We start from the raw sequence: 144,179 nt of genomic DNA on the forward strand, positions 1-144,179 counted from the left end.
GGATTTTTTCTAGACATAATGAAGGAAACAGAAGCAGGAATTTGAAGAAATCATGTGGCATAAGGAAAAGGGAACACACAGCCCAGCTGACCATGCTGGGCATGAGCTCCATTCTTCTTGGGTAATTCTCCTTCAGAAAATCCACTAATCTCGCTGAGCCTTGGTTTCTTCATCCTTAACTTTGGAATAATAATATCTTCCTTTCAGGGATGTGGGGAGGTCTAGCAATAATAATGTAGGTGGCCCTTCTTAGTAGGCACTCAGTAGTATAAATTATTGGTGACTGTTTGAATTAAGACAGACAATTGAGAAAAATGAAATGCTAAAATTTGATATCTAATGACCTCTGACCTTCAATATTCTTATTTGAAAAATAGGGATAATATGCTGAGTTGAAGAGCATCTCCCCAATATTTATGACCTAGAAAGTCAGAATGTGACTTTTATTTAGAGATAGAGTCTTTACAGATGTGATTAGTGAATCATTTTTATCATTTTCATAGTAATTTCAGCAAGAAGTGATCATCTCACTTAGTTTCTTAAATCAAGGGGGAACCCAAAAAAAGGGGACACAAGAGATCACAGAAGCCTGGAAACAGATGGGCTTGCATGGCCCTGAGTTCCTGCCCTAGGAGTCTTGACAGGTGTATTGGAATTGAACCTTCTTTTCCTTCATTCAACTTAAGGCCTGGTACAGAAAGCCACTCCTCCTTCTGCCCCACCATCAGAGGCAGAGAAACTGGTGTCTCCATTGTGTGGATGGATTTAAGTCTGGGGCCCCTTGTTCTTCTCCCACAAGGCACCATCCACTGCCCCTGTAGCCAGAAAGGTGTACTGGGAGGTGAGACCTCTCTGGTAGACAGGTTTGAATGAAACATTCTAGACTATGGTTGGACCTTAAAACAAATGACTGGTGTCTTTATAAGAGAAAGGGATTTGGACTCAGATTCCCTTTGTGGTAAGAGATACAGAGGCACACATGGTAGAATCCATATGAAGATAAAGGCATAGCTGAGAGTGGTGTGCACAAACCAAGGATTATCATGAGCCATCAGGAGGAAGAATTCTTTCCTAGGCCTTCAAAGCAAGCATGGTGCTGCTGACACCTTGATTCATACTGTCAGCCTCCAGAACTGTGAGAGGATAAACTGCTGTTTTTAAACAACCTGGTTTGTGGTCTTTTGTAATGCTAGCCCTAGGAAATCAATGCAGAACATAAAAGCTATACTACTTATAGGTTATTGCAACAACACATTAATTTATATTGTAAATATAATTAAATTTAGTAATGATAAAGTTTTAGTTCACTGTTAATTAGGATTATTTAGATATTGGGTGAACAGCCTAGTCTGATAATATACTTTAATAGGAGCCAAAGCCGCTGGCACTTGCAGGGTCTTTCAAGGGAGAACATGTGAGATAAAGGGAAATGACAAGTGTTGAGTATAAAAGGGGGCAAGGAGAGATAAGGCAATAACTCAAAATCAAAACCCTCCAAGGATACCTTCACCCACCAGCCAGGGAAAAAGGGCTGACTGCTTTTCAATCTCAAGTACACAAGCACAACCCTTTATTTATTTTTTAAAATATATTTTATTGATTTTTTTCAGAGAGGAAGGGAAAGGGAGAGGAATAGAGAGTTAGAAACATTGATGGGAGAGAAACATTGATTCAGCTGCCTCCTGCACACTCTCCACTAGGGATGTGCCCGCAACCAAGGTACATGCTCTTGACCTGAATCAAACATGGGACTTTTCAGTCCGCAGGTCAACACTCTATCCACTGGGCCAAACCGGTTAGGGCAAAAGCAAAACCCTTTGTAACACACACAGACACATACACAAATAGCTTAGAGCTTTGTTGGCTCTCATCCTTGGGGACCCACCCTGGAGTGGTGCTTTGAATCTGTTTCCCAATAAACAGCCACTGAACTGAGATTCATATGCATATATATTAAACCCACTAGAATGCTCATAGAAGTATCCTTCCACCATTGTTTAGACTAGGGGTGTCGAACTCAATCAGAGAAGGGGCCAAAATCTAAAATCCAGCCTAAATCGCGGGCCGAATGGTTTACTGAACAGTCATAAACTGACAATGTTAACCAGAAATGTGAATTTAAAATGAGTGGAACAATCTTTTCCTTAACAGTGCTGTTAACCAACTCACATGCTATCAAGCAAAACAGTAATATTGGTATCAAGCAAAACAGTAATATTGGAATGTACCTAAAATGCTCATTGTTTTGTTTTCTGGCTAGATGTCTGACACCGTTTTCCCCGGATCAATGAGTCAATGTTCAGTTTTATTTCTTGGGCTGTAGCAACCCGCAAAACAGCATGGAGGTTGTCATCGGTAATGCGTGATCTGTGCTTGTTTTTGTTCAGATTCATTATTGAAAACATCTGTTCACAAAGATAGGTGCTCCCGAACATGGATAGAATACGGGCAGCATGAAGTCGGAGCTCTGGCATTGAGTCAGGGGGCAGTAGAGGGTAGAAGTCCTCAATTTCAACATCCTGAAACCTTGATTTCAGGCCACTATCAGACTGAAGCTCGATTATCTCCATCTGAAGGTGATGGGGCACATTGTTGACATCAACTGTAAAAGGATTGGCAAAGATGTCAAAGCTTGAGTGCTGTGTTCTAAAGTCAGAGAAGCGCCGCTCAAATTCACTTAGTAAACGGCTAACTTTGGTAGCCAGCCGACTGCAAGGAAAAGTACCAGAAATAGTGGTTGAGATACTCAAACAAACGGGAAAGTGGGCAAGATTGTCCTGTTCCAGTTGGGACTTCCATAGTTGAAGTTTACGCTGGAATGCTGTGATCATGTCAGACATCTTCGTGATGACTTGTTTGCGTCCCTGCAGCTTCAGATTCAGTTGGGCGAGATGCTCACATATGTCACACATCATAGCAAAATCACATAGCCAGGCGGGATCCGACAGTTCAGGCAAGGGCTTTCCTTTACTTTCCATGAAAAGAGCAATTTGTTCTCTGAGCTCAAAAAATCTTTTGAGGACTGCGCTCTTGCTCAGCCATCTTACTTCTGTGTGGTATGGCACGTCTCCATGCTCTGCACCCACCTCCTGTAAAAACTGCTGGAACTGGCGATGATTCAGGCCACGTGCCCGTATAAAGTTAATAGTTTTAATGACTGTGGTCATTATGTCATTCATGTCCAGAACTTTTCCACACATAGCCTCTTGGTGGATAATGCAATGATAAATAATCAAGGGTGTGTGGCAGTGACTTTTTTGCATCTTTCCTTCATTAGTCCAACCAAGCCTTTCTTTTCTCCGCACATTGAAGGTGCGCCATCGGTAGTTAGCCCCACCAACTTTTCCCAGGGTAATTTAAAATTATTTATAGATTTCTCCACAGCCTCAAATATATCTCTACCAGTCGTCGTCCCATGCATGGCAGCTACATCCAAAAGTTCCTCAGTGACAGAGAGGTCGGTCTTCGTAGCACGTATAAAGATGGACAGCTGCGCTGTATCAGTGTTGTCTGTGCTTTCATCGATAGCAAGTGAAAAAGCGAGATAACTGCATGCCTGTTCGGCCAGCTGTGATGATAGATTTCCTGAGAGTTCTTGAACTCTATCTGCAATGGTGTTTCTTGACAAACTGACATTTTGAAAACTCTGTATCTGGTCTGGGCATACTTGCTCACACACTTTTAGCATGCATTGCTTCAAAAAGGCACCCTCTGAAAAACACCTTGAAGTACGGGCAATTTCTTCAGCCACTATAAAGCTTGCTTTCACTGCAGCATCATTTTTCGCTGTAGCCTTTGTAAACATTTGCTGCTGTGATTGTAGTTTGCCTTTTAGTTCTTTAACAATTTTATGCTTTTCTTCCAAAGTATATTTGCCATACTTAACATTATGTTTGGTGTCAAAATGACGACGTATATTGTACTCTTTCATCACCGACACTGTCTCATAACACAATATACACACTGGTTTGCCCTCTCTAAGCACAAACATGCATTCATTTTCCCATTTGTCATTAAATTGTCTGCCTTCACCGTCAACTTTTCTTTTCCTGGACATTTTGGGATCAATATTGGCAGTAAAAGATGTAGTTTATTGGAAATCTGCGTTAGAAGGAAAAAGTTGAAAACTGCACAGGGATAGCTTGATTTGGCAGATGGAGTGGAGGAAAAAAAAGTCAGTCAATAAATGCCTGGCTGGGTACAGATAGCAGATTCTGTTGCGATTTTTATGCCTGCACTTTATGCCAGGAACTGGCAGCTTCTGCTGTGTAGTTTTTATGCCCGCACACTCACTCTCTCCTCTGCTCTGCCACCCACACAACCACATCGGATGCCGGACTATAGGTCACGCCTCCTGAATCTCACGTGACTTGTTATCTATGCGCATGCGTAATAGATAGCAAGTACGCGGCCGGCGAGGCGGCCGGCGAGATCACAAGCCTCCTATGTCACCGTGCGTCATTGTGATGGAACGCAGCGGAGTGCAGTGATGACAGCGCGGTGCAGGCCACATTGCAAGGCCTGGCGGGCCGGATTTGGCCCGCGGGCCTTGTGTTTGACATGTGTGGTTTAGACAATCACTCAAGTAATCTCTGGATTTCATGTGGAGTCTAAGATGGCTCCCTAGTGGGCCCAAGAGAAGTTAATCTGTGAGTTGGAAGGGTAATTTGCAACAGGCCTCTTCTTTCTCTTGATGTGAGAAAGCCACATTGCTTTGCAGGAGACTGACAAATTGGGTACAGATAGATCCCTTGGCCTCTTGCTTTTAGTGTGGCAACATGTGAGGGCACTAAGAGGTCGTGATGGCAGAAAGTCTAGCAGAGGAAAAACATGCAGTGCCAATACAATCTATTTTATAGTACAAATAGTTTCATTTAATCCTATGACTTTAAAAATTGGCAAAGTTGAGTTAATGCAGGCACATAAAATGACAATGTGAGTACATTTTAGCATGTAATTTAAAAAATTTTAAGTGGAATAAAACATGGCTAAATTGAGAATTTTCAGAATTGTGTGCCAGATTTCTGGCAAGGTAAAATCATACAGTACTTGTTTTCCTAAATCTCCATCATTTTAACTTAATAATTCAAGTTATAATGAAATTAAGTGTTGAGTGAAAACAAATCCCTAAATGTAACCAAATCTACCTGCTCAGACCAGACTTAAGCCTCAGCGGAAGGTTTGCAAGCTCTTGTAGAGGAAGTGTTTTTTTTTTCTCTTCTTCCTGTCAGCATCTCAAAGGAGCTCAGTCCAGCAGAGCAGCTGCTAATGAATAAACTGGAAATCAGGGCTTGGTTCTGCATTCCCAAGAGTGCCGCAGGGTAAAAGGATGGAAATCTCAAATCCTAATGCAGATGGACTGGATGATGACCACCATGTCCCTATTCTCATAGGCATGTACTGGCCAGGGCCAAACTCATAGTAGGCATTTTATAATTACTTGTTTAATGAATCCTATGGTATGGTGGAGTGGAGTGTTGTTTAACTTATTGGTTGCAACTCTATCATTGGATTAAAAAAATCAATGTAATTGTCACAATATACTTCAAACAATAGAAGAAAATAGGGTAGAAAATAAAGGGGTATATCATACATGTTAAAAGTTCATATGTGTGTTTCTATTGGACCAGAAGTAAAATGTATTTCTGAGGGTATCAGGAAATATTAAAAGCTATTGGAGTTAGATAGATCTAGGTTTGAGTTCTGTCAGCATGAGACATCTGATCATGTTACTTAAATCTGCCTGAACATCAAATGTGTGCCATTTATAGTGTACTATGTATTATGCATTGTGCTGTGCATGGAGGACTCAGTGGTGAATAAGATATGGTCTTTGCCTTTAATGCAGCACACAGTGTGCCTTTAATAAGTGTGAGTCTCTCTTCAACACTTCAGTAGCTCTGAGACTGGTTAGTAAGATGTTTGAGTAAGAAGGAATCTTGGGGAAGTTCAATCCTAGATCTCTTTATGAGCCAATGGAATTCAAAATTCTTTCTTTGCTCTGTTGCCTTTCCTCAAGAATGATGACAGCCCAATACTGACTTCTCTCCCCAGCCAAAAATGAGTTTAAATTCCTGTAGTGCCAGGCAGGCAATCAAGACTGGAAACAAAGAGTGACATGTCACAGCTGTGTCTCCTCTTTCTACTCCTCCAAAGGCATCCAGGATTTTATTGACCCGAGTGGCCAGGATCACTGTCTAGCTCTATTTTGGGGCACTATAACCACAGAGTAGCTCTCTAGGGAGGTCTGGAGAGCCAAGATACATACCCAGTCTTCTCTTGGCAGCACACATGGTAAAATGTGAATGAGGCAAAGTCTGTCCTCAAAGTCTGAAGCTCACCTGTTCTGTAGCTGTTCTTTTTCTCACAATATCCCCATTTTCACTCTGCCAAGCATACCACCTCCCATACTAATACTTGCATTCAAATCATGAACTATCTTTCATTGGAAATTGAACATAAATAAATAGGCCATCCCTGTCATAAGCATTTACATGCTAAATTTGTCTCTCAATGTCACATGGAAGGCTTTACCCTTCACCCCTGGTGAAATATATATATATATATATATATATATTTTACATTAGCAAGATACATGGGATGGTAGTAAAAGCAGAGACTCTTCCCGTGGTTCCTAAAGAATCACACCATAGGAGTGGCTGAGGAAGTCTCCATTATGATAAAACAAGGGTTAGAGTAGACCAGGTCTTAATGAGAGCAGATATCATCTGTAAGGAAGGAATGAGCAGGCACCTGAAGGAAAATAAATTATGATGTAAAGGTTTGTCTTCAGTGCTCCCCCTGCTCCATTTCTCTTTCAAACATCAGTCTCTCTGACTTGGAACCTCAAACCCCATATGCTGTCCTTGGGGTAACTGTCCAGTGTTTCACCTGCATGCAACCATTATTCTCCAGGCCATTCCACATGTGCTTTTCCTCTTTATCAAAACTTATTTGTTCTGTGTCCCATTCTACCAATGTGCTTTCCATGCTAGGTCCCATGAACTATAACTTGATCACCATTGTTGTTAATAGGATTCTGGGATATAAGATGGGGAGAGTATCTTAAGTGAGATAGGGAGTCTCACGTTGGGAATACCAACTTTTAGGAGAGCAGGAAGATATTTGGTGAGGAAGCTTATAGGCAAGAAGCTGGAAGTATCCTCGAGTCCGTCTGTAAGTATTTTCTGTATGTTCTCACGGTGCTGAGGCAGGCCTTGTGGGGGAGACAACTCAACATGATGATTATGGCCTCGAGGAATTTGCAGTTAAGCAGGGTGGGATGGGGAATCCAGGATGCCAAGCACATGCATTCACCACTGAAATAGTGGTATTTTATTATGGTAGGTATTATCATGGGATTTGAAGGCACCAAGGCTCAGAAAAGTCAACTATTTTCCCCAACTTCTATATAAATTGTGAGTGTGGAGTCAGGGTTTGGATTCACATCTGGTTGGCTTCTGAAGCTTATGCTCTTCCCAGCATTCCATACTCATGGAAACAAAAGCCAAGAGGACAGATAAAGGAGAGAGTGATGGAATGCCATGTAGGACTGACGTGGCCTGCAATGGGGACCTTAAATAATGTAATCAGCCCAGGGCCTGAGAGAGAAGAGGAAACCTTTTAGGAGAACTAGGAAGTGATGTTCCAGTAAGTTCTAAAGCCACGAAGAACAACATATTTATTCCATAATAGCAGGAAGAAGGAGATATTTTTAGGTAGAGTTTAAGGAGAAGCTTAGGAGTAGGAAGAAAAGTGTGCTGGCGGCCAATGCCAGAGACTTAATTCAAGAAATGAAAATTATTCCTTGTGGGGCGCCTTCTTTTTAGCCTCATCCTAATTCAACAGAGGGCGGGAGACCCACCGCAGGAGAGGGTTCCCTCTCAGGGACAGGATCTGAGCAAACCCAGCTTCCTCACAGTCCTGCTCAGAGCCACAGCCTCAGGAGGATGTTCAGGGTCCCCAGAGCAAGGGGCCCTTTCTCAGAAATCCTAATGGCGCAGGTTGCGAACTTCTGGGAGGAAGGTGAGGGAGCCAGGTGGTTCTGTTTTCTTTTTGAAATCCTGGCCAGTTTCAATTTACATAACACAGCTTAATCTACAGGGACAGGAGCCAGGAGGCAGGTCCTGTCCCTTATTTTTCTCTCCAAGACACGGAAACCTTTATTTTCTCCCTATACTGCAAACCAGTGCTGTTAAATAATATTGGATAATTGCACCTGTCGTCCTCTCCATATTGTGCTGAGGAAAAATAATTGCTGGTTTTCTGCTCTGCAGTTTAGCTGTGACTCCGTCATTTGACTCCGAGCATGTCATTTTCTCCCATTTTATACTGTGTATAGTCGAGCTCTGTGAAAGGACTCACCCATAGCGGCCCCGCGTGTGTGAGTGGGCGCGGGCCTCATTCAGCAACGATTTCTAATTTATACAGCATTGAAAATCCACAGCTATAAATAAACAGTTCTGGCTGGCTTGGCTGCCTACTCAAATGCTTTATTTAAAAAAAAAAAAAAAAGAAGAAGAAGAAGAAGAACTGCCAACTGCATGAGAAAGAAGAGCAATGTCTGGATGTAGATTCTGGTTTCTGACTTTTGGCCCTCTGAGGGGGAGAGCAGGTTAGGGATGGGAGACCTGGCCTCACCTCACTCCTTCCTCCCTCCTCCCCCAGCACACCCTCCTCCCTCCCCTCCCCCCCCACACACTCTCCCTGTGCAGGCACAACGTGTTTGGGGATTATTACAGTATATGAAACTGACTTCCTGTTATGACAAGTATTGCGAGGAGGTGCAGAGGAGCTGGAAATAGCTTGAAAAATGTATGACTCTCCTGGGGAGTGGGTGGGTAGAGCTAATGTTTTGTTTAGGCAAACAAGACAAATCTCCCCAAATTCAAAATTAGCGTCACATGTGAGACCGGCCTCCAGAACATGCACTTGGGGATGGAGCAGTGAGGTCCCTGAAGCGGGGGGGGGGGTGGGGGTGGGGGGTCGCTCCTCCCTCTACCTGCATGCATGGGTGAGAGTTTCCACCAAGTTAGGGTCCCCTGTCCTCTTTTATTTTTTTATCCAGCCTTGCAGATATACTTACATTTTTGCTTTTTTAAATAAAGGCTTTTGCATAACCATTTATTGCTTTGCTCTGGGATAAAAAGGAAGATTGGCTCAGGAATCAACCATCTGTGTGGCCTTGGCCCTGTCTTTTCCCTTCTCTGAACCTACCGCTGAACTGGAATCAGCTTGTACAGGTTTACAAGGACCAACTGGTGGTTTATATCTCTTCCCAACTCTGCATTCAGTGACCTGTTGACAGCTTGGAAAAAGGCCATGGCAAAGTATTTACACCAGGAAAATGGGCAAACACTATAAATAAGAACCTTAAAATTTTTTTCCAGATAGTTGTGTGTTTTTCTTTAAGAATAGTTTATTGATTTCTAGAGTAAGAGGAAGGAAGAGGAAGAGAGACACTGATGTAAGAGCACAACATCAATTGGCTGCCTCCTGCATACCTCCCACTGGTGATGGAGCCCCAAACCCCTAGATTATGCCTTTGACTGGGAATTAAACTGGCAACCTCGTGAGGCACAGGACAACAGCCAACCAACTGAGCCACACTAGCCAGGCCTAGCAAGTTGATTTTAAAACATTTATCAGGATACCAATATCAGAAACTCAGTATATTCACTTGTAAAATGAGAACAATAATGCATTTTCTACTTACGATTTTTGTGAGGATAAAATGAGATCACGGAGGTGAGTGTGGCTATAAATTACATGACATGATACAAATGTTATTGCTGGATATATGCATCCCTGTTCACAATTTACAAAAGCTAAGAGTTGGAAACAGCTTAAGTGCCCATCTGCAGATGAGTGGATTAGAAAACTGTGGTACATCTCCACAATGGAATACTACACTGCTGTAAAAAAGAAGGAATTCTTACCATTTGCAACAGCATGGATGAAACTGGAGCGTATTATGCTAAATGAAATAAGTCAGTCAGTGAAAGATAAATACCACATGATCTCACTCATTTGTGGAATATAAAGAACATTATAAACTGATGAACAAAAGTAGATACAGAGGCAAAGAAGCATCAAACAGACCATCAAACTACAGCGGGAAGGTAGGGGAGGGCTGTGGCAGGGGGAGGTAAGATATCAACTGAAGGACTTATATTAATACATATAGGCATAACCAATTGATGCAAGATACTCGGGGGAGAGAGGGTGAGGGCATGTGCCGGGGGATAGGGGAGACTGGGGGGGGGGGAGGGTTGTCAATGGGGAAAAAAAGGAGACATATGTACTACTATTTGTAATCCTTTACATGATAAAATAAAATTTAAAAAATATATTATTGCTGGTATGTAATCATTTCTATATATATTTTTTACATACTAATAGCTCAACACAACCTGATATGGGCACTGCATACCTTTTAATGAATATTTAATCAATATTCTTCATGGGTGTTTTGTTGCCGTTCTTTTTCAATGCTACAGCAGCACCAAGAAATCATGTGTGCTTGTGTATGTGCTCAATAGGAAATGAATCTGAGGTAGTTCTGGTGTCGGAATAGATACTGTACCACGGCCAGTCATGTAGCAATCAAGGCTTACTTTGGTTCTAGGGACAGTAAAGCCACAAATGAAAATCTGCAGGCTCGCCGAAACCAGTTTGGCTCAGTGGTAGAGTATCGGTCTGCGAACTGAAAGGTCCCAGGTTCGATTCCGGTCAGGGGCATGTACGTTGGTTGCGGGCACATCCCTGGTGGGGGGTGTGCAAGAGGCACCTGGTAGATGTTTCTCTCTCATCGACGTTTCCAGCTCTCCTCCTTCCTCTCTGTAAAAAATCAATAAAATATATTTTTTAAAAATCTTAAAAAAAAAAAAAAAGAAAATCTGCAGGCTCATTCCAGCCAAGAGCTTGCTATGACTGTTAGAAGTATGCAGCCAGAGTCATCTTTGGGGTGTGGAAAATTTGGGTGATCCCTTGCAGGCTTCAGATTTGGGGAATTTCCACTGTGCCAACTGCTTCCGTGCTCTTGCAGAGACCAGGTGCTTGGAGCAGTTAAGAAGCAGCAGGTATAGGAAAAGAGGGGGTGTCCCAGCTCAATCCAGAAGGATTTGAGGCTCCTATTTACATGAGAGTAGAGGAGTAGGGATCAGGCAGGTTTCCTGGTGTCTGTCCTAGTCTTCCCTTATACTGCTGACTTACTGGTATAGTCTGCTCTCTTCCCCAACCCTGCAAGACCACTCTAAGTATTTTTGAGGCATTTTTAGAGTTGGAACAGATATTGCACAATGGTCAGTTATGCAGCAATCAAGATTTAATTTGGCCCCAGATACAGTGTTACCAGGTTTTACCCATTTTCACCAAATTTCTTCTGTATCATGTTTGGTTGTAAAGCTCAAGTACTATTTATTCTGGTGCCCACACCCCAATGCCCCTGGGCCTTTGACACACCACTAGATTTGACTATCTTTACCCACCATGTATTTCTTTACAAAAACAGACCTGGAAAATTCCATTAGGAAAATCGAAGCAGGGTTCATGAATGTGCTTGCTGACAATCAGCTTTGTTAAATCATAAACTAACTTAGCAAAGTACTTTGTACCAAAGCAATCTCAGCAGTCCTCATAATTATATCACTTCCCACTTAGACTGTTCCTCAAGTAAAATGTACAACATTTATTTGACAAGTTAATCAATACTTGAATGGAAGAGGTTTGGACAATGTCATTATGTTCAGTGTTTAGATATGCCCTGAATGCTGCTCACATGGGGGAAAGATTTCCTAATATTTTTATAACTGATTTTCTCATTGCCCCAAATAATTTGCCACTATACCATATCAGGTAGAATTTCCCTGCACACCTGTCTAGATTGAGGGGGGGAAATAGACGAGAAATCCATGAAAATAACTAGCTTATGAAAATGCTTGTTTTTAGGAAAGTTGGGATTATTAAAAACATGACACAGGATTGAAAGTTAAAAGATTTGGGAGACAAAAGCTCCTGACTCAGTTCTGACACTAACTCTGGCCTCATGCAGGTAACTTCTCATCTACATCCTTGGCAACCTCCTCTGTAAAGTGAAGATTTTGGATGATCTTAAATTCTTTCTCTGTCTAAACATTCTCTGACTCTGAGTTTATGAGTTTCTTTGGCTTCTGGGCAGATTTTGACCACAGACCATACTCTACAGAGTTCAGACAAAGGTCACAAATTCTGAGACAGCAGGAGTTAATTTTGTATGGCCTTTTAAAACCCAAGAGTCCTCAGATTGAGCTACCTTCATACCCTATTCTTAATTTAAATATTGTTTTCTGTCCTTTTTACTTTCCTATGTTTCTCTACCACCTCCCTACACCAAAAAGAAAAAAAAAAATCCACATAAAAAAACCAAAAAAAAAAAAAAATAAAACCAAAAAGATGGAAAAAGAACACCCTCTTGTGCTTTCTTTCTTTTTCTTGGAAAACAGCATACAATCACTTCTTCTTCTTTGGCTGCCTCATGTCACCTGTGCAAACAAGAACAGAAAGAGACTTAAGACTTCAGGGTTTCCCTGATGGGTTCTTATGTAGGTTGACATTCACCCTGACTTCAGGCAGTGGAAAGTCAAGGACTTTTAGTAAGGCAAAAGGATGTCCTTCAAGGAGTTCTAAAAACATACCACCACTATCAAAACAGCAAGAAACCACTCTGCTGTCCCCTGTTAGTGTTTAGCTCATAGCCAGCCAGTTGACCAATGATGCCCTTGGACTTCATGTGGTTTTGTATATCTAACATGAGCCAATGATTGCTGTTGCTTTTGGCCACATGTTCCCAGAGCTATACACAATCCATCAACAAACTTGGAGGCTTTACATATGGAGACAAAGAGACCACATCAAATTAGAGAGGAAATGAAAGAGTGAATATTCACCTAATTAGGGGTCATTTTGTGACCTCTCACTAAATCAACTTATCAACCAGGGAAGAAAAGTACTTACATATTGATTAGTTTTTAATAAGCTCATAAAAGGTCTTTATTCAGCTGAAATTATAGCCTTAGACTACTAGAATGACTTCCATTTACCCAAACAAGTTGTTACCTCCATATTTAATGATCATAAATCTTTGCATAAGCTTTGAAACTTTACTAACTCATTATCCTGTCTATTGGTAAATGCTACCAATCCTACTTTGAAAACTTTTCAACTCAGTCTCTGCTTGTTCCTTCTGGAAGTTAGAGCCCTGTTAGATCTGGTTCTGTGGTACCATAGCAGCCTCATGCTCCTAATTTCAGGCTTTAAACCCTGACTCCCCCCAAGCCCTTAAATTATATCCTTAGCAGTAATCTCTAAATCTTTTCCTAACTTATGTCATTGGAACACCCCTTCTCAGAGGCTTTAGTAACTGATAACTTGAAGTACTGCTATGGCCTGGTCATCACACTGATTTTCTAGGACAGCCAGTTCCTAATCACAACAGCTGTCATGGCCATCCATGCATTGGTGTCTCTCCACATTCTTAAGGACAGTCCTCGTCCTGTTCTTGTCATCCTCATCAGTTCAGACTGCCTCCAGTCACTCCAGCAGTCTTACAAATTTATCCAGCTTTACAGGGTTCCTGTTCTTCTCATTTATGCTTCCACTTACTATTTATTTTTTATGTGAATTCCTCCTCCCCAATTTGGTTATCTATATTAGGTCTATAAGTACAAATACCATCTCTTTTCTGAAGTATATACTTTGGGCTGTTAATGAATAAATTTTCAACTAAATAACACATTTATTTCCTCAGGTTCAAGGGCTTGGCCAATATAAACTTTTCAAATTTGTTCCCCTTGTAGTCATTCTGAGGGCTCCTAAAGCTTTCATTACCCATATTGTTTACCAACCCCCAGTGCTTTGAGTCTAACTATAATCATAACCTCACTCCCTCAACCCCAGGTGCCAAGGATTGGAGACTCCATCTTTATTTAAGAAACAACAGAATATGAAGGCTTAGAGAGAAGCAGCAGAAGAAGGATTGGATGTAGTTGTGGGAGTTCCTCTGAGAACAGGTGGCTCATTGCACTGGATCAGAGTCTCCCACATCCAACTCCAAGCAGCTAGATGGAGCACTAAGGAATTCTCACATACCTATCACTGTGCTAGAGAAGGCATGCCCCCCCCCTCCCCCCGCCGAAAATATATCTGCATGGAGTTCCAATAGTCATTTCATTCTCTAGAGACTTACATGATGTGAATATAACAGAAACAATGTTTTCTTTTTGTTTTATAAGTGAGGGTGGGCTCTTAGTCTTGAATTCTCATGGGGCTGAGCAGTTTCTAGACTTCTTCAGAATTCCTCTCTTACCATATTTCCATAGTTCCAGAGATAAGGAAACTGTTGACTTAATAATAGATCATATAATCTTACCCAAACAAAGTTCACAAAATGGATTTCAAACTCTGAATTCCCAACATAATTGGGAAATTATGTTGTTTGTTATCACCCTTTTCTTCATTTATGGGAGTTTTTCTGAATGGAACAGTTCCTAATTTGTGGTTAGGGAGTTAGGTCCACTTTTGTCTTTAGTCCTTTCTTTATCCTCGTTATATAGTACCAAGGAGTAGAGATATTTTAGGCCAAAATTAAATGTTCTTCTGCAAAATCCAAATGTTTTCTGCTGGTATGATAAAAAAAAAATAACACAAAAAAAACCCCAAAAACATTTTTTAATCAATATCACTATGTATATTATATATAATTACACATCTTATTATTTAAGTAGTCAGGACATGAGCTAAGTAAAAACATACTGTTCACAAAGATTTACACTATGTATCTAAAACCACAAAAGCTACTGCTAGACTTCAAATTAAAAATTTGAAGAATATTTGCCTAGTTTCAGCAGGTTGGCTTGGAAAAGGGCAAAATAGCAGATGGTTAGAGGGATATGAGGTGTTAGAGGAATGAGATTTGAGCACCAATGAGTACAGTCACAGTGCAAAAGTAGCAGGAAGTAGATGGAGTTGAGTTTGGCTGGAGAAACCTTGAAGGTAAAGAGGCAGAGGAAGAGGGATAAGGAATAATCTAGAGTAGACTATTTAGGGGAAAAAAGTTAGGACAACAAAGACAAAAAAAGCTTTAGAAATACTTAAAGAGTAATGTCATGATAAGATCCTTTTGTTATGAAATGATCAGGGACAACATGCAAGGCAATCTTTATAAAGTATTTCTTCATGGATAAAACCAAGAAGGTAGACTAGATGGCTTTTAAACAGCTTTTAACAATGAAAATCTCCTTTAAGACAAACAAGCAAACAAAAAACAACAAATTGCTCTAGAGCAAAGAGTATTAAAGGAAGGTTTTAATGTCATTCTGCCCAAGATACTATCACCCTGTCACTTGGCCAGATTGAACTTTTCATCTCCTAAACTTTCCTTAGGAGGGGAAGGATCTCTGGTCTCAGGCCTCAGAACATATCCCGCAAGGATGTAAGGAGAGTGGCCATGGGCTTCCAAACAAAAATGGCAGGTCTCCAATATGTAGTAGGTGTGGCCAGAGCAGCAATCAGCTTATTGTCCAGAACTCTCAATTGGGCTATACTGGCCTCAGGATTTCAGAAACATAGATTCCAACAATTCTAGCTTGAATTGCTTGTTCTCCTATTTCACTCATTAAGTTCTTCAGGAACTGCACCATCTCTGTCAATTTGCATTCAGTTAGATGGTTGTTACTTTTCATCGCCTTGCCTGGGGGAATTGGTAATTTATGAAAAAAATAGAAGGGGGGAATTGGAACATCAACATAGACAAGAAGGTTTCTGATATTTTTCTGGAGGAGAATGAGATTAACTGCAATAGTGACTAACTGTATGTGCCAAGCCCTGTTCTTGGCCCTTAACACTACACAAGTCATTTAGAGTTCTCCAGGCTCCTAGGAGGTGAGTACTAATATTGGCTTCATGATGCTCAAGTGAAAACTGAAACAAAATTACATCAAGTCTTTTTGCAGTGTTACACGTCTGTGAGTGGTAAAAACAAAATAGGAACCCATGCAGTCTGGCACAGAACTTTTCCCCTAACCACTGCTTCCCATCACGTCACCAATGCACTCCTTTGAATTTCTGTTCTCATTCAAGGAATCTCAGACTGCGGAAGGATATTAGACAGTAGGGTTAACCCTGGATTTTAACAGAGTAGATCCAGAACAGGTTTGGAGAGGAACCCAAGATAGAGAATCCACATAATTGACTGTCCAAGCATAGACAATATTATACTATGTGCCCGTTGGCACAGCAGGCATTAGCCAGAACCCAACTGAGATGTGCAGCTGCCCTAGTTAGAGGTAATCTAATGGTATTGACACAAGTCATATAGTTGAGGGAAGCCTTAGAGTAGGGGTGTCGAACTCAATCAGAGAAGGGGCCAAAATCTAAAATCCAGCCTAAATCGCGGGCCGAATGGTTTACTGAACAGTCATAAACTGACAATGTCATAAACTGACAGCGGAGTGCAGTGATGACAGCGCGGTGAGGGCCACATTGCAAGGCCTGGCGGGCTGGATTTGGCCAGCGGGCCTTGTGTTTGACACATGTGCCTTAGAGTGTTTTAAGCCCACTAGGACATGAGAACATGTGTTTGCATAGATAGCTCTGTTTAGTTTTAGACAATTTATTAATAAAAGTGTTCACTGCCATTGAAATTTTAAGTAATCTACTCTCTTAATGTCTACTCAACCTTTTGTAATTAAGATCTGTTCAGAATTTAACACATTATGATCCTATTCTGATGCCATATAGCATGAGTGAGTTTTCACTCATTCGATTTTTAAGGAGTTAGAAATCTAGAGAGAGGAGAGACATAGTAGTCTCTATCCACTTACAATAGTTTATCCCTTATATAAACATTCACATATGCACATGTAAATGAAGGCCCACATGGTGATGCTGGCCTGTTTGCTCAGTGGGACCTAATTGTAATGAAAAAATGGATCTAGTACTTAAACAACAAGGCTTATTAAAAAGAGCTTGGTGTTGAAAATAATGACTCAATATTAAATATTGTGAAATTTTTTTTTTTTTAATTCAATGGATGTTTCAAAGTCTTTGTTTAACAATTTCAAAATCAATCGTTATTGAAGAGAGATCCAAGATGGCTGCTCAGGTAGACACCTAACCGCAGCAGCATACAACAATTTCAATGGAATACAACTAAAATGTAGAGTGGACATCGCCCAGAGCTACAGGTAGTCGACTGACTGAAAATTCCACAACAAGAAGGAAAGAGAAAACCAGAAGGAAAATCAGAGGAGCTGAAAAAAGCCTAAGGTACAGAGACATGCTGCGCGCTCGCACGAGTGCTCGCACACACGCGCGGAGAGGTCGCAGCCAGAGAGGAGGAGAAGGCTGGGTGCCTGCCTGGCGTTCCCTAGCAGGAAGGAAATAAAACCCCCAGCCTGGGCTGAACCCCTGAACCAGCAGAGCTGAGCCCCAGTTATGGGCCAGGCCCTGGGGACCCAGGCTCGGGCAGGGGGAGATGGAGCTGTGAGGTGGAATCCCAGGGGAGCGGCGAAAAGCAGGGCCCCCGGAGTCGCGCACATTACTTGCAGAGGACAGAATGTTGACTCTGATGCTGGATTGCCCTAGCGCAGGGGTCCTCAAACTTTTTAAAGTGGGGGACAGATCACGGTCCCTCAGAGAGCTGGAGGGCCAGACTATATGAACTACTAATTCCTACTGTAACACCTCGGCTGCACTCACTGCCCAAAAAACCTGGCGGGCCGGATCAGACTCCTCTGCGGGCCGCATGTGGCCCATGGGCCGTAGTTTGAAGACCCCTGCCCTAGCGGGAAGAAACAAAGCCTCCGGCGGTGCTGAGCCCACTCCCGACCGCCCCGAACTCCAGTTCTGGGCCAATCCCTGGGGACCCAACCTCAAGCAGAGGGAGACGGGGCTGTGAGGTGGTGTCCTGGGAGAGCAGCGAAAGGCCGAGCCCCCGGAGTCGCAGGAAGGAATGTTGACTCTGATGCGGGGTTGCACTGGAGGGAAGGAAACAGGAGCCCCGGCCGGCTCAGGCAGGGGGAGATGGGGCTGTGTGGCAGAATCCCAAGGGAGCAGCAAAAAGCGGAGCCCACGGAGTCGCGCACAGATGCGCACATTGCCCGCAGAGGACAGAATGTTGACTCTGATGCTGTATTGCCCTGGCGGGAAGAAACAAAATTTCTGGCGATGCTGAGCCCCACTCCCGACTGCCCTGAACTCCAGCTCTAGCCCAATCCCTGGGGACCCAGGCTCAAGCAGAGGGAGACGGGGCTGTGAGGTGGAGTCCTGGGGGAGTGGCGAAAAGTGGAGCCCCCGGAGTCGCGCACATTGTGCGCAGAGGACAGTCTGTTGAGTCTGATGCTAGACTCCCCTAGCGGGAAGGAGAAAAAAAGCTCCAGACTGGAGGAACACGACGAGGAGCAGGAGCCCCTGCCGGACACCGGCCAGCCAGGCTCCAGCAAGGAACTGGGCGACGGGGCCCCTGGGGGGGGGGGCGGTGCCCCTGAGCCTTCGACCGCTGAGCGCGGGCAATGGAGCCGAGGCCGGGGGCTGCTTCCTAGGCGGCGGTGCTGAAGCAGTGCAGGAGCCCGCAGAGAACAAAGGGGTGCCACAGGCCAACCTGCTGAGCTTCCAGGACAAGGAGGAAGAAACCAAAGAAGTTCTCAATGTGAAGAAATCAAGGGAGAGCAAAAGATAGTAAAATTACTTAAGAAAGAACACAAAGAAGATCTTGAAAAATCAAAGACTAAGTCAGAACTCAACTCAGCAGCCAACATTGCAACATAAATGAGTTTTGGTTTTTTTTTTAAAAAAAAAAAAAAAAAAAGGACAGAATGTTGGAACGGCAGCGGCCAGGCCTAGATTGGCCAGGCACAAGGCAGTGGCAGCCGGGCCTGGAGCAGCAACAACCAGGCCCCAGAGCAGCAGCAGCCAGAACCAGAGCAGCAACAGCCAGGCCTGGAGCAGCCAGACCTGGGGCAGTGGCAGCCAGGCCTGAGGCGGAGGCGGCCAAGCCCAGGGTGGCCAGTCCAGGAACACCCAGACCCAGAGTGGCCGGGCCCGGAGAAGCCGGGCCCAGAGCAGCCGGGTCGGGAGCAGCCAGGCCCAGAACAGCAGTAGCCAAGCCCGGAGCATCCAGGCTGGGAGCGGCCAGGCTCAGAGCTGCCAGGCCCGGGGCAGCCGGGCCCAGAGCAGCCGGGTCAGGTGCGGCCAGGCCCAGAGCAGCAGCTGCCAGGCGGGGAGCGGCCAGGCCCAGAGCAGCCAGGTCGGGTGCGGCCAGGCCCGGAGCAGCAGCTGCCAGGCTGGGAGCGGCCAGGCCCGGAGCGGCTGGGCCCAGAGCAGCCGGACCAGAGCAGCCAGGTTGGGTGTGGCCAGGCCCGGAGCAGCAGCAGCCAAGCCCGGAGCAACCAGGTCGGGAGCGGCAGTGGCCAGACCTGGAGCAGCTGGTTGTGGAACGGACCAGAGCAACAGAGGCCAGTCCCGGAGCAGCCAGGCCCGGAACAGCTCGCTCCTCGCCTGCCCCTGCCCCAAGGCTGCCTCTCAGACATGGCTGGAAACTTTTGCGGGAACTTGAGGGTCTGCTGAATCAAGTGATGAAGGCTTAGATCTGGATATGTTGAGTTAGTATAGCGCTGGGGTGTTGATCTGTGAGTGCCTTGTGCGGGGCCTGGATGAGGTTGGTTGACCTATTTCGAAATGTCTTTTGTGTGAAGTGTATCTTTGGGCATGTGGAGGTATTATTGATATGAGAAAATGCTAAGTAACTGATTTACTATCTGGAAAGGGATTTACTATCGGGGAAAGGGAGGGAGGAAGAGACTGAACATAAACTGTGCACCTATGGATGAGGACAATGGGGGAGGGGAAGGGGGCGGAGGGTGGGTGGGAACCTGGTGGAGGGGGGAAGAAATGAGGAACCTTTGTAATAATATGAACAATAAAGATTGATTTAAAAATAAATAAATAAATAAATAAATAAAATAAAATAAAAAAAAATCAATCGTTATTGAACTAAATACTTTTGATTAAAAAAAGTTATTGTTGCCGAAACCGGTTTGGCTCAGTGGTAGAGCGTTGGTCTGCGGACTGAAAGGTCCCAGGTTCGATTCGGATCAAGGGCATGTACATTGGTTGCGGGCACATCCTCGATAGGGGGTATGCAAGAGGCAGCTGGTTGATGTTTCTCTCTCATCGATGTTTCTAGCTCTCTATTTCTCTCTCCCTTCCTCTCTGTAAAGAAATCAATAAAATATATTTTAAAAAAAGTTATTATTTTCTACGCTCAATTTTTTTTTGTCTGTACATTTTTATCTGTCAAATTTTATATGGATTTGTTTCTTTCTTCTTTTCTTTTATTTTTATAAAGATAGATTTGGGGAAGGCATCAGAAATCTTTATCCTGATTTTTAAGGAGCCAAAATAAGTTAGAATTAGATATCAACACATTTGAAATGTTAACACTTTTTTTTTTCTCCTGGAGTTTTCTGTGATTTAGAGTCTGATGTTGGGATTAATTTTTAGTATTCCATTTTTTAAGTGTTTTCAAGGAGGTTATTACCTTTGGGACTTTCTTAATCAGTTAAATTCTTCACAAGTAGAAAGCATGAACAAATTGCTTATCCAGGGTCCCAATATCCTCTCAAAAATATACTCTTTTGTACTGAGCCTTCTGAAACTGTTGTATTGTGTGATTTTTTCATACACAGTTTATGTTTTCACACCAGTTCATAAATTGGGTGGAAGTTGCCACTTCTGTCGCTTCTATTTTGATTTAACAGAATGGCATGTGGGTGTGTGACGTGGGGGACTGTATGTGACTCTTGCCTTCCTTATATACAAAATCAGGGTAGAGTTCCTGTACTTCTCCTCGGGTGGGGAAAAAATCGTGGGTATTGTGCAATTTTGACTTTTTGGTGGTTAATTTTCCAACAAAATAATATTTTGGGCATTGGGGTGGTGGGGAAAGCAGGGAGGAGAATGAAACTTTCCATTTAAAAATCAACTACTTTAAGATTATTTTTTCTTATGAAGAAGCAACATGGTTCTACCGACCTATAATTAGAAAGCTTAGCTTGCTGACATATTCTCATTGCCCAAGATCCTGTCTAAATGAGAATTTCAATCTCAAGTACAGGATGTGATCTTATCTGGTAAATGCTTCACTAAAGGTTGAAAAGCAACCTAATGCGAAAGGGATGGGAACTCATCCCGGAAGGCACTGCTGAGCTTGGAAAAGCTAAAAGGGTCATTTCCTTTAAACCAAACCAAAGCAAAACAAACAACAAAAAACCTTGACATTTAAACATATTGTATCCTTCAAGCCCTTACTTAAGGGAGGATGACCCCGATTCATTTTTTTATGCCAGGCCTGGTGACACCTTGCTCTCTGGGTCCTAAATTCTCTAAAGATCATTTCTAGCCTTAAAGGTTTGTGGGAGGAGAGGAGATAATGTGATGGGATTCTTTGAGAAAGTATGAACTTCCCTAGGCTTTTCCTTTGCTTATCTTGATAAGACCCATCTGAGTCTTTGGCACAAGCATCAAGGTCACTGCTTTCTGCTTTCTGCTTTGAACTAATTTCTCTTGTTTCTAGGAGGAATGGACAAAGGACAAGGAAGAAGAGTCTGCAGGTAAAATAGAAATAAACTGACCCCATTGTGAGTGGTTGAGCTTCTCTCCAAGTAGGTAGATGCTGGCAATACAGATGTAGCTGAGCGAAAAGAAGGCTGCTAGACCCACTGGGCTGAGTTTGGCAAACACAGGATATACCCACGTACCAGTCTCAGAGTAGATCCAAATGACCCTGCAGAAAATGACAAGCCACAATGATTAGGACAGTAGAAAGAAAAGCTATGTTTTATTTATTTATTTATTTATTTATTTATTTATTTATTATTTTCTTTATTGATTAAGGTATTACATATGTGTCCTTAACCCTCCATTGCCCCCCCACCTCCCCACTCATGCCCCCTAGTGTCTGTGTCCTTTGATTATGCTTATATACATGCATACAAGTCCTACAAGGTTGATCTCTCCCCCTCCCCCTCACACTCCCCTTCCTTTCTCTGAGGTCTGATCAATGCTTCTCTGTCTCTGGATCTGTTTTTTGTTCATCAGTTTATGTTGTTCAATATCAATGAATTCTAGAGCCCAGGCAAACAAACAAACAAAAAAACTCATAGGGGATATTATTCAATAGCTTGGGTGTTCCAAAAACCTACAGAAGTGAGTCTTTTCTAGATAGATTTGATTCAATGAGACATCCTATTTCATGGGCTGGGCTTGGCTATTTTACCTAATCTATCAAATTCAATTATGGTGAAAAAATGTGGGAAGACATTGAATATACCATTAGTCAAAGACAATATTTGAGAACATGAGTCATTCCTTTCTCTGAGAGGTATAACCTGCTGAAACATTGAGCCTACTCTCAGCCAGACAGGTGGGCTTTATATTTCTGTACTTGAGTCATGTGTTGCTTTCTATTAGCTCTCCAAGCCTTTTGGGGTAGGAGAGACAAAGATTGAACAATATTGCTATAACACAATATGCCTTGATTTTCATTATCAACCTTGATTTTACTTCCTGGATATAGCCATGGATAGAGTGTTAAGTAGGAATGGATGGAATTACAGAAGGCTCAGATTTTGCTCATGTGAGGATAGAATATAAATCATTTCTGTAAGCCAAGAGAAGGAAAAAAATGCTAGAAGAGGAGTTACAATGTCTTAAGTTAAGCCTAAAAATGAAGTTCTCTGGAAATCAACTGCACTGGAAGATGCCAAAGTCTGAAATAACTTTTAAAATTAAATGTGGGGAGGTTGCCCTCAGTGCAGTAGGCAGTGCGTCAGTCCCATAAAATTAAATATGGGGAAGATGATGTATCAGCTACAGTTTATAACTGGTTTAGAGTACAGAATTTGGAACCAGACTTCCATGATTCAAATCACAGTTCTGACACCTATTAGTCATGCTGCCTTCAACAGTTTATTCAATCTCTGCCCCTGCCCTCATGTATAAAATTGGGGTACAAATATCATGCACCTTAGAAAGCCATAGTAAGGATTAAGGGAGTTAACACATAAAATAGAACATTGCCTGGCATATTGTAGTAATTTAATAACAGTTTAAAAACATCTTCTCTGGGGATCACACAGTGAGAGTCTTCTAAGAAACCTTTCTTTTGAGGCAGTTCATCTCTTTTAACCTAGGATAGGCTAGGTTATGCTTCATAAACAATATTCAAGTTATCAAAAGGTGGAAGAATGAAATTCTGTGCTTAATTAAACTTTCAGAAACCCAAATGTCATCTTGTTTCAAAAGTTGAAGTTTATCAAATGCATGTGGATGAGACAAGGACTAATATCAGGGCCAGGACTAGGATGAGGCATTAAATTTCAGGGGCTATCTCTGTGCATCAAAGGGTACAACAGAGTGAAAATGGAAGGTATGGAATGGGGAAAATGTTGGCAAATCATATATCTGATAAGAAATTAATATCCAAAAGATATAAAAACTCCTATAACTCAACAAACCTAATTAAAAATGGACACAGGATTTGAATAGGCATTTCTCCAAAAAAGATATGTAAATGGATAACAATCACATGAAAAGATTTGCATTTCCCCATAACATTATTAATCATTCAGTAAATGCAAATCAAAACTGCAATGAGATACCATTTCATACCCATTAGAATGGCTACTATCAAAACAGCAGAAAATATTAAGTGTAGAGGATGTGGAGAAGCTAGAACCTTTATGCACTATTGGTGAGTATGTAAAATGGTATAATTACTGTGGAAAACAATATGACAGCTACTCAAAAAAATTAAACATAGAATTACTGTATGATCCAGCAATTCTACTTCTGGATATATACTCAAAAGAGTTGAAAGCAAGGACTCAAATTGATACTTGTACACTTATGCTCCTAGCAGTATTATTCACAATAGCTAGAACATAGAAGAAACTCAGGAGTTCAACTATGGACAGATAAATAAAATGTGGTATATTTACACACAATGGAATATTTGGCCTTGAGAAAGAAGGAGATTCTGATATATCCTACAACATGAATGAAACTTGAGAATATTATGTGAAATAAGCCAGTCATAAATATTGTATAATATGATTCCACTTACAAGTCATCAAATTCATAGAGACACAAAGCAGAATGGTGGTGGCCAGTGCCTGGGTGGGGGAGGGGAAATGTAAAGTTACTGTTTAATGGGGACAGAATTTTCAGTTTGGGAAGCAAAAAGTTCTGGAGATGGATGGAGGTAATGGCTGCACAACAATGAGAATGAACTTGATGCCACAACACTATATACATAAAAATGGTTTTAAAATGAAAAATTTTATGTTATGTGTATTTTACCACACACACACACAAAAATAAAAAATAAATTAAGGAGGCATCAGGCCTGGCAGTGTGGCTTGGTGGCTGAGCATCAACCTATGAACCAGGAGGTCATGGTTTGATTCCTGGAGGAAAGGAGTGCTGGGATGCACATTCACAGGATTCTACTGTTGGAAGGTATGAGGAACACGAAATAGACAGCCCCAAGGAGCTAGGGTTAGGAGTTTGAGCTCAATGAGGACATCTGAATATATTCTAAACACTAGGATTAGTTCACTTTGTTTACTTTATGTACTTAAAATTAGGGCTTGCTAATTTCCATGCACATTTATATAAGATAGTCTATAAATAAGAACATTGCTCTACAGGCCTGGAAAGTTTCTGTTTATTTACTTCATTTTTGTTTCCTTCAGCATAAGGTTCTGGAAGGAAAGCTTCTGAAATAAGATAAGAAAGTCTGTACAAAGAAAGTTATAGGTGTAGTAACTGACAGTGAGAAAAGTAATGAGAATGCAAATAGGATATCAAACAAGAATGCAGTTATTTAATGAAGGGCAGTCAGCAGAGAAGCCTGAGTGAGGAGATGTCACTCAGTTGGTATTGCTTCTTTATGGATTGCCTGAATATATGTTCAAAGGAGAGAGAAATGGAGAAGGAGAGAAGCTGGGAGAGAAAAGGAAGAGAAGGAGGGGAGGGGCATAAAAGAGAAAAGGGGAGGAAGAGAGGCAAGGAAGAAAGGGAGGGAATGAGAGGGAAGGAGAGAGGGAGTGAGAGAGGGAGGGAGGTAAAGAAGGAAAGAGGGAAGAAAGAATGGAAGGAAGGAGGAAAGGAAAGACAGGGAGGGAGAGAAGGAGGGAGGGAGGGAGGGAGGAAGAACTGGCTTAGCAAGTCCAAAACGGAATGCCATTGTTCTGTCTCAGTCAGTGTCAGCTTTTTTGAGCCCCAGATGAGATCCCATCAAATCATATCTAAATGTTTCTCCAGTGCACTCATTTCATGATCTCAGTCTAGGCTCCTTCATCCCACCTGGGTTTCTGTAATTGTCTATTCACTGGGCTTTCTTGCTCCCTTTAATTCACTTTCTGCACCCTAAGCCCCGAGTAATCCAATACTCTTTCTAAAAGAGAGATGTGTTCATGGCACTCCCCTGATTCCAGTGGGTCCCTGTTGCTTTAGGAAAATATCCAAGCTCCTTCACCGAGCCTACCTGACCTCGCTCTGCCTACCCATCCACCCTTAGATCTGCAGTCCATCCATATTGAATCCCTTTCTGTTTCTTTGGTAGTAGTAGTAGTAGTAGTAGTAGTAGTAGTAGTAGTAGTAGCCCTGCTCAGGAATCTGTGCACCAGTAGCTCTCTGTGGGACCTGGGCGCCCCATACCCACTTCCCAGATTAATGATTCTCTCTCATCATTGATATTTCTCTCTCTCTTCTCTTCTTCTCTTCTCTTCTCTTCTCTTCTCTTCTCTTCTCTTCTCTTCTCTTCTCTTCTCTTCTCTTCTCTTCTCTTCTTCTCTTCTCTTCTCTTCTCTTCTCTTCTCTTCTCTTCTCTTCTCTTCTCTTCTCTTCTCTTCTCTTCCCTTCCCTTCCCTTCCCTTCCCTTCCCTTCCCTTCCCTTCCCTTCCCTTCCCTTCCCTTCCCTTCCCTTCCCTTCCCTTCCCTTCCCTTCTCTCTCTCTCTCTCTCTCTCTCTCTCTCTCTCTCTCTCTCTCTCTCTCTCTCTCTCCCCTACCTTCCTCTCTGAAATCAATAAAAATATATATTAAAAAAAAGAAAGTGCTGGCAATAGTAAAAGTTGGGATGGCAACCTCTTTATGGCATTTAAAACTGTTAGCAATCTCTCCCTGGAACATTCCCTTCTGGCTTGAAGCTTTCTCTTCCCTTCAGGGAGCATGAGGTTCTTATACATTCCTGATTTTCTACCATCTGATTATTCTTTGCTACTTTGCTGCTCCCTTACACATCCTGTCCCTTAGATGAGGACATTTCCCTAGCATTCTCTTCCCATGTTTCTCCCCTTCCTTTCTCTCTCTCTCTTTCTCTTCCCTCCTCCATCTCCCTTCTCCCACTCCTCTCACTACTCCAGCAATCTCATCTCACCAGGAAGGTTAAAATCCAAATCTCTTCAGCCAGGTTTGATTAACCAAATGGAAGTTTCTCTGAGTAGGTGGTTCTCAGCCTTGACTGATGATTAAATTGCCTTGGGAGCTTTAAGATTCTGATGCCCATGACATATCTGAACCAATTTAATCAGAATCTTTTGAAATGAGGCTTAGATATGGGATTTTAAACTGAGTTTTTACTTATACCCAAAACTATTTCTTTCCTAACTTCTCTACATCTATTAATGGAAGCACTATCTTTCCAAGCTGCTGGCTGAAAATTCTGAGAATTATCCTTGATATTTTCATTTGCATTTGCCTGCTACTTGCCAATCAATCTATAGAACCTTCTGTTACTTCAAACAATGAATCTTAGGTATATCCCTCATTACTGATTGTACAGCTGTATCCCTCTTCAGGTTGTTCTTATTTCCAATTTCTGTAACAGGCATTTTGGGTGAGCAGGAACTGATTTTGGACAGGAAGGATGAGGAACATAGATAGCCATTTCCTCTCCCAGACCTTCACTCTCACCCCTCTTCAATATCCATGCTGGCTAGCCTGGGCCCCAACATTGATAACAAGAGAAGCTGTGTGGCATTTTTATATTTACTTTCATATATTAATTTACAAGAGAACTAAGGAGTCCTTTGGAAAAATGGGGCTAAGATTCTGATCCCCATGAAAATTTGAGGTTATAAAACTATGCAGTATCTAGATGGCCCCAGGAGGTCATATTTCAGGTAACTGGCTCTGGGAGAGAATTCACACAATGCACTAGTCGGAGTAGAAGAGTATGGTCATGCCAAATATGGCGAGGTGGCTGACCCTGGAACTCAGCTTAGCCCAGCCCTCTGGCAGTTTTTAAGGGATTCTGGGGATATGATGTCAGTATTTATAAGTGTGTATGTGTAAATGGCTGCATTAACTTAGAGGACTATTAAACCTGCCAGGTGCCCTGGCAGCTTAGCTGTGGTCTTCACCTCAGTAAGCACAGTATAGGAGAAAGGAAATCATCTCTCTCATCTCATACAAACTGTTATTGAGAAGTGACTTTGCAAATATCTTCCCCAAGGCTGACTTATGGCTGCATATCTGTGCAACAGTCACACTGTGCATGCAATACCTTGCACACTAGCACAAATACTTATGGCATAAGCAGATTTCTGGTCTACCAAAATCAAGGTGGTGATATCCTCCAGGCTAGCTGTGGCTGTGGCAGTGGTCAGCAACACAGTTCTATTTCTACCATCATAGGGGCAATGGTGGTGTGGCATTGTTAGCAATGGGGGTGGAATGCTAACCCTAAAGCAGAGCCAGGTGATGTTGGGCCCAGAACACTAGGTGTTATGGCTCTATAGTCTGTGTAGGAGAGCAGTTTTCAGGACTATGAACCACAAAGGCATGTGTGAGCACTCATTGGATTATTAGAACTCCATAGAGGTAGGTGCTCTGAGCACTTGGACCTGGAATGACATTGGGACTATTAAAAAACCATGGATAAAGAATAAAACAATGTGATTAAACTAGATGGAAAGAATATTCAAGATAACTTTTATTTGTTTATTGTTTTATTCTATTTTGCTTCCCATGTCTTAACCATTCTTGTCAAGATACCTTTTGAAAGCATAATTCTCTTGCCATGTCACTAATACTTCTCACTCCCACCTCCATGTCATAGAAATAAACAACACTGACAATCAAATCTCACATTGTCTAAACTATGCCTCCTCTTTTAGCCTGCTATCCACAAGCCTCTTAATAGGGCAGTTCCAGTGTGATTTCCTATCAGTTTCTTTCAGTAAGAGCAAATTGCTGACCATTGTTCTGTGACCTGTTCGCCTTTGGCCTTGGGACTATGCTGTGTTGTCTACTTTCTCTCATTTTTTGAAGCTCCAATCCAACCAATCCTTTATTGCCCACACCCAATGCGCACCTTTTCCACACTGGCCAGCAAGACACAACCACATCCTCATCCAGGTTTCTCTGGCTCCTTGTATTTGTTCTGACATTTTATCACTTCCCATTGTGTGTCTTATAATTTGAGTGCACAGCTCATCTCCCCTTATTAACTACAAATCCCCTACAGGCTGGGTTAGCCTTATATAATGTTGCTTTTCCCAGCAAGACCAGCCTTGTGTTAGGAGAAATATTTGTTCAAAAAGAGAATGAATAAGAGCCAGCAGTAGGAACATTTCTATTTCCCTCTTCCTCGCCATGGCCGCAGAGAGAGCTAGGTGAGGTATTCTGAGGTGAGAGAGAAAGGAGGAGTGAGTGAGCTACCACATTTATAGGTGACTAATGCTTTCCAAAGGAAATGAAAGATTTGCAGTTATTACTACTTTGCAAAGCTTTATTTTTCCACTTAGGGGCCAGCCTCCAATTTTGCAATCTGAAAAATAACAAAAAGCAAGTTCCACATGTAAGGCAGTCCCCACGGTCTCGGCAATTATTTTTAGGTCATTGTGATGTGATTTCTGCAGTGAAATGCTTCCCTGGCTCAGAATTATTGTCATTTTTCTGACTCGTGTTTGTTTCTCACGCTCTGTCTGGCCCGGGCCCATATTCCTGACCTCATTTCTGCTATACCGTTTCCCTATTTGACCATCCAAACAGGCACGCCTAACAGCTGACCCACAGCCACTTCCCCAAAACATCTCCATGGATATCCACAGTTTGTGGAGCTTGTTGATGGCCACCTGTGGCTTTGAAGGTTCATGGGCCTCTGAGCATTGCATAAGGGTGGAGACAGTAGGCAGCAAAGAGTCTGAACTCCCTTAACTGAGGAATGAATAGAAATAGGGAAGCTTCAGTCAGTGGTGCAGCACAACATGGCCACATACAGGTGCATTTGATTTAGAAATAAAGGGGCCTGATGGACCAAATGCTGACTTACTGCTTTGTTAATAAGGAGATCCAAAACCCAAATCACTGGGTGCACCCAGTCACATTTCTGCTGGTGCTTCCTCCCACTTGCTCCATTACATCACTTTTCCATCACAAGCACAGTGCTGGACACTACATCATGAAAGCTTTTAGACAGTAGGGACCATGTTAAGCTTTTTTGCATACCCATGTTAAGCTTTTTTGCAGCACTTAGTGGAATATGTTTTGCACATGCAGTGAGCTGAACAAATACATGGCCATGTGAATAGAGTGGAAAGAAAACTGGATTTTAAAATAGACCTGCATTTAAGTTCCAGCTTTGAATTCCCTTGCCCCTATGACCTTGGGCATGTCATTGAACCCACTGAGAGTTCAGGTCTCCAATGCTAGGTGGTCTCTAAGTCTCCTTATCCTGCCCACCTTCTCTAATTATATTTGAAATTGATTGATATTGTCATCAACTGGCTACTACTAAGTCTCACAAATACTACCAACTGGTCTCCCCGTGTTTTTCTCTTTAATTTTCACACTCCAGCCAAAATCAACTTTTTAACCATCTTTCTTACATAAGCCACATCATTTCATTCCTCTGGTTAAAACGTTTTCCACAGAAAATCCCTCTGGTTTAAGTCCAAACTCATTGATGTGAATTCATGATCTAGTTTTACCCTGTCCTGCAATTCAGCCACACCCTCAGCTCCCTTCAGCCCTTCACAGATGCTGATCCCTCTGCCTAAAGGTCTTTCCTATGCCTCTTTTGACTTATTCCTACTCATTCTTTGGGCCTCAGCTTACACATTCTTTTCTTAAGAAGACAGTCCTCAGCATCCCACAATGCCCTGTGCTTGCCCCTATCACAGTCTCATCATCCTGTCTTCCCACTGTGTGTGTACTTTCTTCTCTCCCAGAAATCCCTGAGAGGCAGCATGGTATCTTGTACATTCCTGTGTCCTTGGTAACTCAGCACAGTGAACAACTGAATAGACCTGTGAGGTACTCACACTTGACCCCCATCTTGTTGCACCTCTTCTCCCCAACCACCCAGTTCCCTGCATTGTCAGAACACATGCCAGGCACCAACAAGCCAAGCCCTCTTGACTACTGTTTCTCATCTTTTATGACCACTGAAATTTCCCCCCAAATGGTAGCTAAGCCATGGTGCTCTTGTGTGTTCTTGGTTTCTGAGGAGGAAAATAACAAGAGTCAGATCTGAGTATTAGTGATCAACTTCCAATTTCTTAGGTAGAAAAAATTAATAGATCAAAAGTACTATCTTATATATGAACTGCAGAAGTTATACTTGGCAAGAAAGAGTAAATAAGATTAAAGTCCACCAAGCCAAAGCAAACAAACCAAAGAAAGCAGAGTATAGAAATGCATGTATATAATCAACCAGCTACTGCCCTCCTTCTTCCCAACACATACAACAGACATATCATTATGGATATATACTTTTACCTCATCCTGGGTTCCAAGTATTCTGTCTTTAGGGGTTTATTCCTTTCAAGGCAGATTTGGCAACTACATGGAATATATCCTGTTACTCTACATTCTCATGCTATTGGTTGATATCAATGAGCTCTAATACAATTTTCTTTTTTAGGGCCTGAGAAGAACCTGTCCCAGCACAGGGCTCCCAACATCAGCTACCAGTAGGTCCCCAACTTAAGCAATATTCTCTAAAATGACCTTTGTTAAAATGCAAAGGCCCCAGGCTGGAGGACAGTGTAAATCACTGGAATCTTGGGGTAAATTGACTAAATACTTTCTTTAAAACAGGAGAAGCAAGAAAGAGTTTGAGCACTCGGGGAAAGAGGGTATGAAGGTGGGAGGAGCAGGCTTCACAAAAGGGAAAGAAAGACAAGGAAGGAACCATCATCTGAGTTCTGGCACGAAGGTAACTTGCTCTAAGACAAAGGCTCGTGAAGCCCATGGAGCAGGCACTGAGAGCCCAAGCCCCTGTGGAATGTGTTTTCTTTCTGGCTTTTGTTTCTGGCAGAGCACGGTGTTCCATTAAACTTTTCCCTAGGTATTGGGGGATTACCCAGCTTGTCAGATATGAATAGTATATGTGAGTCTAGACTAGAGAGGGAACATCATAATTAGCTTCTGATATGCAGGCACTATGCTTGGCATGCCTCTTTCAGTAAAGCAAAAGCATGGAGTGGATGAGAAGGCTCTAAAATGGAAAGGGGTTTCCACTCACTGGGTGGAAGACCAAGCACTTTCCCTTGATTACAGATCACTGGGCAGTGTTTCTGAGAATTAGTGTTGCCAGGTGGTTGAATGATAAAATCTAGGGCAGCTGCTTAAATGAGCTTACATGACTCCAGCGAGGCTGTTCTGCAAGCCCCTGGGCAATTGCCCAAATGCCCTCTAGGAGCTCTAGTGCCAGATGTTGATGCAAATAAACCCATAATGATGCAGGCAACAGGAATGGAACACACCTAGCATGCTAAACTGTCACATGCCTCTTTAGAAGGAATATATTTAGATGCCTTGGATCATTCAGCTGTTCAAACACTTAATTGCAAGTGGAACCAAAGATCAACATTTTATTGGGAAAAGTAACATATGTAGTAGCTTTGCAATGATTAATTCTTCGTGAAGGGAGAGAAGAACTCATGACTTGCTGCGTGTGTATATGTGTGTTGTACCAGCTGTGTATTCTTTTGCTGGAATGTGTCCGCAAGTATCAAAAACAATCAAAATTCTTTTTACTTGAAAACTTAAAGATGGCTAAATCCCCATTAACTCAATATAAAGGCAGTCTTACAGAACAGTATGCTTCTGGAATATTCCTCAGAGGTTTGAATGACAAGCTTAAGTTGGTTTTCTCTCTGCAATTCTTACCTGCTAATGTAAGCAAGACTCGCAGCAGCCAACAAGCTGAGTCCTTTCTTCTTCATTGGATAGCTGTGTGGCCTGAGGATGACTTCAACCAGGGAAAAGGGGAGTATGAACGTGTGCTGCAGGATAAAAGATGGCAGTCATGTCAGTGCCGTGGCTTCCTAGTCTCTTAATTCTCTCTTCCCCCTTCAGATTACTTTTTCCATAACTACCAGAGGAAACTTTCCAAAACTGGGCTGAGATCATGCTCCAAGGACTTCCAGTGGCTCTCTCTTGCTTATCATACGGATCCAAACTCCTTTGTCTGGCTACCAACATTCTTTTTAATGTTCTGTTGCCCAATCTTGTCCTGCTTATTGCCTGCTGCTTCCCTCTCCTAATACACATGCATACATGTACACACACACTCACACACATGTGTGCACACACACTCACTCTTCCACTGAAACAAGGATGTTTCCTTCATTCTTCTTTGTACCCAGCATGCTTGCTCCAACCTTCACACTTCCACTCATTCCTCAACTGTGTTAAATGTGTCTTTTCTCCCTGTATTCACATTCTTCTGTGTTCTCACAGCCAATGCAATTTTCCATGATGCTGTCTCTGAATTTTCCTTTTGCTAATTGCTCTCACCCAATCTAACTATGCTTATATCCTATGCCATGCAGTCTAGCACTTGTGATGTGTATTTGTAAGATCTTGAGGGCCAGAAAACACATCTTAGCCCATCTCTGCATCCCCATCGCACTTGGCACCATGTAAGCTTCCTGTTGATGGGGTAGGTGTTGTGGGGTATGTGAGAGAGTCCCTCCAAAACCCTCTATGCCCTCCCCACTCCTTCCCTGCTTAACCCTCTTCTTCATAACAATCTGTCTTCTCTCACATCTTTCAAACCCTTAACATGTTTTTAAAACAATCAAGGAAATAAGCCTTTAGTAATAGTGATGTTTTCACGTGGAAATACTACAGAGGCCTACTCGCATCTTAGTTGTGGGAGCTGATCTGGGAATTAAATTTTGCCCTTATGCCATACTCTGTGTTTATTAGGAATGTCTGATAGTGTTAGCATTTTACAGTTTTTGCATTTTTGTCATTCCTCTTTCATCCCTCTTGCATCCATAGCCTTTTCCTGCAAACTCCATCCCATTCCCATTCCAGAGTCCCAAGGCAACTATGTCAGCACCTTGGTTACAGTAGTCCCTGGGGCTTAGGAATGCCACAGTGCCCGCATGACCATGCTCCCAGGCCCAGCTATGCTGTCCATCCCATTATGCTTTTGCTCAGAGGCAGCCCCAGGAGGCAGTAGCTTCCTCTTGCCTTACTTGACCTAAGGTACAGTCGGATCAAAATCTTTAGATGACACAATTTGAGCTTGCGATAGCAACAAAGTCTAACCTATTCCAGTGCTCTCTCCTCCATGAGACAAGCCATTATATAGACTTAAACAGTGTTAAAAACATAATAATAAATTTTACAAAAGACCTTTAGATAATGGGAAACAAGACAAGTGTTGGAATGAGTCTTAAGCACAGGGTGTTACTGAGCAGAGAGGGCCTCCTGGGAACCCCCAGTCAAGGCTGCTGTTGGGTGGCTCAGAGCAGTTAGGCCTCTTTAAGGCCCTGGGTGCCTACATTTTAGTAGCAAAGCCTAGAGAAACAGTCTTTGGTGCAAACCATTGCTTTTATATAATCTGTCCCAAGCTGGTCCTGAACCTCCTGGCTGGTTGGATATGCAAATGGAAAGACTGCCAGGTGCACTGTCGCACCTTGCCTCCTGTTTTGGTCTGATTTTAGGCTACAGCTTCTGTGTCTCTCCCTCCAGTAAAGGAACATGATATTTAGAGGCACGACTTTTGAATCTGGCCCTGGACTAGTTTCTGAACTTCCGCTTCCTTGGTTGTGAAATGGGGTAATAACTAATGCACATGCGTTAGGGGCGCTGCCCTGAGGACTGAGATAAGTGCATGTAAAGGGCTGGCCCCTTGGCCCAGGAGACTTACTGTGATATTGTTCTTCTCTCATTGCCGACCCAATGTGGAGCAGGAGAGGCAAAGTTCTAGGATGCCCACAGCACCCCCCAGTACCCAGATGCACCCTGACCCGTAGGAGGAGGCTGTGGTAGCAGAGCCATCCCCACAGTCACCCCATGACTCTCTCCTCAGCCCTCAGCTGGTGCCTGTGCTCCCAACCTCAGAGCCCTGGATGTGCTGTGAGGGATATGCCGCTTTTTTCCCCCAGAGGCCACCTCAGGAGGTGAGAGATGGGGCTGTCCTTCCAGCAAAGCCACTGCCTCTCCACCTGCCTTCATTCTACTGCATCCAGGAAAGATCCAACTCCTGCTAGCAACCATTAACAGTCCCATTATACCGGCCATTGATCTGATAGATTTTATTAGCACTGTTCACTGGCAGCAGCTTCCGCTCTCTACATTAATGATCATTTGGAAAAGAATTCCTGTGAAACAATGCAGTGTGTCTGCATTAGGAGAAAATGAGTTCCCAGTGATTAATGTTTTCACAACAGATAACTGAGAGATGCATGACTGGTCACCTCTTCGAGGGGCCTGCCCTTTACAAGTGACATTCAATTGAATTTCCAAGTGAATTCTCCCTGATGACTCTGGGAAGTTTACTTCAGTGATGTCATTAGTGATGGGCCATATACTGTGGCTTAATATCTACTAAAAGGTCTTTAAAAGAACCACAGTTTTTGACTGGGCTGGGTGTAGAAATGAGGGGGTAGAAATGAGGGGAGGAGAAAGACCACATTCTGTAGGCTTTCTAAATATTTAGCTACTGTGCAGAGCCAAGCATGACGCACTAAACCTTGTGGTATTTCAAATGTACTGGTATGTCACCTCATGTTGATATAAATTACATAACCTTTGTCAGGCAGCATATTTTTTTAAAGAGGAAGAAATAATTCAGTAAGAGCAAAATCAAATATGCTTTCTACTTCCAAAAGAAGCTAATAATTAGGCTGGGATTGACACAAATTAGAATGCTGCCAAAAATTTGCTGAAAACAGTGACTCATTTTGTATTTCAATTAACAGTTTCTCAGTTTCCCTTATAAACAGTGAAGCTGACAAAAATTAATTATCTCAGAGGGGGTAAAATATTTCTTACCAAAGTAAACAAAACACCATGGGCTGAAATAATAGTGTGTGTAAACAGAGAGGATGGAGGAAGCTATCTTTGCTTGTCAAGTAAGCCATCATTCTGGTAGATTTTTCTTTAAATATCTAATTTTAAAAGCATCGGTTCAAAGGACAGTGTTGTTCTTTTCCCATCCTTTTTTTTTTTTTTTTTTTTTTACTAAAATATGTCTTTTCTCCCGTCCTTGGTGTAATGCCTGCTTCCATTTGGATATATTAGAGACAGAACTATAGGCATGAAATATTGATTTAAGCATTAGTATAATAATTGCCATTTAGAGTCCCTGGTTGCAAAATAGCTTTGTGGATAAGTACTAAAATTTACCAACCCATAGAAAATACTTACAAGGTTACATGAGTAGCAACATGGAAAATAATGAGCACTTACTTTGACTCAATTCATACCAGTAGATAAGTAGCTGCTACAAAAGCTTCCCTGTATATGAAGCTAAACTAACAATAGGATGCATTTGCCTGCTTCTTGTGCAAGAGGCCAGGCTTAATCACTGAGAGAACCCATGGAGCCGACAGTTCCTCATTGTCATACAGGCTCCAAGTACTGAGGCAATAGGCTAGGATGGTCACACCCTTGCCTGTAAGATTCTTGGGGGAACAAGAGCACTTAATTTTCTGCAGTGAGAGAAATTCAGGGAGCCTCCACACTTTAAAATCAGGTGACACTTAAAATATGATTTCTAGCCAAAACCGGTTTGGCTCAGTGGATAGAGCATTGGCCTGCAGACTGAAAGGTCCCAGGTTCAATTCTGGTCAAAGGCATGTACCTTGGTTGCAGGCACATCCCCAGTAGGGGGTGTGCAAGAAGCAGCTGATCAATGATTCTCTCTCATTGATGTTTCTAACTATCCCTCTCTCTTCCTCTTTGTAAAAAATGAATAAAATATATTTTAAAAAATACATACATAAATAAAATATGATCTCTGTCTCTTTCCTCATTTCATTTTCTTATTGAACTAGCTGTTGGGTTTTGTTGACTAAGATAAACAAAACAGCTTCTATCTTCTGGGACTGGTCATTGAGAGACTTTCTCACTCATTGCTGTTTCTAATGAACTTGCATGTTGCCCACTTCATGTTTGCACCTGTCTTCTTCCTTTCCCTGTTCAGGCAACAGTTGGATCTGAGAATTAATTCTTCCATTGCCTCTTCCCAATTTGATGTCCTTTCCCCAAGTCTCTAGAATAATATCTTTGGTTTATGGTGCTCATGGGTAGCAAGTTTTAAATCAAGTTTTATTGAACCAACAAAATCTCATTTCTGGGTATGTTAAGGAGGATATTTTCACTTAGTGTATATTAAATATGTCACTTTTTAATTTATTTTAAAAATGAAAGCCTTCACAATCTCCTCAGGGTCAAATACATGATCAAAACATCAATTAAAACTTAAACGTAAATACAACAGACATGAAAATGAAGGCAAAACTAACCTAATTGGAATGCTATTTTACTAGGCATGTCATTATACTGTGGATCATGTTCCTTAGCCTAAAAACTACCTGCAGTAATAGTTGTTTTGTAAATTCTTGTAACACAATCTCTGGTTTTTATAATACCATCCATTTGCCAGCTAAAAACTTTTACCTCACTCCTTAGCACCTTCTCTTACTGTAGTTTCTGCTTCTAACCACCTATATTCTCCACAGTTCCTGTGTTGTTAAAGGTGCAATTTTGCTTTCAATCTGACATTTGGCAACCCTGAAATGTAAATATAAGCTAAATTGCTTATATCTCTAGGGAAGAACTCCTCTCTCTCTCTCTCTCTCTCTCTCTCTCTCTCTCTCTCTCTTACACTATCTGCAGGGATCTTTTTCTTTTTCTTTTTCTTTTTTTTTTGTCTCAAATGCTAGAGTTCAGAAGATAATTGGATTTGTAAAAATTCCCTTTTCCACTTTTTAGGAATTCAAGTGCATAGCCTGGCACCACTATAATTAAAGAATCAATGTTCAAATGCCTGGGAGGAGGGATTGGGCAGATAAACCAACCACAGAAAGAGCCACAGACTTCTCTTGACCTCTATAGTCGACGTAGGTAGCTGACACAGCTCAGCTTGCTAAATATTCAAAACAGACGTTAAAAACCAATAATTTAATTTACTGCAGAGGAGTATTAATGTTTGCAGTTTACTCCAAAATGCACCAAAACAAAATGAGTTGATAGATGGATGCATACTATATGTGCTAGAGCAAATGCTGTGAACTAGTAAAACACTGTGAACTAGTAATAGTAGAACCTAAGTGGTGGGTAATATAGGTGTTCCTTGTAAAATTCTTTAAACTCTGCTTAATGTTTGACTTTTTTTTTTTATAATAAAATATTGAAAGAAATACAAATAGTCTTTACTGACCTGGAAAGAGAAGTAAGTGCTCCATTGGGCCACGGAAGAAAAGCATGCCTTATTTATGAACTTGTGTGTGGATTGAACAGGTGGTTAAATGATAACTTTCAGAATTTCCGAAGACGGGTTTCTAAGTGATGTTTTACTTCCTATACTGTTGTCCCTGGCCAACATCTCAAAGCAGCATTCTTCTACTGTGAAGCTGGTTGGCTTTGATGGCTTGGTGAGGAAGTGGCCATTTAGATTCTATTCAGGTAAGTATAAGACAAAAGAAAGATCTGGGATCTTAGGACTCTACAATCATGAGTATTAGTATATCTGCTTCTTCCTGCTCTCCTCCTCTCTCTCCCTCCCTCTACAAAGCATCAATATCCTTCTCTTGTCTTAGTTGATTTGGATCAGTGGAGAGAGCATCGGCCTGAGGACTGAAGGGTCCTGGGTTCCATTCTGCTCAAGGGCACATGTCTGGGTTGTGAGCCCAATCCCCAGTAGGGGGTGTGCAAGAGGCAGCCGATCATTCTCTCTCATCATTGATGTTTCTATCTCTCTCTCCCTTTCCCTTTCTCTAATTTAACTCATTGGCAATAATAACAGCCTTAGATACCTTTTATAATCACTAACTCATTCTGTTACTTCTTATATCTGAATGTGGTTTGCTTTCTCCTTCAAATTCTTCTTATAACTCTCTATTCTTTAATCTTCCCAGCACCACCTCCCTAGGTTTCCCCTATTTTGGTACAGACTCAACATTGCAATTTGACCAACCTCCTAAAGCAAATTTCATGTTGCTACTCCCTGTTCTAAAACCTTCTATGGCTCCCTGTTGCCTCTGTCCCCTGCCAATACTCCTTTTCTAGTCCCATCTCTCTCTCAGTTTCCACAGTATCTTGAGACTCCCTCCTTTCAACTCAAACCAATTTTCTCCTTAATCCTTGTGTTTTATTCTATTTCCTTCCCTAGAATTTCTTTTTTTCACCCATTAGTTCTTTAATTCTTCTCTCCCATCCACCCCAGCTTTGAGACGCCTTACAATAAAAAGCACATACACTAACATGAAAAGATACTTAAGAAAATCAAGACCCAGGAGAGCACTGAAACACAAATACACCAACCAGAGACCTTCTGGTCCACTATTATTGAGATTCAAATTTAGCAATACCTTTCCCAACAGCCCAAGCAAAAGAGAAAGATGGAATGTACACAGTTATTTTTTTGTAAGAGAAATTCATTTTGCTTGCCCCTAATTAAGTCTCAAATAAATTTCTATCACTGTATTTTTATTTAATTTAGGGACATCAAGTCATGGTAGGCAGTGCTCTCAACTGTGTCCCCATAGCAAGCACAGAGGTCTTGGTTCCACAATCTATAAAATCTCAAGACAAAATAAAACACAATCTATTGAATGGGAGATAATATGTATAATTATGTTGCCTTCTAATGATCAGAGCAGTAGATGGACTTGAGAAAGACTATTTTCTTCACAAGTGTTTTTATTTGTGTTTGTCCCATTTGTGAGTCAGACAATAGCCATTATTTTATTGTATGTAGAGCTGGGAGTGTAGATATTACACACTGTTGATGATGCTGTTGAATGCTTAGAGGAACACAGAGAGTCTGTGGTAATGTTCACAACCTTTTACTGCAGATAAAGATTCTCATGAAAGAAACCATCCTGCCTCTTGGAGCTGAGTGCCCAGAACTTTCAGTGACCTCTAAGGCCCATGTTGTATCCACATTATACACACATTACATCCTGTCTTCCTTCGTATGAGATGCTCACTCTACTGTTCTTCCCACAGCTCCTTTGCTCTGCATTAGACTCTGCAGTGCTTAATTATATTCAGTTTTATTTTTTACCCTGTGGAGTTCATGTAATTTTTCTTCTATTCTGAATTAAATTATACTTTGAGGTAAAAGTTCTCCTTTACTTTTCAGGACATCCTCCCAACTCAGATTTATAAATGCCCTTTGACTGATTTTCTTCATTTTAAACTTTATGTTGCAAAGTAGAATTAAGCATTTAATATGGTTTATAGAGCCCCTAGTGAACTAGTAAACTGTCCTGTATTACTTTCATGCCCACACCCCACCTACAGGCTTCACCCCACCCTTACCTCCTGATTACTCTGCACTCCATTCATGGTACCCTCTCTCACCACTGATACATAGAAACATCCCTCTCCTTTCTCACCCTTCACCACTTTCTTCTCACTTTACAGGGATAAGCATACATATCACTGACTCTGGGACAGAATCTGAAACATCCAGCAGGTGCCCTTTCCTGGCATGGCTGGACCTCTCTGTGCTCATCCCCCTCACAGCATTACATAACTGCATTCACCTAGTATTGGACAAACTTTAAATGGAAACAATTTAAAGAAGCTTGGGGCTATCACCATTTCATCTCCAGTGCCTAGCATGGTGCTTAACCTACCCTGGCCACTTAATATCTATAGCATTAGTGAATGAATCAATGAAACAATAGAATGGGAACAAGAGGAAGAAGAGAGAGAGCTCTTCTGCATAGATGGAGAAGATAATCCAGTGTCCTGGTATGAGGACACAACAGCTGCAGTCCAAATTCAAATGGCATGGGCAGCCATGCATCAGCTGTGTCCATAGTAGCAGGGTCACAGAGTCAGTCCCACTTCAGGCTGGTCATATTTACCCTTTGTCATGGCTATAGATTTCTTCTTCTAACATTCTGGAAAATGGGTGTTATGAATCACAAAAACTTGCCAGAAAATGTGGCTCCTGGGAATACCCCTCGGGTATCCATGTTATGGCAACTAAATTGCAGACTCTGAAGGGGTGTCACCATCCAGGAGTCAACAACTCTGCAGAAGCTGGGAGATATATAGCCAGTAAAGGCTGTTCTTTGTTAATCTTGGGACCCACTGACCTCTGGTCCTCTATTCTGAAATTGGCCAGGTGGAAAACCCCCAGGTTTTACTCGATATCTACTTATATCCCTCCTCTGTATTAATCTGTCATTTGCCTTTCCTCTGTGCTTCAATGCCTGGCTGCACATAGCATACATGGAGACTTGTTTTTAAGACATAGACAGATGGACAGCTCTTTAGAAAGCTGCTCCACGTTGGAGGACGAAGACTGTTCTTTTCAAGAAAGAGAAAGTTTGGGAAGCTTGGAAATCTGTTCTTGCTTTAGAGACATCATCTCTCAGGGCATCATCCCTTCCTCTCAAATATCTTACCACAATGTGAATAAAGGACTCAGAATGTGTAGACAGCTGGTTTCCCTGGGAGATAACAGTATTTTAGGAAAGCATCCTGTAAGCATAAGCTCTGGGGCAAAGTTCCAAACTCCCCACATGATGATCCCACGATGGACCCAGTTTCCACCCTTTCTCCTTTCTGCCTCCAGCTTTTCCTTGCTGACCCACCAGGGAGTTCCTACAGGGACTCACCCACTGCTGTGCTCAAGTGACAGGTGCTCGCTGGTGAGTTTCCCAAATGCAAATAATTGGTTGATTCAGAGTTAGTCTATATGTCAGGCTATATGAGGGACACATGAGCTCACCATGTGAGTCTTAACACTAGAGGAGGAGATGGCTGAAAGAGAGACCTAGATGTAAAGGAAAAAGAGAAGGTTTGCTTGGAAAATGCCCCCCTTCAATATCCATCACATATCTCATGAGAAGCAGTTAAGTTTCAGCTCTCCAGGCAATTAAAAGGAATGTAAGATATGGTCCTAGAACTCAAAAAATATTGAATTTGAACTTATGTGTAGCCTTACAGAACTAGGACTAGTCTAGTTTTAAAGAATTATAATGGAGGCTCTGGAAGTGATAGACAACAGGTGGCTGGGTTGAGCACTTGGGAGTCCACAATGAAAGAACAAGGTCTTGTTTAATGCAAAGACCAACTTCTCTCACTCACAAGGTAAAATCTCTCTGACAGAAAAGACTTAGGGGTTTTTCCTTACCAGCTTTTGTGACATCTAAAACTCTGTTTTATTATCTCATAGAGTGTCACTAAGTTGTGATTTGTTCTTTCAAAATAAAAGTTAATTGTAATTTCCCCTTTATTAAAAATAGATCACTATATATTACAGATTAGTTTTTCAATTATGAACCCTTTTTTTTTTCTGGAATAAATAAAACCAAATGTTATCTGTAGGCTATAAAACTGAAGATGCAAAGTAGGATAGTAGATATGAGTTTGGCATTCAGAAGATAAATTTAGCAGAAGATAGAGATTTGGGAGCAAACAGAGTATAGATATGACTTTCTTTTTCATGGCAGTAGATGAGAGGACCCTAAGAGAGTGTATGGATTAAGAACAAAGAATCTTAGAGTAAACACTGTGGAACAGCAATAGTTAAGTCAGAGTTTCTCAACTTCCACACTACTGATGTTGTAGAATAGATAATTCTTTGTTGTGGGAGCCACCTGTGCATTGTAGGATGTTTAGAGCATCCTTAGCTTCTACTTACTAGATGCCAGAAGCACCCACTCACCCTCAGGTGTGACAATCAAAACTGTCTCCAGATATTGTCAAGTGACCCCTGGAGAGCAAAATCAATTCCAATTGAGAATTTCTCATTTAAGTGATAGGCAAAGGAAGAACATGTTGCAAATATAATTGACAAGGAGTGGTTATAAAATCTGGCAGTAAGGTAAAGAAGGAAAGAGAATATTTTGAGAAAAACATAAGCAAATGTCAAGGAAAGACATCCTATATAGTAAAAGCCCAATGTGCAAATTGTCCAACCAGGAGTTTGACCGCTGGCTATGATGTGTGCTGACCACCAGGGGGCAGCATCGATGACTCAGGATTGGCAGCGGGTGGCAGTGGAGGCACTGCCAGCCCTAGTGGGCCCTGACAAGAGTGGGACCATGGCAGGATGGTGGAGCAGGTGAGCGGGCGGCACCAGGCCAAGGCGTGTGTGAGTGGGAGCCTGATAGCCCCGCCAATTGCCCCACAGGTGGCGATTAGGGGAGGCGGTGGAGAGCAGGGCTGCCGCTGGGCTCCCAGGCATTAAGGGAGCCGCGTGAGGGACTTGGCCCCAATCAATTGCCCCACAGGCAGGATGGTGGAACAGGTGAGGGGGCAGCACCATGCCATGGCGGGGTGCCAGGTGAAGCAGTGAGGCTGCAAGGCTGAGGTGGAAACTGGGGCCCGATTTCCACAGGCTACCCCAAGGGACCCCACCCAAGCACGAGTTCATATGAAGACATAAGTACAAACCCCCCAGCTCCGTTTTAGAGATAAGCATACTGTAGTGAGTATACAGGAGTTTGTTTTTTGTGTCCCACATTGCTTGTTCTTCCTTCTAGGGTGTCATACATATTTCTCATCCAGTTCTCTGCATCTTTGGATTTCAAAGCCCTGTTCCTAGTATTCTTGGACTTGGGTCATAGAGCCCCTTGAAGCTAAGAGGTTAACATGGATATGTCTCCATGGCTACCATTGCCATCTGTTCCACAAAACCTAAGGGTGGGTGGAAATCTGGACAAGTTTGTAAGTGTGAAGTGAGGAACCTACATGCAGGACAAGTCGATGATAAGTTGGCTTGCTCAGAGCCCTCTACACTTCAGGAAATGCAAGCCTGTGGCATTAAGACAATCTTCCCATTGCCAAGAAATTTGTCTCACTTCCTTATTGTGGTCTTCTTAAGAAAAACAAAACAAATTTTTTTGAAAGGTCAAAAAATTCCTTCTCACCACAATAATGTGGCTCTTATGAGTTCCTGGATGTGTTTTCAGAGACACCGAAAACACACATGCTTTATTACCAACCAATTCATGCTAGGTGGGCTCTCTGGAATACCTCTTTGAAATGATGCACTTTTTAGTTTCCAAACTCAGGGAGGAGGGGTGAGGGGGGAGAGAGGGAAAAAAGTAGGGAAAGCACAAAGGTTTTGTTTTGTTTTCAGCTTTCAAATCTGAATTTTCACTGGTAAAATCTGTCCCTATTAAGGGAAATGAAACCCCTCCCTGCCTATATGAGTTTTTTATTCTGTCCTCATAAGAAGACTCTTGATTACTATTTTACTGTTAAAATGTTAGTTTCTATGACAGCCACCAAAGAATACTGATGGAGTTCCACATTCCTGGGTTCACTTTTTACATACATATACTTAATGTACCCCATCACAAGCCTCTTTGCCATCAATAGGAATCCTCGGTTGGATATTATCAAGTATCTCTCTCAGAGCCAATGCTAGCCCAGCAATGAAGAGAATGGGGATAACTGGCCTTTCACACAGTTCACAGAGATAGAAAGAAACTGTTTTTAACTGAATCTCCTTTGGCCACCTTTCTTTCATCGAGTTATCTCTGAGGTGATGTCTTCATTCCTTCTTCATTGCAGCCTTTGCCACCCTTCTTTCTTGATTCGGTGGCTTTTTAGAACTCTCTTTGGTTAAGTGAGTACCCGGTTGCCTAATTAAGATCTAAGAATGGTGGTCACATAGGCAAGTGTGAGCCTGAAAATAGTTCTGCCAAAGAGCTTTCATCCTTGAGCCATAGTACAAATCAAAACAAACATCACCTCTTCTTTAACAAAATACATGCCACTACTAATGCTAACAGAGGGGAGAGAGTCTTGTATCCACAGTTGTTAGTGGGGGTAGACTTCTTGTGATATACCGAGAAAAAGAATTTTCTGAGTCTCTCGCATGGAGGAGTTTTCAAAGTTCTATTTCCCTTTGTCCTTCCATAGAAGAAGTATAGCTGGTTCTTTAGTAGAGCTAAATTCAGAACCAGTATTAAGTTTCTGTTCTATGTCTGCATAGCCCAATCTAGCACCAGGCCAGCTTAATTTGTGTTTCCTCAATCCATCAGTCCATTGCATGTGGGCTCTGCAGGGAAACATGGGCAAATGCAAGGAAACCTAGAGCAAGCCAAGAGCATAAGAGAGCCAAGAGAACTCTTTTGTTTAGGGGATTAAGTGTTCCCAAATTTTTGTGTGCTTACAGTGACCATGTCCATTCTACCCAATGATCTTCGTTCCCAGGTATGACTAACACCCATGTCACCCCAACTTTATCTGGGCGTACATCTATTTTCCCATTGTTGGATCCCTTCTCTCAGAGTTTTTCAGGGAGTAGGCCAGTGGTTCCCTGGGCAGTTTCCTGGTGAAGCTGCCCAAGTGACATGCCTATAATGCCTAGTCTTCTATCTTTGCTCCTTTCTTACCATTAATAACTAGCTATTTGCAATGGTATCACCATGACTCTGCTTCTTTTTCAACATAAATCAGTCACTAATATATCATGTTTTTAATGTAACAACTAAAAGCCCCATAGATATTTCAAGATACCAACACTCTCCCTGAAATTTCCTCTAACTTTCTATACAAAAGAGCACATCAAAATATCAAAGCATATACTGTCAGCCACAGATTTTAGAGGTAGGGCTGCTAAAGGCTTTCTCTTTACCTTCAATGTTCCCTGGCCCCAGCACATCCCACTCTACCCCTAATGAGGAACTCTGGTGTCAGTCAAGGACATAGAAAAACTACCAGAGTTAAGAGATAAAAACTTCATTCATTCTTATACACAGTAGTCTTCAGTAAGTGCCTACCCCATGCCAGTCTGCATTAGGTGCTGGGGATTAAATGGCAAAAAAAATATGGTCCCTGCCCTTGTAGGCCTATAGTTTAATCAGCAATATGTTATATAAACAAGTAAAAAATGACTTATATACCAATCATGGCATATGCTATGAAGGACACAAACAGGAATCTATGTTTCAAAAGAAAAGTGGAGAGACATTAAGTAAGGTAGTCAGGGAAGGCCAGTCTAAAGAGGTCATTTTTAAGCTGGTCATTTTTTAAAAGTGCAGAATATTATGGAAGAGGACTATTTTCCTATTTACAGTTGGCCCTCAAGCAACATGGGTTTAGGGACACAACACCTCCCTTCATATCCCATAGACAAAAGTTCACATATAATTTTTGATTCCCCAATAACTAAGTTGTCCCCTAGTGTCCATGGGGGATTGGTTCCAGGACCCCTATAGATACCAAAATTTGTGGATGCTCAAGTGCCCCATATAAAAAGGTATAGATCTGTGCATACAGTCAGCTTTCTGCATCCATGGATTGGAACAGTATAGGTATTTGTTGAAAAAAATTGTGTAAAGGTGGCCTGGAGCAGTTCAAACCCATGATGTCCCAGGGGCAACTGTATTTTTTTTTCTTCTTCTGTATGAAGAAAGCTGAGAATGAAAGTAGGAAGGTCATTGTGGAGGTATTGTGTTATAGAAGCAAAGGTGGACACCCAGGTATTAGCAGTGGAACTAGAAAGTGAACAGATTTGCTCCATATTTTTTAGGTGAAAAGGACAAGATTAGGTAATACATTGGATATAATAGTGGTGGATGGAGGGAGACAACAAGGTCAATGCCAGCACTGGTTTCTGTCTTGAGCAATTGGGAGGATGGTGGCTCCATTTCCTGAGGAAGAGCATGCCAGGTCAGGTTTGGCAGTGAGTATCACATGTCCATGTCTGGACAAGTTGACTCAGAGATGGGCCAATAACAGCAATATCAGGTAGACAGTTAGAGATGTGCTATCAATAGAGGACAAAAGGCAGTTTCAAGGACAGAAAGATCTACTGTGATGAATGCCTCTGAGAGTTAAGTAACATGGGTGCAAAATAGGAGTCATGGATTGGCTGATGTGTGGAAACAGCTGATGACTTGAATAAGAGGAATGCACAGAGTAAGTATGGATCATACACACGGGTCTGGGGCAATGTCTCAGGCTTAGTTCCATTCAGAGAGACATGCGCTCTTTTTCTTGTGACTTGAATGGCAATATCTGCCCCGAAGGAAACTAGCCAACCCCACAACTACCCCCCACCTCAGCACCCAAATCCTGGTGACATTCAGGGCAAAGCTCAGAAAAACTAAAGTTATAACTTGAGGTTCACCTCTGTTTCAGGTGATAGAAAAAAGGGATGCTCTTTTTTATGTCTTTTCTTTCATCTTCTGATAGAGTAGGCAGTTTAGAAGACAATGCCAGAGAAGAGGTCCCAGAAAAACGACCTAGCAGCAAACTGCCTTCCTGCTTCTAGAAAGGCTCTAAGTGAAAGAGACAATATGGCTCAATCTAACTTACTAGAATTCAAGGGAGCAAGAAATTGGGGCAGGGGGTGGGAAGTAGTACCTATGTTAGCAAAGTCTTCATCTTGGGTCATTAGGCATTTTGGGGGAGAGATGAGCATTTGGTTAAATCTCTCAGTGGGGGAAATCTCAGTTAAGAATTAGGACTTGCACTTCACAGCTCCCCTGGCCAGTAGGCCCAGGCTGTTCTGTAGGTTTGTATGCTGAATACCCATGTTGACATTAATCAGAAAGTAAATCAATCAATCCTAGGGTCATTAAAACCCAATCCTGAAACTTTTAATTATATATAAACACATAAACAGTATGCATCAGAATATAAAGTAATACCAAAATGTGCTTAATTGCTACATTGCTTATCATGGAAGGCAGGCAATTTGATCACCTCAAGAGATCCTTTTATGATCAAGAGCCTTTCTTTAATTGCCAGAAAACTCTAAGAACCTCCTCAACAGGGACAGCTATCAGGATTAGAAAAGAGAACATATCACCCAATTCATCTATAATCGCAATTTAGTATTATTCAATAGTAGCCTGTGGGATAAACCTTAGGGAACAGGGCTCTTGTGTAAATAAAGGGCTGAACAAAACAAATTACTTAATCATTAGTTCTCTTTGTTTATGCCTACTCCTTTGAAATTAGTATTTTAGAAACTTCACATTTTCCTCTCACATGTTTTCTGACCTTACCTTATTGCTACCTGTCCCACGTCTGACTACATCAAGCATGTCAAACTCATGGCCCCCAGGCCACATGTGGCTCACAATTAATAGTTTTATGGCCTAGCCATACAACAGCATGTAAAAAATGTCTTAATAAAAATTTCATAACTTAAATTTTAAAATATCCTGTTATACATAATTATTAATAATGAACATGGCACGTTCGTAATGACTACCGTATTTTTCGGACCATAAGATGCACGTTTTTCCCCCCAGAAGTGGGGGGAAAAAGTTCCTGCGTCTTATGGTCCAAATATAGCCTACACATAAACTTTAAAAAAAAAGTGTTTTTACTTGCCCGGCTCTGTGTGGTCTCTGTGTGCTTGCCCGGCTCTAAAATGGTTCTAAATGCTGCTGTTTACTTTACAGGGTTGATTACATGTGTTTATGACTGTGATGTTGGGTTTTAATGCACATAAAATATTTTAGGACACTATTTGTTTCAGAATCTTTTTTTCTTCATTTCCCTTCTCTAAAAACTGGTGCGTCTTATGGTCCGAAAAATACGGTAATTACCATAATCATGTTCATTGATTTCCTTTATGCAGCTTATGCGCAGGCACACCATTTCTCCCCACTAATACTAACAGCGAATATTTTAGCAGCTGATTGCCACATCATTAGTCTTGGACTGTCTTGTTTGGTGTGAGCAACAGGAAATATTTCGTTTTCAGAGAACAAGAAAAATAGGTTTATTTGTGTTATGCTTATTAATTTGTGCAGTTATTCAGTGTCTGGTGAGTTAATGTTCAAGAAAAAATATTAAATTTTATTAAAATGTTCTATTCTTTTATGTTAACAATTACTTGTTTATTTCAGCCTTTTATATTCAGCATATCTCTATCAAAATAAACCTACATTTTTATGAAAATTGAAGCTTTTGATTTTTGCAGCCCACATACACTTAAACCTTTTTTTTTTTTTTTGGCCTGTATTAGCCTTTGAGTTTGGACATGACAGACTTGGACTACACGATTCGCTGAAATAGCCCAATTAGGGATTATTGCATAACTTGAGAGCTTTGTGCTTTGAAAATAGTATAAGTATTTCTAAGGGGAGGAAACTTAATCCTGTACAAAAGGCCTTCCTATATTTCTGGATTTGCATCCAACCCACACCAGGGCCTGTTCCCATGCTTTTCTCTACATCTTAGATAGCCTCTGACCATGGACTCAAATTCTCATCAGTTTTTCCTCTTCCTACTAATGCAGAAGTCATACATTCCAGTTCTATGTGGTTATTTTAGACATTATAAAATGCTTATTTAACTTAGTAGTGGCTAATATGTCATTGTCTCTAGCCTCTGTCCACCAGCAATCTAAGGAAGCTTTAGAATGCCTCTCCCAATTTTATTTTTATCCAGTATTTTAATTCATTCTTTTTCTAATCACCATATATTGAACAAATTGCTTGCTACTGCTTTTGATATCTCAGCTCTCCCTTCTGAGATCTTTTTGAAGTATGCATTCCCCTTTACAAGGAGGGTTGGTGAGTGATCAAGTCTGTTTTCCAGTGTCAGAAAATGTCGTTATATATTTTCAATGAGTAAATAGATTGGCAGGCTTTTTTGTTCAATACTTGGAAGCTATTATTCTATCATCTCCTGGCTCCTTTGTTGCTATTGAAATATCAGCTATCAGTCTAAAAGTGATTTCTTTTTGGGGAACCATCTTATTAATTTGGTTGCGTCTTAGATCTTCTTTTTGTATTAATGTATGTGATGTCATACAAGTGGCTAGATGTCTGCCCTTTATCCTGTGTGACATTTTTTCAGGCACTTCTTAAATTTGAGGATTAATTTTTCATAAATTCCAGGAAATAATCAGTAATTCTCTCTTTAAATATTGCCTATGCCTCATTATCTTCATTGGACACTGTTCTGTTTTCTTTTAGTATTGGGGAATTTCCATTACTTTCTTGTCAGAAAGTCAAACATTTAAAATATTGTAGATGCCTTGTAATGTTTGTTTATTTCAGGCTGCTGTTCCTCTCTGCAGCCTGAAACAGAAGTCACTCATTATTTTGATTCTTTTGTCAGGGTTTGTGGGCATGATTTGGAAGGAGGCAGGAATTTTATGGTCATATATCAGTCATAATTGCCTCAGGAACACAGAAATCCATCCAGGCATTCCAAGGAGGAAGCTTTTAGAGCGTAGGCAGCTAGTTGTTGGAAAGGGTAAGACAGTAAAAGTCAGAAAAGTTCTGCTGGAAAAGGGGTATTCCAGGGAGCTGGCCCAGAAGCTGGAGCACATCTCAAGTCTCTGGGGGCTGTCACATTGGGATCTCAGCAACTTGTAGTATAAAGTGTGTGGTTCCTAGGTGTTTGTTGAACAGCTGCTGCTAACCCTGTGTCTGTGATCTTCCCACACAGCTATACATCTCCCTAGAGACAAATGGATTCTTCTCTTCTTTTAACAGCTTATGAGAATGCCTCTCACTGGGTAACTCTCACCTGGAATCAGATGCAGAAAGGGCTTCTAGGAGCTGTTTGTGTTTCCAGTCTTATCCCTTGTTACACAGAGCAGAATGGAGAAGGGGTGATAGTGATTTTAAGTTGACAACAATTTGGCATAGATCCTTAAATGTTGCTAATATAACGTCATGCTGTACATATTTTACTTTCTCCTAATCACATGGCTGAAAATTAAGAATTAACCCATCCATCTTGTTTTCTTTTATTTCAGAGAGAAAGAGAAAGAGGTGGAAATATCAATGATGAGAGAGAATCACTGCTCACCTGCCTCCTGAATGCCCCCTACTGGGGGTTGAGCCCACAACCTGAGCATGTGCTTTGACCAGGAATGAAACTGAGACTTACTGGTTCATAGGTTGATGCTCAACCACTGAACCCAACTGCCAGGCTTACACACCCATTTAAGGGACCAATATCCAGAGAGGTCTATTAACTTTTTCAAAACTACATAGGAGATAATGGCAGAAATGGGGTCAGAATCGAGGATTTCCTAGTACTGAAGTACATTATTTTCATGAAATAAGATGTTAACTTGTAGAAAATATCCAAGATTATAATTTCTGCAACTTAGACAAAGAAGTAAGACATTTTGTTCCCATTCAACCCAATCTGACTTTAGAAATCAAGTTCCAGCACCTTTCTTCCTGATAACCTATCTCTTTCAACTTTTTAGTCCCAAGAGAAACTTAGCAAATGTGAAAGGACATTTGTGAAGGTAGAATATGATTCCAAGATGGTTCATTTTCTGTCGACCAGTATCTGGGGATGTCTTGGGCTATCTGCACCATGCTCTAAGAGTTACTACCTCAAAAAAAGCCATCATGATTAAGTGTCATTTCCATTGGACATGCACTCAATATTCCAACTGTCAAATATCACTCAGCAAGTACTTCTTAAGCACCTTTTTTCTTTTTTGCCAGGCTTACAATTCCTATGATCATTATGATATTTCCATGCTACTAACTCTGACATTATTATGTTAGCAAAGTATTTTAAAATATGTCAGTAAAAGTATGCATATTAATTAAAATGTTCCTACATATAAGCCTTAAACTATACTCCTTGAGCTGATTAGAGACAAAAGACTTCTATTAAATACTACTTGATAGGTTAAGTATTTTAATATCTCTGCCAATCATCGCTACAAAAGAATATTTATTGTCAAGCCCAAAATGGATGAAAAAAGGAAATATTAGCATATTGTTGTCTGTTGTGGCCTTATGTTCTTAAGGTAACAGAAAAAACAGCATTTTTAAGCAATGCCCAGACGTCTTGCTCCTGGTGGAAGCCTGTTATCTACCATCAGGTTTTCATTCTGTTTTAAACTCTCATAATTAAAAGACTGATTCTTTGAGTGGATGGATGGAGTGTGAAGCAACATGCCTATAGATTTTTGTGTTAATGGAGATGCTCTTTAGTAGCATATGGAGCACTTTTAGTTGTCAGTCCACTGTGGATATATACTTGGCACTCAGTGTGGAAGCATTGAGCATAAAAACAGGATTCCCACTTTGAACAAACCTTTATTCACACTCCTTCCTCACTTTGCTTTAGCTTTGCTATAGTGTAAAATTTTAGAGAAAATGGATGAATCTGGCAAATATGTGAAGGAGATAGAAATAAGATGAAGCTGGTTAGTAAGGATGGTGATAGATTGGAAAAGTTGGTGAAATTTAGGAGGAAGTTGGCAAAGCAAGTGCCTCTGTGTAAATGAACATGCCCATTGGATTGGGAGAGAAGAATAAAGGCAGGGCTTAGGATTGAAAATACTAGACATAAAGTATCCAAAAACTAGGAATCCATGAGTATAGTTTTGGGGCAAGTGGAATCACCATCAAGACGACCAGATAAAGCCCTGCAAAAATATTCTACTGGCTGGTAACACAAGGATCTGGAGGTGAGAGGGAGTAGGAGGATTTGGACAAACTCAAATTCCCATTTAACCCTTAAACAAGACTGCTCTGTAGGCAGAGAAGATGAAGAGGCCAGGGAAGAGATATGGGGGCTGGTCAAAAGCATGTCAGCAGCTCCTTGTTCAAGGCAAGGACGGGATTTCACAGCTGTCAGTCAGTGTCTGGGTTGTGTAGCCATGGGAGACACAAAGGGGGCTCTTCTGTGCTGCCCTCTAATCAGGAAGAGGATGATGTCCATTTGAATCTCACAGAAAGGCTCTCCCACCCACCCACCCACCCACCTACTGGGCAGCTCTTGGACATTTTCATTTCTATTCTGAGATCACAGGATTTTAGCTTATTTCTATGCACTTAGATTTGATTTTTTTTTTCTCTTGAAATTTCAGAGGGGCTTTGGATTTTCAGTAATGAGTTTCTCCATCCTGGTTTTTCTCCAGCATAATGTCATTCTTGCCTTTGGTAGTATTACACATGGTTGCCATGGAAGTGAGGATTAATTACATCACACAGGAGGGGAGGAGACCCACTAGCAAACCCTCTGGGGCACCGAATGATTTCAACTATTCAATTCCTAGTAACTTCTTAGGAGACAGGATATATTTTTTTGATCATTACAATTTTGGCCTTGATTTTGAAGTTGGAATGTAATTTTTACTGTTATTCTCCTATTTAAAAAGGAGACTATGGACAGAGACTCACTGGATACTGGGATAATAAAAAATATACTAGTAAAAGCAAGCTACTTTTCAGCACACGTTGGAAGTTCTCTGAATTGGAATTTAAAAAAAAAAAGAAGATATACTTTCACCATTTTGATTCCTGCTCTCAAGAGCTGGAGAAAGCAGGCACCGTGCATGCTTGGTTCTAGTTATGTAAAATCTTAAAGGAGTTGGTAATCCTTTGGCAGCTCATTATCAGAATCTCCTCTATTTACCTTAAGACTTCCTGAGGGGCAAAACGCCTTTATTGTCCTTACTCAGCTAATTCTGTTCCTTAATTCCAAGTTAGCTTCTAGTTTAATTGCTGAGCTTTAAGCATTCATTTAGCTTCTCCTTGTTTCCTAGGTGAATGCCTATGGGGAGTCTAGCCCATCTTAGAGTAAGAAGGAAATGGAATGAATAAAGGGACAGCTAGAAAGTGTTTTAACCAAGAGGACAATCCATAAATAACACTGTAGTGATTAACCTGAAAAAATATCCAAGTAAATATCTGTGTGCTGCAAATGATTCCATTTTCATTCTTGCTTAGGAGCTTCAGAACAATGCTCTGAAAAAGGATCTTTCCAGTGCTACAATATTGAAGCATCCATTCATTGCTTAACTAGTGTATCTCCACCCTGGCCAGAGCCACATGATAAGTTTTTTTTTTTACCATTACCACTTTCTGGTCATTGTGGGCCATCATGTTTTCTCTTTCTCATGTGGACCTGGTATAGAGTAGATAATTGCCAGAGTAGATTTTAGAATTTAATGGTACAACAAATTTGAAGGAGGAAGAGGCCATGAATCAAGGAATGTAGGCAGACCGAAGGTGGAAAAGACAAGGAAACAAATTCCACTCTAGAGTCTCCAGAAGGAATGCAGTTCTGTTGCATTCTCCTAAGACACATTTTGAACTTCTGACCTCTAAAACTATAAGTTAATAAATTGTCTCATTTTAAGCCATAAGGTTATGTTCATTTCTTACCACAGCAAAGAAGACTAATGCATACAGCATTAAGGCTCTATCTCTCCCCACCACCAGAGTTCAATATTGCCAAATCCAATGGAAAATTTTAACTTAAGTCATCATACAGTGTCATCTTATTTGACCTCTCAGCAGCCTTTGGCATAAAATACTTTCTTCTTGAAACATTTTTATACTTGACTTTCAGGAGACTACACTACAATGGGTTCCCTCCTAAGTCATTGGCACCTTTTTCTCAATTGCCTTTGTTGCATTTCCACGCTTTTCCTCCCAAACACTGAAAGTCTAAGGCTTAGTCCTGGGATATAGTTTCTAACTACTCTGACTTTCTATGAGATATTATTTTACTTCAAAATCAATCTTTATAATGAAGACAACCAAATCTATGTCACCTGCCCAGAACTCTCCCCTAGGCTTATTTGTCCAACTACATATTCTGCATCTAGATTTTATTGTCTAATAGGCATCTCAGGGATAATTTCATCCATACAATCCTTTTACCTCTCCTAGCATCTCTGTTCACACTGCTTCCCTGTGACTCAAGCTACAAAGCTTATCTCATCAACTCTACTACCGTCCATTCCCCTAACCAAAGCCATCATTTCCTACTGTACTTCAGAAACACCTCCTCACTGGTCTTCACTCCTCCCTTCCCTATCACACCTCCATTGTGTCCATCCTTAGTTTTCATCTTCTACACGACAGTAAATGTGATGCTCTTGAAATGTGAGCAAGATGAATAAGTAAAATGCAAATAGATGATGATGATAGATAGATAGATAGATAGATAGATAGATAGATAGATAGATAGATAGATAGATAGATAATAGATAGACAAACAGGGTGATAGATACAGAGGTAAGTGCTGGGGAAGAAAGAGGGATTTACATAACCCTAAGCACTATTTTATATATAAGAATTGTATTGGGAAGAAACAGGTAAGGCCTGCTCTTTAGTCTTTATATAGTTAAACATTGGAAGTGCTTCCTCAGCAGAAAAGGCCTCGCTGAGAAGATTCTCTCCCCATCATACTCAGAATAAAATCATAACTCCGTTGTAAGTCATGTGAGGCATAATCGCAACCCTGGCTGCAGTTCCATCACTCGCCTCTTTTTCAGCCTGAACCAGCCACACTGTCCGTGTTTGCTGGTGGTTTTTCCTAAAGATGCTGGTGGTTCCTCTCAGGGTCTCCGTCCTTGCTGTTCTGTCTGCCTGGGCCTTTCTGCCAGAACTTCCTGTGGTGCCTCCCTCACATTACCCAAATTTCTGTTTAAATGTCAGTTCATCATAGAGGGGTTTCCTGACCTGTACCCGATTAAACCTGTGTACGTGTGTGCATTGTATTATTTACAGTTAACATGTGTATTGCTGTCTTCTCCACTATGATGTTGTATTCTCCACAGGGACAGATTTTTTTTTTTTTTTTGGGGGGGTGGTTGCTTAATTCTGCATCCTCAGCTCTTAGAAAACAGCTTGGTTCATAGTAAGCACTCTATAAGTAAGGTTATCTATGTGTGTGTATGTATGTATAAAATAAGCAGACTCCCTATGATGAGGGAAAACTTTATTGAAATTGGTGTCAATAAAAGTGTGGCTTACAAAGATATTTATGCAAGGGCTTTACTTTGGGCCAACTCACTGGATAAGAGCTGCATGGTTGCATTAAGTTTGGACCAAGCTTCGTGTGTCTTCCAAAAGATCTCCCTTACCACCCTGTGAGCGACATGGGTTGGGCACTGTGTCAGCAGAACTTACTCTGGCTCATGTCTTATATCATGTGGAAACAGAAGTGGATGGGAGGTGAGTCCCTCATGGGAACCCTGATCAGGTCCCTCTTTCTTTTCAGACATGGGCTTACAGGGGACTAATAGAAGGTGTTGTTTTTAACCGTACAAATGTTCTCCTGAATATTCTTCAGCACACAGCCTCTGCTTTTAGCAATTTCAAAAGCTGAGTGTTTGTGGGGGAAATATAAATATACTTGTATATTATCAGATATATAATGTCTATAATTTAAGCTTTTTGAGGTTAGAAACCATATCTCATATTTCTTTTATCATCCCATAGAAATGAAAACAGCGGGGGATGGGGGAGGGGAAGGAGAAACAAGTGTAATAATCTGAGCAATATTTATTTTAAAAAAATAAGTAAATAAATAAATAGGAGGTGGTGAAGTAACCACACACACACAAAAAAAAATCTAGACCTTGTTTTAAAACCTATTTCCATAAGGATCAGATATATATGCATCAAAACAAAGTAAGAGAATACATGATTTTCCCAAGGCATGTAGAGCTGACCAATGCTGAGTGCTTCAATTATAATCTGGAACCTAGGAAGTAGGGTGTATGCCAGGGCTTCTGATTGAGATGGATATTTTGTAAGAAAAGACCACAGATATTTGAAAATATATAACCTTGCAAATAATAAATATAATTTTACTACCTTAAAAAAACAACAACACAGCACTAAGCATATAATAATGACTTTGAAAAATAAGTATCTTAATTTTGTCTTTTTTATATGAACTCAGCATTAGAAATCATCTGGGGTCCTTCTTTTCTAGTATATGCTTGGTTATGCCAGGAGATCTTTACCTGAGGCCCATAAATGGAATTTTGTAGGTTCATAAACCTTCTAAAATACTACACAACATTTTATGGGTATTTATGTTTTCTTTGGGAAAAGATCCGTAGATTTCCTTAGGTTCACAAAGGGGTCTATTCTCTGAAGGTTGAAAACAACTGAGCTATTCAGACTTGTATGGTTTGTGTGTCTCCTCTGCCCAGAGGAAGGGCTGGGTGAATGAGGAAGGCATGCAGGAGGGCTCTATAATGTGGGTGGACAAAAGGTGGCCATTTGGTGTTGAAATGCCTGCAGTCAACCTTCTTTACTCACCAGGACTCACCTATATCAACATAGCAGCCCAACAATTTCACATGAAGGTGGGAGAGAGAAATTTGAAATTATGTCTGAATTTAATGACAGATAACATGTTGCATGCTGTGAGGGAGGAATAAACTGAAAGGTTAGGGTTTCACTCCCTTGACATTTTGAGTCCTGGAGAGGGCACAGAGGTCTTTCAGTTCCTTCAGTCATGACCCACATAATATTTTTTTTCAAGTGATAAATGACAACGCATTAAGTAACAAAGTAGCTGTATTTAGGATGTTTTACACAGCCATAGGAAGGCCTGACTCTTAAGAGCACATTGTTTGTGAATGAAGTTTTTTAGTTCTAAAACTCTGATCATGGTTTAAGAGTTTCACATGATAATAACACATTTATGCAGTCCTTGATAGTTTACAAAGTATCGTGTTAATGTATGTAGCTAGATATTAACAAGAAAGGAAGCAAAGGAAATCAAACATTATTGTTACTCCAGGAAACTACAGCTTCACACACTCCAGAGGATCACAGTGTTGCCCACAAGGTTTAACAACCCTCCCTTCCCCGCTCTGGTACTGGATTAGGAAAGGGGTGCAGGGGGAGGTAAGCACATACACAATAGAAGTCAAAATGGCATAGGGGGAAGTGCTTGACCATAGAGGCCTGTCAATCTAGCCTGGGGAAAGAAGAGATTGGTTGGGAGGTGGACCTTAGAAGTAATCAAAAGCTTGGGAAGTTGATTGGCTGTTTTGAAAAAGTGCCTGATCCTTCCCAAGCCTGAGATGATATAATTCCAGGGAACAAGGAAGAGCTCTCTCTCACCCACTACCCATGCTCACCCCTTGAGCTAGCGTGTTCTCTCTCCACAGCTTTTTCTTGTGACACTGCCTAGACCCCATTTCCACAGCAACACTTACACCACGTTCTCAACAACTGTGTACTATTTTCAAACGTAGAGGAGGCTCTGAATGGGTTCCCTGATCTATCTCACCTCTCTGTGGGGGAAACTTGAGCAATTTAGATTGATTTCCTGAGAAATATTTGCCCCAGCTCCCTTCGGGTTGGCATCTGATGGTTTCCTCAGTTACTGAGTCCTCTTCCTGCTATTTAAATCTGCCTGCTCTCCTCCTAACTCTAGTAGTCATTTAATAAGACCTGAGGAGCTAATGTTTTTCTGGCAAACCTGGAGGGATACTTTCCCTTCTTTCATGAAGACTGGAGAACTGTTAGCAGTAAAATAATCAGGTTGATGTACTTTAAACAAGGCAGCTGGTTCAAAGGGGAGTTCTTAGGGCACCAGTGAATGGCAGCCTGTCCATGATTGATGCAAATATTTCACTGCTGTTACTACTTGGTTTGAATACAAGACAAAGGTAGAAAAATGTTCCTTAGAGATGATAGTTAGCTTTGAATGGTCCTACTGCAATGACAAGTCTCCAGTGAGCTGGAAAGCTTGCACTAGGAGGATTCCAAAGACTTGATAAATCATGAACGTTTAGAACTTCACTGTGTCAAAGGGGAGAGTGGTATTTATTAATTTGACAAATATTACTCCTAAAATGCAGGGCATCGTCACAAATAGAGAAAATATTTCAAAGCTAAGGACAAAATAAAAAAATGTAACTACCGTGAAATGAAGGAACCTTTCAGGAAAGTTTGACACTGGCTATGTATGCCAGTATTTCTTATATTATGGAGGAGAAAGAATAAGGAGCAGTACAGGAAGCAATTTCCCACATACTGTGTAGGCAACTAGTACCAAATGTCTGGCCTGACTGCCCATCATCATTCTGGCTGCCACCGTGGTGGCTTCTGGGTATTCATTCCTTTGGGTTGTCATGGAAGGACACTGTTAAAATGTAGACAGTGTTAATAAAGTGACTAGGTAACAGCCATTTCCATATTTGTTTATACTAGAATTTTAGAACTTAGCAGAAACCATCTCTTGACACAATAGGCCAGAAGACTTAATGATGAGGACAGAAAATGTCCAGAATTGGAGACACAATCTGGAGAGAGGGATGAGGTGCAGTCATGAGGACACTGGATTTGAAGCAAACACCAAAAGGAAGCATGGAAGTTTGGAGATGACCACATTAGGGATACTCAAAGCTGGTTTTGCAGACACCAACCTTTTCCCCTAGGAATGCTCTGTTGGTAGTTCCTCCATTTAAATTAATGGAATCACATATTCTGTGTCTGATTGAAGACAGGTAGCCACTTCCCCTTTCCCTTTAGCACCATTGCCCCACCTCCTTTGTCCCTAGCCCCCTCTCTCTAAGATATTCAGGTTGCTTCATTGACCAAATGACTAGGAACAAACAGAAATCCCAGGTTGTGAAGACTTAAAAACAATTTTGAAATTCTACTGTACAGTGTCCTCTTTGCTCTTGGATGTGTTGCACATTGTACAGCCATCTAAAAATCCACATAGCGGTTTAGTGAGGTTACAGAAGCTGGGTGTCACCAAAGCAAGTATTTGAAAGAAATCCAACCTTATTTCCACTGGAAAATGGAACCTAAAGAGCTGAGAAGCTTGGAACAGTTGTAGGAAAACACTACATGAGCTCACCAAGCCTGGAAAAGGTGTCATGTATGTGGTTGGCCCCATATAAAAGTCTGCCTTTTTTTTTTTTTTTTAGTTTAATAACATCTAGCTCAGTCCATTGTCCCAAATCACTTCATTTTCATAAATCAAGTTTGGGCTTATTAGCATACAGATGGGGATTCTGGATTTTTTAAGTGAGAATTCTCACTTTGCTGTGTTAAGCAATCTTTTGCTTGCCTGGTGCATTATGAAATCAGATCTAACCTCAGTTCTGCATTCACAGCAGCAAAAGATAAGGGGGAACAGAATTACCCTTGAATTTAAATCTTAATGTCACCACTTACCAGCTCTGTGGCCCCAGGCAAATGACTTAATTTCTCTGACCTTTTTTCCTAATTTGTAAAAATCGGGATTATAGTTGTTACCAAAAGAAGGTTGTGTGAATTAAATGAATTCATATTTGAAGAACATGTGTGGTAAAATACCATGAAAAAGCAGGAATATTCCCTACAGAGGTGTCTCAGATTAACATTAATGGGAATTAAAAAGGTGGTCAGACCTTCCCCAAAGGAGGTGGTCAGACAAAAGAAGGTGGTAGGAGAGGGTCCCTGAGAAACGAGATTTATTTAATATATTGTTTTTGGTTCTAAACTCTAAATTAGTTTAGAACTTGGATATCTTAGTCAGTAATCAGTACCTATTGAACACATGTTTAAAACGAAAACTACATTTTCTGGGGGAATGCGGTACGTGGAAGGGCAAGTCAGCGGACTGAGCTGCTTTTCCGGATTGGAAACCATGTGACTGTTGGACAATGGAAGGGCTGTAGGAAAAGAAAATCTGAGATCTTGGGGTGCGTTAATAATGCTAGTCCCTTGTGATTTTCGCTGGTTTTTAAAAGTCATTTGCTTCACAGACTCTGAAACCTCATTCTGAACTCCTAACTAATGTGAAAGGCATCTGTGTGAAATAGCTAGACATTGAACGCTTTCTTGATGCCTGTACTGCCAGTGACGCAGGCCCATCCTTCATCCAAGACCTGGACAGCCTCGCTCCCACTCTACTTATCCAGGTCACTGTTACTGGTATTTGGACAGTACTAACTTGAATATCTCAGAGTAAGTCAGGTTTACTATTTAGCCCTTTAAAAATAAGTTCATGAGTAAAAAAAAAAAACAAACAGGAACATATTCATAGAAACATGTAAATGATCATTTCACTTGCGAAGAATAGTCCTGTTCAGATGTTAGCTAAGAAGCTTATGCCGAGCTCTGAGATAGTCTTTGGAAGTCAGAGTGGATTTTCTTAAGCTCGCTTACTTCCATTCCTGGACCAAAATTTTCATTACATGTTACTTGTTGAAGTCACTTCTCTTTCAGGATGGCAGCCATCCAGAAGTTGCCTGCCCTATGGTTGCATGTCTTTTCAGTGACTTCATATGTAACTTGGCAGAGTCCTTCCTGGACACCCCTCTACTCTCAGTGACTGCAATCACAGTACCAGTTTTTGTTTGTTTATATCCTCAATGAGCACTTTAAATAAATAGTGACAGGACGGAGAGGGAAGAGAGAAAAGGATGTTAAAGACTGAGGAAAAGATCTGAAATAAACAAGGCACTTTGAAGTTCAATCCAGAAGCTATTGCCTTTCTATGTTCACTAAATTTCCCCCTCACTTACCATTGCATGATTGAGCCACACTGGAAAGATACCATCTAGGGCCTCAGGGTAAACGAGTTCTCGATCGTAGAGAAAGAGTAGCCAGAAAGTCAAAAATACAAACTGGAAAATAAAACATAAAAATAGCATTAGGTTTGTTTTCAACCAGGGCTTTTTAAGAAAACATAACAAAATAAAAATAAATACCAGTTTTAAAGACATTATAAAAATGTAAAATAAAAAAAAAAATCCATATCGTAGAATTGTAATATCAATTCTCTGGGGAGTCTGGAGAGTTAGGGATCAATTATTTGTCACTATGGCAGGCAGAGGATAAAGATAAACAGGATTTGCAGACCATTAAGTCATTTCATTTTAACCAATGACCTCTCTTCTTTAAGCTCACCAAGAGTGCTGAGAGCAGCCACATGGAGTGCCTTGAGTCTTACACTTTCCTTGCCCACCCCCCACATAGACATGGCAAGGGAAAGTAGGAAGGGGAGGTGGGAGTAGTGACAAACTCCCAAACTAGTTAACTGAGAGTTGGATCTCTCCATTGCTCAGAGGTTTAGGTTCATCCCCATTCTCACACAGCCCTTGGCTGTCTTTTCAAAGTGTCTGTGCTCTGTATCAAAGTCAATGAAAAAATGGGGAGGGAGGGGACTGTTAATTTTCCAACTTTCTTATCTTCTTAAATTTCAAAGTTTCAATCTCTAAGCCTTAAAAAATGAATAACTTCCATTGTTATATAAAACTCGGCCTTTAGATTTATGGGGGTGACTGGGGAGGTATCCTGCAGAGTGAAAGTGGAATACCAGTACTTGCTCTGTAATCTGAGAGCTTGGAGTTTGGAGAGTTTCATTTTGCATTTAGTTTGAAGTCTCAATACTTTAGGAAGCAGGATAATGACAAGTGGAAGGAGGTAGTCATGTCTAATTATAGGTCCTGCTGGGCAGCTGGCTGGCTTGATCTGTTTGTTCCCATTCTAACTAACAAATGAAAACATAAGCAGTGCCATAGAAGTGTGGACAGTGTCAGCAAACAAGCTTATTCACTCTGAGTAAGTCTTACTTCTTTCCAATGTCCATTCATATAACAAAATGAATGAGGCACCTATAATATTTTGTGCCCCACACCAGGTATTTCAGACAGATTGTCTCTTGTTTCAATTGCCGTTTTCATGTGCCAACTTTGAAATTTCCATTCTCTCTTTTGTATGGTTTCTACTTGCAGAGGTAACACATGCTTATGGCAGCAAGTGAAACAACATGTATAAAAGGGACAATTAGTTATCTTTCTCCCTAGCACTCTTCATCCCCATAACCCTGCTGGAACCAAGGTTATTCCAGTTTTATTTTGATTAAGAAAGGCCCTTTAAACATCCCTATTAGGACAGCAATAAGGATTTTGCATCAAACATTCACAAAAACACAAAAGCTAATGAGAATTCTGTCAGTATTGTGCTCCCTATGCAGATCTCAGGACATTAAAGCAAATGCATTTGCTCTGGTCTAAAATAATGGACTCAAAACAGCCTTGCCACCCAGGAGACACATACATCCGTATGCACATGTGTATTGCGTTGCATATACATTGTTGGAACTCACCGTGGATACAGGAAAAGCCAGTGTGGTGAAGAGCAGGTCTCTGAAGGCAGTTATGAACTTAATGTCTTTTTTCCCTTTCATTTTCTTCAGCACATCTTCCAGGCAAGCAACCCCGAAGAAAATGGCCTGCAAGAGCTAAATTCATTACAACAAATGAGGGTGTTTTCATTTGCTTTAATTAATACATTATTCACTGACGTAAAGCTCCATCCCTCTGGGAGCAATGTGGATTTGAGAAGGAAGGGTGATGTTGGCTGTTTTGGTTGAAAGCCAATTCAAGGGCTGCTCTTCCAGCTCACTGGGCCCTGACCTTGCTCGCTAAAACCGATTGAGTAAAATTGTTTAGGGGATAATAATGTGTACAGTATTTAGTGTAATGGACTTGAGCAAAAATGGAAACAAACAAACAAAAAAGTCAGCTTAAAAGGAGAATGCAATGAGCTAGATACCTTGGCTGGGGAAAAATAAATAAACAACACAAGGGCAGAGAGAGCCACATACAATGATGGTGGACATGTTCTTCCTAGGAAGAAAAATTAAAAAAAAATGCCTAGTGCTGCAATCTAATTAGAGAAGCCAGAATCAGGGTCAAGAGCACCATAAAGGAGCTCTTTTCTCTCCTGGAGGAAACACACAAAATGCATCTAGCTTATTTGAGGGAGAAGACAGTATTCTTCTTTCATTAAAAGGTTGGTACTTGAACCCTGAACTATGTTGCTCAATGGTTAGAGCATTGTCCTGCACATCGGAGGGTCACAGGTTTGATTCCCTGTCAAACATGTACCTGCATTGCAGTTTTGTTCCCCAGCCCCAATCAGAGCTCATGCAGGAGGCAACCGATTGATGTGTCTCTCTCACATCGATGTTTCTCTTCCTTTCCCTTTCTCTCTCTCTCCTTCCTCCCTCCCTTCCACTCTCTCTAAAATTAATGGGGGGAAAATGTCCTCATGTAAGGATTAACAAAAAAAAAAAAGGGGGTGGGGTTGGTGCCTGAGGCCTTACAGAGAAAATCTGTCTGAGAAAGTGATTTAAGTCTACAGAGATACAGCAAATCATAGACTCTAGTCAGTCACTAACTCCTGTGAATCCTTAAGGTCAGCAAAAAGAGAAGAGGGCCTTTTCAAAGGAAGTAAAATCACATAAAGGCAAACTTTGCCCACTCTTGATTGTTGTACAAATCTGTGACTTCTCATACAGGGTTGGGGTTGATTTTGAATTATGCTTGCATCAGAATTCATGGAATTCCTTGAAAGCTCTGGATTGGTACGAAAGGGTCAGGACTCTGCTCTGAGAGTGTGTGTCAGGCAAGTTCTGGAACCTGGGAACTTGATAGATCAAGTGGGCTATTGGGGAATGACCTCTGGGTCTGAACTCTAGGAAAGCTCTAGCAGGGCTGGCCTCCTGACATCCTTAGGCTGAAGGTGTGAGCGGGAGAGGATGCAAACATGAACTAGATCAGGGATACTCTCAGGTAGGTCCCTATATATGCTAAAGTTCTAGAACTATTGTATCACTTAAAAATCCTAGTGACTACTCAAAGCTATAATAGCTATTTTTTAATGATGTCTTGTTATATATCAGGTACAGATCTAGGCTTTTAATTTCTAATTAACAACCTTATGAGGTAAGTCCTATTATTATTCCCTCTCTTGACCTATTTTACAGATGAGGAAACTGAGGCATAGGGAGATGAACAAACTTCCCTAAAGTCTCATAGCTGGTGTCAGTCAAGGCCAGGATTTGAGACTCAGAGTCTGGTACTTGAGCCAGACTTTTTTTTAAAAAAGTATCAGATTTATAAGAACAGTTCAGATAAAGAACTGCAGGAGGTCAGAAGAAAGCCAATTATCCATAGGTGAGAGAATTAAAAATGACTTCAAAAAATACTGTCTGGCCATCATGGTTCAGTGGTTGAGCGTCAATTTATGAACCAGTAGTTCATAGTTCAATTCCTAGTCAGAGCATATGTCCGGGGTTGCAGGTTCCATCCCCAGTGTGGGGCATGTATGAGGCAGCCAATCATTGATTCTCTCTCATCATTGATGTTTCTCTTTCTCTCTTCCTCTCCCTTCCTCTCTGACATCAATAAAAATATATTTTAAAAAATAGTGATGCCTGATTTCTTCTGATCCAGATATTCTAATTTAATGGGTCTGGGGGTGTAGCCTAGGCTTCAGGATTTAAAAAAAAATCTCCCAAGTGGTTCTACTCAGGGCAGCTAAGACTGAGAACCACTTGCCTAGAGGAGCTTCCACTTGGAAAATCAGACTTGGTCTTCTCAGGAGAGGTAGAGTTGTAGAGATGTAGGAAGTTGAACCCTATAGGTGGGATAAGATTGCTAAAAAGAGGGAGGAGAAGAGAGATGAGAAGAGAGAAGTGGGAAGTGAATGCGAGTAAATGCTCTCATCTAAGATACAGAAGGGGTAAAGAGCCAGCAAAACAGCAAAGAATGATCACATGGTGGAAAACCAGGAATGTTCCAGAAACTCATGGTCCCAGAAGGAGAAAGCTTCAAACAAAAAGGGGGCATTCCAGGGAAGAGTGGGCAACAATTTTATATTCCTTGAAGAGGTTGCCATCCCAATACTTGTCACTTTTGACATTTGGCCCCTAGGGCTATAGAATTTGAAGTGCAGTCTTTTGCACATGGATATGAGGAAAAAGGCACTCCTCCTCTCTACTCCTGCCCTCAGCCCAGCTATTTAGGCCACAGCAGGCAGCTGCTTTAGTTAGGAAAGGCAGGCCTGGGGCCTGGGCTCTGGGTGAGAGAGCCTGCACTGTTCTATCAACACAGCAATTAATCATGTACTGAGCGCTGAGTGCCTGCCAGTTTTCTCTCTTTGGGGAGAGGCTGCCTCCACCCAGCATGTGAAGTCCATGTGACCACTTTCCTTAGCGAGAGCCCCCCCAATCATCATGAGCCAAGCTCCTCCCGACTTTCTTTTTCCTTCCCCAGTTGCAGAATGTGGAAATTGAATTGGGGGAAAGAACACATTACTCAGAACTTCCACGGCTTCTTCTTCATCAATAAAAATTGGCTCCACACCATAAACATGTCAATCACTCCTCCCCCTTCACCCTCAGCTCACATATTTCACAGGCATATGCCACAGTGTAAAGATACCAACTTCCCCAGTAATTTTAATCTGCACTGATGTGCCATCATCTGTATCAGCCAGGAATATTATGGAGCCCTCACACAGGAGCTCAGGAGGGAAGAGCTAGGGTGTAGCCAAGAGAAGTAAATGGGCAAGAACTGGGGCACAGAGGAACCACACAGAAGAGCTGGAGGGCAAGGAGAGGGAGGCACCATGGCCTCACTCAGCGAGGAGGCATCTGGAGGCCTCAAGGACAGGTTTGGATCAGCTCACTGAAGAGCACAATGGTCTGCTCTGTCTCTAAGGAGAGTACAATGGAAGGTTTTACAAAACATGCATGGAAAGAATAGTCAATGGAGAAAATGGTAGCTGTTATGGGGTGAACTGTGTCCCCTGACATAAAATTGATATGTTGAAGTTATAACTCCCAGTGCTCAGAATGGAACTACATTTGGATATAGGGTCTTTAAAGAGGTAATTAAATTATGACTGGTGCCTTCATAAGAGATCAGGACACAGAACTTAGAGGGAAGACCATGTGAAAGCATAGGAAGAAGGTGGCCATCTGCAAGTCATGGAGAAAAGTCTCAGGAGAAACCAGCCCTGCGAGCACCTTGATCTTGTACTTTTAGCCTCTAGAACTGAGAGAAATAAAGTTTAAGGCACCCAGTCTGTGGTGCTCTGTTATGGTAGCCCAAGTAGAATAACACAGCAGCCTTAAAATACGATAGCAACAACTGGTCTTATCTTAATAACATTAATGTCATTTACATTTTTCGACTATTTTGACTTCCTAGGAAAGCAGAATTAATGGTATCCTCTTGATCAAGTACCACTTTAGAGCTGCTCTCTGATTTATCTTTTCTACCAGTCCTTCTCGAATTATGTTTGTTTTTTTTGTGCCTTTTTCTGAAATGCTGCTGGTCCTAGTTGGTTAGATGTCTTCCATTTTGTTGCTTGCTGACAAACTTACCACCTGGGAGAGCTGAATATACATTTTTACAACTAGTACAATTTAAGACAGAAACCATAGCTAAAGGATATTTAATTTTTATATTCATATGTCTTCACAAAATTCACAAAAATCTTGAAATCACGTAAACTTAGTCTCTCTAAGTTATCAAGTTTATGTCTTCGCCTTTAAGCCAGAATTAAACCATTGCAGGAAATGAGAATTTTTGTATGTAAAAAATAATTCCAGAGAGGGATATTCCACAAGTTTCCTGAGCAAGACATTACAGCACTTATTAGATGAGTCAAGTAATCCAATGCCCAGCTCAGCACTCCATGACTGACTTGGACAGACCGGGACTTTCTTAGGTCTCACTTTGGAAATGATGTAATACTTGCAATGAGAGACTATTTCAGAATAAAAGCAAATGGGGACTAATTGTAGTGTAGTGGTTAGGGTGGTGGCACGAGGAACAGGTAGAGGAAGCCTTTGTCAAGTATAGATATATTTGTATTATATACATAAACTATTTCAATAATCATTAATGCATTTAGTTTACTATTAAGTAAGAATTTGAAATAAAGAATAAGGAAAAGAACATAAGGGAAGAATACAAACTGGACTGATGAGGGGAAGGGGGAAAGAGAGAAGAAACCAAGAACACTGAGGGACAGGTTGGGATGAAGAATTATAAGAATGCTTAATAGGGCCGAAACTGGTTTGGGCTCAGTGGATAGAGTGTCGGCCTGCAGACTGAAGGGTCCCAGGTTCGATTCTGGTTAAGGGCATGTACCTTGGTTGGGAGCACATCCCCAATAGGGATGTGCAGGAGGCAGCTGATTGATGTTTCTCTCTTATGGATGTTTCTAATTTTCTATCCCTCTCCCTTCCTCTCTATAAAAAATCAATAAAATATATTTTTTAAAAAAAGAAAAGAAAAGAAAAGAAAGAATGCTTAGTAGGATGGCTATAGGGTAGACTGTCTTACAGACTGGTCCCTAGAAAATGGCTCTTACTAGTTAGAAACATGCTCTTGTCATTTATGCATGCAACCAACATTCACAGAGTGCTTACTGGGTGCTTGAAATTGTGTTAGACATAATCCAGGGCAGGGCAAGCTCTATATTAATATTCTTTTATTAGGAAGAAGAAGAAATAAATAGAGGAGGAAAAGGAAAAGGAGAAGGAGGAGGAATAGGAGAAAGAGGAGGAAGAGGAGGAGGAGGAGGAGAAAGGTTCTGCATGTTTACTCTTTTATATTATGTAGCTCAGGTTCCTTGGGAAACACAACCTGAGACTCCAGGGTCAGCCTGCAGAGTGTTCATTGAGGGTGCTCGTAGACCTTCTGTGAGAGTGAGGGGAGGAAGTAGGGAACAGGACTGAGTAGCAGGAAAAGCTAAGTGGCCCTTCAGAATTGTCCTGGAGCATAGCCCTTGTACCCCAAGTCAACCAGTCATTGGCTATAGCAATCCCAGGGAGGTCCTTAGGCAGCTCCTTCAGCTGAGCCTGGGTCTGGGACAGGTGCTCAACTGTGACCCACCAGCAGCTCACACTTCTCCCAAGAGCGGGGGGATCAGTACCTCCATGCTGGAGAGGTGGGGGATCTGAATAACACCTCTCAGTATCCACTACATATAAGGAAACTAAGGCACAAAGAAGTTAGGTAACTCACTTAAGATCCCACAGCAAATAAATGGCAGAGCCAGCAATCACACCCAGGCAGTCTGATTCCAGAAACTAAGCCTCCATCACTCATCTCTAAACCAATCTCACTCATCTCTACCAAAATGCTGTCGTGGTTGCTCAATTAATTACAACGCTTTCCTTTTGGATGTTAGTGGTGACTATTCCCTTCTATCAGCCCTCATCCTTTGCAGCTAAGAACAGTGGCCTAAAGTATTTTTGTAAAACACACAGTTAAGTATATTTTTGACAGTTGAATTTAAGATTAATACATTAACCTGATGATAGACATTAAAGGTTGGCCCCAAGTATTGAACTGGGTTCTGTAACATAAATGGATCATTGTCTTCTCACTGTTTGTGGGCTGCCTTGGAGTGTGGACCAATGGAGCATCCTCAAGGACCTCTGTTCCCCAAGCCCTGCTTTGATATCCCTGGGCACCTATGTGATGAGATCACTGTAGTCATCAGAGAGCTCAAGGAGAATGAGGTCAGAGCTGCCTGACGCTTGGGCAAATTAATGAAGAGGGGAGGAGGAAACGGTCATGTCTTTGTTGAAGTGAGGTGCAAGAAACGGTGGGGTCTACCCAGAATCTCCCCTGGAAAGCCCAGTTACCTGGAAACACCCCTAACAATGTTTCAGAAGGACTATTATTTTCAAAAAGAGGAAAACCCAGAAAACTGTGTAAACTTTGCAAGCCAAATTATAGCTTAAAAGTGTCCTCCATCCCACAACTCCTCAGCTTGCCTTCCCTGGGGTCAGAGACAGTCAATGGGTTGAAGTGGAGTAGATGGCAAGGAGGGGCACATCAGTGGTGGAAGACAAGACGGAGGCGCTGGAAGCCTGAACTGACATGAGCACCCTGAGGGTGTCCTCAGCACCGCACGGCTTTGTTTCCACGCCCAGCTTTGGGAACTTCCCCATTTAGCACCAGTCATCGCTGCCTGCTGGAGCCTGCAAACTCAACCTCCAGACTGTCCCAGTGCTGAGGGCCTCCACCTGGCAGCTGCAGCAGGAAAAGCAGGGCTCCCTGAGGAGCCGGAGCCTGCAACCTGCAGAGGGCGGTATTGAGCAATGAGGCGTGATCCTTGCCTAGAAACTAACCCACCCAACATGGTGCTCAGTGAGGGGACCCATGTTCCACTAAAGCATCCTTCCCTCTTGCACCTCTACTCAAAGATGAGATGACTAGAAGCTCACCACCACCCTCCCATCTTCTCTCTCCCTCACCCACTGCTTACATCGTTCTGAGTGCTTCCCACATGCCATCTTATTTATCCCGTATGGTCACTTTGTGATTATGAATTATTTTTATTCCTATTTGACAGATTTGGAAATGAAGATACAAAGAAATACCTAGCTCAGGGACACAGAGCTAGTAGGTGGTGAAACTGAAGTACATCCCAGAGAGCTCATGACCTAAAACTCTGCTTGTAACCATTAGGCAACACTGCCTCTCCCTCCCAAGAGAGAATTGGCTACCTCTTCCCAGGAGTCACTGTACTCCCTCATTAAGCAGAGACTCGGTCTCCCCTCTCTTTCTTTACTCTCCTTAGGCACTAAGCATGAACTGGTCACCATGACCAATTCTCAGTGGCACTCCCTCGCACCTCAGCTTACCCCTGTGCCTGCCACCAATCCTGTTTCTTTCCTTTGAGTTCCCTGGAATAGCTCCAGGAGGGAACTAGGAACACTCGGAATGCTGACTTCCACTAATATGGACTTTGCTCTTAAAACCAGGCATACCTGCCCTAGCCAGTTTGGCTCAATGCATAGAGCATTGGCCTGCAGATTGAAGGGTCCCTGGTTTGATTCCAGTCAAGGGCAGGTACCCCAGTTGCAGGCTTCTCCCACAATCAGGCCCTGATATCAGTGCATGCTGGAAGCAACCAATCGATGTGTTTCTCTCACATTGATATTTTTCTCTTTCTTTCCCTCTCTCTAAAAATCATTGGAAAAATATTCTCGGGTGAGGATTGAAAAAAAAGGGGGGTGGTGGGCATAACTGATATTTAGCCAACTAGAAAGTAAAGCTATTTAGAGGAGAGGGGTGTAAATTTCCTGGAAAGCAGACTTCCACAATCTTATAAAAAATTAACTTTAAAATGTTATAGGAAGCCAAAACCGGTTTGGCTCAGTGGATAGAGAGTCAGCCTGTGGACTGAAAGGTCCTGGGTTTGATTCCGATCAAGGGCACATACCTTGGTTGCGGGCACATCCTCAGTGGGGGGTGTGCAAGAGACAGCTGGTCGATGTTTCTCTCTCATCGACGTTTCTAACTCTCTATTCCTCTCAATTCCTCTTTGTGTAAAATTAATAAAATAAAATAAAATCAATAAAATATGGAAAAAAATATTAAAAAAAAATAAAATAAAATGTTATAGGAAGCTATGAGACCTCAATAACTTTATAAGCACAATCATTAACTAATTAATCATTAGTTAACACTAATTAATCTTTAGGAAACACAACCACAAGACCTCAAGAGTTAGAAATTTTAAGGCTCAAGATTTTACCTTAAGTAACATATTTGAAATCCAACCTTCAATTGATTCTCTGAAACACATTCAACCCATCTTCACCAACTGAAAAACTTTGCATTGTCACACTGTCAAGATGACATCTAATAGAGCTCAGAAGGAAAATAGCCACAGGTGAGCCTCTCTGCTCATTTCAAGGGCCAGAAGATGTCAGAAGAGACTAATTGCTCAGGAATGCAGAAAAAGCAAGGGTCAAGTTCAGTCAGCATATCAAGTCACCCAGCTTTTATTATGGAGATACTCTGTGCCGGCCATTGTAGCAAACACTACTTAGAATCATAGACTGTTAATACTGGCAAGGACCTAGGGAACGAAATTTCTGTTATGGAGCCACTTACAATTTGACTGGAATATTAAGACTCACATATGGGTGGAAATTAGAAAACAATACTAAACTTAAATAAGCAGATACTGAGAGATGCTGTAAAAACTCAGGAGAAGTAAAAACAAGTTGGGACTGGAGTCAGTCAGTAGAGATTTTAAAGAGCATATGGGATTTCAGGTGACTTATGAAAGTAACAAAGTGGAGGAGAGTTAGGTAGGCCTTTCACTGAAGGAGAGTGTGAAAGTGGGTAGAAAATGATAGCAAGAAGCCTGGGGACCAACCATGGAGAGACATGGGCATTCCTGGAGAAGAAAGCAGCCTTCCTTGCAGTGGGGGAAAAGGGTGGCTGGAGGCTGGATAGTGAGCTTTTATTATTTCATTTTATTTTATTTATTTGGCAGGAAGAGATAGTGAGCTTTTAAATCAGGAATTTGAAATTGGTTCCATAAGGTCAAAGGGAGCTATTATACTATAGTTTCTTAAGTAGCAGACCACACTTCTTAAGCAGGCTTACAGTATGTTTAAAACCACTCCACCCAAAACAACAACAACAACAAAAAACACAAAACCCAAAAAACAAAAATAGCACTTTAGAAAGATTAATCTGGAATCTGAGTGGTAGATGGATGGTTTGATAACAGGAGGACAATCAGATGATCTGGTCACCCAGGTAATAAGAGCCTATATCATGAGAGAGATAGAAAGACTGAGGAAAATGAAAAACATAGGATTCAGTGGCTAACTAGTTAGGGAAACAAAAAGGGGATTAACACCAGAAAAAAAATCATGTCTGGAAAAATAAGTGTGTTTTTTCCCTCCCCATTTTTAGAAATGTGGGGGCTCTGGGGCATGCAACCAAGGTAGAATTAAGAAGTCAGGGAGCTGGTTTGTGGGAGTAGGTGATAAATCTATTCTTAGCCATGCTTACCGTGAGGTGGGACACTGGAAATTGGATTTGATTCGACCATTAATTCTGGCTACAGACACACCTCTTTTTTTGTTGACCATCTACATATATAAACAGCCAGGATCTTAACATTCAAAATGACCAGTGCTTGACCAAATGCCAGGCTGCACCACAGCTGGTGAGCAGGTTGAACTGCTGACCTCTCAGAGAGAGAGAGAGAGAGAGAGATGCAAGGCTGATCAGCAGTGGCAGTGGCTGCTGGTGAGCCCTAGAGAGGAGCAGGGTGATCAGACCCTGCTTCTCTCTCCAGGCCTCGCCAGCAGCCACGCCTCTCTCTCTCTCCCAGAGGTCATTAGTTCAGCCCACTTGCCAGTAGCCTGAGGCAGCTTCTGATCAGCCCTGCCTCTATAATCAGGCCTGGAGATAGGCCCCGAGATCCTGACTGGCATAGAAACCAAACAATCAGAACCTAATTTGGGTGAACTGCAAAGGCAGAACCTAAAGTGGGGGCTGAGGAGGGGTTTTAAGGGCAACAGCTGTTCCATGTAGGTGTAAGAAAGTGGTTCAATTTTTTAATGACCAGTTTGGCAGTATAGTGCATATGGCTGGCTATCAGTTCAGATATAGGGATTATGTGTTTTTGTCTGTCAAGAGCATCTCCTCCTGCTGAAAAAGGCACCCCCCCCTTGCCCATTTAAGCAATTCTATCCTATATAATCTATATATACTATTAAAAGGGTAATATGCTAATTAGACCAGGTCTACCGGCTATCTTCCAGATGTCCGACTTCCTTCAGGATAAAGCCATGGTGGTGGGGGCCGAGGTAGAGGCAGTTAGGAGTGATTAGGCTGGCAGGGGAGGGCAATTGGGGTCAATATCAGGCCAGCAGAGAAGGGTAGTTAGGGGCAATCAGGCAGGCAGGCAGAGTGGTTAGGAGCAATCAGGCAGGCAGGTAGGTGAGTGTTTAGGAGCCAGTTGTCCCAGATTTGAGAGGGATGTCGGTCCCAGATTGGAGAGGGTGCAGGTAGGGCTGAGGAACTTCCTCCTCCATGCATGAATTTCATGCACTGGGCCTCTAGTTTTTAATATAAAGTCAACAAATACACAAAGTTGAGATTTTTACTGTATTATTTTAGCTCCACAAAAGCATTTCTTTTGTTGTTGTTTTCTAGGATTGAAATAAACTGTTACCTTGATGTTTTCAAGAACATTAAAGCTGTGTTCAAGCCTTGGATTTTTCAGGCCAAAATCAAAGGACAGCAATTGACCAGAGAAGGAGAAGCAGAACCTCCAGGCTTATCTGATTTGAACTTTCTGAATTTCCAATCCTCAGCATTTCAGAGTGTCACTGTTTTTGACCACGCATAACTTCTGCTTAGGAGTATGATTCCAAAGGATTGGCATGTTTTGTCCAGTTTCTGAAATCAGATGTTGACATTGGCACTCTACATTTTAGTTAAAAATATCAAATATTAATTAGCATTCCCAAAGGATGTGCCAATTTTAGCTTTTAACTCTAAAAATATTTTTACATGTTTCCAAAATATTTTTTAAAAGTCTGTTTTTCTCCCATTCATTCACACTTCATTCATCAGAATGAGGTGAGCAGGGCTAGAGGGACAAGAAGGGATCAAGTCATATGATTGGTTTGTAAATAGTTGAAAATCTGTATTTGTTATTTGGTTGAGTTATTTTATCCTTTAAGATAGAGCCTTGAGCCTATAAAAAATTGTAGTGGGATCTGATGTGTTTGCTTTTCTCAGATAAATCTTAGTCTGCGTGTGCTGTAAAATGGCATTTTCCTCTATTGAAACTTCCACTTCCTGTGCAACATATGTCATTCTGCCTTCCTTGCAGACATCCCCAAATAAAGTTCAAAATCCCTCTCGGCATTTGTAGTCAATCTAGCCCTCTATTTGGGGTCAATTGAGAACAGCCCCAAGAGAAGTCTTTTCAAAAAAAGCATTTAACAATTAGCCAGTACAAAATGCAGCTCTGGGTGACTTCTAAATTGATTGTCTCAGAGCAAACTGTTAGGTAAAAGAGAAAGCCGAAACTCAAAAGCAAAGAAGAAGGAAGAGGAATAATGGGATTTTGTACTTAATAAAATTTAAAGGTGATATACTTTCCTGTAGATAAATACTGTAGATTGCTCCCTGAAATGGCCATAGAGACTTACCAGATTAAGGAGTGTCAAGTACTTCCACTGTCCACCATTTAGAAAGATTTTGGACATCTGCTTACTCCTTCCTTTTTGTGAGATGTGATAATTGAGGAAAATATACCAGCCGGAAACAAGGAAGTGGTATACGCATATAGAAGTCCTCGTCATGGCTCACTCTGGCTGAGAAACTGAATGTCTGAAGTGGCTGGCTTTCCACTGTAGTCCTCGTGTTGGGTAAGAGCTGAAATCCAGCAGCAGGCGGGGGAGCTGTAAAACACACCCCTCCGGTTGAGAGTTCCAACAAGATTGGATTTTGCTTCCCTCATAGGTTCCCTCCCGATAAACTTTGTGACAGGATTATTGTGTATTTTCAGATGACCCGATTAGATAACAGGTAGGGTGCAGATTTGCATACAGGCAAGGTCGGATCAATTCAAGAGCTGCACTTTGCCCTATCAGGCTGGGACGGGGCGTGGTTAAATGACTTACTGAGAAGTGTTGCTAAACTGATGAAATCCTGTCAGGATTGCATTCTCTCTTCTTCCTTTTCATTTGAGCAGAACAAGGAAGTTGCAATAATATATTTTGAGAGAATAAGGGGCAGGTTGGTAAACCAGGAGGGAGAGATTATGGGTATGCTTAGGACTTGAAAGGAAAAGGCATTGTAATCTTGTAAAAAGGGAAAAGGCATCTTGCTCCTGAGGTCTCTGAGGCCCCATGAAATCTGAAACAACAGTTGGACCTCCAGAGAGCATTTCCAAGAGTTTTTTGTTTTTGTTTTTTAATTTTGTGCATATTCCCTGAAGAACCAAGGGTTGCCCAAGGCTGTCCCAGACACTTTTATTTGCATGGTTTTTCTATACCCTGGGAGAACAGAGCATAGCAAGTCATCTGTGGCTAAAGAAGCATAAATAGGCCAAAGAGTGTGCCCATGACCCCATCATAACTGAGTGTAGACATGTCGTTGGGGAGAAGGAGAATATGCTCAGGCTGGACAGTTTGAAGAACTGAATTCTGCCTCAAGCTGGATGGAAAGGACCTGAGAGAGAGCTGAAAGTGGGAAACCTTGTGTCATCACCAGCTTATTTCCCTGAGCAACTCATTAAGAGGGTTCTAAGCAAATCCCTAAGGGAAATATTCTCAAGGTAGTTGTGTAAGTATGTAGTTGGTGCTGTACAACAATTCAACCAAGGTTTAGAAGTCTGGGAGAAAGAACTTCAGGCATGCCTTAGCTCTGTGGTTGGCAAACTGCGGCTCATGAGCCACATGTGGCTCTTTGGCCCCCTGAGTGGGGCTCTTTTCATAAAATACCACAGTCTGGGTGAGTCTATTTTGAAGAAGTGGCAGTAGAAAAAGTTTAAGTTTAAAAAATTTGGCTCTCAAAAGAAATTTCAATTGTTGTACTGTTGATATTTGGCTCTGTTGACTAATGAGTTTGCCGACCACTGGTTTGGCTCTGTGGATAGAGTGTCAGTCTGCAGACTGAAGGGTCCAAGGTTTGATTCGGTCAAGGGCACATACTAGGGTTGCAGGCTCAATCCCCAGTAGAGGGTGTGCAGGAGGCAGCCAATCAATGATTCTCTCTCATCATTGGTATTTCTATATCTCTCTTCCTCTCTGAAATCAATAAAAATATTTTTTTTTTTTAAAAAAAAGAAACTTCAGGCTGTACATATAGGACAAAACCAAACAAAGCCACTATCCAAGAGTCAGTCATAGGATCCCAAATATTAGACACTGCATATGGGCATAGAGCAAATCTGAACTAGCAATAAAGGGTCTGCACTGTAAACATTCCCAAAAAAGAGGTGATCTGGGAAATGGGTGACATAAAACTGTACACAATTCCATGGCCTAGGTTAAAATTCCAAATAACAATGATCAATGGAATGGCGAGACCAGATATTTTCCAGATATATTCCTAAAGGAAGGAATAATTTGGTGTCTCACAATGCCAAAGAATGAGCTCTGCGGACCAAAAGACTTAAGCAAGGTGTGGAAAATTTATTACAAACAGATTCAGACTCCCCACAAGGGACGGGGACCCAATACTGGGCTGTCCATTAAAAAGTCTTGTAGTCCAGGGGTATATATCTCCTACAAGACTGTTCTATGTCTATCTGATTGATCCCCTCAATTGTTTTTGCCTAGCAGTGGACCTAAGCTTTCCCTGTTTCTATGTGTTGTTATTATGTTCCTAAGATGAATTTTTTCTGCTTCTACGTATGTGTTTGTAAACAAGGAAGGGCAAAGAAGCAATAAGAGAGCCTAGGCTGGGCTGCCTTACCTTGTTTACTGCAGGCTCTCTCTTGGTTTCTCACGCCTCCCGCTTTAAGTCCAGAAACACTTTACTATTTCTACTTGGTTGGTTCCTGTGGTTAGGTTGCTCAAACTGCTATGTCTGTCCCTGCCTATGTTCCACCTGCCTTTGTTTTCCACTGGACCCATGCCCTAGCTGCCTGCATTTCAAGCTAACCCTTTCAACAATGGCATCTAATAACTTTGCAGTACTTAATGCATGACAGGCATTGTTCCAAGTGCTTTACACACACATCAACTCATTTACCCTCCAAACAAGACTATGAATTAAATAGTATTATTGTTATCGGTGAGACAAGGGACCCTGAGTTCCTGACTTCTTGAGGGAAATATTTCAATCAAAAGACAAAGTATAGAAAAGCAAGCAAGAATTTATTGACCACAGCAAAAATGTACTTAGGACAGTGAAACAAGGAAGGGCGTAGAAGCAATAGGAGAGCCTAGGCTGGACTGCCTTACCTCACTGGGAAGTCAGAGAATAGGGGGCCTTGGAGACAGGTCCAGGGGGTTAGTCCGGGACCAGCTACTGCTGCCCATTGCTCCCCTGGTTGCAAGTCTTATGGGGTCTCTTAGAGGCTGGGGATGCATGCCTGTTGGGAAAGGACAGAAAGAAAGGAATGGGATAGGAGTGCTCCCAGGAGAAAGAGCGATAGAACACCCTGGGACCTTCATTTTCAGGGGTTTAAAGATTGGGTGTTTAGGGCAGATCTTAGGGGTGAAAAATAGAATATCCATCAGCTTTATGCCCATGTACCAAAATGAGATTTATTTTCTTAATTTATCTGTCTTTGGATGTGGTTGGCAAAAGGCACCTAATTGAATTTCGGTTATCTGTCTCCCTGAGTGTTTAGCTATTTACCCTCTGGTTGGGAAGGAGAAGAGCTAACCATTTACTCTTAAGTGCCCTTGGTTTAGGGAAGATAGGATTTACTAGGTGACTACAAAATGCTGTTTAACTATCTGTCTTAGTTTCCTTATTCTGATTGTCCTGGAATTTTCCTAGTTTCTTACTATTCTATAACAATTATGTCCTCATTTTCAGGTGAAGAACTTGAAGCCCAGGCTGCTGAAGTAGAACTGCAATCTGCACTCTTAACAGGGGTGTCTGATCCTAAAGAATACCCGTGGGCTGCCTTTGCATTTATCCATTCTCTGCTTACCCCTTAAATTCTCTTTTTCTCCCATTAGAAAATTCTCTGTAAGGTGTTTTGAAGCTTGGTGCACATATGAATTGTTGTGCTATGTCTCCCAGGGCATTACCACGGCAAATATTACTGTAAATGTATGGATTTTACTCCTTTATGCAAACATCTCAAGTATAAATCTGCAGATGGGTAAGGATTTGAGGCACAAGTAGGAAAAGACCCCAATCTCTGCAGTGTGTCTGTTCAAACCTGGAGACTGACCTTAGGACATCTGGACTTTTTTTCCTGCATTAGCATCAGTACCCACAGATGAAGACTTTCATAAATATTGATAACATTATTTCAATTTATTTGTAAGAAGTTCGACATTTAACATTGAAATTCAATTTTTAGCATTTTAATAAATGATGTAACATGTAATATAAACAGTCATGCACTGCTTACCAATGGGATACATTATGAAAAATGTGCCGTTAGGCAATTTCATTGTTGTGCAAACATCAGAGTGCACTTATGCAAATGTAGATGGTGTAGCCTACTACACAACGAGGCTTTACTGTGTAGCTTATTTCTCTGTAAGGGATGAAAAATAATTTTCCCTTCTGGGTTCTTGGTTATCCTTGAAATAAAACACGGGTTAACAGGAGAAAAAAAAGAAGTCTAATAGCACGTATAACATACAATATTTATATCCTGTAAACATGGAGAGTCCTAGGAAAGCTGAGTAACTTACCAAAATGACTAAAGCAATACCTTAAATGACATCTCCAGCTGAAGACAAAAGATGCTGGAGGCGGAGGGAATCAGTTATGGGGGGTTACCAGGAAAAGCACAGCAAGCAAGGGTAAGGTTGTTATGCAGATTTAACTGGAAGTTGTCTTCTGCTTTGGTAGGAGTTTCTAGAGAAAACGTAATTTCTCTCTTCTCTTACAAAGGGTAACTTCTATTTGATTTTCAGAGTTTCTCCCATGTCTGCTCTTTTTATAAATTAACCAGCCCAGCCCTAGCTGGTTTAGCTCAGTGGACAGAGCGTCGGCCTGCAGACTGAAGAGTCCTGGGTTCAATTCCAGTCAAGGTCACGTGCCCAGGTTGCTGGCTCAATTCCCAGTAGGGGGTGTGTAGGAGGCAGCAAATCAATGATTCTATCTCATCATTGATGTTTCTATCTCTCCCTCTTCCTTCCTCTCTCTCTAAAAGTCAATAAAAATATATATATTTTTAAGATTAATTAATTAATTAACCAGCCCCAAATAATCTTTACATCAAATAGACATATTTTGGGCTGATGAATTTTGTCCCCTTGCATCTCCTAAGATCCAAACCTGTATTGTGTGTTACTATACTGAATACTGTAGGCAACTTGTATATCGCATTATGGCTTGACTTTAACATGGCCATGACATTACTAGGTGATAGGAATTTTTCAGCTCCATTTTAATCCTATGGGACCACCATTGTGTAAGTAGTCTGCTGTTGACTGTATGAACAAAAAGAGGACTATGTAATAAATCAGAGAAGCTCAGCAGTGGCCTAAAGTAACTTCACAGTGTGATCTGATTATAAATTCCCACCAGGGCAGGTCATGGTTGACTATAGCCTCCTTAGTAAGAGTTTTATTTTTGCCTTAAGCAGCCCTTTCCATTGTTTTGTGCATCTAGGTTAACACATCTTTGAAATGACTAATCCTCTTTTTTAGACCCCTGGAGGTTTAACCAAACTCAAGGGAGCACATGAGCTTGTTGCCTGTAAACAACCCCATTTACTGTAAGAGTTAAATATACTATACCCTCCAATGTAAAAGAAGTATGTGAAAAGGAAAAGGGGGTGGGAGTTTGCAACCTAGTTTAGTATCTGGTTAAAACTGTAGTCTTACTTCCCCACTCTGACTGACTTGGGCAGAGCTGCAGGGACCCTCATGGGCCCACCACAGGAGGAGATATATAAATCAGCCTCCCTTGGAGTTCAGTTCAGTCTTTGGATCTGGAATTCCCCTGGAATAACAGATCTTTGAAATAAAGGTTGAATTTTCCTCCATCAGAGTGCTGATTGATGGTTCTCCCGTACATTCTGCAACATTATGTGCCCTGACTGGGAATGGAGCTCTCAACCTGTTGGTGTATGGGACAATGCTCCAACTGAGTCATCATACCAAGGCTGGAAAACATTTCTTTTTTATTTTTAAATTTCACAAATACTTATTGAGCAATGCAGGCTCTGGAGATTCCTTAGGGAATAAGAAATCCAATCCCTGATCTCATGGAACTCATATTTTAACAGGAGGTCTAGAAATTAAATAATAACACAAGTGGGTGTAATTTATAATCATACCAGCTTTTGTGAAGGGCAAACACAAAGGACTTATGAAAGGGATAATATAGTACCAGGCTTGAGGTAGACAGGGGGTCAGGGAAAAGCTGGTCCTGACGAAGCCACATGTGAGCAGGGCTGGTCCTCCCAATACTCCTAACATGTTCTGATTGTCCTTTTTCTTCTTCTTCTTCTTCTTCTTCTTCTTCTTCTTCTTCTTCTTCTTCTTCTTCTTCTTCTTCTTCTTTTTAACTAGCTCCTTACATGTTCTATTTCCCAGGGAGCTGAGCCAGCCACTGCCCATTTCACACAACATTTTATCTTGGTGATTTTGCCAACTATTAGCTTCTACCACTACTTTACAGTTTGTGACCACAAATTATATACCTCTAGTCCCAGCCTTCTCCTCATCCCCATAAAACTTCAAACATATCCAACTACTTTTGGACATCTCCTAAATGTGTCAGTTATACCTAAAGCTCATGACATCTAAAATTAACTCACTGCATTTTCCCAAACTTGGGCTTTCTATTCTCTGTCTTCTGAGAATGCCTTCATCACCCTCTTATCTTTCTTGCCTCCTCTCTCACCCCAATTCTAATTAACCACCAAATTTTTCCAGGTTCACCTCCCAAACCAAGCTCAAATCAGTCCTCTTCTTTTCATCCCTTCTACAGCTGTCCTAGTTCAAATTGTCTTTATTTCTTTCCAGTGCTAAAGCAACTGTCTTCTAATTGGTTTTCCTGATTCCAGTCTTATTCCCCAACTCTGTGCTTCACAAGGCCAGGGAGAATTTTTATCAGGAGTTCTAATCTTACCACATCCCTCCCCAGCTTAAGTCCCTTTACTGAATCTACAACCCCTGCAGCATAACATCCAAATTCCCTAGCTTTTAATAAACTTTCCAATTCCCTATGGCTTTGTTACTCTTTCCAGCCTCATCTTATCTCACACTTGACGTTCCTCCAACACCACCAAATTGGCAGAGGTTTCCACCCACACCTCACTATGTCATGACCCAAAGCCTTTATTCCCACTTTATCCTCCTCCTGATGCCTTCTTTCAACATAACTTTGATTCTCTCATATCCATTCTCCAAAATGCAGCTCAGTAGTTTTCTTCTCTAGAAACTCTTACATGAGCCTCTCTCAACCAGGTCATCCTATATAAAAGGCAAATTGTCCCCTCGACCACTCGACTGGGCGTTTAAAGAGGTGGTGGGGCCAGCCCGCCAACTGCCTGTCTCCACACCCGATTGGCCCTATGGGAGCTGGGCAGGCGAGCCAACCTCATCGTCCCCTCCCCCTGGCTGGCCTAACCCAATCAGCCCTGATTGGAGTGGGCCAGCCAGACCCCACCTGTGCACGAATTGGTATTAAACAACCTCTTCTATTCTTTCCTAATACCTTGTGCATATGTAAATTGCATGATAATTAATTAGTGTATTAGTCCACTTAGGGTGCTATAATAAAAATACCATACATTAGGTATGAACAACAAAAACTTATTTTTCATAGTTCTGGAGGCTGGGAAGTCCAAGATCTAGGCACCAGCTAGTAAAAGCTCATTTCTTTGACAGTTGTCTTCTCAATATGTCTTTACATATCAGAAGGAGCTGGGGATCTCTTTGGAAGTTCTTTTGTAAAGACACTAATCCTATTCAGGGGCTCCACCCTCATAATCTAATCATCTTTCAAAAGTCCAACCTCCTAAAACCATTACTTTGGCAGTTATGATTTCAAGATATGATTTTTAGAGAAACAAAAACATCTAGTCTAGACTAAACTGGTTTGGCTAAGTGGATAGAGCGTTGGCCTGCGGACTGAGGGGTCCCAGGTTCAATTCTGGTCAAGGGCATGTACCTTTGTTGCAGGCACATCCCCATTAGGGGCTGTGCAGGAGGCAGCTGATCAATATTTCTATCTCATCGATGTTTCTAACTCTCTATTCCACTCCCTTCCTCTCTGTAAAAAATCAATAAAATATTAAAAACAAAAACAAAAAAAATCTAGTCTATAACAATTAGTAATTAATCTTTTTATGTGCAGTTATCTCTCAGGATTTAAAGGGGATGTGTTTGGATTCCTAGAGCTTACCATAGTGTTGGGCATCCAATAAACTTAATAAATATATATTGAATAAATAAATATGTGCATGTCAGGCATACTTGTCTTACTGAGTCTTACTATAAAGCCAGCTAATTCATTTAAAATCTAGTATTCTTGGATCCTCATAGCCAATTGGCTTGGAGATCAATGCTTCCCAGTGATACCAACAACAAGCAAGGCTTAACAACAAGACTGCACACACAGCCCACAAAGGGCTACACCAAGACTGTCCACCTCAGGTAACTGGGAGGCTGACTCACTGAACCATATAGGACAACTTAGCACACAAAGCCACCCTACCAATTCAGGGAAGCTTTGAAAATGCCGAGACAAGGAAATAGATCACAAACAAAAGAAATGGTGGAAAAAAAGAGACTGGATATAGAGTTCAAAACCACCTTATAAGGTTTTTCAAGAATTTCCTAGAAAAGGTCGATGAGACCTATGAGGAGATGAAAAGGGATCAACAAGAACTAATAAGGGATCAACAAGAAATAATAAGGGATCAACAAGAAATAAAGAATACATTATCTGAAATAAAAAATATTATAGAAGGAGCTGGGGATCTCTTTGGAAGTTCTTTTGTAAAGACACTAATCCTATTCAGGGGCTCCACCCTCATAATCTAATCATCTTTCAAAAGTCCAACCTCCTAATACCATTACTTTGGCAGTTATGAGTCCTAAAAACAGAATGGAAGATCGCAAGAATCAAGACAAAGATTTGGAACATAAAGAGCCAGAAGACACTCCTCCACAGAAGCAAGAAGACAAGAGAATCCAGAAAGTTTAAGATAATGTAAGAAACCTCTGGGACAACTTCAAGCAAACCAACATCAGAATTATGGGGGTCCCAGAAGATGAGAGAGAGCAAGATATCGAAAACATACTGAAAAAAATAGTGACAGAAAACTTCCTCCATCTGGTGAAAGAATTAGACTTACAAGTCCAGGAAGCGCACAGAACTCCAAATAAAAGGAATCTAAAGAAGACCACACCAAGACACATCATAATTAAAATTCCAAGAGCAAAAGACAAAGAGAGAATATTAAAAGTAGCAAGAGAAAAGCAGGTAGTTACCTATAAAGGAGCACCCATACGATTGTCAGCTGATTTCTCAACAGAAAACATGCAGGCCAGACGGGAATGGCAAGAAATATTCAAGGTGATGAATAGCAAGAACCTACAGCCAAAAATAATCTACCCAGCAAAGCTATCACTCAGGATCGAAGGTCAGATAAAGAGCTTCACTAATAAAAAAAAAAAAGCTAAAGGAGTTCATCACCACCAAACCAGAATTATATGAATTGCTGAAGGGGGTTCTTTCAGAAGAGAAAGTAAATAAAGATAAAAACTATGAGCAACAAATACGTAACTATCAACAAGTGAATCTAAATACCAAGGGAATTAAAAAAAAATCTGATGAACAATATTAACTGGTGAATATAATAGAATCAGAGGTATGGAAGGGGAGTGAACTGACGATTCTCAGGGAAAAGGGGAAAAGTGGTTGTGGGAAGAGACTGAACATAAACTGTGCACCTATGGATGAGGACAATGGGGGGGTGGGGAAAGGAAAGAGGGTGGGATGGGAACCTGGTGGAGGAGAACAATAGAGGGGGGAGAAATGAGGAACATTTGTAATAATATGAACAATAAAGATTTATTTTAAAAAATAAATAAAATCTAGTATTCTCAAAATGGTTAGCTGCTTGGGTTCTGGGAAGCAGGTAGAATACTAAGATGAGTAAGACATATCCTAAACCCTGGAGGAACTCATAGTCAAATGGCAGAGACAGATATATAAACAAAAAAATTACAGCATGATGTGATAAGTACTATAATAGAGGCATGTATAATGTACTAATGGAACCTAAATTATCCTGCACATTATTCTGTCATTCTGAATATACAGAAGTTTGAGTTAAAGATGAATGCATTGAGTAAATCCTGGGAAACTTCAGATACCATGTAAGAGGAGAGGAGGATTAAAATAATCTCTCTGGGCAAAGTGGTCATGACCACTGGCAAAGGTAACACTTTTGACTGATAGGGATTAAAACTCATTCCTAGGCCAATCACAGAGTGATGAGGTACAAAGAACAGGGGATCAAACCTGGGCCAGAATCTACAGTGTAACTTTGGACTTGTTAACCATCAGCCTCATTGGGGTGTTTCCTCAAGTGAAATGGGGTCCAGGGATTCTGGAGTGCTGATTGTTTCCTGAAGCCAGGATCTCTAGCCCTTGGGATTCTTATCATTCCTCATTCATGCAGTCTGTTTGTATTGTCCTGCCACCCCTATTGCCTCTGAGCCAATATCACCCTGTCTTCTAAAGTCCTCTCCCTGATAAAAAGTGGGTGATGCTGGAAATAATTAAATATGTGTGTTGCCCCGTTGAAACCAAGGTGAAGGGAGACTAGGATCTTCCTTCCAGTGGACTTTGCATCCCTAGAAGTCCCTGTCCATTAGCTGTTCCTGCAGCTGAGAACTGAGAATGAAGCTTACTCATTATACCACAGCTAAGAGTATTTGTTTTTCTCAGAGGTCACTGTGACTGACCTTTTTTTTTAAAAAACTAGAACATTAATTAAAGGCCCCCCATCTGAAATCTGTTTGATGAGAACATGTTTGGGTTTTTAGCCACCAAACAAACCAACTCTGGAAGGCACTGAAACCTATTTTCTTTTACAACGAGAACTTTCTTGGCCCACCACTCTACTTTGTCTGTTGCATTGGGAAACCTGATTCATAACTGCCTTACTCCTTGATCGCTAGCTTTGTTTTTACAAGGATATCAGTGTTCTGTGATCTTCCCAGATTCACTCAGACAAGCAGAGTTCTCTGTTGATAGTTTTGAAGGTACATTTTCAGTTGGAAGTCTAAAGAATGTTTCCTGTTTACAAGCATGAAATTGACTCACATTATTTTAAAAGTTTAGAGCTATAAAGATCCACTTGAGGACAGTTGATTCAATGTTTTTAACTTTCAGGTGAGAAAATGAAAACTCAGAGAGGTTAAGGGGCTTTCTCAAAGTCTAACAACTATGTGGGAGTAATGACCAAATACAGGCCTCTTAACTAACAACCAATAGAGGAGGCTTTCACTGTTTCTTGAATTACTTTGTTTTGTACCCAAATTCTAGAATTTTCAAGTGAATTTCTCTTGCATGAATAAGTTTGCATGTTACTTGATTATATGAGGTCTGATGATGTTACTAAAGAGAAACTAATTAAAAGGGAACACCATTTTACACTCTCAATTTTCACTCTTTTGCAAATACCCTGTTTACAGAAATGCATACATTCTCTCACAAGGAAACTCAAATATTTAATATAGATTTTTATATCTTGAATTAATCAGCAAGATTAAGAAACATATTCAATGCTGACCATAAGCACATTCATTTTCATCTTTTGAGCATCTCATATGAATTCCTGCTTTCCTGGGAAATTCACTACAAATACAACAGCAGTTAAGCTCTGATTACCTTGTTTTAGCAGTCTATAGAGACACATGTCTGAGTTATGGGTACTCATGTATATGAACTGCACTCTGCTGATTTTCTATCTAATAATTAAATCATTTACTGGAAAGGGGCTATTGCAATCCCTAACAATAATTATGAATTTGTCTATTTCTCCTTTCAGTTCCATCAGTTTTTGCTTTGTGCATTTGAGACTCTATTGTTTGGTGCAAACCTACGGATTGCTGTTTTCCTGTTGATGCATCTTTTATGTAATTATGTAATGTCTCTCTTTGTCTCTGTTAACTTTCTTTGCTCAGATAAAGTTTACTTTACCTGATATTTATATTGCTATCCCTTCTATGTTTATTGGTATACTAGTAGCCCCGTGCACAAATCCATGTGCTAGTAGTTCTCTGCTGGACCTGGCTGCTCCAATCTGTAGTTTGTCGCCCAGAGACCCATCTGCAGCTGAGTGCAGAATGCTTGCCTTATCGTCGTGGTGACGAAGCAAGCATTCCACCAGGCTGCTCACACTGCCCACTCTCAGCGGCCATACCTCCCCACTCCAGCACTGGAGGACTCCAGCAGGACTAGAGGACTGGGTGCCACCATCTAGTGGCTATGGGCCCCACCATCTTTGTGGTGGAGTGACAGTTAATTTGCATATTATACTTTTCTTAGATAGGATATTTTTCATCTTTTTACTGTCAAACTACCTATATCATTGACATTAAATTGAGTGTCTGGTCAACAATATAGTTAGGTATGTTGCTTTTTTTTAATTCACTATGTCCATATCTGTCTTTTAATTAGTACTAGAGGCTCTTTGCATGAAATTCATGCATAGGAGGGAGGGTTCTCCTCAGCCCTGCCTGTGCCATCTCACAATCCAGAACCCCTCAGGGGATGTCAGCCCTAAACCAGCAGTTGTACATCCCTCTCGCAATCCAGGATGCTATATACAACAGTGACTATACTTTTCATACCGGTGAAAGGCATCTTGCTGTTGTATGGGCAACTACATTTTTTTTCTCTCTGATTGTAAAAGGTAGTACACAACATGATCCTTCTGAGGCAGTGGTATCATTTTCCCCATCTTCCAAGAAGGAAATCATCCCCAATTGCTCTTTAGAAACCAGAAGAATGCAGTGCCCCTCTGTAGGACAGGCCATGATCTTGTGGGGAGAGGGGAATGTATTCTTCCCCCAAAGCCTTATGTAAGTACTTTAATCTGTGTTTACATGCACCAATTTCTTTGGTATTGGAAGAGAAAAAGACTTTATTTGTCTCTTCCCAGCGCTGCCCATATGTGTACTTAGAGAGGTTACTGAGAAGGGCTCCTATTATGGAACAGAATTTGATTTCCTGTGTAATGCAGCTCAGAGACTAACTTAGCCCTTGTCAAACAAGTGGTCTTTATTAAGGAAGTATAGCAATCAAGTGTGAAGGTGAAATCCTTTTAGTATTACCCATATATGCATGCATATTTATATATTCTGCTTTAAGACATGCTGCCAAAGATTTTTTTTATTAGATGCATCCTTTTTGCTTGTTAGTTGTTTTTATTATTTCTACATTTCTAGAATTACATCATATGACCTTTGAAAGTTTTTGCTTTTCTTTCTGGAAACATAGGGCAGTGTTTTATAAAAACAAGGAAAAGTTTGCTAGGCTTTAAATAAAAAATCCCCTTAACTTAAAAAAAAAGAAGAAGAAGTAGCAGAAGCTGTGAGATTGTTCATTCCAGAGTTGTCTTATTTGGTCAAAAAGAGTTGTTTTGGTTAATGTTTACTGCCCTTTGAATAAAAATGACATTCTCAAACTATATGAAAATAAAACAAACTTCTCAAGACCTTTGTTTACTTTGAAGTTTAAGGTCAAACATGTTGGTTCCTTGACATTTCTGCCTACCAAGAAAATCTAAATTAGTGTATATTAATTATTCATCTGGAATTACTTCACTTATATCCATGGTTGAGGAGTATCCATGATCACTAAGCATTTTCCAACAATCTCCTCTTTGGGGCTACTCAAAGTGATTCCAGTTCTCGTTGTGGCCTAAAATAAATCTCATGCCAATGCTGAATAAAATCAGCTTTTCTCTCTTTGTACCTTCAACAAACTCAATTTCTTTGAAGCTTGGCCTGCTCAGGATGAGAATGCTTTACATGTTGTGAGCTCCTGGAGACAGAAGTACAGCCGATTATCAGCTGGTTAGAAGAAATGTCTCCTCCTGACCCTCTACTCCAGTACCAACCCGTTGTATACTACTCTTCAAAGATGTCAAAAATTTTTTTCATGATAGTCTGACATTTCCCCTTCTGTGTTCACCTTCCAAGATGCAGAGGCAGACAAGTTAAAATGATTCAGAAAAGGCCTACATAGGGACTCTGTAAAGCTTACCCACTTGACCTTAAGATTGTTCTCAAACCATGAAGCCTCTTTATCAATGAAGTTACTTGTAGTGTGAGAGAACAAATTTTTCCCCCTGTTCTGAAAACAATGATTTCTGCACTATAGGCCTAAAAACACCCTCACCTACAGTTGTAGTAACATAAAACAGTTTTTACATAGTTTTTGGCTCTTTAGTTGAATTAGTGTAAGCATCCCTTGTTCCATCAATCTGGCTTTAACTCTCAAAGTAAGCACTGGCCAGGAGCGAAAAGGAGAGTACACTGGACCTCAAAGCCACTGAGCTAAGTGGCCAAGTAGGAAAATACAGCCCTCAGCCCTGACACTGCTGTTGTTCTACCATCAGTGACATAACTGTGGAGACATTGAGAGTAAGAGGATGGCTGAGAAAATGTTTGCAAGCTGCTGGAGGATTTGAGTGGCTCTCAATTTGCTTTCTGTTGTTTTGGTAAGGCTCCCAATCTGCAGTTAAATGTTGGCTTCTAGCAAAGCATGGACTCCAAAGTGAAGTGAGGCAAAACATTTTTACACAGTGGCCAAGTATGTGGGCTCTAAGGTCAGTGTGCCCTAGTTCAGTTCTGGTTTCACTTCTTCCTACCTGTGTGACTATGGCCAAGCTAATAAAACTCTCTATGTCTTAGTTTCTTCAACTATAAAATGGGGATAATAATAGTGCCCAACTCATAATATTGCTGTGCAGGCTGAACAAAATAGTACATGTGGAATGCCAAGGATAAAGCCCTTAAGGTAATAATTGCTCAATAAGCATTAGGTTTTATGATAGCGGAGGTATTGGGAGAATGTCTGTCCTCATGGCCACCACCTAATCAGAATGCCCATTTGGGGCACAAGAAGTATTTCACCACTAGGAAGTGTGTTTATAGGGATAACTTTTGCAGTGTGTCTTCAGTGAGTGGCATAGTAAAAGTGCTAAACCTATAATAGGCTTTCCACTGCAAGCCTGAATTCGTTCCAGAAAACATATTGCAGAGTCATCAAGATCAGCATTAGCTTTTAAACTGGAAAAATGTTCTAACTCTTGACCTGGGGCTTTCCATTAAGATTATAATGACACAGAATTTCCCAATGCCCCTGATAAGGTTTTTAGGAATTGAAAAGAACAACTGAAATTGAACTATAGTCTAAAGTTTATGAATTACCATAATCTCTCTCTGAAAGAGAGAAAAAGAAGAGAGAGAACCAAGGGACAAGTTCATGTAAGCAAGGGAGTTAGATAAACAAAAACACTCAATTTGAGTTTGTTTTAATGAAGGGGGATAGTAAGTGATAATTATATTCACCTGACAATCTTTCACCTGACATCTCTCCTAGGTAGCAGAAAGAAGTATAGAAAAATTCAAGTGTGCTCAACTGTTTGCTGAAATATGAAGCCAGAAAACTGCTTTTGAATCCATGGCCCAAATACTGTCTAGTTAGAAGTATTTTCTTCTAAAGAATTCATATCGTAGGAGGGTCTGTTAGTCTATGATGGAGGTGAGTATGCATGGCCCAAATGGGAGGTGAGTGTGCATGGCCCAAAAGGAGTTCTCAGTACCTCAGAGATCATAGAAAGGGAAGAAGTTGCTTAGTCCCCCAGTTTCCCAGGTTTTTGAGACCCATCCCCAGTTTAGCAGAGAGACATGGGAGGCTGATTTGTGTACTGTTCACCAGGTCCACAGAGAGGGAGTCCTTATACCCATTCTCAGAGTGCTAAGAGGGTGCTCAGGGAGCCCTCTCAGTGAACCCAATCTGAAGATATGCGAGCAGAATGCTTCAGCTTCCTATCCTGGAGGGGTGCTGTGGACTAAACATTTGTCCCTCTCAAAATTCACATGTGGAAACCCTAATCTCTAATTTGATGGTATTTGGAGAAGGGGGCTTTGGGGAGATAATTATGTCATGAGGGTAAAGCCTTTGAGATGGGACTAGTGCTCTTATAAGAAGATACATGATAGAGTTTGCTTCTTCTCTCTGCTTTTCACATAAGATGGCCATCTGCAAATGAGGAGGTGGGCCTTACCAGACATTGGATCAGCTAGTACCTCAATCCTGAACTTCCTGCCCCAAACCTGTGAGAAATGCATTTATGTTGTTTAAATACCCAGTCTATGGTCTTCTGTTACAGCAGCCTAAACTGTCTAAGACAGTGATTTTCAACCTTTGAACTGTGGCACAGTGGTGTGTGGAAAGAATTTTGATTCCAGGTCAGTGTACATGCCTGGGTTTTGGGCTCAGTCCCCAGTGTGGGGCATGTAGGAAGCAGCCAATTAATGATTCTCTCTCATGCAGTACCTGACTATTTAGTCAGGGCCACAGACCATTCTTTCTTTAGATTGTCAAATGAAAAATATGACAACAGCCAACATAACAATAGTCATTTGATGTGAATGAATCAAAATTATATCTATTTTTTTGTCAGATCAACAAAACATATTTTTTGGTGTGCCACAGAATTTTAGTAATTAATTTATGTGTTCCATGAGATGAAAAAAGGTTGGAAATCACTGATCTAAGACAATGAGTATGCCCATAATATCTTCCCTCCATTCCTGTAAGTGGGAAGAGACTTGTTGATAATGTGACACAAAAAGATGATGGGTCCATTTGGCTTGGTGTGGACAGAGCCTGGGTGGAGGTTAGAAGAGAGCTTCCTCCACTGCCTAAGAAAAGCAGCAGGATAAGGAAGGATATGGAACTAATCCTTTAAAGAGCTAAAACTATAATCATTATACATTGGCCATTTAAAACTATTTTAACATATGATTTTCATTAATTAATGGGGTGGTGATGGCCTGGGTGGGGGTGGAGGGACAGGAACAGGCTGGAAGAGGTTAATGAGGGGAAAAGGAGGACCTATGTAATACTTTCAACAATAAAGATTTAAAAAAAAAAACAAATATATTGGTCCATATAAATAATATTAAGTGTTAAGGTTTATTAAGCATGTCAATGGTCCAAGCATGTGCAGAGCACTCTACATGTGTTCTCTCTTTTTTTCTTGCAACCCTCTAAAGCAATTATTATTGTGCCATTTTTCACTTTTTAATTCTTTATTGATGAAAGTATTACATATGTCTCCTTTTCCCCCCATTGTATTGTGCCATTTTTAATTTAAGAAGCCACATCTGAGGATATGAGTGGCTAAATAACTTATCCAAGGACACAATAATAAATAACAGAACTGGGACTTGAAACCATTGCTCTCTGACTTAGAAACCAATTAACATATGGGGATTCTGTGTACCTGCTTTGCAACTATTCCATAAATCTAAAATGTTTCCAATATAAAAGAAAATTATTACAAATAAAATTCAATATCAAAATTGCTCTACTATGTTATCTCACTAAATAACTTATAAGAGTTTTGCTTTGTTTATATGCAAAATTTGTTGGAAATTTTGAAAAATAATGTGCTATATTTTTACCTGACAATCTTTCTAGCATCTATATTCCCAAAGTATTGTCTTGTACTTTTTTATGTAAAGCACTTGGCAATAGAGCTTGCCATTGGGAAAGCTTCCAATAAATGTTAGGCATTGTCATCATCATCATCACTGTCTTAACAAATAATCATTTGTCACATTATGTTTTTAAAGGTAGTAAACATGTTAGACTTCCCCACTGGACTGAATGGCTCAAGAGTAGGAACTTAGTAGGTTCTAAATAACATTTTCTAAAACAAATACTGCCATGCCTCACTCGTTGTGCTTTGCTTTATTGAGCTTTCCAGATATTGTTTCATCAAAATTGAAGCAAGACCCTCCACCAACAAAAACGTTATGATTCTCTAAAAGCTTAGAAGATGGTTAGCATTTTTTAGCAATAAAGTATTTTTTTTTAAATTAAGGTCTGTAAATATTTTTAGACCTGTAAATATCTAATGCTATTCCACACTTAAATATAACTTGGATATTCACTGGGAAACAAACAAAAAAAATCTGTGTGACTTTATTGCACTATTCATTGTATAGCAGTGGTCTGGAACCAAACCTACAATATCTCTGAGGTATGCTGGTAAATCCCTGTGCTCACAATTAGATCTTATAGCAATGTATCTTAAAACCCATAGGCAGGCCTGGCCAGTGTGACTCAGTGGGTTAGTGTCAACCTATGAACCTGGAGGTCATGGTTTGATTCCAGGTCAGCGTACATTCCCGGATTTTGGGCTCAATCCTCAGTGTGGAGCATATAGGAGGCAGCCAATCAATGATTCTCTCTCATTGATATTTCTATCTCTCTCTCCCGCTTCCTTTCTCTCTGAAATCAATAAAAAATAGATATAAAAAACCCATAAACTCATACGCAGTTTGTTTCTGTTTCTGTTTCTAATTCACCTTTGCCTTGAGGGAAGAGAGATGTGGCCAAAGTGGTGCCTTCTCCATGATTCTTGACCACTGTTTCCAAGGAGAAGCCCCATTGTTTCATCCAACTGATACTAGAGGTAAGGATATGGCAGACTTAAACTCACTCATTTCAAAGGTGGTTTCCCTCATGCATGTCCTCCTTCAGCTGTCACTCAACTAGATCCAGCTATCCTCTCTTCTGTGCTGTGCATCAGGGGGGAAATCTCCAAATGGGAACAAGATAGAGCAATTCTCCTGCCTTACAGGCAATTTAAAGGGGTCCGATCATTATTTTTGCTGTCATGTCAAATGTTTCTTATCCCATGTTCCCATTCCCACTAAATACTAGCAATTGTTTATAAATTCCTGGCATCTAGAAAGGTTAAGGGCCTAGTTCCAGAAGCTTATGTGTCGGGAAATGTGAACTCTGAAAAACAAAAGTTTTTACTGAGGCTTGGCTGAGTTAGCACACTCTGCAATCTTTTTGGTACCACCAAACTTTATTGTGCATAAGAATTACTTGGGGCTCTTAGAAAAAATTCCTGATTTCTCCTCCCAAAAGATTCTGCTTCAATAGGTGTGGGGAAAGGTCAAGAATCAGCTTTGTAATAAGTCATTCCCCCACTTCCATGCAAGCAATCCATGACCAAGCTGTACTCTGATCCCCAGGAATACTGGAGAAGAGAATGAATGATCACTAATGCAACCTCATATTGGTAAAACAGTCTTCACTGTATTACGTGGTGACCACTGCTCAGAAGCACGATCACATAATTGCTAGGAGTTGGGGAGTGGAGGGTGAGTGTGGGTATAGATGTGCCCAGAAACAATTAAGAGTTTCTATCTATGAAGTTAAACACTTGGAATTGGTTTTCCTTTTCTCTCTAGAAGATGAAGCTTATTTAGAATATATCTATTTTCAATAAACTAAACAATCTTTTAGAAATGATCCTTTTAAAATCTTATACCTCTAAAAATTATTTTTAAATTCCTGTCTCATTAACAACTGTGCCATTTTCCCCCTCAAGAAATGATTGTTTAAATCAGATGTTCTGGGTGCATAGTTAACAATGGAACTTAGGTCAGGTGTGAATCTTGGTCCTGGAGAACAATTATTATGGAGCATCAAAAGAATACAAGCATCATATGACATCCTACTGTACACTTTCCTCTTTGTCACATATTAGTGTCATTGGGTTGGGATGGTAGATGTATAATTTATTTCCTAGAAACCTCTTAAGCCTCAGCAAATAGACCCTAAATTGGTGAGCCTGCGTCTCAGATCCTAATCATGTCTAGACCTGTCTGTTTCTCAGCATGAACATAGGCCATTATTCTGAAGATAGGACACTAGATTTTGATAAAGAGAATGGTAGTTGCTATAAATATAGAAGTCAAGTATAATTTCAAGTTCGGGTTCTTCATTGTTATAGTGTAATTTTTAAACATTCACCATTTTCATTTCTTTGTTTTGAGTCATGACCTTTAAAAAATCAATAAACATAATTAGACTTACTGAATTTCTTTCTCTTTGCTTCTAGGAATTAATTTGATAAGCCATAATTAATTTAGTGAGCATGTTTGCAGTAAACATATGTTATATATCTGACACATTGTATACAACTGTGCACTGGAGTCCCTTCAAAATGCTGCCTACAGCCCCTGTTATGAAAGTTCAGAGCTGCAGGAGGGCTTTAGGGAGACCCCTATGGTATAAGAAAGGAGGGTTTCTTTCTTTTTTTAAAATATATTTTATTGATTTCTTACAGAGAGGAAGAGAGAGGGATAGAGAATTAGAAACATCAGTGAGAGAGAGTCATCGATCAGCTGCCTCTTGTACATCCCCTACTAGGGATGTGCCCACAACCAAGGTACATGCCCTTGACCAGAATCGAACCTGGGACCTTTCAGTCCACAGGCCGACGCTCTATCCACTGAGCCAAACCGGTTTCGGCAAGGAGGGTTTCTTATTTCTTGATTTCTTTTACATAAGGCGTATCCTCAAGTGTAAATCAATTTGCTGCTCATTGAAATCTTGTCAGTTCTGAGAGAAAAGTATCCTGGAGATAATTTGAAATCAAATCCATGGGATTTCTGACCCAGAATCCCTGACATTTGCTGGTTGGGCTCAATAGGAAGATCTAACAGCCAAGGAAGCCCTTACCAGTAAGGACACAGCATGCTACAGAGGCTTTACATTCACACCTCATTCTGTTGCCTTCCTTCCAGGGCTATCATGCTTCCCTACCAGACCTCATCACCCTCTCCTCATGGTGGCTTTCAGTGTTTACCAAGTATCTATCAACCAATTCCTGGTAAGTGGAGAGGCCAGAGAACTGTGGTGGGGGTAGCAGACTGTTATTAAGCTTGACTGAGTGGCACAACGCACTGGCCAGTGACTTTCCCATCAGCCTGTAGTCTGTGGGGGGAAGCCCCTTTTCCTTCTGCCCCTGCTAGCTGGAAATTTCATCATATATCTGAGATGCTAGGAAATGATGCAGGCTGGGCAGGACCTAACTCCTCTCAGTTTGTTTTCTTTCTCAGGACATGGGAAAGTTTTCCCAGTCGCTAAAAAAAAAAAAAAAAAAAAAAAAAAAAAAAAAAATGACAGCTAAACTCCTAAGTGTTCTTTTTCTTTTTGTTGTTGTTGTTGTTGTTGTTGCTGTGTGTGTGTGTGTGCGCGAGCGTGTTTAAAAAGACCCTAGGTTTTGAAAGGAAGAAGGATGGGGGGGGGGACATTTTCTTAACTTCAATATATCAAATGTTGGATGATTCACTGTGTATTGAAAAGGCTGGTGCCTGGGCACCCGTTGTTGCTTTTCTGGATAGGTGAGTTGGGTGTAGCCCAGCCTGGTGTGCACACCTAAGCAGCAAGCGGCAGGACACACCTGGGCTTTCTTTCATCTCTGTCTTGTTGAAATTGTGTGGCCTGAGTCTCCCAGAGAGGGGGCACTCAGCAGCTGAGCCTGTGGTACGTGTGCATTTTACCAGGGCCTCTGGCAGCAAGAGCCCCATGTTGGTTAGCTAACATACTAGTGACATGGACTGTTTAAAGTTCAGGGAGGTTTTGGCTAGATTAGAGAAGGGGAGTGGTACCTGGGCAAGTCATTGGGAGGGCCTTTCAGCGCTTTAGAAAATATATCCTGCTGAAACCTGCCTCCTCTGCAGTTTCTATCTGCGGGTTGTTTAGAGCCAAATTGTTATAGTGTTTAATAGGACCAGGGAGCACTACTTATATAGGACTCTGGATATTAAGTACCCACTGTCAGCTTGCTATTTCTTGAGAACAAAAGAAAACAAGATGCCCTAGGTAGTCGTGAGGTTGGAGGAAACTAGAAGTGGTTAAAAGGCATTTTGCTCTCGGATCCCACTTTACCAAGTGGGTAGGGAGTTCCCCCTTCTCCCCCCCTTTTTCTCTACCAAAGCAATAAATGGCATTAGACCTCTTCATCTGATTTCACATTAGCGACAGTCTATTGACACACTGGATAAATGTTCAGAAACCCACGTTCCAATTCTGAGAAGCTACACAAATCTATGTCCCTGCCCACCCACTCCCTCTCTGTAACTGTTGTTCACCTTCACACAGTGATGAAGCTCAGATGCCGACTCTAACATGCATGGAACTTGCCCCAGGCTGCTGACTCTCCCAAGAACAGGACTGTAGAGAGCTCAGACCAAGCCCAGCTTCCTGTGCATGAGGGATTTCTAGACCCAGACCACAGCCCTGCTGAGTGAGACCCCTGTGTCAAGATCAGACATGTTATGAGGACGCAGAAGCCTCATTGCCCTCTCACCCCATTCATTGCCCTCTCACCTGGCCACACGCCACCTCTCCAAGTAATCATCAGGCCGAGCAGACACTTACCTGCAAGCCATTTTTCTTAAGATTTGGCCTCACCTGTGGTTTCCGCAGAATGACCCTCTTCCTGAATATGGTCACTGTGACTGAGAATGACGAAGAGCTAAGGTCTCCCTTGCTCATGGGTAGAAATTCATTTTGTTGATTGAAAAAGAAAAGAAGAAAGGCTTGCTTTGGAGGGTCTCTCAGGCTGGTAGACTGTGAGAATGCTATCAAAGGTGAGCAGGCAGCATACCTGACTGATGAATTGATAGTCATTACTGCCAGAAAGTGTGGGAGTGGTAGCTGGCAAGAGCCACTATTTTTTTTTTTTTTTTTTTGGTGTGAGAAGGAGTTCAAAGGCAACTCCCTCCATGCCGGCACCAACCATCTGGCAGGAGTGTACAGGAATAGGGCATGAAGGAAAAGTGTGGGGGTGCGGTGTATGAACTCAGCACAACGGGTTTCTATCAATGAAGTAAAGAACCAGTTTTCCTTTTTATTTTATTTAAATAGCTTTATTGAGGTATATCCCTCCAGAGAATAGAGGAAAATTTGCCTGGAGAATACGAATGCCCACTCTTCCTTCAAAGGACTACTGAAAAAGGAGACTTTCGGCATCCAGCTAAGAATCTAATGGGACACCACCAAGTGCCCCAGTGCATTGGCTTGAACATGGCTACTCTCAGCTAAGTAGGAGCTGCCACATTTCAGGTTGTGGCTTGTCATGTCACCTTATTACTAGTAATTCCAGAACTCTTCCCCCAAATTTCTACTCTCAAAAGGGAGCTGTAGTCTCAGGGATATTCCTTGGAATTGCAAATGAGACCCAGCTCTAGGGCAAGTTTAGAATCTCATGGGCTATGTTTGGCCCAGGTACCATCCCTTTGGCCACTTTGGATGGTGCTATTATTTTTAAATTGTGGGGCAATTATTGTATCCCTCTGCACAGCCTTTACTTGGAGAGTCTTAAAGATCTTTGCATCCGTTCCATTCCATCACAGCCCTTTTAGCAATGACCATTCTCTTGCATTCCATACTAGAAAAACAAAATTCTTGCTGAGGCAAACTAACTCCCTTTAACCAAGTAAAGGACACCCTTTGGAGCGGAAAGCACATACTTATTCACCTGGGATGACCTTAACTCACATCTTCCCATTACACACAAATACTTGTCCTGTTCTTAGCCAACCTCCTGGGTCCCAAGCAATTCTCTTAGAGAATTGGATTTGGTTTTGTTTTTCTGTCTCTAGCTATTTCCTGCTTTATTATTCAACAGCCTAAATTTAGCTCCACACTCCGTCTTTATAGCCCAGATTTCTAATGTGCCATGAAAGCAAAAGTAACTGAGTGGGAGGCATTGGAGAGGTACTGGGGGCAGGGGCAGAAGGGAGGCACATGAGGGCCAGTAGGGAGGAGGAGAAGTCATCATATTAGCAGAGCTGGATGCTGACATTGAGAGGTTGCTCTCAGCACATAACAAGCCCCAGGACCACAGAATCCCTCTAATTCACCTGAAGGGAGGTGCATCACTGCCTGCCATGAAATAAATAATCGGTTCTTCCTTTGCTATATTCTATGATGTGCTGGCACAATGCATAGTACTTGCTAAGCACTCCAGGCAAAAAAAAGAGCCACTCACTTTGATTAACTGTCAGAACTAATTCTCATCCATGTTATTATACAATAAAGAGGAAAAAGGAAATCCAAGGAAACTGTGCTAAAGGCCAGTGCCTAATCAGGTTTCTTTCCCTTTCATCTGTTTCATACAAAAACTGCCTGGAATCACTGGTGTGAGCCATTAGGTTCCACTCCTCAAGTGTTAATTAATTAAATGTGATATTTTAAAATATATACACCTCTTTCCAGGTAAACAATCCAAGCTCTTTGTAAATTGCTCAATGCCCGCTGGTCCCTCCTCCCGCAGTTCTACTTCATTGCCCTGTACCTTCTTTTCCCCTGTTGGGCCACAACTCCAGCAGCAATAAGTATAGAGTAATTATTTCTGCCAGAAATGTTTCCCCTGAAAGGGGCTTGCCTTATTTTGGTTGTATGTGTGTGCTTGAAAGAAAGGCATGTAATAATAACAGGCCTCTTTGTTTTCCCTCTTTTATTACCCACTGGTTCTCTAAGATGTCATTGGCAAACACAACACCATTTGCTTTTGTTCCCTTTATAAATTTTTTCCACTTGAGCCCTATTTCTTACTTACAATTGCTAAGTGTCTTGCTATGAAAAGCAACTGTTGCAAAGCAGTAGACTGAATGAACACAGCCTGTGTGGTTTTGATTTAGGAAACATTCAGCTTTTGGTCTGAAATGCCCTGGAATCAGAGCAGTTTATAGTCTCTTGGAGTCTTGAAGGCAACTCAAATGGTAGGTATGTGTGTGTAAGGTGAGAGCTGGGGGCAGATGGGAAGACATGGAATATCTAATTGATTTGTCATGTCTATTGCAATCATGCTATTATTCACTCAGTAACAATTGCTGAATGCCTACATCTGTGTTTGCTGCTCCTGGACAAGTAATCCCCAAAAGGTGACCATTCACAAGTAGAAAGCTTCATGGAGGTCAAGAGACCAAACTTAATCATTGCCACAATCTATGTAAGATATAAACCCTATCCAGAAATCTGGAGACATTGAACACTTCCCTATCTTGAAAGAAAGCTTACCAGAAGATGCTTAAATAATTAAGTACTTTTAAAAGGAAAAATAAATAAATAAAGTTTATATTATGTCAACAGACAAATCACATTATCGCCTCTCACTCCAATAAGGCCTACACATTCTGTTTTACATTGTGCCAGGCTCATTTCTTGCTAGAATTCATTGTAATAAGATGCTTGAAAATATTCTTTCTGTCCAGGTTCAAATGCAACAAATCTAATCTACATTAAGCTATGACAAGAGGACAGACAATTATGAATCAGAGGTGTGAATAACATCCTCAAGATTCTGCCTTCTCCATCTGAGAAATGTGCCTACCACTCTCCAGAGAGACTCCAGTTTTAATTTGATCATACCACTCATTCCCCCAGAAGAAATGGTCTGTACCTCACCTTAGACCAGGTTCTACCAGCCAAGCCTTGTAGGAAGTCAAGCAGTGATTCCTTAGTTTGATCCCATCAAACTCTTAAAAATATATACATATATTGCAGAGAGGAAAGGAGAGAGAGAAAGAGAGAGAAACATCAATGATGAGAGAGAATCATTGACTGGCAGCCTCCTGCACATCTCCCACTGGGGACCGAGCCACAACCTGGGCATGTGCCCTTACTGGGAATTGAACTGTGAGCTCCCCGTTCATAGATCAATGCTCAACAACTAAGCCACACCAGCTGGGCTCCCATTAAGCTCTCCATAGGTTAGGCAAACATCCCAGGATTCTTAGAAGTATGTGACTAGGTGAACTTTGAGGAACTATCATTTCTAGCATACATCTAAGTTTGCAAGACATCAGGGCAAATGGTGGAGGACAAGGACTGGCTCTTCTCTTCCTGTGCAGCCCACCATCCCTAGTCTAGTGCTAGCATTGGGGAGGACATATGAAATAACGCTCAATGTCACTAATCATCAGAGAGATGCAAATTAAAACTACAATGAGGTATCATATTGCCAGAAAGCCTACCATAAATAAATCAACAAACAACAAGTGCTGGCAAGGATGTGGAGAAAAAGGAACCCTACTTTACTGCTGGTAGGAATGCAGACTGGTGCAGCTACTATGAAAAGCAGTGTGGAGTTTCCTCAAAAAAATTAAAAATGAAATTGCTATTTGACCCAGTGTTCCCACTTCTAGGAATATATCCTAAGAATCTCAAAACACCAACCAGTAAGAATACATGTACCCCTGTGTTCATAGCAGTGCTATTTACAGTAGCAAAGGTCTAGAAACAACCCAAGTGCCCATCAGTAGATGAGTGGATAAAAAAGCCATAGTACATTTCTACCATGGAATACAGCAGTAAAAAAGAAGGATCTCTGACCCTTTGAGATAGCATGGAGGGACCTTGAGATTATTATGCTAAGAGAAATAAACCAGTCAGAGAAAGACAAATACCACCTTATCCCACTTATATGTGGAATTTAATGCACAAAATAAACTGATGAGAAAAATAGAACCAAAGGCATGATGACATGGAACAGACTGACAAATCTCAGGGGAGGGAGGAGTAATGGGAAGAGATTAACCAAAAATTTATATGCATATATGCATTGCCCATGGACTCAGACAACAGGATGGTGAAGGCTTGGGGTGAGGCAGGAACCAGGTGGAGGGGGACAAGAGTGGAAAAGAAGGAAACATTTGTAATACTCTCAACAGTAGAGATAAATAATAAAATAAAATAAAATAAAATAAAATAAAATAAAATAAAATAAAATAAAAAATAGTTCAAGTTTTCAAGTTCCATACAAGACAGCTTTGAAAAGGCCTTGTGGTAGCCGAAACCAGTTTGGCTCAGTGGATAGAGAGTAGGGTTGCAGACTGAGGGGTCCTAGGTTTGATTCTAGTCAAGGGCATGTATCTTGGTTGCTTTGGGCACCAAGTGGGAGATGTGTAGGAGGTAGCTCATCGATATTTCTAACTCTTTATCCCTCTCCCTTCCTCTCTGTAAAAAAATCAATAAAATATATTTTTTTAAAAAGAAAAAAAAAAAAGGCTTTGTGGTAGATTATGTTTTCAAGGTGTCTAAAACAATATTCATTCTACAGCTCTTTTACACTATAATCTTGCCACTTTCTATTAGACAGGTGGGGCCTCTCTACCCTCCAGGAATCTAGGCTTGCCCAGTGACCTCTTTTGATGAATATAATGCTGCCAAATTACCTCTCAAATCTTGCCTTTACTTTTTGGAAGGCTCCTTCTTAGAATCCAACTGCCATACTATTAGGAAGCTCAAACAGACAAGTCCATGTGAAGGAGAATTGGAGCTCCTCACTGATAGCCCAGCTGACCTCCCAGATAGCCTTCAGAAACAACTCTCAGCCATGTGACTGAGGTCCTTTTGAACCTTCCAGTTCTTCCAGTGCCCCATCCAACATCATGCAAAAAAAAACAAAAAAAGAAAAACTGCCCAAATTGTGAGGAATAATACATTGTTTATCTTTATAACCCTGAAAGTTGATTGGTTACACAGCAATAGATAACCAAATAGGCCTCTTAAGGGCCATTTGTTTTCCAGATTATATGTGTATGTGTTTGTGTGAGTAAGGTCTGCTGTTTTTCAAAAAACTATGCTTATGTGCTCATTTATCTAATCCTTTACCTTTACTACTGACTTGACAACTTCTAGTAAATCTCATGGCTAGAATAGGGAGAGATATAATTCATTCTGCGGTTGAAACTGCTTCCATAATCATCCCTCTGCTATTCACTACTCACTGTTTCAGAAGTGAGCTTTCTAAAATCTAGGTCAAGTCATATATCTCTTGTTCTAAAACCACCAATTGGTCCACATTGCTTACATAATAAACTCCTTACCTCAACAAATGCTTTCCAAAACAAAGATGCTTTTCAGAATAGATGTTTGCTGGAACAAAATGATCATTTCTGTGGAGATGCTGAGGCCATTGGTCCCAGAAGCAGAACTAGAAATTAAAAGCCAGAGAGAGAGAGTTAATCTTTAGACTAACATAGAAGATTTGGAATATTTAGAGATTCATAATGGAGAATCCAAGAGGTGCAATGAGTTTTGAACAGTGTAATATGGCACTTTTGACTTGGATTCTTACAGGCCAGGTTAGACTAGAGTCTAGGCAAACTGTGGTTTAAGGTATTGAACAGAAAAAGTGAAATAATGTATGTGGGACCTAAACTTGTGTACAATTGATCAAATTACATAAAGATGAGAAAGATGACACAAATTATCACACATTTGTCTAACAATAGGGTTATATAAGTGGCCTAAATAATGCCATAAATCCCAGATGTTTAGCCTGTGCAAAAAAAGAATTGTAATTGTGTATAAGGTAGGTTTCATTCAGACCCAGGGGATTTAAGATGGAAGATAGAAATAGGAATCTTTTCTCAAGAAGAGTCTGGATTTGGATTACTGAGTCCCAATATTCAAACCAAACTGGTTAAGTTTTGGGGATATAATCTTTTCCTAAAGATATCACTAATATGCAGTAGGACCTGTGGCTCTTAATCAACTCAGGTTTCTAAAACACGAATGAGCATCCCTTGAGCAGAAAAACTAATTAATGAAATTCTTGGCATTGGAGGGCACATGGTGGGAGGGGGATGAGGTGCATCTGGGATTACTGGACTTTCTCAATCATTGAAATCATGTAATTTGGTTTCCTGACCACTCTTATGGGAAATTGGGAAGGATGGAAGGTGAAAAGAATCCAGAATTGTTTTTATTTGAATAATGGCATCTTAAAGACAGGCTCTGAGTGGCCTATTCACTCCTCCTTGTCAGAGTGTCTCAGTGGGCAGGGTATTGAAATAAGAAGCAGATTTCCTCCATATTCTTCTGGAGGTCTTTATAGTTTTCTCCTCCCCAACCCTTCCATATCCCCTACAATTACCAGTTATCTTTTATTCAAGCAAAAATCAATATTGCTTATCTATGAGTACTTACAATAGTGCCCACACTAAATAGGCTTTCTCACAAGCCACATCAGCTAGGACTCCAACATAATGGGAATGCTGATTCCATTTTCATTAAGAAACTTCAAATAGATTCTCATGAAAATAATGCTCACCCCGAAGAGGTACTGAGCAGAGGTCTGTATGGCCCATGGATATTGGGATTCTGTTTTTCCCAGATTTGGAAGAACCAAAGAGATTTAAATTTGAATATTAACTGCAGATGGATAATACAAAATTGGAGTGAACTTGCCATAATGTTCCTCCTAGGGACTTGTCCATCTCTGCATGTGGGGCCTCAGCTGAACTTCCCGTTGGCTAGAGATCAGCATTTTTCACTCTTCAAGGCCCATGCAAACTACTTGGGATCTGGATAAAAATGCAGATTCAGTCAGTCTGAGAGTGCCTGAGATTCTGCATTTCTAACAATATCACAGGTGATGCTGACACTGTTGGCCTGTAGAACATGCTTTGAATAACAAGGATGTGGTAAATTGTCAATGAGTCCAAAGACATGGGTTCAATTCAAGTTCTGCCTGACTGTGAAAGTTACTTAATCACACAAAAATTCTGATTTTACATCTATGAAATGACAATTAATAATATCTGTCCCAAAGTATTGTTTTAAATATTCAATGGGATATCCAGTACAGCATTTTATAAATCTATATTGGTTTAAACATTCAATGGGATTTCTGGTACATCATTTTATAAATCTATATTGGTTGGTGATCTTTTTAAAAAATATATATTTTTGATTTCAGGGAAAGGGAGAGAGATATAGAAACATCAATGATGAGAGAGAATCATTGATCAATTGCCTCCTGCATGCCCCTGAGCCCACAACGGGGTATGTGCCATGACAGGGAATCGAACTGGTTTATAAGACAATGCTCAACCTCTGAGCCACACTAGCTGGGCAGCTGGTGATCTTGAGATCTGCTTGGATTCTCCACCAAGTGTGTGTAGTGAACATCTCTGAGCTTTTCACAACAGCAATAGGTAGGGGGAGCCTTGCTTCTTGATGACTGATGATCCCCATGGCTGCTCCCTTGGGTCTAAGTGGAGGCATCAGCAAAGACAAAACTGATTGTGGTGACACCAGAGGCCAGTCAGTTGACACTGCAGCCCCTTACAGAGAGCAACAGCTAGTTGTGTCCCCTCTTCATTTCTAAAGGAAAGCCAAGGACACATTTCCCTTTTCATTTTATATCTTATTAAAGAGAAAGGATGGAAATTCCATTTTTTTTTTTTACTGAAATATTGGAATCAAAGAATTTATGGAACATATGGAGAAATTCTCTCCTTGAAATAAAAGTGATAATTAAAAAAAAAAAAGTTATAACTCCTGTAAAAAGTGTTTGAACTCTCTCATACTTATACAATTCTAAGCAATTCTAAGCCAGCTCTATTATTTTGGAGTTTCATTGTTGAGAAAGACCTGCTAGACCATATGTTAATCACGTTTAATTAGTAAAAGTCTTATAATTCATTCAAGTAAAGTGGCTTACCTGGGTCCTGGCTGGTTAAGCTGGTTCTAGCTGATTATCAGTTCTAGCTGATTAGGAAAACCTGATTAGGTAAAGGTCAAACAAAAATCACATTCCCTTATCATTAAACAATTATTAAACTTCTAAAAACCAATATATATCAACCCCCTTATGCTGCTCTGTAAAGCTTCTCCAAATCCTTTTTTAACTTTGGTTTTCTGCCAGGAATAGATGCAGATGCATTAACTACCTCACAAGGAAAACCTGTTCTCACAAGTTTTATTGTACCACTTGGCAGGGAAAAAGGCTTGGGTAGAGGCTGAAAACTTTCACATAGATCCAGAAAGCTTGGGAATTCAGCCATCTTGACTTACCGCCCACCACCGAGACGAAACTTAGCAAATTTTAAGAGCCAGGATCTAATATTCCATCAGAAAAGAAGAAAACTCTACAGGATCCAACTTTCTTTTTGAGACAAATTCCATAGATTGTTACAAAGACAGGCCATTTCAGAACTCTTCAGGGTAATGAGGGAGTTCAAAATTGCCAGGGTTTCCTACTCTCATATCCTTCTAGTCCCTCCCCCCTCATTTCCTCCCCCACCCCACTGAACCTTCATTGCCCCAGGGCAACTTCCCTCTGAAGACTGTAACTTCAGGAAAATTCCAGATTGGAACTAGAGGGGATAAGAGGGTAGTACAGAAAGGGGAATAAAAAGAAGGATTATTTTAGTTGTACTATTTTATGTTTTGGGTAGTCCACAAGATATATGAAACAATCTCATTCTAATTGAAGAGTAAACAATTAAGGCTATGGAAATGTAACTGGGAATCTACTGAGAATGTCTTCACATTATTCACTAGCTAATAATTTTCCCAAGAGTGGGAGTTTCTTGAGGATGTTTGCAATTTATTTTTAAGCCATTTAGAGCCTTAGAATAACACTTGCAATTTCTCTTTTATTATTTTCATGGTTTTCAAATGTTTTAAACCCATGCATTTTAGAGCCCACCCACTTTTTTAGATGTAGTTAGAAACACAAAAGGACCTCTCAAAATCATTACAGAACTTATCTGGAATATGTGGGATAGATGATAAATATATATGATGATAGATAGATAGATAGATAGATAGATAGATAGATAGAATTCCTTATTAAAGAGAAGGGATTGAAAATAGAATTTTTTACTGAAAATTTGAATCAATGAATTTATGGGACAGATGAAGTAAGTTTCTTCTAGGATTATATATATATATATATATATATATATATATATATGTAAATATCATACCCATACACATATCCTATATAATAAAGAGATAATATGCAAATTGACCCTCACACCTTCATCATCATAAGATGGCTACCCCCATGTTGTCACAATATGGCTGCCCCCACATTGTCACAAAATGGCCTGCAGGGAAGGGCAGTTGGGGGTGATCAGGCCAGCAGGGGAGCAGTTAGGTATCAATCATGCTGTCAGGGGAGCAGTTGTCAATCAGGCTAGCAGGGGAGCAGTTAGGGGGCTATCAGGCTGGCAGGCACAGTGGTTAGGGGCAATCAGGCAGCCAGGTAGGTGAGTGATTAGGAGCCAGCAGTCCCAGATTGTGAGAGGAATGTGCCAGATTGGAGAGGTTGAAGGCTGGGCTGAGGGAAACCCCCGCCCCATGCATTAATTTCATGCACCAGGCCTCTAGTATAATCTTCATCAGATACAGCATGTTGATTCCATTGCAAATTTAGTATTGTATTCATTGTATGGTTGTTTCTAAGCTACATCATCACTTTATGCCAAATACTTTTCAAGGGACAATTTCTGAGAACCTATGAGGTAGACAACACTGCACTAGGGACTGCAAGGGAATACATCATCAGAAAATGTGACTCCCTGCCTGGGAAAGAGGCTTCTGAAAAATTATAAAGGGAAAGAAAAATCAGCCATGTATTGGGATCTTGATTTGCTCATGTTCCTAGGTTACTCAAGGGGAAAAGTAACTATTGAACTTGCTGACCATTTGTTGGTTTCACAGGTAATCTTATTCCAAATGCCATTAAGCCTAATGAATATGCAAAGATGAATATATAATGCGATTAAGTGAATATAAATCAATGAGGCCCAGTAAAGCATGGCATGTGATAAGAACATAATAAATGTTAGCTCTTATTATCATCATTATCATCCTTATCATTCTTATCATTATTTCTGTCATTAGTTAAGGACGCTTAAACCTAGTAAGAGAAATGGTATGCACATATTTGTAATAGAAGGTAGAAAGTATACAGATTTTATTGTTGGTACTGATAAAAGTCTGTAGGAATCCAAGGACAGGAAAAAATAATTTCAGACTGGAGATAAGCATTTAACACATGTAATAATAGGGAAGCCCAATACCCTCATGCTCTCAATAGTATGTGTCTGATAAAGCAATCTGTCAAGAATTTTGCCAGAAGGCTTGATAGTTTGCCTTTCAGTACAAGAACCTCAAGTGTTCCTGATTTCCTTAATGATATATTATGTTTCTGTGCACCATTAATTCATTCCAGTCCTACATATTTATATATTTAATTATAAGATCAGTAAATGAGTTCTTCAACCCTGTTGTTTGCCAAGTGTCTTTAGATGGTAGAATTACAGGATTTAGCAGGCAGTTCTATGGTCAATATTTTTATCTTCATTATTTTATAAACTTTACATTTCTTATCAGCCTTTCTGGAGTCTAAAGTAATTCTGGTATGTCAATTGATTTTCCTAAATGCAGCCAATTAGTTTCCACTTTGAAATGCCTTCTCCCAGGTCTCTGTAGCTCTCAAACACCAGCTTTAAGGTATGAGAACAGAATACATCTCAGACTTCCTCAGGTATATGTATCTTGGTTAGGATAGGTTTTAGTAATCCTATTTCTAAAAACCATCCCCAATATAGCAGGAGTTATGGAACCAGCTCCATGTTGACAGGGAACTGTGTGTGTCATTGGCCAGGGAGCACTGTTACCCAGGTCACAAAAATAAATGATGTTCAGTTACAAATTGGTGATGGCTTCATATGGAGTTGCGTAAAAAGAAGATGACATATATGATCAATCTTCTCTCACAGGTCCTTTTTACACCATGTTTTCAGGAGAACATATAATCAAATTATTGTTGAGCATGAATTATGTACTCAGCATTGTGCTAAGCATTCTAGGGTATGCCAGAGAAGCACATGGTAGGTCCCCTGTCCGTCAGAAGTTTTAAATCTACCTGAAGCAATATAAAACATGAGAGGAGTGCACATGACCCAATATAATCTATAATAAATGTTCTGCAGAAAGCTTCAGGCAGAAATAGCTTTTAGGACTTCAGAGAGTGGCAAGATGAATATCGACAATTTAATTAGGTTAGGGGTATGTTTGGGGAGCTGAGAGGAGCTCTTTGGTCTGCATTATGGAGCAGAAATGGCCTCTTGTTGTAGCTCCCAGTATTCGTCTTTAGAAATAAAAATCACAAGTGGGCACCTTGTGTAATGAAGGACATCCTGTATGTTCTTATATGTTTTCAAAGGAGGCAGCTAGAAAAAAAATGAAGCCCTGTGTGTGCTTTTATACACTCCACGTTGTTCTTGAGCAGAGCCAAATGATCAATCGCCTTTCCCTGAGGAAAATGTCTGAGTTATCTTGTCAGAAAAGATGAAAGTTTGCCATCATCCTCATACTCACTACAAAGGAGAGGGGAATATTTTTCAGCTGAAAGGGAGCATGTTGGTCATATCATCAACATTGCCAAACTAAAAAACAAAACAAACAAACAAACAAAACACTCACACACATTATATCTGCCCCCTTTCGAGAAAATGCCTTGATGAAATGCATGAACCAGCTTTACAAAATCATCAAAAGTGTGTTTTCTCTTTTCATAAAGTAGCCCAGCGTTTTTCAACCGCTGTTCCGCGGCACACTAGTGTGCCGCGAGATGTTGCCTGGTGTGCCGTAGGTGCAGACAAGACAAGAATTTTATAATTTTTCACTATTTTGTTTACTTAATATTTCATAATAAAGTAATTATAAAATATTTTCTTTGTGTTTATTTGATTCCTATTCAAGAGAATTACTTTATATATAGTCAATATAGGCACAGAGTTAAATTTTTTAACATTTTCTAATGGTGGTGTGCCTCGTGATTTTTTTCATGAAACAAGTGTGCCTTTGCCCAAAAAAGGTTGAAAAACACTGAAGTAGCCTATACTACAAGGCAAATTAATCAGAACAGAGCTGGGGGAAAGTGGGTCAGGCTAGCATCTCAGATTTCAACCTCTTTTGTTAGACAATGTCCTGGGCCCTTCCCTGGTTACAGATACCAACCCAGGTCCCTCCCACCCATGGAGGATGGCTTTGTGGTTGTGAAGACATGACCTATACAGCATTTATGGAAAGTTTCTCCTTTGCTTGTGGTGGCAGACACAGGGCCATGGAGCCTTCTGTAGCCAGAATGAGCACCCAGGCAAAGAAGTCTGGATCAAAGCCTTGTAGCCAAGGGGAAGCATCTTAGTCACCCACTATGCAGGCTTATTCATCCAACCACCATCTGCTGAACATCTGAACACCTGAGGCCTACTGGCTACCTCTCTGGGAACCATCCAAGCAAAGATAAATGAAATCTTACTTCTGAGTTCTCCCTAAGTCTGGGAAGAGCTAGACATGGAAATACATAATCAGAATAAAGAATGGGAAGAGCTATGGAGGAGCTTTAAACAAAGTGTCATTGAGCTCAGCGGAACTGTGACTAACCTGGATGAGGTGTGACTGTCAAAACAACCTTGAAGGGTTAGTTGGAGTTCTAGTGGAGAAGTGGAGGAGGGCCTGGAGTATTAATGAATTGCAAAATAGTCTTGTGTATGGGTAGAGTGTAGGGTATTGAGTGTTGGATAGGACGGTGGTCAGCAAACTCATTAGTCAACAGAGCCAAATATCAATAGTACAATGATTGATATTTCTTTTGAGAGCCAAAATTTTTAAATTTAAACTTATTTTAATGCTACTTCTTCAAAATAGACTCGCCCAGGACATTTTGTGGAAGAGCCACACTCAAGGGGCCAAAGAGCCGCATGTGGCTCGCGAGCCGCAGTTTGCTTCTATGGGGATAGGAGGTAGTGGTAAATGATGGCTAGAAAGCTGAGAAGATGGCTGAAGAAAAGATTCTCAAAGGAGCCTTACATGTTACACTAAACTGTGAAGTCAAATGGAGGATCTTTGGAGGTTTGTCATTGGGAGAATAACATGTCTATTTTAGATGCTTAACCTCTTAGCAAGGGAAGCAGGAAGTGAGACTGAGGTGGGAAGAAAGTTATTAGGTGATTTGCTTTCAATCTGGAGAATGTGTGAGGGAGAGCTCATGCTGCAGGTTTAAAGGACCAGTTCATCAGCAATAAAAAATAAATAAATAAATAAATAAATAAATAACCTACAGGCTGATTCTTATTACCACAGTAGAAGTAAATTCTGTGTGGTTATTCTAATTCACCAGTCACTAGTCATCCCAACATTTTTCATAAAATCTTTATTAAGCAATTACTATGTGCTAAACACTGGAGATACAAAACAGACCTAGTTCTTTCTTCTTGGAGTTTAGATGGCAATAGAGAAGATAACAATTAAATCAGTAAGTATAATTGAGTTTAATTCACCTGGACCCAAATTAAACACAATATCTAAAGATCTAAAGGTATGCTAAAATAATGCCCTTTAAGGTATGCTAACTAATGCCCTTCAGATCTCCTCGGAATTACCTAACTACTAACTTTTAAGTGTTTTTGTTGAATGGAGAAATAAATAAATGACCGAGTGCAAAGAGATTTTAGTCCCTCAGAATTGTGCATCCCCTACAGCGTCTCTGGCTGTACAGCTCCTATCTCTGTGCCTTAGTTCACAGGATTGACAGTCTAACAAAGTGAAAGTGTTTGGAGGCTGGAGTTAGGCAAACCTACTTAGGAATAGTGCCTACACCTTCTCAGCTGGAGGAAGTTGAGTAAATTCCTTAATCTCTCTAAATTTCAGTTTCCTTGCCTGAAAAACAGAGTTGTTAAAATCTACCTTGCAAGGATAACATATAAAGGGTTAAAAGGGGGAAAGTGAATTTAAGTATGAAGATTAAACAAAAGGATATATTTCAGTACCAGGCACAAAGGAAAATAGTTAAAGAGTATTTAACTGTTGGGTCCACCTGTGACCTTTCTACCTATAGGGCACTTGAAAGAGCTTCAGAGTTAATCCCTGATCATGCCACTCTTCTACCTAAAACCTTAAATGACTCTAATCCTAACCCTCCTCCACAGCCCCCCAACAAGGGATGGAACCTGCAACAGGGAATCCACACCATGACCTCCTGGTTCACAAGTAGACACTCAACCACTGAGCCATACCTACCAGGCAAATTTTTATTTTATGTACAAGGTATTTTATGCCCTTTTTCTTGGTATAGCATTTAAGGCCCTCCAAGAGTGAGTCCTTGTCTCTCTTTACAATCTCATTTTTCTTTGCCAACTTGGCATAACTACGTCTTCTAGGTCCTCTGCATTGCCGAGAAGCCAGGGATTTCATTTCCCCAACCCCTTAGTCCATATTGCTCCAGGTTAGAATTTGCCAATGTGAGCTATTTGCATAAGATTTGGAAGAGAGAAGGAAAAGCCATTATTTTGTGGAGGCAGTTGCAGGCTGACTGGTAGTGATTTGGTTCCCATGGTCTACTATTGATTCTCTACCAGGAAAAAATGCGGAGATGATTTCTCAGGGAGAACAGTAGATAATGTTCAGAAGAGGGCACAACTATGTGTCCAAATCTCAAAAATCTGCATAGTGATTCTCCTACTGAGGCTTTCAAAGACTTCACTCACCCTCTGATCTTCTACATCAAAGCACCCAAGTTGTAGAACAGTTTATGTAGCTGCCTGGACCTGTTGTAGATCCTTCTCTTGCTCTCAACATCTTGCAAAAGTCCACAATGTCAAGATAACTTGGTAAATTGAATAAAACAGCACACATAACTATTAGGTCTAGTAATAATTAATGTCGTTTTCTAATACTTTTTTAAATCGAATTTATTTAAACAATACAACAAAATTTAATCAACAATATAGTTGCCGTTGTTTTCTACTACTTGTGCCCAACACTCAGGAAGCATTTTAATCCCTCTGTTGTAAAATTCTTGTGATTTTGATGCAAAAAATTCGGTCAATGCATTTTTGAGGCATTCTTCATTATTAAATTTTTTTCCAAGAAGAAAGTTTTGCAAAGAACGAAACAAATGGTAATTGGAAGGGGCAATATCAGGAGAATATGCAGGTTGAGGGAGAACTTCCCATTCCAAGTGGCGCAGTTTTTCAGCAGTGATTCTTGCAGTATGCGGTTGTGCGTTACCGTGGTGAAGAATTACGCCCTTCCGATTAATCAGTGCGGGTTCTTTTTCTCTTAAAGCTTGGGCTAACCTTTCCAATTGGGCACTATACACTGCACTTGTAATGGTTTGGTTAGATGGTAAAAGTTCATAATGAAGAATTCCTTTAAAATTCCACCAAACACACAACATCACTTTTTTCGCATGCAAGTCAGGTTTTGGCGTGGGCTGCGGAGCCTCATTTTTGTCCAACCATTGAGGCCGCCTTTTCAAATTAACATACAGCACCCATTCTTCATCTCCGGTAACAATTTGCTCTAAAAACGGCAAACGGTTTTGACGAGAGAGGAGCAAACTGCAAATTGTGACTCTTTGATTACGGTTGTTGTCGGTCAACTCATGAGGAACCCATTTTCCAAACTTTTGGACTTTGCCAAGTGCACGCAATTGATTGGAAATTGTTTTTTGTGAACAATTTAAAGTTGTCGCAAGCTCTTGTTGGGTAATTTGAGGATTTTGCACCAAAAGAGCTTGAAGAGCTTCTTGATCAAAATTGGACACACGGCCTCGACCACTCTTGTCATCTAACGAAAAATTTCCCTCGCGAAATTTCTCAAACCAACGCTGGCATTTTCTGGCGCTAACTGCATCTTGACCAAGAGCACTACAGATATTTTTGCAGCCTCACTTGCTTTTCTTCCTAATTGGAACTCGTAAATCATGCAGTGCCGAATATGCTCTTCATCCGCCATCTTCTTAGCCCTAGTTTTGCAACAAAAACCAAACCAAACACAAACTTTTTCAAGCAAAACTTGTTAATTGCACTTCACACGTTCTGTAGATACCACGTGTTTGAAGGTTAAGTCAATACAAGTCAACGCCAAGCAAGATTTTAAACGAATGTTTAAAAACGACATTAATTATTACTAGACCCGATATGACATGTGATGTTTCCAGAATCCAGAGTCTCACCAGCCTCTGTGCCTCTTCCTCAGTGGTAAGAGGTGCAAGATGATACAACTTTGGATTTATCTCAGAAGGAATATGTCCCAATAATTCCATAAGGGACATATGCACAGGTGACCTAGGGTGCCTCAGCCAGAAATCTGACATGTATGACCCTAGGTACTTAATTAATAATCCACCGAGCATACATTACACAGGAGACAAACATGCAATGCATGAATCACACACGGTTTATTTACCAGGGTCCTGGTGGGTTCCAGACCTTGGCAGGCCACCTGGGGATCTGCACCGACACACACACACAGTTCACGGAGGATGTTGCAGCTGCAACTCGGCTTAAGTTGAGGCCTCTCGCCAGGGCTCTCAGTCCACAGCTCACGGTTTGGGGCTCACGGCTCAGGCAGAGCTTTGACAGGTGCAGGCAGGGAAGCGGAGAGCGACCCTCTGTAGAGGAGCAGAAGGAATGTCTCTGATCTTCTGTGGAGCTTGCTCTTTTTATGTGTCTTCAGTGCTCAGAGGTGTCTTCAGTGTGTCTTATCAGCGGGTCCCAGGAGCCTTGCTATCTGATCTTACATATGGGGTACAGATCACTTTATCTATTTTCTACATACAGGCCACGCAAGGGTGCTTATCAGTTTGTTTACATTCTATTCCATACTTTCAGATATCACACTTCAATTCCACACTTTAATACTTATTCAATATTGTATTTTTCCTTATTACTATTACTATAACAGAATACCTCAACATTCCCCAGACCTAGAAACTTCACCATGGGTTTGGGCTTCTGCTCTCTGCCACTTGAGGAGCATATCCCAGACAGAAGCTGCTCCTCCAGCCTGGTGCTCCAGAATAAAGAAGACAGGTAGAATAGGGCCAAACAGAGCTGCAGGCAATTAGTAGATTTTTGAGCAGAACAACAATAGTTGTGTTTACAGTAGTCATCCCTTACCTGTAGGGACTACTTTCCAAGACCCCCAGTTGGAGGCCTGAAACTGGATAGTACCAAACCCTATATATACTATGTTTTCCCTATACACACCTACCTGTGATAAAGTTTAACTTATAACTTAGGCAGAGTAAGAGATTAATAATAATAGCTACATATAAACAGAGCAATTATATGACTACTAGAGGCCCAATGCATGAAATTTGTGCAAGGAACTTGGCCTCCACCCGCTGCTGCTGCAGCAGTTGCTTCTGCCTCAGCCCCTGCCACCACAGCTTCATCAGGAAGATAGTCTGGAAGAACGCCCAGAAGGACATTCGGCCTAATTATTATATCAAGCTTTTATTACTATAGATATTGTAATAAAAGTTGCATGAATGTGGTCACTCTTTCTCTCAAAATATCTTATTGTAACTATCTCTTACTTGGAATAAATGAGCTTGGTGGCACTCTTATAGGCTCAATACTTCCTAATACAATATGTCGCCATCAGTCAAAACACATTTCTTATTCACCTCTTCCACCCATAAATTTAATGGTTTTTCATTCTTAACTAAGCACTTACCATGCAATGTAGCCATAATTTTTGCAGTTGGAAATGTAACAAAAAAACCTAGAACAAATTTACTTTTCCTTCACAATTTCACAGATAAATTTTGTTCTTAACCATAGATTTTAGAAACCTCAGCATATAATTTTTTTTTCTTTCCTTATTAAGTCGAGAACTTTCACCTTCGCACTTACTACCGTGTTTCCCCGAAAATAAGACATCCTCCGAAAATAAGACCTACTTACAGGTTTCCTTCTGAGTGAAATATAAGGCATCCCCTTGAAAATAAGGCCCCCCTAGGCTAAACATGAGAGATTTGGTCCACTGATTCTGAAAGAAACGGAGTCACAAGAAATTCACCAGGAAATTCAGGAATTGAATTGTTATGATGATGTTCCAGAAGATGATGACATGATTGTCATTGAATAAATGAGTAAATTCTTGATATTATAGGATTCACAGTTTGTCTGGTTTGCGTTGACAACTACCGTACTACCGTACCATATACAGGTAATAAATTTCCTTTATTTTTATTTAACAATAAATGTGTACCGTATTCTTCTTCATGGAAAAATAAGACATCCCCTGAAAATAAGACCTAGCACATCTTTGGGAGCAAAAATTAATATATAAGACACTGTCTTATTTTGGGGGAAACAGGGTAGTAAATGAAGCACTTTATATGACTGTTCTTTGGCACATCCAAATTGCCAGCATCCCTCACAATTCTTGTGCTTTGGGGTCATTATTGAATAAATTAAGGGTTTCTTGCACATAAACACTTCAATAATAGGGCAGTCGATCTGTTATGGATGGTTACTGAGTGCCTAACAGGTAAGGAATGTGTAGAGACAGTTGGATGGAACAGGACTGCATGAGATTTTATCATTTTTCCAAAAACAGCACAAAATTTAAAACTTGAATTATTTCTAGAATTTTTCATTTAATATTTTTGGACCATGGTTGACCACAGGTAACTGAAATTACAGAAAGTAAAACCATGGGTAAAGGGAACTACTATAAACCTCTGAGATTGGGCTTATAGTAACAGCAAAAGCTAATCGATATATCTTCATATATCTTTATCTCAGCCAAATGTAGCTGGTAATGTTATATATGTCCCATTTTTTTCCATTTTCTTGACTGACAAATTAAAAAGCTCTTTTTCATCTTGCACATAATTTCAGTGTTCAATTCAGAAGTCAGTTCTTTCTTAATCCCCAGCTGAAAATAAATTATTTAGGTTTAACACCCAAAACACAGTTATGTCTCTTTATGTGCCTATCTGTGCTTTGTGAGTTGTTTACCTGCCTGCTATTATAGCTCTTCTGGTTGATTTCTCAATATCTACTCCATCTGAAATAGCTTAAGCAATCACAGTAATCCCATTATTTTATTAGTGATGGTTTTAGAAATGGTCTTAGAGCTAAATTCTGACTAGTGAAAAAATAGGGGAAAGCTCTGGAGGATTTCTAGGAAAAATTTACTTGCTTCTAAAAATAAGAAGGTCCTAGCTGGTCTGGCTTAATGGATAGTGTCGGCCTATGGACTGCAGGGTCCCAGGTTCGATTCTGGTAAAGGGCACATACCTGGGTTGCTGGCTTGATCCCCAGCCGGGGGCATGCAGGAGGCAGCCAATCAATGATTCTCTCTTATCATTGATGTTTCTAACTCTCTCTCCCTCTCCATTCTTTTCTGAAATCAATAAAAATATATTAAAAAGAAAAAGAAAAAGAAGGAGGAGGAGGAAGATAAAGAGGAGGAGAAGGGTTGGAGAAAGTGGCAGAGGCAGACCTCCCCCACCCCTTTTTCTCTACTTTGCTAACAATATGGGGATTAAAGGCACATAAGAGAGGAAGCCAAGCTGAAACAAGCACAGAGGAGTGTCCTACATAGTTTGGGGCCATGTGCCACTGCCCTGGAGACTGCAGATCTGTGCCAACTGCACTCAGTGTGGGCCCAAATAATTTACGACATGAATAAATGGAAAGAAATACTTTTGGGTTATTTAAGCCTATGATATAAGATCTTTGAGTAAAACATAAGACAATCATGATGGTTGTAGCCTGGAATGGTGGAGGAGAAGCTACTCATGAGTAGTTTTTAAAAAAAACAGAACAAAAGCCTTTAAAGGACTATGAATCATTGAAAAAAATAGGAAAAGAACTCTCTGGAACAAAACTCGAATAACCTTTTTTTCCAAGGTCTTTGTAAACTAGACCAAAGATCATATAGATTTTCCTTTATATGTGAAGTCTTGGTGCAACTATGAATATAGCATTTCAGTGAGTGTAACCAAACCTATTAAGGGTGGGAACCAGAGTTCAATAGCATTACTGACCAAAACCACACTTTAAAAAAATAGTAATTGATTATATAAAATAAAATTGACAGGTGTTTTCAATATTCATAGTTCTAAGAGTTTGGGTTTCATATCAAGTCTTTTAAGGAACATAGTATTACATCTAATCACCAGTATTTAGAGTAGCAATTTTCCTCCTATTGCTACTTCAAGCTAAGTTTTGACCTTTTCTGTATTAAACAAAATAGTAGGTGACACATCTTAGGGGCCTTTCTAGGATTCTGAGTTTACAACTGACCTTGAGGCTCCAATATAGGAATGGTTTTTGGGAGACCAAGAAAACTGTTTTTCTCAACTTCATAGCATGGAAAAATTAAAGCTCCCAATAAATGAATGTTTTAAGTAAGATGAATGAGCATCTATAGTTTTTGTTTTGTCTTCAGAAACAGTAGTAGATGTGCTATATGGATAGGGCAACTAAGCTTTCAATCATTAGAAGAAAAAGGATAATTACAAAATCCATCACTATATATATGTATTAACCTCACTTTTTCTTCACCCTGGAAAAAAAAGAGAAACTCCATTTTCCTTTCATCTGTGATTCTCTTCTATCCCACACCTACTTTAAACCCTAAATGCATTGATATTACTGGGGAGAATGATAAAAGCAAGGACTAATGAGATTACTGATAAATTAAAAACAGAAGTTCTCATTTAAGAACTACAGTATATACTAAGCGTCAGGAAAATATATCCTGTAGTTATTATCTTTTCCCCTTTGCAATACTGAAAGTAAATTGCTTAATTCAAGTAAAATAGTATGCCCAATAGGACAGGTCACTGAAGAATCAATATTCAGGTTCAAAAGTAGTTATTTATCCTCTCGTGCACACACAATGCGTGATTTCCACGTACTGTTGTGCTCAGCCTGTAGTAGTGCAGTCTTAAGGTAGTGACTGAGTGTGGTGCAGGATTAGAGAATTTTATATAAGATTTCTGACTTTGGTATCAACCCACAAAGAACTATAAAATTATAGTAATTCTTTATCTCATGATTCAGTTTGCTATGGAAAATGAACAATTACATTATGAAAATCTTAGCACACAGTGTTGAGAAGAGTAAGCCAGATGTTTCCCTTCAGGCTTTCCTTCATTAAAAATTATTAACTTTTGACTCATCCATACCCATCTTTGCAAAAAGCTGTTCTCAGACCATGGCTGTTGAGTCACATTTTAATAAAAACACAAGTATCCATTCATGTGTGAAAGTTCTCCTTTGAAAAATATATTGAAGGCAAGTGCTTTGTTTGGCTTTCCGGGGTAGACGCTGACCAGCAACCTAAGGGATAATCTTGACAGGAACTTTGTAAGGAGAGGGCTAGAATGGAAGAGGAGGGGGCAAGCTGGGATCTGGGCAGATTCAAGAGGATGAAGAGGAAGCAGAACAGAGAGAGTGTTGTCTTTTTCATTTATCTTGTCTATTAAAAGATATGAAAACATTTTATGAGGTAGTGATAATGTGTTAGACTTTTATGACAAAAGATTTATCTTCTAACATTTCTAAGTTGCCCCTGACTATGGTTTGTTGCCATTGGTTGACTTAGTTAACTAAGTGTGTTGTGAATATTCAGGTAGTTGAGAGTCTGAAAAACACAGTTTTTTCAGGTTTCTTTTGGCACTTTTATTTACATTCACTCATTTATATAAACTATTGAGTAGGAAGCTAAAATACACATGAGAGATGAGGTGGCTGTGAAAAGTGCCTCCCAGATCTTGGCCATTGGTGGTATAACTGAACAGCTTCAGCTATTGCACTCTGAAAAACTCTACCACATTGGTTCCAAGGCCATGCTTCCTATGGGCTGCCCCCAGCCAGTGACGGAGTATGGCAGGTTTATAAAGCAGGCCCTTTCCTGAACTCCCTCTCAGCTTTGCCAATACATTTTTTAATGTAATGCAGTCTAAGGTGATTCCACTTAACCAGTCTTCCCTATCTTCTCCAAGGTCTAGTGATTATTCCAATGTACCTTTCCCTTCAAGATATTTCCCCTAATGAACCTCTTGCATAGCTAATCTCATCTTGGGGTTTCCTTCTTGGAGGGCTCAGACTAACACAGAGTAGAAGAAGGAAACTAATCATTTATTGGCTGATACCTACTGACCCAACAACATTCATTTTTAATCTGTTCATTTGATATTTATAGGCTTTTTACTTTGGTAGCATTTAATGACAACAAAAACTTGAGGTTTACAGGGACTCAAAGGCCAAGTTGTGTTGACTGCATTTCTAACCTTATCATTGAGATAGAAATAGGTTGTGGTTTGATCAGCAAAGAGGCAGCAGGTTATCTAAAGAAGGTAGCTAGACACTTAGGCAGGAAGGAGCTATTTTTCTTGGCATTGCTCCCTCTACAGTTTGATCCACAAACTCAACTTTTCAGTGCCTCAGAATTGATTAGGTTCTTAATAACAGATTCACATATTCAAGGTCACCAGTCACCTCCACATTACTAAACCTGATAACCAGATCTCAGCCCTCTTCTTACTGAACTATCTATAGCATTTGGCAAACACAATTGATTATGCTCTTTGCCTGAAACAACATCATCACCTGGCTTCCAAGAACCACACCTACCTCTTCTTACCTTCCTGGCCACTCATTATTGTCTCTCTCTTTTTAAAAAAAAATATATTTTATTGATTTTTTACAGAGAGGAAGGGAGAGAGAAATAGAGAGCTAGAAACATCGATGAGAGAGAAACATCGACCAGCTGCCTCTTGCACACCCCCTACCGGGGATGTGCCCACAACCAATGTGCATGCTCTTGACCGGAATTGAACCTGGGACCTTTCAGTCCGCAGACTGACGCTCTACCACTGAGCCAAACCGGCTTTGGCTCATTATTGTCTCTTGTTGGCTTTTTCTCATGTATTTGACTTCCTATCATTGCAGCCCTCCGGATCTTAAGCCTTGGACATTTTCTCTCTCTCTCTCTCTCTCTCTCTCTCTCTCTCTCTCTCTATATATATATATATATATATATATATATATATATCCTCCATTCAGCTGTTTTATGCAGCTTTTTGTTTTCCATTTGTTTGGTTTGTAAATATATTTTTATTGATTTCAGAGAAGAAGGGAGAGGGAGAGAGGTAGAAACAAGAAGGATAAGAGAGAATCATTGATCTGCATACCCCCACCGGGGATTGACAACCCTACAACCCAGGCATGTGCTTTGACAAGAAATTGAACTGTGACCTCCTGGTTCAAAGGTTGATACTCAACCACTGAGCCACAATGGTCAGGCAACAGCCTCTTAATAATCTATAATAATAAAATGGTAATATGCTAATTAGATCAAATATCCCAGATGTCATTCCGGATATTCTTCCAGACAAAGCTGGAGCTGGATGGAAGCCAGCCTTGGTCCCAGGTGCCAGAGGAAAGCCAGTGCCGGCAGCTGGGGAAAGGAAGGCCTATTCTTGCATGAATTTTTGTGCATCGGACCTCTGGACTATAATAATAAAAATGTAATATGCTAATTAGGCCAGACATCCTTCCAGATGAAGCCAGGGCTGCGAGGGAAGCCCTGTGCCAGGGGGAAGCCAGTGCTGGCATCTGGGAGAAGGAAAGCCTACTTTTTTTTTGTTTTTATTTTTAATTTACCTTTATCATTGAAAGTATTACTGATATCCTCTTTTATCTCTATTGACCCCTTCTACCTAGTAGAAGGCCTACTTTTGCAGAAATTTTGTGCATTGGGCCTCTAGTATCTATATAATAATGACTCTAAAATTTATATGTTCAGCCCACACCTCTAGCCTGAATTTTAGACTCATGTTCACATGCCTACCTGGCATCTCTATTTAGATATCTAATAGTCATCTCAACAATGTGTCCTAAAGAGGAAGGAGACAAGATGGCGACCGAACAGACAGACTTGTTCTGACCCTGATCCCAGAACAGATAAAAGCAGCATCTAAGTCGCTCAGGGAATATTGATTGGCAGCTAAGGGGCAGTGGAACTCTAAAGGAAGGTAAGGAAGGGTCCGCTGGACAGGATTTCCTGATCAAGCAACCAGCGCTGTGGCGGCAGAGACCTCTCCCGGAGATACGGGCTCAGAGGAAAGGCTGCGCCATCTTACCAGGAAAGGAGGATCTTCTCTAAGGCCTGGAAAATCCCACAGCAGAGGAGACCAACGAGCAGCTGTGATGCCCCAATCGGCTCAAACACGTGGATTCAAGGGAGTTCTTCAATCACCCACGGAAAGGAGAAGGAACACCACATAACCAGACAACCTGGAAAGAGAGACCTTGTGGAGACAAAGAAATAGCCCGCACATAAAAGAAAAGCAGGCATCACAAGAAAAGGAAGTAAACGAGTTAGAGGCAAGCAACCTACCAGAGCATGAATTCAGAGTAATGATCATAAGATGGCTAAAAAGAATGGAAGAGAAATTTGACAATAACCAAGAAGAAATGAGGAAGAACCATGAGGAATTGAAGAAGAACCAAGAAGAAATGAAAAATGACATCGCTACCTTGAAGAACTCAATAGAAAGCATCAAGAGTAGACTAGATGAAGCAGAGGACCGCATCAGTGAGCTAGAAGACAAGATGGAAAAAAATACCCAATTAGAGCAGCTTCTAGAAAAAAAAATTAAAAAGCAGGAGGAGAGCCTGGGACAATGCAAAACAAAACAATATTCGAATAATAGGGGTTCCGGAAGGAAAGAAAACCGAGGTAGACATGGAAAACGTATTTCAAGAAATAATGACAGAAAATTTTCCTGAGATAGAGAAGAAAAAACCCACACAAATCCAAGATGCTCGCAGAGTCCCAAGCAAAATGGATCCCAGAAGACCGACGCCAAGACATATTATAATTAAACTGGCAAACACCAATGACAAAGTTAGAATCTTAAAAGCAGCCAGAGAGAGACAGGAAGTTACATATAAAGGAACCCCCATCAGACTAACAACTGATTTCTCAACAGAAACTTATCAGGCCAGAAGGGAATGGGATGAAATATACAAAGTCATGCAAAGAAAGGGTCTGAATCCAAGAATACTATACCCAGCAAGACTATCAATCAAAATTGAAGGGGAAATCAGGAGCTTCACAGACAAAAAAAGACTAAAGGAATTTATCTCCACCAAACCAGCAATGCAAGAAATGCTAAAGGGTCTACTGTAAAAATAAAGAAATAGGAAGCGAAGAAGGAACACAGGGGTATAGAATAAAAATGGCATCAAATGATTACCTATCATTAATAACATTAAATGTAAATGGTTTAAATGCTCCAATTAAAAGACATAGGGTAACAGATTGGATAAGAAAACAAGACCCATACATCTGTTGTCTACAAGAAACCCACCTCAGAAAAAGAGATGCACACAGACTGAGGGTGAAGGGATGGAAAAAGGTTTTCCAGGCAAATGGAAATGAAAAGAAAGCTGGGGTAGCAATACTTATATCTGACAAATTAGATCTCAGAGTGAAGGACATAACAAGAGACAATGAAGGCCACTTCATAATACTAAAGGGAGCAATCAAACAAGAAGAAATAACCCTGGTAAATATATATGCACCCAATACGGGAGCACCCAAATACATAAAAAAAACTGCTGGAGGACATTAAGGGAGAGATTAATAGCAATACAATCATAGTAGGAGATTTTAATACCCCACTGTCACCCTTCGACAAATCATCTAAACAAAAAATCAGCAAAGAAATATCAATCCTAAATGACTCACTAGACCAGATGAAATTAATTGACATCTTCAGAACATTCCACCCCAAAGCCACAGAATATACATTCTTCTCAAATGCACATGGGACATTCTCAAAGATAGACCACATTTTGGGACATAGGCAAAGTCTCTTCAAGTTCAAGAAGATAGAAATCATATCAAGCATCTTCTCAGATCATAGTGGCATAAAACTGGAAATTAACTACAATAAAAATAACCCAAAGAAATCAAACACATGGAGACTAAACAGCATGATATTAAACAAGGACTGGGTTACCAGAATAATCAAGGAAGAAATTAAAAACATCCTGGAAACAAATGACAATGAAAACACAACAATCCAAAATCTATGGGACACAGCAAAAGCAGTTTTGAGATGGAAGTTCATATCACTACAAGCCTATTGCAAAAATCAAGAAAAAATGGTAACAAATTATCTAACTCTACAACTCAAAGAGTTAGAAAAAGAGCAACAAGAAAAGCCCAGTGTAAGCAGAAGGAAGGAAATAACAAAAATCAGAGCGGAGATAAACGACATTGAGACCAAAGAAACAATATATAAGATCAACAAAACCAAGTGCTGGTTCTTTGAAAGGCTAAACAAGATAGATGAACCTCTAGCCAGGCTAACCAAGAAACAAAGAGAGAGGACTCAAATAAACAAAATCAGAAATGAAAGAGGTGAAGTAACAACAGACGCCACGGAAATACAATGGATTGTTACAAAATACTACGAACAACTCTATTCCAACAAACTGAACAATCTGGAGGAAATGGACATATTCTTAGAAAAATACAAACTTCCAAAACTCAATCAGGAAGAATCTAAAAATCTCCATAGACCAGTGACTTGGGAAGAAATTGAAACAGTCATCAAAAAGCTTCCAGCAAACAAAAGCCCAGCGCCAGATGGCTTCACAGCAGAGTTTTACCAAACATTCAAGGAAGAACTAAAACCTATCCTCCTCAGACTATTCCAAAAAATTCAAGAGGAAGGAACACTTCCAAACTCCTTCTATGAAGCCAGCATCACCCTAATACCAAAACCAGATAAAGACAACTCAATGAAAGAGAATTACAGGCCAATATCCCTCATGAACATAGATGCCAAAACCTTCAACAAAATTCTAGCAAATCGGCTCCAGCAGAGCATCACAAAGATCATACACCATGACCAAGTAGGATTTATTCCAGGAATGCAAGAATGGTACAATATCCGCAAATCAATAAACGTGATACATCACATAAACAAATTGAAAGATAAAAATCATATAGTCATATCAATTGATGCAGAAAAAGCATTTGATAAAATCCAACACCCTTTCCTGATAAAAACTCTCAACAAGGTGGGAGTACAAGGATCATACCTCAACATAATAAAAGCTATATATGATAAACCCACAGCCAACATCATACTCAATGGGCAAAAACTAAAACCATTCCCTCTAAGAACAGAAACAAGACAGGGATGCCCACTCTCACCACTCCTGTTCGACATAGTACTGGAAGTACTAGCCATTGCAATTAGACAAGAGGAGGAAATAAAAGGCATCCAAATTGGAAAAGAAGAAGTAAAATTATCCTTATTTGCAGATGACAGGATATTGTACATAAAAGACCCAAAAGACTCCATTAAAAAACTAATTGACTTAATAAATGAATTTGGCAATGTAACAGGATACAAAATTAATGCCAAGAAGTCCATGGCATTTCTATACACCAACAGTGAAATTACAGAAACAGAGACTAAAAAAGCAATTCCATTTTCCATCGCACCAAAAAAATTAAGATACCTAGGAATAAATTTAATTAAGGAAGTAAAGGACCTATATGCAGAAAACTACACGACACTGAAAAAAGAGAGAGAGGAAGATGTAAGGAGATGGAAAAACATACCATGTTCATGGATTGGTAGAATCAACATCATCAAAATGTCCATACTTCCTAAAGCAATCTATAGGTTCAATGCACTCCCCATTAAAATACCAACGGCATATTTCACTGACCTAGAAAGAACTCTCCAAAAGTTCATTTGGAACAAGAAAAGACCCCGAATAGCCACAGCAATCCTGAGAAAGAAGAGTAAAGTAGGAGGGATCTCAATACAGTAATTGAAGTACCAGACTTCAAACTGTATTACAAAGCCACTGTTCTCAAAACAGCCTGGTACTGGCACAAGAACAGACATATAGATCAATGGAATCGAATTGAGAACCCAGATATCAACCCAAATCACTATGCTCAATTAATATTTGACAAAGGAGGCACGAATATACAATGGAGTCAAGACAGTCTCTTCAATAAATGGTGTTGGGGAAATTGGACAGATACATGCAAAAGAATGAAACTAGATCACCAACTTACACCATACACAAAAATAAACTCAAAATGGATACAGGACTTAAACATCAGACGGGAAACCATAAAAATACTAGAAGCATCCACAGGCAGCAAAATCTCAGACGTATGCCAAAAGAACTTCTTCACTGATACTGCCCCTAGGGCAATGGAACCTAAAGAGAAAATAAACAAATGGGACTACATCAAAATAAAAAGCTTTTTTACAGCAAAAGAAACCATCAACAAAACAACAAGAAAGCCCACTGTGTGGGAGAACATATTTGCAAATGTTACCACTGATAAAAGTTTAATCTCCAACATCTACAGACAGCTGATACAATTAAATAAAAGGAAGATGAATGATCCAATTAAAAAATGGGCAATGTGTGCTCCCAAAATTCATACGTTGAAACTTTAACCCTCAGTTCTTCAGAAAGCAGCTGAATTTGAAGATAGGCTTCTTATATAGGTTAACTTAATTATAAACCCAATTAGTTAAGATTAAGTCAGTAGGGTGGGCCCTAATCCATTGTGGCTGGTATCCTTAAAAGAAGAGAAGATTAGGAAACAGACGTGTACTGAGGGGAAGACCTTGTGAGGTCACAGAGAGAAGGTGGCTATCTACAAGCCAAGGAGAGAAGCCTTCGTTTTGTTATTTCAACCACAGAAAACTAAAACAGTTTTTAGTACCTAAAATAGGGTGCTGCTATAATAAATAGCTAAAGTAGGAAATGGCTTTGGAAGTAGGGAGAGACTGGAAGAGTTTGGAGGTGCACATTAGAAAAAGCCTAGATTACCTTAAAGAGATTATTGGTAGAAATAGGGATGTTAAAGATGTTTCTGGTGAGGTCTCAGATGGAAATGAGGAACATGTTACCGAATATTGGAGAAAAGGCAATCCTTGTTACAAAGTGGCAGAGAACTGGGCCACATTATATTCTAAAATTTTGTGGAAGGTAGTACCTGTGAATGATAAACTTGGATATTTAGCTATGGAGATTTCTAAGCAAAATGTTGAAGGTCTGGCCTGGGATCCACTTATAGTAAAATATGACAAAAGAGATATAAATTGAAGAAGGAATTGTTAAGAAGAACCAGAACTTGAAGATTTAGAAAATTCTCAGATATATTTCAAAAAAATTAAAAAGTGTGTTGTGTAGAGAGCACCACCGGTTTGGCTGGACATCCATTTGTTAAACTACAGGTGTATCTCATGAATCCCATCAAACATGCTAGTAGAACACCACCAGCTTGGACTACAGGGACAGGTGCAGGAGGAAATAAAGCTTCTGAGCTATTGAGCTTCTGGAATTCTACAAGACAGGCCAATAGAGAAATCCAGTTACAAACATGCATTACCCTTCAAGAGAGTTGAAGAATGACCTAGAAGGTAACTCAGAGATAGGCAGAGCTGCAACTGCCACTGCATACCCAGCGGGCACTGGGGTTAGGGGCGGGGGGCGGTGAGGCTGTCTCCTCCTCAGTTCCAGAGGCCAGGGCCACCTCCTTGGTTTCAGCAGAACAGGCTGCTGCTGCCCAGGAGCAGAGGGGAAGGGTAACACTTACAGAGGGGCCAATTTATATCTCTTTTGTCATATTCTTGAGACTTAAAATCTAATGGAATTCTTGCTAGGTTTTGGAATTTCTTTAGACCCATCACCCTTCTTTCTGACTCTCTCTTGGAAGGGGAATGTCTATCCTACACCTGTCTCATAATGTGTTTTGGAAGCAGATAACTTGTCTGGTTCTACAGGTCTACAGCTGGAGAGGAATTGTGCTACAGGAGGAATCATACCTTGAGTCTTATTCATACCTGATTTAGATGATATTGAGATGAGACTTTGAACTTAAAGTTGGTGTTGGAACAAGTTAAGAGGTAAGATTTGGGGGGATGTTGGAATGAGATAATTTTTTTTTTTTTCATGTGAGAAAAGCACAAATTTGGGAGGAATGTTAGGGACTGAATTATATCCTCAAAAAAAATTATAACTAGAAGTTATAGCCCTCAGTACTTCAGAATGTGACTAAATACATGTATTTGGAAATAAGATATTTAAAGATGTAATTAAGATATAAAGAGGTTTTATGGTAAATCCAATATTACTGGTTTTCTTGAAGAAGAAATTAGACAATACAGAGACTCAGGGATGACCATGTTAGCACACAGCAAGGAGATAGGCCTCAGGAGAAACCTACTCTGCTGGCGGCTTGATCTTCTACTTCTAGCCTCCAGAATTGTAAAACATAAATCTCTGTTGTTTAAGGCACCCAGTCTGTGGTATTTTGTTATGACAGCCCTAGCCACCCAATATATGAAGTGATAAAATTCCTCCGCTTAGAACTCTCTAATAGCTCTCCATCTTCCTGAGAATTCTTACAGGGTCTACAAGGTCCACAATCGGATGCTCAGATCCCAAGTGTGTGGGTGGGGGTGAATGTTGGAAAGACTTTAATTACTAGAAGTTTAAAGCCTCCAATACCTTTTTTCAAGGGCTAGTTGTACTCTCCAAGGCCAATAGTGCCACTAACCTGATTTATACATTCCACTGGATAGTAATATAAAAGTGCACTTCCTTTTTGCCTTTGTAACTTCTCATTTTGTATTTTCATCTAAGGCATTTTTCTTTGGTCAACACATTCTGTCTTTAGATGTGTCTACACTATTGATTAGACTTTGGAGCAGTGGTTCTCAACTTTCCAATGCCACAATCCTTTAATATAGTTTCTCATGTTGTGGTGACCCCCAACCATAAAATTATTTTTGTTACTACTTCATAACTGTAATTTTGCTACTGTTAATGAATCTCGACCCACAGATTGAGAACTGCTAGCAGGATCACCTAAGACCATTGGAAAACACAGATGTTTACATTATAATTTATTAACAGTAGTAAAATAACAGCAAGGAAAATAATTTTATGTTTGGGGATCATCACAACATGAGGAACTGTATTAAAGGGTCAGGGCATTAGAGGGGTTGAAAACCATTGCTTTAGAGCCACAAAAACCTCAGATAAGTTATTTAGTAAACTATATGAATCAGGCCCTAAACAGTTTGGCTCAGTGGATACATCATCACCTGCAGACCAAAGGGTCCCAGGTTTGATTCTGGTCAAGAGCACTTACCTTTGTTTCAGGCTCCTCAGGCCCTGGCCCTGGTCAGGGCTCGTGCAGGAGGGAACCAATCAATATGTTTATCTCATATCAATGTTTTTCTCTGCTTTCCCTCTCTCTTCCACTCTCCCTAAAAATTAATGGAAAAACACCCTGGGGTGAGGATTAACAACAACAAAAAAACAACAATTATGTGAATCTTCAATTCCTCATATATAAATTGTGAATAATAGTATCTATATTGTAGAGTCATTCATTATTTAGTAAGTAAATATATATTGAAAAGCTGGTTGGTTCCAAGCACAATGTTGTGAAAATAAAATTAGGTAAATTATGTAAAGTATGACACTCATAATTTGGTTTATATTAGTTGTTCAATAAAAGATATTATTATTGTCTTAATATTATTTTTATTATTGTTGAAGCTAGGATGGAATTCTAATTCTGTTCTTTAATCTGAGAGATGTTTTGTCTTTTTTAAAAAATATTTTTATTTATTTCAGAGAGAAAGAGAGTGCAAGAAAGAGATAGAAACATCAATGATGAGAGAGAACCATTGATTGCCTGCCTCCTGCATATCCCACACTGGGGGTCCAGCCCACAACCTGGGCATGTGCCCTTGACTGGAATCAAACCGGGACCCTTCAGTCCATAGACTGATGCTCTATACACTGAGCCAAACCAGTTAGGGCTGTTTTGTTTTTTCAATGATGTTTTTGCATAAATTATCTCATTCATGATTTATTAATTTTCAAATTTAATCCTCATAATCCTGAAATCCCACATTTTCCCCAGTTTTCACTCTTCACATTCAAATTTCTTGAGTTAGCTATATACTCCCTGTTTCTACTCATCTCCCATTTATTCCTCAACATGCTTCATTCTAGTTTTTCATCTCCCATCACTCCTCAAAACAACTTCATCACTGGTTATTTATGACCCCTCATTGCTTGTATTATCCAGCTACTGTTGCCATAACAAAATACCACAGACTAAGTGGCTTAAACAATAGAAATTTATTTTCTTACAGTACTGGAGGCTGGAAGGCCAATATCAAGGTACAAGCAAGGTTGATTTCTCTGAGGTTAGTTTCTCTCTTTGGCCACCTTCTCCCTGTGTGGTTAATGGCCTTTCTGTTGCATGCATACACCCCTGGTGTCTCTTCTTATAAGGACCCCAGTCATATTGGAATAGGGCTCCACCCTTATGACCTCATTTAACCTTAATGACCTCTTTAAAGCCCTGTCTCCAAAAACAGTTACCTAAAGGCATTAGGTTTCAACATATGAATTTTGAGGGGGTATAATTCAGTCCATAATATACTAAGTAATATTTCTCCTTGCTTATTTTACTTGACCTTACATAAAAATTCAAAAGTATATTCCACACTTACCTTCTTGAAACCCTCTCTTCTCTGGGTTTCCAGAGCACCCACAGGCTTCTACAATAGTTTTTCTCTTTTTTCCTTGGACCACTTCTTGGAGTCTCATTTTCACTCTCTAAAGATGAAATGTTGGAGTTCCTTAATACTCTAACGTTGAGTCCTTCACTTCTCACTTTATACTGTACTCTGAGGTGAGCTCGTCCATCCACATGGCTTCATCCCAATTGTACAGAGAAAACTCAGTTTTTTATCTGTAGATCAGAACTGTTGACTTGATCTCTCTATGTATTTGTCTCTCCCTGGAACATATTAGACATTGAGAAAAACAGTGTTAGAGCTATCCTTTTTTTCTGTTCAGAATGGCTGCTATATTGAAATACAGTTACCCTATAAAATAACCGCTTATTCTAGTACCATCACACTCATCGGAGGGAGTTTCCAGGGTGATCTCAGATGAACTTGTGTGGCCCTTAGAGAAGTCACCCACATGTGTAGCTCCTCTTGACATCAAGGTGTTGGGGAAAGAGGGAAATTCCAAGCTGCTGAGTGCATAAAAATAATTTTAAAAGTTAACTGATAACCATCTACAGTGCAAGCATTCTGTGACTAGTATATATGGTTAAGGATTCTGAGACCATTACACCAAACCTGCCAATGTAGAAGAGGGAATTTTTTTATTTTTTTATTTTTATTTTTTTAGGTTGAGCTGACTTGTTCATTTGCTGGGCTGTGGTAAATAGTTTCAAAATATCATAACTTTCTAGATTTTAGCTATAATTGCCCAGTTCATGAGCTAATACATTACTAATTATTACTAATTAGAAATGAAAGGGGTTGGAATAAGGTTGTGGGGCTGAGTAAAAAAGAAGGGATTAAAGAAAAAAACACACACACTAGGAGAAACAGACAGGTATGATGATTACCAGAGAGAAATGAGGAGGTAGATGAGATTAAAGGAGAATAAATGATGATGGAAGGAGACTTAATTTGGAGTGGTAGGAAAAAAATAGAGAGACAGATAGTTTATGTAATTTATCTTTGAAGAAAAATAACTTCACCCCATTTCAAGTGGAGTTAAGTGGGTTCCAGTTGAAAGCATGTTAACTGTGCTAGAATGATTTGTCCCTCCCCTGCCTATCCCCTCCTCCTGAATGCTCATGTATTTTCCCTCTATATGGGGTTCTTACTAAATTCAAAAGGGAAGTGAAGACTTCCAAGTTAGAGGAAATGAGATGGGGATGAAAAATGAACTCCTGATTTCAGCTGAATTCACCCAGATGGCAAACAGAAAAACACACACACACACACACACACACAAGTGACAATTTTGACCTTAGAAAGCAGCAAAGAAATAAGAAAAGTCGACTTGAGCTCAACTCCAATTTCCTCTTTGATGGCTAAATAAATGTTAAATTACTTTGTAAATATTTTTGAATGACTGGTTTTGGAGTGGGAGCGATGAGGAAAGAAAGGGGAAAAAAGGTTAACTACCACACATAAAACAACCAGCTCATACAGCCTATGGCCAATTTTTACAGTTTGATTTTTATAAACTCCTGGAAGAGTTGGGCAAGGGACGGGTTTATGATGTTACTATGGCAGTGCTATAGTCTTTTGACAAAATATTGTGACACTGAAGCAGATGTACGATGGGAAGACAGGCATAGCTGCCGGGACAAATAGGAAGGAATTTAAGACCCTCACTAAATATTTCAGTGAAGAATGTCTCACTGAAATGTCGCTGGGTTTAATTAGCTGTAGAATGAAAGATGAAGGGTTAATCCAAGGTCAGTGTGGGGGAAACTGAAGCCTGTGACACATGCAGCTATTTGATATTTGCTGGATGCCACACTCTAGACAATTAGAACAGTAAATTAACAGAGCGTAGGAAAGAATGGGCACTTGGATTTTTTAAAGTCAATTTGATATGACAGTGTTCAGTTGTTTAATTTCCATATGCATTTCTCTAAAATGCTTTCTGTCAATCCAGGCATTTCTTCTGAAATGTTAAAAGTGACTGCCAAGTAGATAAAAAATATTCTCTGATTTCAGTGAGAAACAACTTGATTGCACTCAATTAAAAACAATTGAATCTGTTAAATATTGTTCTATGTCTATGTTTGCCTATTTACACTGCTTCAATTTTTTTTCTTATTCACAAGGAGGAAAAGTGTTGGGCAGATGTATGTATGTATGTATTGATATATAAAAACTTGTTTAAGTAGAACAAACTCTGAACTCTGTCTAGAGTAAGGGAAGATTTTTCAAGCATATTGAGCATTTCAAGCATTCATTAACTGATTCAACAAATATTCAAAAAATTTCTTGAGCCTCTATTATGGGCCAGGCATTGTGCAAGGCACTGTGTTCTCACTTAGCAACAGGACAGGGTGTGCTCTTTACAGAGTTCTATGGGTTGGAACCCATAACAATAGCATCTTTTTAGAGCAAGCTCTCAGGTGGGCTGTGGATATTCTTAGTCTACTAACCAGAGGAATGATTAAATTGTTAGTCACCTTGCAACAAACCTGAATTACAGAGAGGCTGATTTGCTAAAGATAACAAGCCATTTCAGTATGTATAAACATACTGAATAGTTTTCTCATTTCCATTCTCCAATTTAACCACTAGATAGATGCTCCATAGTATTTCTCACATAAATTACACATTTATACTTTTACATAGTATTAAAGACACATTTTGACTTTAATTTTTCAGAATTTGTACTAGTAGTATAACTTTATACACAATCTAAGTGAGTAATTTAGTCTGGCTTGAGTGGTATGTATGAGCAAATATCTCCTGCTCACCACTAATGTAGTAGGAACGAGAGAGGAAAATCAACTAACTTTAGCAAAGTCACAGAATAGTAAACTCTCATGAGGGTCCTGAGAAATGTTAAAATGAAAAGTAAATATGAGCTGACATTTAGCCATGTTTTCACATTAGGCACAGGCATCAATCCAGAAAGCACTGGGCAAGTCTAACCACTCTGATGTCCATGAAAGATATCAGAAGGAACTCGGTTTAGCAACAGGCTTAGAGGGAATGGCCAAAGGTTAAGTATAAGCCTCGGAGAATACTGCAGCGTCTATCAGCTGCCCTTCCAGGACTGACCTTGAAGCTTGAGAGCCTGGCAATGGTGAACAGTTGTGGAAATAAGATACAGAAGGTTCTTTACCCCTACCCCAACAGCTCATGCAACTTATCCAGTTGAAATCTGTTTACCCATTGCTGTTCTGCGGCAGGTATTGGACTAGGCACTGAGGATGCAGTTTAGACAAGGAAGAAACTGTCCTTGTGTAGTTCAGAAGAATCAGTGTTGGGGGAGTATGAGTTGGTGATCTGGGTATTTCAGTAAACCAATATTTTCATTGCATTGAGGTGTGTGATCCCACTGAAGGTCTCTGAAATCAAATGAGCACAAGGAGGAAGGACCTCTACTCCATGTAGTGAAGTATGGCTGACACAAAGGGGAAAGTGTCTTGGAGGTCCCTGCCTACTCAGCATTCTGTATGTGACAAGAGATGACAGAGGGATGTGGTCTGAGTCCTCAGTGCCTTTTCTGCTTTTGGCTGTTCTGCATAATTCTTATAATAGCTACAAAGAATGGATAAATGGGTGCAGCCAAAATGGCAATGGCATGCATATTCTATCTCCCTCAATTGCGCAAACCTGAACATTCCTTTTGCAACTCGATGTTGGAGCAGAACATAATGTGTTAGTGTCTGGAAGAGACAGTTGGAAGAACAAGAACAGGGGTCACAGTGCTCATGGTTAAATGACATACATTGTCATGGGTTCTTAGTAGATTGCCTCATAAATTATCAAACTAAATTGACACTACTCATTCTTATTGTCATATGGATGGTGTTCATTTACTTAATTTAAACATATTGGAAACAAAACAACATAAAAAATTCTGCCTAGCCAAAACCGGTTTGGCTCAGTGGATAGAGCATCGGCCTGTGGACTGAAGGGTCCCAGGTTCTATTCTGGTCAAGGGTATGTACATTGTGGGAACATCCCCAGTGGGGGATGTGCAGGAGGCAGCTGGTCGATGTTTGTCTCTCATCAGTGTTTCTAACTCTCTATCCCTCTTCCTTCCTCTCTGTAAAAAAATCAATAAAATATATATATATTTTTTAAAATTCTGCCTAAAAAGAATGACTATGGTTGCTAAACTAGAGGCCTGGTGCACAAAATTCGTGCATGGGGAGAGGAGCTCCCCTCAGCTCAGCCTGCATTTTCTCCAATCCGGGACCCGTCGGGAGATGTCCAACTGAGGATTGAACCTAAACCAGTAGTTGGACATCCCTCTCACAATTCGGGACCACTGCTACTAACTGCTCATCTGCCTGCCTGCCTGATCACCCCTAACTGCCCACCCTACTGGCCTGGTCACCCCCAACTGCCTACCCCGCTGGCCTGGTTACCCCTCACTGTCCCCTCCCTCAGGTCTGGTCACCCTATGGAACCTGCTATTCAGTCATTTGGTTGTCCCTCATTAAACCCCTGCCAGCCTGGTCTCCCTATGCAGCCTGTTTGGTCAATAGTTGCTTAGGCTTTTATATATAGAGAGATACTACTTAGCTGTAGTTCGAATTAGTTGTGTAATCCTTGTGTAGTTTGGAAGGGTATGTGTTTTTGCAGTGTGAAAAGTCAATGGCACAGTCCATCTATTTCACTTACCCTCAGTTAACCAGACAATCATTACCCTGTTAGTAGGACAAACACTTCCACATATATTATATATAACTGTTTTCTTAAAAAGTCAGGTAGAATGAATAGCTTTTAAAGCTATAAATGTGTTCAGCATAAAAAAGCAATTTAAGAAAAGGCTGATTCTGAAAACTCCAGAGCCATTGAGATCTTCTTGAAATCTATGAAAGAATAAACAAAGGTGAAGTTGAATTTTTAGTTCCCATTGGGAGATCAAATATCAAATATGGGTTACCACTATATTGATAATCACACTTTTTGTGACCTAAATTCTCTGCGACTGCTTCAACAAACATTTATTGAATACCTTCTAGGACAAGAAAGTGTATGGGGGTAATTTAAAAATGATACAAATTCTTATTGAAGATTTGACACAGAGAGATTAAGTCTTATTGACATAGTGGGGTATAATGGGGTATAAATAGTACTTGAGCTTCTATGTAAAGATATTTCTGTCTGTGGTTTGGTCCTCTTATATATAAATGCCCATATTGGGTAACAGTGCCAATTAAAGCCAGCCAAATTGTTGTACATTGACACTTAAAAAAAAAAGTTTCTAACAACAAAAATTTTCTAATACCAATGAAAGTGATAAAATACATAAAAGACTTTTAGGCCACCTTCTAAGAGAACCTTTTTTTGCTGATTTTTAAAAGACCCATGAAGTCAGCAGCTCAGGCTCTCATTTGGACATGGACATTTGTTTTAATGACAAACTTGAGGATGAATTCATTTATGTCATCGTTTTGAGTGACTTGAATCTTCTTTGATAATGGACAGGAAAACCTATCTACAAATGGCCATGACATAGAAAACACATGCACATGTATACAAACCTAATATATAGGTGTATAATGCACATTCCAGGTTAAGCTTCTTCACTTTGCAAGATAGGGAGGCCTTTAGAGGAGAAGGTAGATGCTGAACTCTTCTTGATCTGGGGTAACATCCAGTGAATTAAGTAGAGTCAGATACATTTGGGAAGGAGCCAACACAGCTACAGTTGGCAGGGAGCATAATCATGGAGAGGCTGGGAGCTTTGTCTGAGCTTCAAATGTCAAGATTGAAATTTGTGAGGTGAAAATTAATGGTAATGAGGAGCTATTGGAAGATTCTGAAATGTGGGTGGGCTTAATGATTGATGTAATTAAGCCCACCCACATACCAGTAAATGGCCTCAGATGGTAACAGTGATTATTCCGGTACAGTTGCTGTTTTTCTGACCTACAAATATGGCAAGTCCTTTCAAGCCAATAGCCAGCTTGTGAGTGGAAAGGGCTGCTGGGAAGAAAGTGTTGACTATCACAAAGCAGCCGCTGTCATTCTCTATGATTCTATGGAAACGGTGACTTGAGACACCTCCAAAACCATGGCCCCTTAGAAAGATGTGACAAGCTCAATGTTAGAACATTGGTCAACAAGTTATTTATGGCAGAGTCCCAGCTGCTGACAGAATTCTCCTTATTAAAATAGCCAACAGGTGGGTGACCTGGCCTTTGAAAACATTGTGTCAAAGCATGTAGAGTACACATTACTGCATTTGCATTCTTCTTGCTTAGAGACTATCACATTTTCTACTTGTAAATACATTTTAATTTTAGAACCCAGATATCAGAAAAACTACTAGTTCAGTGCCTTTCACATAGATATTTAATAAATGCCTGCATACTAAAAATAAAAAGAAAAGTCTGCATTCTAATTTGTTAAAAATTCCTGAAAGTAAGTGTGTATGTGCAGAGACTCTGGGTTTGAAATTAATATGACCATCCATGTATTTTGTTCTTCTTGTTGTTTTATTGACTTTTATCCTATAATGTATGTTCCAAGTATTTGCTGCCTCATCTTCTTAAAAGAATGCAAAACATGGCTGCATTTTCTCTCTCTCAAAGAAAATGAGGATGAATTTCTAGAAACCATTTTATATATATATTTTTATTGATATTTTACAGAGAGGAAGGGAGAGAGATAGAGAGCTAGAAACGTCAATGAGAGAGAAACATCGACCAGCTGCCTCTTGCACACCCCCTACCGGGGATGTGCCCGCAACCAACGTGCATGCCCTTGACCGGAATCGAACCCGGGACCTTTCAGTCCGCAGACTGACGCTCTACCACTGAGCCAAACCGGTTTCGGCTCTAGAAATCATTTTAATTAAATTCTATATCTCTTGCCCATGAAAAAGAAGAGTGGAGCTACATTTGTTTTTCTCTTGCAATTAGACAGTTCAGTTCAAGGAGAAAGCTGGTGCTGGAGGTGTGGCTGCTGGACTCCTCACCTTCCCTCCCATCTATCAGCATGCTCTCTTAAGAGCAGAGAAACATGGGAAGTGTTCAGCCTCGATCTCAATTCAACCAAAGGCATGACAGGTGTGGTAGAGGATTGTCTCTGACCTTCATGGCTCCACTGATGGCTCTAACACTTGTTCCACAGGGATGACATTTAAATCTCATCAAAAGGATGCATGAAAACAACTGCCCTAACTGGTTCTCCAGCAATCATGCCTTATGTTGAACCTGGGTTCATTGGGGTGAAAGCGGGGACACTTAGGCCATGAAGAAAACAGACAGTAAAGGAAATAGAATTTCCAGAGGCCAAGAACAAAGGCTCTTCAGCAAGGGAGGCGCCCGCAGAGTAGTGCTGAGTGATCTAAAGATATGACGATAAAATTAAGGAACATTTAGGTGGCAAATTTAAGTAAAAGGAAGGAAATTCTTTTTTCTCTCCAGAGGTGAGGAACCAGACACTCTAAGGGTAAATTTGGCATATATACAGCTTAAGGACAAATGGTACAATCTGGGGGTAGGTAGCCAGGTGAAGGAGAGAGAGCCCCAGAACCTGGGAATTAGAAAATCTGAATTCTGATCTTGGCTTGCTTCCAACCAGCTGTGGATTCTTGGCCAGAACATGTTATCCTACCTGAGCCTCAATTTCCTCATCTCTGAAGTGTAGGCATTGGATCAAATGACTTCTAAATAAAGTGCCTTTCATTTTTTGTAATAATATGCCTAAGAGAAGTTATTATTTTGATTTGACTCTATTAGGGTCATAGTTTTTTGTTTTTGTTTTAAATGCTAAATAACACGGAAAGTTTGCATGACAAAATGTGCTTATCGGTTTTAGAATTATTATTTCCTTTAATGTTTTCCATTACCCTTCCCCTTCTTGGCAATATTCATTAAATATGCCACATGCAATGGACCTAGGCATTCTGATCCTGATATGATATGGTGTCTGCTGGGGAAGGCTAGGCTTTGTTGAGCATCCCAGGTTGGTTATCAGCCTACTTTTTATTGCCTGTGGGATGGCAACAGAGAACACATGATTATTATTCATTTGAACAAGGCCCTTATATCAGATTTCCAAGAAAGTTATAGGTGTAGCAATGATGAGTGGCCAAGAAATAGTTTCATAAACAAAAAATAGAAGGAAATAAAATTTACTCTTTGAAAACATCCAAGGAAAACTGTATTTGGACCTTAGATTTGAAGGGTTAATTTAAATATTAGAAAAATACTTTGATATAAAAGTTTAAAACTAGTAAAGAACTCAAAAGTCACCTATTCTGCCCTCATTATTTTTGGCATAGAAAGGCGCTGAGGCTAAGAAAAGTTGAGTGAATTGTCCAGAGAAACAACTGATAAAGCAAAGCTGAGATTCAATATAGGGCATTTGATTCCCAATACCTTTTCCCTTTTGCAATTACTTTCTGCTAAACAGAACTGGTGAAGACATCACTTTCCTAAGCCATAGGTATTGAAATCTACACACTACTCCCAGAATCTACCCGGCACCCTGTCAAGACCTAGAAGTTTTCCACATTATCCCAGGCCACCCCATCAAAGCCCTTATAACATAGATTCCTCTCAATTTGGGTATACCATTGTAAGAAATATCCAAACCTGTAGAGAATTTTATGAGCTTATTTGAGCCAAACTAATGACATACTAGGGAGAAAGATCTCCAATTCTCCCAGAATAACAATATGTGTGTGTGGATAGATAGATGATAGATAGATAGATAGATAGATAGATAGATAGATAGATAGATAGATAGAGATATATTCTCACATACACATTTGGAATTAAGGAGGAAATGTGAGAAAGATTACATAAACGTGGAGGGAATTACAGGACAGTTAACAAGATTGTTACTCTTGAAGGTGATTATTATTTCCAGGGAGTCTAAAAAAGAGGCTTTTCAAAGGCAAAACAATGGACAGACCTTGCTTAAGGCAAAGATAAACTTTTACTAGGGAAGGGTATAGGTCTATGGTGTGACTACCCATCCTGAATTGCCCAGTTAGAAATTCATTATCAGACTACCGGGTGAGGTTACTGTATTAGATTTTATCCACAGATGTCTACTTCCAACTCAGCTTCATAATCTTCTCATTCTCAGTTGCATTTCTAGCCTTAGCATGTTGCCTGAAACATGGTCACATCTCAATCAATAGTTGTTGAAACAATGACCAAAAACTTGAAGAGCATAGTAATGAATAGATGAACAGAAACCCAAGATCTCTGTCATTGTATTGGTTAAGACATGTTCAAATAAAAAAAAATTATAGGTGAGAATGACATGTGAAACATTATGACAGCATTTCAGATTGCTATAAGGAGTTAAGAGAAAGAAGGTTTTGAAGAGATCTGGGCTAAGGAGTCAGCATGGGAGATGAGTGGCAAACACTTCCATATTTGTGTTTGGTGGGGCAGAGTCCAGAAAAGTGGTCCTCACTAGGAAGCCTGCATGAAGTGCTTTCCAAAATAATACCTCATTACTTCCCACTTTACCTAAGACAGGGGTTTCTTGTACCCAATCCATTACCCAGAATGAGTTTTTTTCGTTCTTGATTACAATGATATGGACACCAAACTATCATGGTTGTGAATACTTTCTAACTATATATCAAATAAAACTTTCAGAAAATATCACATCTTTTAACTTTTTATTTTTATTATATTATAGTATAGTATTTATATTATATTATATTATATTATATTATATTATATTATATTATATTATATTATATTTATTATATTATATTATATTATAATTTTTTGCACCTTTGAGAGACTTGGGGCAAATGATATTATCTCCACAACTGTTGAGGAAACTGAAGCAGGTGAACTGGTCTTCAGCCTCACAACCCTGTGCTCTGACCACTCAGGAAACTGTTTTTCTTTATTTGCTAAGACTATACTAAATTTTAAAAATATTGTATATATTCTAGGAAAATATTTTTTTGGAACATGGTCCCATTTTTAATTAATTAGGGCACCTTGCAAATTTATCTTTAGTCTAAATTGTTACTGCCTTTTATGTAACTGTCAATCTGACTGTCCTTCCTGGAATTCCACAGACAGAGTGAAAAGAAGAGGAAACAACAGAAAGCCACACATTAATTCTTGAAAGAATTCAGTTATGACAATACTGCTCCTTCTGATGCCTACACATTTTATATTTCCTTATTGAAATGAAACATTACATCTTTACGAGAGATAAATAGCAAAAAAATAACAATGATAAATTTGTTGCTGCTGTTTTTGTTATACTTCTGCAAGTTATATTTTGACTCTTTGTACTGACCTATAATACAATAGATATTTGTGACAGGTTTCTACAACTGCCATCATTTTATATAAACCAGCTATTATTTTTAAATGCGAAATCTATTGATCATTTTATCACTGACTCCCTTCTCTCCACAAAATTATACAACAGAAGAAAGATATTATAATAGGTTAGAAGATGGACAGAGTTAGAAACAGCTTTTCCTCAAAAAACTTTTTTTTCAAGATCAAAATCAGAATCCAAGCTTTTAATGGACAGAACTGAATTAAATTTCCTTTCCTTTGTTCTTAGTTTTAATTTCCCCTAACTACTTCCAATGTTCTTCTTTCCCATTTAATGCCAATAATTTGCACTTCTGTCAATCCTTTCATCTGGAAAATCACAAGGCCATCTGAAACTTTCTCTGATGAACTTCAGAGGGGTACTCTAATAGGTCAGTCCTTTGATGACCTTCTTTTCAAATTATATAGCATAAGCAGACTTTTCAATAATAGAAATTACTCTGGAGTCCATGCTGAGGTTATTTTTTATTTTTCAATGTTTATTTTTTTAAGCTTAGGTGATTCAATAGTGGCTGCACTTGAGCGAATTGGTGTGGTCACATGGGGCACATGAATAGTGGATGCATTATGGAAGAATTCATAACATCTTATGTACCTGCAATGATCTCCTAAGAAGAAATGGCCCTAAATCCTTTGTTCTGTTTCAGTTTTTCTGACTTACACAGGATGCTTAGCTTTGGAAATATAATCAGTCATCATGTTTACTCTGAACACAGCTGATTGGAATTAGATGAAAACTGTTGTCCTGGCCAAGATCACTAGGCTTAAGAAATATCTGTCACTTTATAGGTAGGTGGTTCACATCAACCACCCAATAGGAGTATTTGACACTGAGATTATCTAATTGGCTTATATTTTGAGAAGTTCAAATACAAGGTTAACAAACATGGTCTAGTTACTTGAGTTCAAGTTCATTTCCCTAGGAACCTGAAATATTATCTTGGTAGAATCTAAAATATGCCACAGAACCCATGGTGAGAAGGACTAAAACTCAAATTGATGATGAGATGGAAAATTATCCTTCTACTTCACATTTTTGTGGATATTTTAAATCCATTTTCATCTTACAGTTATGTGCTATGTTGGTGCATTGTCCTCCTGTCCCCAAGAACTTAATTGGCAAGACCTAGTTCTACTGAGAAAGAACAAAAGAATAAGTACTTTCTCGAGTTCAGACTATATGCATAGATCACCATGACCAACTCTTAGCTCTATGGTTGTTATTGCTCTTTAGAAAGTAAAGCAAGCTTGGAGAAATAAGTTACCAATGTGTATGGTCTTGATATAATATGTATTTTAAAAGAAATAAAACACTATTATGAGACAGGAGGATGAGTAATATAAACACTTCTCTCTCTCCAACATAAAACAATTATGCATTCACTTTAAAAGGAAAAACTGTTCTATTACAACCTTTTATCAATGAGGCAGGTGACTTCCAGCATCTGACACTATGTCTGTGACTATATTTCTCAAAGAAACTTTGATGAGGCAACAAGCCAACAGTAGATCAGAAAATAATATTTGAGGATCCTAGATTCCAACTTACACTCTCACTTTCAGATTACTGGCTCTAATACCAAATCACTTAGAACATCCTAGGTTACCGACTGAGGTAAGGGTTGGGGAAAAGTGGTGGAGGTTCCACATTCTTCCCTCCCAACCCAAACATGGATAATTCTTCATATTATAGTGCCAATTATATTTTATTTCTCTTCTCCTAAGGGAGTGAAATTAAATGGATGGAAACTCAGTATCTGCTGTCTGTTCTGCAGAGAACATATGGAAATGCCATTCATTTGTCATGTTACCTTGTCCCACAAAAATAATGTCTCAGAGGAAAGGCTCTTCAATAGAAGGCAACTTGTGTGGAACCACACTCTGATGTTGGAACCTCATATTACTTCTTGGCCCTCCAGGGAAAAAGATCACCATGACCAACTCTTAGCTCTCCCCTGGGAGACAGTTACAACATTTTTAGGCAGGTGAGCTTGTATCTTCTAGATAGGGTTATTTCTCTTCAGGAACAGTTGTTGGAAGCCATTGCAGTCCTATTAGGAATGATAACTCATCTGGTGGACTCAAAGTGTAACCAGTGACAGGCCAGAGCATGACACATGGATAATCTTATGAGTCACCCCATCTGTTTCAAGGTTCAATGGCTTCTACATTGAGCCTTGCCACACACAGACTCTATGTGACTGTTCTCAGAGCCACTACCCTTATCTTTGTTGGTGATATTTTTTAAATTTATTTTTGTATTATTTCTCTTTTTTGCAAGATATAGTTGGTGCCCAGTTTCAAGACAGTAGCTATGAAAAGGGATTTTCTGGATTCACCTGAAAGAGACCAGTTCTCAAAGGGCGGGTCAAGTTTAGAGATGAGCAAGAATAACTAGACTTGTTTAAATGACACTTTTTTGTAGATTTATGACTGAACTGAGTAAAGCAGTAGAAAATGAAACATGATCAGTGATGCAATGAGTGGCCACAGCTCTTGACGCTGCCATGGGTATTTACAGGGGTCTCTCCAATGATCAGTGCAACTCCTGAGGAGTAAGATAAGTATGGGGTCAAAGATGCCTAGAGTTTTGGGTTCTTTATACTGAAAGCTGTAGCTGAAGCTATATTAGTAACCAATGGTCTACCTATTACTATGTAAGGACAATTCTACAGCATCACACTATTGTATTTTTAGCATGTTACTAGGCTCCTTCAATGCTGGAAGTGGAATACCCTGAATTTTTTTACTTAAGTCCTAGAGTCTGACTCTCTGCCAAGAGAAAAACAATATAAATTTTGGCTAAACATTAGGAAATACATGTTCTAGCCTGGCTCTGCCTCTAAGTGACCCAATATGTGATCTTACAGAAATCACATAACCTCCCTGGACTTGGGTTTTTTACATGTAAAGGGGGCATTAGGCAAACTCTCCAGTCCTTTATAAGTCAGAAATTCTGTAAGTCTGATCCAGCGTCTCCCCCAGATACATAAGTTAGGATAACTGTCCTTAGTTTCTGTCTCAATTAACTGAATAAGTGGTTGGCCAAGTGTAGGTAATGGATAATGTGATTTTGAAATAAATAATAAAATTGATAAAAGCAAGAAATATAAGGGAGTGATGATGGACTTTAAGCATCAAGACACCAGCTCTAAATTTTATTCAGCAAAATGGCAGAACATTTGAGAAATGGTAGACCGGCTGTTGATCATTTCATGTCCTGAAAGATAAAGGAGGAGGTAAGCTAGATCATTTTTAGATTTAGAGATATTTACTGGTTAAGTGAACATGATGGTAGCTTTAAGAGAAAGTGAATTCTTGGTAAGCAGGGTGAGGAAGATAAAGCATAATCAAGTAAAAGACAGATTTCAAAATGTCTAAGTAAAGTATTAAGGTATATCAACTACATGAGATATTAAAGGGAGCAAATACTACTTCAAGAGTCTTATGACATTCTAGAATATTTCACCTGATTATGAAATTACAAGAGGCACCAAGTAGTCAGAAAGTAAGAGAGAGAGAGAGAGAGAAAGTGATTGAAACTATCGAATACCTATGGAATTCTCACCAAAATTCAAATTTAATAAAATATGTGTAACCTTGGGAATAGAAACATAAAACCAATAATGTAATCCCTTTCTCAGCCAATGTCCATCATTTATTTAATTATTAATAGTTGAGCCAGAAACTAAGAACAGTTATCCTAGAATCTTGTTTCTTACACATCCCATTCAATCAATTGCCGAGATCTTTCCATCCCTAAATGTATTCCATCGCTAAATGAATACCATTTTCCTCTCCACTGTCACTGTTTTAATTCAGCTCTTCATTTATGTCTCTTAGTTTACTGCAGAAGTCTCCTAATTTGCACCCTTACACAATCTTTTAAGCTCCTGCAAAAGAGATCTATTTAATTTACGGATTTGATGATGAATTGAGACTAGTAATCAGCTTCCCACTCTGAATAGAAATATTCCAAATTCCAAATCATGGCATGAAAAGAAATTCTTTGGCTTTATTTCTAGGGATGTTCATTCACAAATGGCTCTCCAGCTAAAGGCTCAAGTGCCTAAAACGACAGTAGATGTTTAATAGATGCACAGTGAATGGAGGCATGAATTTGTATAAGGGTTTTGATATTTGAACTAAGCAAGGGCACATACAGCTGCCTAATGAGCAATGGTAGGTATTCTGGCCTTAGGGAATAATGTCCTAGGAAATGGAGAGAGAGCTTACTGAAGAGTCATCTGTACCTACTTTGTGTTCTTTGGGGAATAAACTCTGAAGCACAGCAAAACAAAAACAGAAAATCAAAGGAGGTAAGTACCAATAGTTTTTTTTTAATTTTTTAATTTATTTTATTGATCATGGTCTCACATAATTGTCCTTATTCCCCCATTCCCATCCCAAACCCCTCCCTAGATATGCCCCCCCAACCCCTGTTGTCCATGGCCACTGGCTAGGCCCATATGTATGCACACAAGTCCTTTGGTTGATCTCTTCCCCTTACCCCCATCCTCCCTTACTTTCCCTCTGAGGTTTGAGAGTCTGATCGCTGCTTCTCTTTCTCTGGGTCTGTTTTTGTTGTTCATTATTTCCTCTAGATGTGTGAGATCATGTGATCCAAGAAATACTCTTGTAAGAACCTAAACTGTAACAAGCCCTAATGGTTATGCTGAGAGGCAAATGAATCATTCTATAGTGAGTTCCTTTCTGGGCCAATAGTTCTTTTGAGTCCCAATTTCAATGCCAGATAGTTTCTTATGTGTATATGCTAGCCATGATATTTCAGATCTGGTTGGTGGACAAATGGTGGTAATTCTGGTCCGACCGTCTCTGGTTTGGTCCTGGGCATCCTTCAGCAACCCGCAGCTGCTGTCCGCTGGTATGCTGAGGCGTCGTCAGCATCTTCCATCTCTGAATTGTGTCTCTTCTGTCTTCATGGCTGGAGCGCTTCTGTCTATTGCTCTCTGTTACAGGATTCCAGATGGTCTCGGAGTTGTTTTCTGAAAATATACAAACATATTCTCGACCAAAAGTTAATAAAGGGATATTTTGTTTAAATTTGATTTGGAATTCTTTTCC

General features: G+C 40.3%; 1 protein-coding gene across 2 annotated transcripts; it reads right to left on the reverse strand.

Annotated features, from left to right (window-relative positions):
- Positions 1 to 9,123: 9,123 nt before the first annotated feature.
- On the reverse strand, positions 9,124 to 96,133 carry ADTRP (androgen dependent TFPI regulating protein). Of its 2 annotated transcripts, none has more exons than XM_084872763.1 (6): positions 95,988 to 96,133; positions 62,315 to 62,449; positions 60,729 to 60,830; positions 32,219 to 32,334; positions 21,669 to 21,820; positions 9,124 to 12,521 (listed from the first exon to the last, which is right to left on the reverse strand). In XM_084872763.1, the coding sequence occupies exons 1-6, from the start codon at positions 96,069 to 96,071 to the stop codon at positions 12,490 to 12,492; spliced, it is 621 nt and encodes a 206-aa protein (XP_084728889.1). In that variant the 5' UTR covers positions 96,072 to 96,133; the 3' UTR covers positions 9,124 to 12,489. The 2 variants fall into 2 exon arrangements, with proteins under 2 accessions (XP_084728889.1, XP_084728888.1); XM_084872762.1 differs by lacking the exon at positions 95,988 to 96,133 and adding an exon at positions 74,000 to 74,353 and having other exon boundaries at positions 9,125 to 12,521.
- Positions 96,134 to 144,179: the final 48,046 nt, after the last annotated feature.

The sequence above is a fragment of the Pipistrellus hanaki genome (genome assembly GCF_964339955.1).
Source record: "Pipistrellus hanaki genome assembly, chromosome: 2".
Taxonomy (NCBI): domain Eukaryota; kingdom Metazoa; phylum Chordata; class Mammalia; order Chiroptera; family Vespertilionidae; genus Pipistrellus; species Pipistrellus hanaki.

Bases quoted from the DNA above. Each gene is read 5' to 3' on its own strand.
- ADTRP (XM_084872762.1), bottom strand. From the start codon at position 74,152: ATGACGAGGACTTCTATATGCGTATACCACTTCCTTGTTTCCGGCTGG. The intron at 62,450-73,999 runs GTAAGTCTCTAT...TAATGAATTTAG, and splicing joins ACTTGACACTCCTTAATCTG to CTCTTGCAGGCCATTTTCTT. The intron at 32,335-60,728 runs GTAAGTGAGGGG...TTTATCCTGCAG, and splicing joins TGTGGCTCAATCATGCAATG to CACACGTTCATACTCCCCTT.